Here is a 140,120-nt window from a genome sequence, read left to right on the forward strand (position 1 = left end):
AAAATTGTACCCTCGTGATCTAACTTGCCCCTTCCACTGACCATTATTATAAATAACAACACCTTTTATAAATTCTCTTTCTTTATATACATCTGCCCAAACTAATGAAAAGTCTCCTTTATTCACCTTTCCATATTTCAGTCTTCAGACTGAGTAACAGTTTAAAGCTGACAATCCATTTCCATTTATTGCAACACACATAAAATACAGAAGGAACTCAGCAGGTCAGGCAGATGATTCTGCCATCATTTCCCAACTTCTCACTTCATCCCCTCCACCACCCACCTACGTACCTCCCCCCTCATTTGGTTTTACCTATCACCTTCTAACTTGTACACCTTCTCATCCCCCACCTTCTTATTCTGCCTTCTTCGCTCTTCCTTCCCAGTCCCGATTAAGGGTCTTGGCCTGAAACGTCAACTGTTTATTCCCCTCCATAGATGCTGCTTGACCAGTTGAGTGTCTCCAGCATTTTGCGTGAGTTGCTCTGAATTTCCAGCATCTGCAGAATCTCTTATGTTTTTCATTTCCATTTATGTCTGCGATTCAATATACACCCTGTCTGTGTACAGTACATTGTAAACCCGAGGAGCATATCATATATATCAGATATATATCTATGACATTAAAGGAAACATTTAGTGATAGTACCTGTGTTGGCTCTTTGCTAAAGCAATTCAAAAGTGATTCCATTCAGATATTCAATGTAAATAATAGTCTCTATCCCAAAAGCTGTCTATGATTAAACATTACAGACAGTACAAGAGATGAACTATGAAACACCTCAATGGCTTTATCTGCTACACTGAAATTTCTAAGAGCACGTGTATTCCAATTCATCAGTATCCTTACATTTGATGTACACTGAACATTCATTTTCCTTCTCTAAAACTCCAGTACCTCAAAATTACCCTTGATAGAGCCCTTCTGAGATGTTTTGTATTTCACGTTGTTTCCAAATGTATTTTTAATGGTACTCTTCCTCCACTCATTCAAATCAACCAAGATATAAAATCATTAATAATGGTGTATCCATTTCCCACTCCCTTCATAGAGTAAACAACTTTCAACCATTTACCAGTCTAGAACACTGCTGATAAATTTAACATTGTTTCATGAACAGAGCAACTATAAACTTTCCTTTTCATGGTGAATTATATATGGTATAAGTCAACTTAGCTTGTATTAGCTTCTTAACAGACACTTCATTAAATTACTTATTAAGGTCCTTCTCTACATGATCCTTTCTTGGAAAGTCACCTCCTTAATCAAGTGAACATGCTATTAAATTTGGCAAGCATGACTTTCCTTTGACAAATACAATCCTTACAGCATTAAACATTCAAACATTTGATTGGAATAATGACTTCAAACATTATTCCTCACAACTTACTCTAGACCAAGCGGTATATAGTATTCATTGTATAAGATTGTAATTACTGTAGACTCAGATCTTTGATACAATTCCAATTATTGTATAAAAGGATACAGAAAATGTGAAACAAATAACTTTTAAGTAGAAAGTTCCTGCCAAAGAGTTAGTTGACTTGACTTGACTTGACTTGATTTAATGTAAGGGTTAACTTAACATTATAATCATACATTAACCCTTGATTTCCTTAATAGCAATAGACACATTCGTCTTTAATTTGCAATTTAGTAAGCCAGCCTTTGCAACCCACATGATTACAGAATTTCAAAGATTCTCTACTGCCTGTGTGAAGAAATTCCTTGTCATCTCCATTCTGAATGGCCCACAACGTAATGTGAGAAGGTTCCAGATATTCCAGATGGGAAAATCATCGATGTATATTCCCCACATAGCCCCATGACCGATATGTATTTTTCAAGGAGACAATTCCCAAAATTCAGAAAGCATAGGCCCAGTCTGCTTAACCTCTTCTCATAGACACATCCTTCCACCCAACTGCTTTCTGAGAAAATGATTTAATGACACTTTGTTGTATTCCCTCTGAATATCTCCTTCCTTAGTTAATTGTGAAGAAAATAGGGCCTTCACAATTTCCTCATGAAGGTCCTATATCATTTCCTTAAGGTTCCTTGAACTGACACTTTTAGCAATAACGGCCAACATGCCATTTGTCTCCCTAATTGCTTGCTATTTCTGCACGTGAATTTTCATAGAGTTGTGTACTAAGTACTGTACAGTCAGGTCAATCACAGGGCAGAAGTGAGCGTAATTAAAAACACAAACACGAGGAAATCTGCAGATGCTGGAGATTCAAACAACACACACAAAATGCTGGTGGAACACAGCAGGCCAGACAGCATCTTTAGGGAGAAGCACTGTTGACGTTTCGGGCCGACACCCTTCGTCAGGACTAACTGAAAGAAAAGATAGTAAGAGATATGAAAGTGGGAAGGGGAGGGGGAAATCCGAAATGATAGGAGAAGACAGGAGGGGGAGGGATAAAGCTAAGAGCTGGGAAGTTGATTGGTAAATGGGATACAGAGCTGGAGAAGGGAAAGGATCATGGGACGGGAGGCCTAGGGAGAAAGAAAGGGGGACGGGAGCACCAAAGGGAGATGGAGATCAGGCAAGGAGTGATTGTGAGAGGGGTAGAGAGGGAAAAAAGGGGGGAATAAAATAAATCAGGAATGGGGGTAAGAAGGGAGGAGGGGCATTAATGGAAGTTAAAGAATTCAATGTTCATGCCATCAGGTTGGAGGCTACCCAGACGGAATATCAGGTGTTGTTCCTCCAACCTGAGTATGGCTTCATCTTGACAGTAGAGTGACAGTACAGTGAGTGTAATTGCTATTTTTAAGGAGAAGGTGCTAAGGAAGCAGGAAGGTCTGAAAGTAGATAAGTCACTTGGACTAGATAGGCTACATCCAGGGTGAAGAAAGAGGTAGCTGAAGAGATGGTGAAGGCATTAGTAGTGACCTTTCATGTATCACTGGATTCTGGAAGGGTTCCAGAGGACTGGAAAATTGCAAATGTCTCTCCAATCCTTAAGATGGTAGGGAGGCAAAAGACAGGAAACTGTAGGCCAGTTAGCTTGACTTCAATATTTGGGAAGATGTTGGAGTACATTTTTAAGAATGAGGTTTCCATAAGACCATAAGACATAGGACCAGAATTAGGTCACTTGGCCCATCGAGTCTGTTCCGCCATTGGCTGATCCTTTTTTCCCTCCTCAACCCCATTCCCCGGCCTTCACCCCATAACCTCTGATGCCATGTCCAATCAAAATTTATCAATCTCTGCCTTAAGTACACCCAATGACTTGGCTCCACAGCTGCCTGTGGTAACAAATTTCCCAAGTTCACTACCCTCTGGCTAAAGAAATTTCCCTTCTTCTCTGTTTTAAATGAATGCCGCTCTATCCTGAGGCTGCATTTTCTTGTCCTAGGCATTGCCACCATGGGAAATATCCTTCCCACATCTACTCTGTCTAGACCTTGCAACATTTGAAAGGTTTCAATGAGAATCCCCCCCCCCCCCAATCCTTCTAAATTCCAGCGAGTACAAGCCCAGGGCGATCAACATTACTCATATGATAACCCTTTCATTCCCAGAATCATCCTTGAGAATCTCCTCTGAACACTCTCCAATGCCAGCACATCTTTTCTAAGATGAAGGGCCCAAAACACTTCACAATATTCAAGGTGAGGCCTCACCATTCTTGAAATGAATGCTAACATTGCATCTGCCTTCCTCATCACTGACTCTACCTGCAAGTTAACCATTAGGATGTTCTGCATAAGGACTCCCAAGACATTTTGCATCTCAGACTTTTGGATTTTCTCCCCTTTTAGAAAATGGTCTGCACATATATTTCTACTACCAAAGTGTATGACCATGCATTTTCCAACATTGTATTTCATTTACCACTTTCTTGCCCATTCTCCTAATCTGTCTAAATCCTTCTGTAATCTACCTGTATCCTCAACACTACCTGCCCCTCCACTAATCTTCATATCATCTGCAAACTTGGCAACAGAGCCATCTATTCCATCATCTAAATCATTTACATACAGCTTAAAAAGGAGCAGTCCAAGCACCGACCCCTGTGGAACACCACTAGTCACTGGCAGCCAACCAGACAAGAATATTTTTATTCCCACTCACTGCCTCCTACCAATCAGCCAATGTTCTAACCGTGTTAGTAACCTTCCTGTAATACTATGGGCTCTTAATTTAGTAAGCAGCCTCATGTGTGGTACCTTGTCAAAGGCTTTCTGAAATTCCAAATGTACAACACCTACTGCATCCCTTTTATCTATCCGACTTGTAATCTTCTTAAAGAATTCCAACAGGTTCATCAGGCAAGATTTTCCCTTAAAGAGACCATGCTGAATTTGTCCTATCTTGTCCTGTGTCACCAAGTACTCCATCGCCTCATCATTAACAATTGACTCCAACATCTTCCTATCCACCACAGTCAAGCAAACTGGTCTATAATTTCCTACCCGCTGTCTTCCTTCCTTCTTAAAGATTGGAGAGTCATTTGCAGTTTTCCAGTCCTCTGGCACCATGCCAAAGTCCAATGATTTTTAAGATATCATTGTTAATTCCTCACCGATCTCTAACACTACCTCTTTCAGAATCCTAGGGTGCAGCACATCTGGTCCAGGTGACTTATATACCGTTAGGTATTTCAGCTTTTTGAGCACCTTCTCCCAAGTAATAGTAACTGTACTCACTTCTATTCCTTCAGGCACTGCAACATTTGGCACACTGCTAGTGTCTTCCACAGTGAAAACTGATGCAAAATATTAGTTCATCTGCCACCTCCTTGTCCCCCGTTATTATTTCTCTGGCCTCATTTTCTAGTGGTTCTATATCCACTCTCATCACTCTTTTATGTTTTACATACTTGGAACAGTTTTACTATCCACTTTGATATTATTTGCCAGTCTGCTTTTATGTTTCATCTTTTCCCCTCTAATAATTCTTTTGGTCACTCTCTGTAGGGTTTTAAAAGCTTCCCGATCCTCTGTCTTCCTGCCAGTTTTTGCCTTGCCGTATACCCTGTCATTTTTTTTTACATTAGCTTTGACATCCCTTGTTTGTCACAGCTGTAATATTTTGCCATTTGATTATTTCTTCATTTTTGGAATACATCTATCCTGCACCTTCCTCATATCTCCCAGATACTCACACCATTGCTGCTCTGCTGACATCCCTGCCAGAAGCTCCTCCCAAATTTACTTTGACCAACTCCTCTATCATACCACTGTAATTTCCCTTACTCCACTGAAATACTGCTACGTCACACTTTACTTTCTCCTTATCAAATTTCAAGATGAACTCAATCATATTGTGATCACTGGCTCCTAAGGGCTCTTTTACCTTAAGCTCCCTAACCACCTCCAGTTGATTACATAACACCCAATCCAGTATAGCTGATTCCCTAGTAGGTCCAATGACAAACTACTATAAAAAGCCACGTCACAGACATTCAACAAACACACATGCTCACAGGAAGAATGTACAAGCATCTTACAGATGGCATCAGAATTGAACTCCATACTCCGACGCTCCGAGCTGTAGTAGTGTCGCACCACAGTGGCACTGCATATGGTCATACATTTAGGTAAGAGGAATAAAGGCATAGACTATTTTCTAAACGGAGAGAAAATTCAGAAATTAGAGATGCAAAGGGATTCCTTGTACAGAATTCCACAAAGGTTGACTTGCAGGTTGAGTTGTTGGTAAGAAAGGTAAATTTGAAGTTAGCATTTATTTAGAGAGAACTGCAATATAAAAGCAAGGCTGTAATACTGAGGCTTTATAAGCCATTGCCCAGATTGCATATGGAGTATTATGAGCAGTTTTGGGTCCCTTTTATAAGGAAAGGTGTTCCCTCACTGGAGAGGGTCCAGAGGAGGTTTATGAGAATGATCCCAAGAATGAAAGGGTTAATGTATGAAGAGCATTTGATGGCTCTGAGACTGTACTTGCTTGAAGGGGGAATCTCATTGAAACCTATCATATACTGAAAGGCCTAGATAGAGTAGACGTGGAAAGGGTGTTTCCTATAGTGGGGAAGTCTAGAACCAGGGAGCATAGCCTCAGAATAGAACAATATCCCTTTAGAAGAGAGATGAGGAGGAATTTCTTTAGCCAGTCTGTGGTAAGTTTGTGGAATTCATTGCAACAGATTACTGTGGAAACCAATCATAGGGTATATTTAAAGTGGAGGATGATAGGTTCTTAATGAGTTAAGGGTGTCAAGGAGAAGGTAGAGTAATGGGGTTGAAAGGAATATTAAATCAGCCATGATGGTATGGTGAAGCAAACTCAACAGGCCAAATGGCCTAACTCTGCTCTTATGTCTTACAATCTTATTATCTTATGGTCTAATTCAATCTCTTACTGTTACAACTTGCTTTTGAATTTTTCAAACTGTTACGAAGGATGAACAACTCTGATGGGCAGAAGAGTGCAGAGTGGCCCCTGCCCCCCCCCCCTTTGGAGAATCGCAAATCACTACTATTTCGATGCTGCTACCAAGGAAGTAAGAGAGACAAAAGGAAATCTGCCAGGGCAGTTGTTATTGATAACAGCTCATGAAAGAGAATGAGAGAGAGAGTCAGCTAAGGTGGAACATCTCCTACTGACAAAAGAGGAGATTTAAGGCTATTGTCTTTTGGAGAAGGGTTGTTTACTTGGTACTGTTCTATTCATTGAAATCCCTCAGGGGACAGCCAGAGTGGGCTGGTTTGATGGGTTAAGTCATTCAAACCTGATTGACACCTGAGACCCCGTGAGTGGGGATAAAATTGAGGTCTGGGGTGACACCCCTCAGACGCACCAGGAGAAACGCTAGTGAGCAGCAGAAACCCACGAGACAGTGTGGGACATCGGAGACCGAACGAAGGGTCAGTAAATTTTAACTCACAGTGTTTATAGCGAGACCAGTGGGGGCTTGTGTGTGTGTCCACCCTTGCCTGGGTGATGAGTCCACCACGGAAGAACGGTCTAGCTAAAGGACAGAGGGGTCACACTTGAATGGCCACAACAACGACACATCGACAGATCGAAATCGTAAAGGAAGGTTGGCAAAGACCATGGCTGTTACTGTTTGCGCACTCTTTCTCTCATCTCTCTCTCTCTCCAACAATTGCAACACATCGACAAACAACTAACGCAGCCTGCATGAACTGAACTGAACTTTATATTTCCATCTGACAATTCATTATCCCCTAGACAACGATAGAGCTTGTTTTATTATTGATTATTATTATACCCGCACTTTTAGGTTTAGTATTGTTAACGTATATTATCTATATATTTGCATTGATATTGTTTTGTATATTTTTACAAATAAATACTGTTGAATTTAGCATCACCAGACTCCAATGGACACTTCTATCTTTGCTGGTAAGACACCCAGTTACAGGGTTCGTAACAAAACAATTGGTATGATCTCGGGTTTTACTATATTATATTCAATTTGCCTTTTCCTCATCCTTTCACTTAGTCTACTGTAGCACCTGAAGTCTCTCTCCATCCTGCTCACAACCTACATCTTCATCCAGCTTTGTATCAACAAAATATATTACACTTAGTCCGCTGTTCTGTATCAATGATAATGTTTGTGAAAAGCTGCGGCACGATTACTTATATCTCACTGGACATGATCTCCCAGCCTGAAAATAATCCTATTTGTTCCTGCTTACTAGTTTTTGTCAGTTAATCAAACCATATTTTCATCCATGCCAGCATCTGAGCCCTACCCCGTGTTCTGAGTCCTTCTAGCAGAATGGTTATTGCTCCAAATTCCAGCATGTGCCGTCTCTTATGTCCAAATGTAGTTGTCCCATGCCTGGCCCTCATAAGTTGAGCGTAAGTACATATTTGCAAAAATAAATTGTGCTTAGTTGGGAGAGAAAAACAGATAAAATATATATTCATGGATATTTGGGATATGGCAAGTTAGATAGGTAGAGTCTAAATTGTGAAAGAATGGAGATCAAATGTTTTGCATGGTTTATTATGTCAATAAGTTGAGAATAAGAATGCCACACATTAACCAAACTCCCATGCTGGCCATTATAATGGTGAAGAAAAGATTATTTATATCATCTTTAGAAGACCTAAATAGAGTGTAAACTCTAGTTAAATGTTTACATTGAAAAAGTTGCAATTACTGTATACTTTTTACCAAGCATTTTTATCTCTAAGTCAGATTCACCTTGCCAATTTTATTTGGCTCACTATCACCAATATTTCAATATTCAAAACTTTTGTCCTCATCTACAAATCATCCATGTTTGAGCTTGCCCAAGTTTAACTTCCTGCCATCTCTCTGTTCTTTCAATGCACCTTCATCACCAGAGTGTTTATCAGTACCAGACACAGGTCAAGGTGATGAAATACAGTTCATTTGCCTACTTGAGTACAGTTCCAAGATGCTTGATGCCATCTATAACAAAACAAAGCTTTTGACTGGCACCCTGTCAATCATTCTAATAATCATTTTCTTCACATTTAGAGCTGTATGTACTTAGAATGCATTAACCTTAGGTTACTTACCTAACCTACTCTGACAGCAGCTCACAAACCCACAAGCTTCATCACTAAGAAGGATAAGGGGAGCAAGGATATGGAAGCGCCACCACCTACTGGTTCCCCTGAAAGTTGCATAATGGCCTACGTGAACACCTTCACAAGAAAGACTGCAGTGATTCAAGATGTAGGCTTGCTATCATTTTCCTAAGAGCAACTAAATGATGGACAATAAATGCAGATCTGCCAGCGATGCACCCATCCTGTAAATTAGTCTTTTTTAATTACTGTATATATCCTTGCATTGTCACTTTCACCCCTATACTTCCTCCATACAGGCTATTCAGCTTCATAAGCCCCAAACACTGAGTGATTCTAGTAAAACCCTTTGTTTTGCTACTATTTTTACTTGCTTGCAAATTTTTATAAAAGGTACTTCTTTAATTTTGCCTTTAATCATTCATTCTAAAGCAATTTAGTATCTTATTGAGATTATTTTCTAAAGATTGTTATACATGGTCATGAAACATGGAGAGTTCCAGTGATTAATGTAGGTGTCAAGATGGCGCTGTGTTCAAAGCTCCTTCTGTCGACATTTTCTTTTATATCTTTTATGTTTGTTTTTCATCCTGAATGTGATTCTGGAAATGTTGGAGCTTGATATTTGCAGTGTGGAGATCATTTGGGTGTTCCAGCGCTCTGCGGTCTCCAAAGGGATTTCAGGAGGCAGAGGCAGCGTGTAGTAACCTCGTGGCAAGAAGGCTGTGAGCCGATGTTCAACTCCATTTCACCAATTAAAGTTTCCATTGTTTGCTGATTAAAGCGATGAGGGAGATTGAAACGCGGGCTACCTGCCTTTTATCACTGCTGAGATCACTCTGCAAAGGAGAAGGGGATCTGCCTTTTATTGCTGGTGAGATCGCTCATTTTTTTCAGTCTTATGTTTTCTTTTGTATTCTTTTGCCTGAATGTTCTCATTTTTTGTGTGTTGAGGAGGGGGATTTGGGGGTCGATATGCCTGCTCTGTTTTTGTTCATTTTTTGTGCGGGGAGAAGGGATTTGGGGGTTAATGATCATGTTGCCTTTCTTTTCTTTCTTGTTTTCATGGCTGTCTGGAGAAGAATTTCAAAGTTGTACACTTTGATAATAAATGAAATTAAATGTGTAGATCCATAAATCTGAGTAGTTGTTCATTTATGTCATTCACATCTTTCCTGAGGTAGTAGTGTGGGAACCTACTTGGATCTGGTGCGGCTCTATAAAGTGAGGCATCATGGTGCAACTGGGATTTCCAACTGCTTTTTCTGCTGGTATGTCAGACAGGCAGCCCTGAGAAAATGTATCCTGACACAAGCCACCTCGAGCAGCCTCAGACTGCAGGGGCTGAGAAAGGCAGACAACTAGTGCAAGGAGAACCAAAGCTTTTCCACTGTGCAAAGTGGATCCTGGAGACTTGCATGCCATTAGGTGATAACATCAAAGGCACTAAAACTCACAATCATGGGGTTGCTAGTTTGGCTTCATTATTGCTGTACACACTTTGTAATAAAACCTTTCTATCATGAGCAGAGTAAAAGTGCTCTTAGTTTGATTCCTATACCACTTTCTCTGGGTATACCTTATGGAGCTATCATCTACTTTACCTACAGTGGCAGAATTGAACCTAGGTTACTGGCTCTGTTTTGGCGTCATGCTAACCAATATCAACATGATTTGAAAAATGCTGAGAAAACACTGTTTTAAAAGTTTAATTTTGAGGCAGTAAGGTTTTTGTATGATATTAATTACATTCATCTTATAATTACAATAGTAATAAATTTGTAATTGTGTTCATATCAGCAATAGTACCTTAACATGTAGAGGGTGAAACAGTTGAAAATGTTGAAACAAGCATTGACATCAGATTGTAACTCAGTGAATGATTCCATGTTCCAAGTCTGTTTATGATGTGACATTAGAATAATCATTTCTCCATGTGTTGTTTCCACTCATTTATCATGTGCACAAAGAACAAATGAGTGTGTATGGAAAATCAACAACATATTCACTTTACACTTGTGCAATCAGCTCACTTGATTAAATCAATAATTCAAAGAAAGAGCAAGAAATGGTCTGGTTGAAATGAGTGTGATCACTAGATAATGCATCATCCGAATCTTCAGTCTAACATGTGGCCCAGACGTCAAACAAAATGAGGTATTGGAGTTTACAAATAATATTGAATAATATTCTTTTATAAATCTACCACAGCAGACCCATTTGACAAAGGGTTATAATATATGCTAATAAATATCATCAGTATTAATTTCAGACAGAAATGCATCACAATCTTCTCCTAAAATTTCTCCATTATGGGAATCACAGTACAACAGAGGCAGATTTAAACTGAAGCACTGTTCTACTTTTGACTCTCTTTACACCTTGCACATTTTTCTTTCAGAAACACTTACTGTAATTACAGATGTCAATTTTGTGGCTTTCCATTCTCTAAATTATTACTCTTTTAATGTACTCCCTATGGTGCTGTATTTTTTAAATCTCAAAAGCCCTCCAGTTGAAGGTTTCATTCTCTTGAACAGGTGCTCCTGTGAGGGAGCTCTGACCATTGGAAAAATAGCCCTGTGGCAATATTGCTCCAGAGAAATGTGAAAATTAAATACAGGGAGAATTATTTGTAATCACTGAACTCTTTATTTCATTTACAGGTTTATGAGGCACACCTTCAATCCTCAAATAACTCAACATCAAAGTGACAACCACCGAGTTTCCAGTGTTGCCAGTTCCCCAAGTCTAGCTGCTGACCTTTTCTTCAAATCCGCCACCTTCACCAGCTACTCAGGATAAAATACAGTATGCTCTTGACCCTTCCATCCTTGCACCTTTACAGCTCCATTTTCAACCTTCCTTCCCCAATTCCTGAGTTGGACTGTGACCAATCACCAAGCGGGAGCATGTGAAGAGAGCTACCTTTTCAATTAAGACCACACTCAAGATTAAAAAGAAAGAGCTTTGCATCAGTTTTAAGGAGTTGGACTGCAACCAGTCACCGAGTGGGGGATTCATTAGAAAGGGAAAATAAAAATAATGCAAGTGCAAGCAGAAACACCATCAATGTTTCGAGAGGCTTTGGCTCAGCAGGCTTGGGCGAGGTAAAGTTGCTCTTTCTGTTTTGAATTCTTCATTCCTCATCTGCTAGAACATAGAAGTGTGGAGAGAATGGCTCCAGGGGCAATGTTTGAGATGTGGGAATTCTGGGACACCAAGCTGCAGCTTCTGAGAAAATGTATTAAGGGACTGGAGTTGCAGCTTGATAACCTTCGACATGCAGGAGAATGAGGAGGTGATAGATAGGAGCTACAGGGATGCAGGTTGCAGGAGACAGGTGAATGTCATCAGGGTGAATGGAAGGAGGAGGGGAAATGTACAGCCAGTGCAGAGTACACCTCTGGCCGTTCCTTTCAATAATATAACTTCAGATACTATTGAGAGGGACATCCTGCAAGGGGGGGGGGCACAGTGACCAGGTCTCTGGCACTGACTGTGGTGCTGTGGCTCTGCAGAGAAGAAAGGTGAAGAGGACTGCAGATAGGAGATTCCACAGTCAGAGGAAAAGAGACAAGGTTCAGCGGATGCAGTACAAACACCTAGATCATAGGTGTCAAACTCAAGGCCCGTGGGCCATATCCGGCCCAGCGTACAATTATATCCGGCCCGCGAGGTCATTTTAGATAGATCTAATATTTTAATTATTAATGGCCCGGCGATATGAAGCCTATGATTGTAAGTTAATACCAATCATAAAAATAATGCTCGCTCAGCAGTCTTCTTCATAAGAAACGGAATTTGTGAAGTGAAACACTTTGTAGTTATAGCAGAGACTGAGACACATGAGAACAGGCTGAAAAAACGGAGGCAAAGAAAGCTGCGTTCGCACGCGCCCGACTGATCCGGCCCGCGTGAAGCTGCATTTTGCCCAATCCGGCCCGTGACCTAAACTGAGTTTGACACCCCTGACCTAGATGGTATGTTGCTTTCCAGGTGCCAGGGTCAGGAGTGTCTCAGATCGAGTCCGTGGCATTCTATGGGGAAAGGGTGAGCAGCCAGAACTCTTGGTATATATTGGCACCAATGTCATAGGTAGAAAAGGTGAGGAGGTCCTGAAGAGAGGCTTTAGACAGCTAGGTAGAAAGCTGAGAAACAGAACCTCCAGGGTAGTAACCTTTGGACTGCTGCCTGTACCAAAAGCCAGAGGGGGTAAGAATAAGATGATTTAGCAGGTGAATGTGTGGCTGAGGAACTGGTGCATGGGGCAGGGCTAAAGATCTATGGATCATTGGAAACTCTTCTTGGAAGGGTACAACCTGTACAGAAGGGCCAGGTTACATCTAAACCTGAGGGCAACCAACATCCTTGCAGGCAAGTTTGCTAGAGTTGTTCAAGAGGGTTTGAACTAATTTGGCAGGGAGATCAGAAACAGAGTGAGAGGGCTGAGGATGGGGCAGTTGGTTTGCGGACACAGGCAGTGAGGCTGCTAGAAAGGAGAGGCTGATGATAGGGCAAAATTGCAGTCAATGGGATAAGTTGCAATGTAAAATTGGACAAAATTGAAAAGTGTGAATACAAAACTGAAGGTGTTACATTTGAATGCACGCAGTATACAGAATAAGGTAGATGAACTTGTAGCACAGTTACAAATTGACATGATGACGTTGTGGGCATCACTGAATCATGGCTGAAGGAAGATCATAGCTGGGACCATTGTATCGAAAGACAGGCAGGTAGAAAGAGGGGGTGGCATGGCTCGGTTGGTAAAAAGTGAAATCAAATCATTAGAAAAAGGGGTCAGAAGGTGTTGAATCATTCTGGGTAGAGTTAGGGAACTGTAAGGGTAAAAAAAAACCCTGATGGGAGTTATATTCAGACCCCCAAAGAGTAGGAAGGATGTGCTCCACAAATGACAATGGAAAATAGAAGATGCATGCCAAAAATTTTTTGAGGATGTAACGATGAAAATGGACACTGGAAGAACAGGAAGGCAGATTACTATCTGAATGGTGTCAAGTCAGGAAAAGGGGAAGTACAACGAGATCTAGGTGTCCTTGGTCATCAGTCAATGAAAGCAAGCATGCAGGTACAGCAGGCAGTGAAGAAAGCTAATGGCATGTTGGCCTTCGTAACAAGGGGAGTTGAGTACAGGAGTAAAGAGGTCCTTTTGCAGTTGTACAGGGCCCTGGTGAGACCACACTTGGAGTATTGTGTTCAGTTTTGGTCTCCAAATTTGAGGAAGGACATTCTTGCTATTGAGGGAGTGCAGCGTAAGTTCACAAGGTTAATTCCTGGGATGCAGGGACTGTCATATGTTGAAAGATTGGAGCGACTGGGCTTGTATACACTGGAATTTAGAAGGATGAGAGGGGATCTGATTGAAACAAATATGATTATTAAGGGATTGGATATGCTAGAGGCAGGAAACATGTTCACGATGCTGGGGGAGTCCAGAATCAGAGGATACAGTTTAAGAATAAAGGGTAGCCATTTAGAATGGAGTTGAGGAAAAACTTTTTCACCCAGAGAGTTGTGGATCTGTGGAATGCTTTGCCTCAGAAGGCAGTGGAGGCCAATTCTCTGGATGCTTTCAAGAAAGAGTTAGATAGAGCTCTTAAAGTTAGCAGAGTCAAGGGATATGGGGAGAAGGCAGGAATGGGGTACTGATTGTGGATGATCAGCCATGATCGCAGTGAATGGTGGTGCTGGCTTGAAGGGCCGAATGGCCTACTCCTTCACCTATTGTCTATTTCTATTATAAAAGAACAATGTTACCATAGTCATGGGGAATTTTAATATGCAGGCAGATTGGGAAAATCAGGTTGGTGCTTGAACCCAAGAGGGGGAGTTTCTACACTGTCTATGAAATGGCTTTTTAAAGCAGCTGATGGTTGAGTCCTCTAGGGGATCAGCTATTCTGGATTGGGTTTTGTGCAATGAACAAAAGGTGATTAGGGAGCTTAAGGTAAAGGAACCCTTAGGTGCATGATCACAATATGATAGAACGCACAGTGAAACCGGAGAAGAAGCTTAAGAGGTAGTAATGGGGGCAAGGAAATGGTGGGTGAAATGAATGAGTATTTTGCATCAGTCTTCACTGTGGAGAGACTAGCAGTATGCCAGAAGATTGAGAGTGTCAAGGTTAGATGTGTGTGAAGTTGCTACTAATAGGGAGAAGGTTTTTGGAAACTGAAAGGTCTGAAGGTAGTTAAGTCACCTGGACCAGGCAGTATACACCCCAGGGTTCTGAAAGAGGTGGCTAAAAAGATTGTTAAAATGATCTTCCAAGAATTAATTGATACTGGCATGATTCCGGAGGAATGGAAAATTGTAAATGTCATTCCACACTTCAAGAAGGGAGAGAGGCAGAAGAAAGGAAATTATAGACCTCAGTGGTTGGGAAAATGTTGGAGTCGATTGTTAAGGATGTGGTTTCAGTATACTTAGAGGTACATGATTAAAATAGGCTGTAGTTGGCATGGTTTCCTCAAGGGAAAATCTTGCCTGACAAACCTGTTGGAATTCTTTGAAGAAATAAGAAGCAGGATAGACAAAGGAGGATCAGTGGATGATGTGTACTTGCATTTTCAGGAAGCCTTTGACAAGGAGCTATACATGAGTTAAGAGCCCAAGGTATTACAGGAAAGGTACTAGCATGGCAAAGCGTGGAAATGAAGGGAGCCTTCTTTGTTGGCTACCAGGATGAGTGGCATTCCATAGGAGTTTGTGTTGGGACTGCTAAATGTCAACTACTTGGATGAGAAAATTGTGGTCAAGTTTACAGATGAAACAAAGATAGGTGGAGGGGTAGGTAGTTTTGAGGAAGTAGAGAGTCTTCAGAAGGACTTAGATTAGGAGAATAGGCAAAGAAGTAGCAGATGGAATACACTTTGGTAGAAGAAATAAAAGGGTAGATTATTTTCCAAATGGAGTGAATATTAAAAAACTGAGGGGCAAAGGGACTTGGGAGACCTTGTGTAGGATTTCCTAAATGTTAATTTACAGGTTGAGTCTGTGGTGAGGAAGGCAAATGCAATGTTTGCATTCATTTCAAGAGAACTAGAATATAAAAGCAAGGATGTAATGTTGAGACTTTGTAAAGCACTGGTGAGGCCTCACTTAGAGAATTATGAGTGGTTTTGGCCCCCTTATCTAAGAAAGGATGTTCACAAAAATGATTCTGAGATTGAAAGGCTTTTCATATGAAGAGCGTTTGATGGCTCTGGGCCTGTATTCACTGGCATTCAGAAGAATGATGGGTGACTTCATTGAAAGCTATCAAATAGTGAAAGGCCTTGATAGAGTGGATGTGGAGAGGATGCTTCCTATGTTGGGGGAGTCTAAGACCAGAGTGCACAGCTTCAGAATAGAGGAGTGACCTTTTAGAATGGAGAGCAGGAGGAATTTCTTTAGCCAGAGGGAGGTGAATCTATGGAACTTTTATGCCACAGGGCAGCTGTGGAGGCCGAGGCATCAGGTATATTTAAGGGAGACTGCTCCAGATTAAGGCTTAGATTGTTGTTCTTAGACCAGACCACCAGCTGCTCCATTTCCTCTCTGTATTCTGACTCATCTTTGTTGTTGATGTGGCCAGCCACTATTGTGTCATCCACAAACTTGACGACATGGTTTGAGCTGAATCCTGCAACACAGCCAAATGACAGCACTGTGAACAGTAGTGGGCTAAGCAGGCAGCCCTGGGGAGTGCATTAACTTTCAGCCATGTGCACTGACCCTACACTAATCATGTTCTGTCCTCGTCCACATTTGCACCAGCTCTCCTCAGACTCTACCGGTCCCCTACACACACGGGGTAAGTTACAATTACCAATTATCATGTTAGCAACCCCACCCCCATGCCTGTGGAATGTGGCAGGAAACCACAGCACTTGGAGGAAAGCCACACAGACAGAACCAGATGGAGCTGGGTCACTGGAGCTGCAGGACTGCAGTGCCATTCTGCCGCTTCATTGAAAAAGAGGAAGTGTTTCCATTTGCTTGTCTCACTTCTGCAAAATCTTTCTGTTCCTTGTGTAGTTGGCTTGTATCGGTGGGGAAGGACCTCAATACAGGGTTTGTCCACTACTGGACAGTGAGGGAGCGGGATGAGTGAGGAAACCCCTCAATTATTGTAGTAGTGTACCAACCTAGGGGGCTACAGGTGTAGCCACAGTCCTATTGGTTTTAAGGAATGTAAAAGAACACAATACATTGACTATGAACGTAAGAATGAAAAGGCATTGTATGGTTTACTCTTGTAATTTTTAAAAATTATAAATAAAATAAGTTTTGTTATTTTTTTAAAATTACAAATTTAAGACTAATTCTCCAAGCAGAATTTTAGTACTTTGTCCTTATCAGAATTGTCCTTACCAGGACCAAAAGGCTCCAGGACAGCTTCTTCCACCAGGCCATCAGACTGATTAATTCACGCTGACACAATTGTATTTCTTTCTATATTGATCGTCCTGTTGTACATACTATTTATTGCAAATTACTATGAATTGCACATTGCACATTCAGATGGAGACGTAACGTAAGATTTTTACTCATTTATGTGAAGGATGTAAGAAATAAAGTCAATTCAATTCAATTCAATTGTGATATCAAACTTGTGGCAAAGTATTCACTTAACAACTCTATTGCTCACCTCTGATCCATTCAGTTCTCATAACACCAAACTTTTCTGGTCACTCTTGGCCAAGAAGTTTATGTGTACAGAATGTGAATGACTGTCTCAGTTGTGGACTAGCCTTTGCAACTTCCAGTTGTACCCAAGGCCTTAGGTGTTATTCAGTGCTGGCTGCAGCCCTCAATAACATCCATAACCAAGAGTGGGCCAACAGCTGTGGGCTGAAACCCTGTTGGTTTACAATGGTTGAAATCATGTTCCACTCAAGAAAAACAAACTGATATTCAGAAGCAGAGTAATGGAAGGAAAGCAGCACCACATGCCTGGATTTCTGAGCATCTTGTTTAAATGGATTATTAATTTCTTTTGTTAGCTCTGCCTATTTATATAGTAAATATTTACACAGTGAGTGGTTAAGGTCTGGAATCCACTGCCAAGTATTATAATATAGGCAGATTCAATTCTATTTAACAGACCACAGCAAATTCCTAATACACGTAAGTGTTGATGGCAAATAAAGTAAATTCTTGATCCTTGATAATTATGGTTTTTTTAAAAGAGGGGAAAAGGGGAGTTGCATTCACTAAACTGTTCTTATGGAGAGCTAGAATGGATTTCACAGACCAAATTGTGTCCGTCTGTGCTGCAGGCATTCCGTGATACAATAATAGTTCTCTATCAGTCTGATCAACATTTGCTTTAGGTTTATCTTGATACTGTTGCATCCCCTTTGTTGATTTAACTGTAAAAGTGGTAATCATGACTTTTCAAATACTTGGAACACTAACACAATTTTTTCTTTTAAGCAGCACAGTGAATTTTGTACCTGCATAAAACAGACCAAATCAAACTATCAAATCAACATATTATACCAGCATGCTACAGATTTGCTCAGACAGGCACTCTAACAACTTATTTTGTCATTAAAACTAAAACCATACTAATAACTTTGATAAGTCATTGAGATATACATACGTCACTGAGGCCATGTCATTGTGTATATCTAAAGCACAGCTTGTTAGGTTCTTGATTAGTAAAGGCATTAAAGATCACAGGGAGGAGACAGGAGAATTGGGTTGTGATGGATAATAAATCAGCCATAATGGAATTACGGAGTGACATGATGCGCTGAATGGCAAATTCTGCTCCTAAGTCTTTAAGGTTTAGCTGGCAGGTAATCCTCTTTGTAAGTAATCCTTTAGGATTGAGGGTGACTTACTTCCAACAGTTTTATGGTTTCTGAAATGGCTGATGAGACTAACAAGAGACCCACAGACCTGGCCACACATAGGGCAAGAGTGAGTGAGGGCATGGGTAACTTGGAAGATGGAGAAATCCTTTCATTGGTTACATTAGGCTTCTTCATAATCCCTGTAAATGGACTTGGACTTCCCAAAATCATACTTTCATGAGCTTCCACTTCACAAAAGAGAGTGGGGATTTTTGCACTTTTTCAAGGAGGCTTTGATTGCATCCTTGAATAGTTTCCCCTGAACTTTTGGTAATTTTGTGCTACAATAGAGATTGGAATAGGGTGCATGTTCTCAGAGGCTGGTGCCGGGCATGATAATTAGATGGCCTTCCTTTTGGAGATGAGTAAGTGTAATTAGGGCTTCAATGCTAGGGACATTGATGTGTGAGAGAATGCTGACGTGGTTTCAATGATCTTTTCTGAGATTCTGGTAGATTCCTCAGAGATTGTACTGGTGGTATCCTGTCAGCAGCTTGCGGTGCTCGCTGCTGGTGGTCCAAGTCTTAGAAGCAGCCTGGAAGGCAGTGAGAACCACTACCTGGAAGACCATGGGATTTGTTCTGCACTTGAGATCTTGGATGATCAAACACCCTTTCCCTCAGCCAGCCAAAAGATATGTTGGAACACTGGTGACGAAGTATTTCATCTGTGATGTCCACCTTTATTGAGAGATAGCCCCTGAGAAATAGAAGCAGGCCACAGTTTGTAGAGTCTCATTGCAGACACTTCAACAGAGGGCACTGCTATATAAAGGGGCTCTGGCTGCCAGATAGTGTGCTGCTGTTAAGTGTTAAAACCAATCCCTCAAGCGTTTTAGTGAAGGAGTTCACAATGACGTGTAGTTCCAGCCTCCAAATGCAAGTGCTCTCAACATGCTGAAGTAGAGGTGACCTTGGTTTTGAAGTGGAAGCGATGTAGTTTAAACAGCTTCCCGCTTGTCCTTTAGATTAGTTGCCCTCCAGCAGGAACTGGCCAGGGATGTGCGCAACACTGAGGTAGGCAAGACTGAGAAAGCTACTGAGGCAATGATGCAGCCTTACTTGACAACAATGTCCTCTGAGAAAGGGTCCATCGTGGATCTGTTGTTTAAAATCACAGCTGGCTTGATGAGAATGAATACAAGATCCAGGAGCTAATTAGGGCAAACACATGACATTCTTGGATTGAATGCTTCAAGGGAAAAGAAATAGCTCCAAAGGAAAGTGGAGGCAGTGGTCCAACAGGAAATCAGCAACCAATGAACAGATGGTGAGTGTGTGAAGCACAAGAGGTCCAGAAATTCACTGATAACCATCATTTGTTGGATTCTTTAGTGCTGTCACGGCTATTCATGGCCCAAACACCCATAGACCTATTCAAATGAGATGAGGGAACAGAGATGAATTTATCAGGAAGAGAAAGACAGTCAGCACTCAATAAGAGGAGTATTTTGAAGAAAAAAACTATTCAATCCTGACTCTGTCCTTGATAAGTGTCCTAGGTTACATTCCAGAGAAAACTGGTTCAACCTGGCCATCAATAAGAAGTTAACCAGGCCTTATAAACAGGAGCTATTCCTACTAAAATTCTAAACTTGACAGAGAGGAATTTAAGACACACTGTCACAAATCATCTGCATTGTCTCTGAAAATGAGAATATATGAAGGGATGCAAAATTATGGGTGACAGAGATAGGGTAGCTGATAAGAAACCTATTCTCATGGCAGAGGTAACTGAGTCCAGTGAGGTTTAAGGTGTGGAGTGGAGGTTTAGAGGGAATCTGAGGAAGAATATTTTTCACCCAAAGGGTAATCAAGATCTGGAATGCACTATCAGAAAATTGGTGGCGGGTTTAGTCTCACACCATTTAAGAAGCATCTGAATAAGCACTTGAATTGCCGGTGAAAGTACTAAGTGTTGTAAATGGAATTAGTTTGGAGAGGTTGACAATAAACTGGACTGGTCAAAGAACACTGACGCTGTCTACAAGAAGGGTCAGAGCCGTCTCTATTTCCTGAGGAGACTGAGGTCCTTTAACATCTGCCGGACAATGCTGAGGATGTTCTATGAGGCTGTGGTGGCCAGTGCTATCATGTTTGCTGTTGTGTGCTGGGGCAGCAGGCTGAGGGTAGCAGACACCAACAGAATCAACAAACTCATTCATAAGGCCAGTGATGTTGTGGGGGTGGAACTGGACTCTCTGATGGTGGTGACTGAAAAGAGGATGCTGTCCAAGTTGCATGCCATCTTGGACAATGTCTCCCATCCACTCCATAATGTAATGGTTAAGCACAGGAGTACATTCAGCCAGAGACTCATTCCACTGAGATGCAACACTGAGCGTCATAGGAAGTCATTCCTGCCTGTGGCCATCAAACTTTACAACTCCTTCCTCAGAGTGTCAGACACCCTGAGCCAATAGGCTGGTCCTGGACTTACTTCCACTTGGTATGATTAACTTATTATTATTTAATTACTTATGGTTTTATATTGCTATATTTCTTCACTATTCTTGGTTGGTGCAGCTGAAATGAAACCCAATTTCCCTCGGGATCAACAAAGTATGTCTGTCTGTCTGTTGTTGATGATTGCCATAGACATAATGGAATGCCTTGCTTTTGTACTCTGGGACCTCAGAAGAGCCATAATTGTGATAATCTTTAAGTGACATGACTAGTCCAACAATGATAACTATTGAAGGGTCATCCTGCTGAGTGCCACAGGAAAGGTCTTCCTCAACCACCCCTTCCCTGAGCTGAAGATTTGATTATTGCATCCTGTTCTCCCATGGGGAAACAGTGTTCAAAGGAATTGCTGATTTGACACAGGGCAACAACTTTGCCATCCTGCTTTTTCCCAGTCCATACTGCTGTTGAGTGCAACTCCCATTAATGTACAAGGTTACAAATTCAATCCATGAGTCAGTTTATTGATCCATACTATAACTTCAAAGTCCTACATACTCATCTCTAATGAAGCAACAAACAAATATTTGTTCATCTTTCTCAATTCTTAAACTGTAGGGTCCTCCTGTTAGTGTGGCAGGGCAGTGCTCTGGTGCACACCATGATGGGTGTTGCTATTGCCAAGCCAGCTCAAGTCAGTGATAAATGGGATTTGCTTGTGTCGAGCAATCAGAAAGAGGATTCTTGACTGCTCAGTGCCCTGAATCTGATGGAGCAAGGAGACCAGAACTTCAACCTAACTGCCCAGATTATCCAGTTAACTGTACCTTGTTCAAATTAAAAAGAGTTAGATTTCATTATCTTTATAATCAAATCACATAACTTAGTACAATAATTTTACATAGTGTCTGAATGTACTATAAATAAGTGTGGGCCAATTTGTTTCTAACTAATCTCTTGTATTGGATTACTAATGGCATTCCAGAGTTGGCACATCCAGCAGATGAAGGCTTGTATTGCTGACCTTGTTATACCTCATGAAGTCAGCTCATTTAAAACCTCATTAACGCCCCGTGTATGATGGGAGCCCTGAACAGGTGGGGAGATGGATTTGTTCCAGATGCTTTGAAGAGCAAATATGCAGAACAATCTGAGGGAACAGCAGATAAGTACTGACAGTAGCTTAACACTGAATGTCAAAGGACATCTTTTCAAAGCAGCTCTGAGACTTCATAAGAATGTGTCCAATGTAACAACACAGACACTGAAAAAAGAAAACACTGTCCACTGCAAGTAGATTAAAGAAAACCTTTGCTGAATATAATGTTATTTAAGACAAACAACAAGGATAAAAAGAGATTTGTATTCCTCAGAGGAAAGCTCTTATTCCCTTCCTATTAAGAAATGTTTCACCCAATATTGGCACTGATGTTAATGGAAACTGCTGCCCATGTTGAATACAGAGTATATTTGTTTGTTTATTTAAAGATACTGCACAGCAACAGGCCCTCAGGCCCAATGAGCCCATTGACCAACTCATACATCTTGAAATGAGATAGGAAACTGGAGTATCTGGGGGAGACCATGCGGTCACAGGGAGAATGTACAGACAGCATCAGAACTGAACCCGGCTCTCTGAAGCAATCATGGTGTTATGCTAACAATCATCTCTCAATGGAAATACAGAACAAATCTCAACATCCCCAATATCAAGGCCTAGTCACTCTCCATCAGTGACATCGGGCAAAGCACAACATTCATATGCCCGTATTAGACTTGCAGAACAGACGATGTCAATGGAAGAGATCATCAAGCATAAGGAAAATATACGAGGATGGGTACAAAGCTACCTTGAAGAAGCACAACAGCCTAATTGGCTCCTGGGAACGTCTGGGCTATGACCACATTCAGCATGATATTGTAAACTTCTAGTCTATGTATTTGCCTAAACAGCGGAAAGTGAACACCACCTCTTAAATGCCCATCTTCCAACCACTATTTGCCCATTCTGTGGAAGATCCGTTATGCCTCACTAGCTGCATCAGAACCCACAAGGCTGGAGTAGAATTAAAAATCATGCCCAAGGGATAGCCTCAGAAGGTATGCAATGTGCATAATAAGTGCATATTTATGTCTCCTTCTGTAACCGCGTCTTGATTGAAACCCTATTGATTGCCTTCTGAAAAATTAATATTTACCACATTCACTGTTTTCCCCTTTATTTAACTTGCTTGAGGGAAATCTCTAAACTCTGCTATAGCACAGATTCATTTCTGCAGAAGGAAGGAATTCAGGGGGATAAAAACAATGAAGTCCTGAAATATATTGATATCATAGGTGTTGATGATCTAAACGTGTATAAAGGGGGATAAATCCCTGGGCCCTGAGCCAGTGGGTCGTAGCATACTGTGGGAAGTTAAGAAAGAAATTGCTGGAACCCTGGCAGAGATTTTTGTATTTTCCTATGCTACAGGTGAGGTATTAGAAGACAAGAAGGTAAATAAAGTTGTGCCTTACTTTAAGAAGGGCTGCAAGGACAAGCCAAGGAACTACAGACCCGTGAGCTTAACAACAATAGTGCAAAAATTACTAGAGGAGATTCAGAGAGACAGAATCCAATTGCATTTGGAAAGGCAAGGACTAATTAGGCATAGTCGGCATGGTTTTGCGCATAGGAAATTGTGTCTCACAAACTTAAAGTTTTTCAAGATGTTACCAAGAGGACTGACAAGGGCAGGGCGGTAGATATCGTCTACATGGATATTAAGAAAGTTTTTGACAAGTTTCCATGCAGAAGGCTCATCTGGAAAATTAGATCACATGGGATCCAGGGTGAGCAAGCCAATTGGCTTAGTAGAAGGAGACAGATGGTGGTAGTGAAGGGTTGTTTTCCAGATTGGAACTTGTAGCCAGCAGTGTACCACAAGGATCAGCGGTAGTTCTCCTGCTGTGATGCATTTTGAGAAGCTGAAGCCTGACAGGACATGCACAGTAAATGACAGGTTCTTGGCAACTGTTGTATAACTGAGAGACCTGGAGGTACAAACTGATTGTTCCCTTGAAGTAGTAACAAAGGTGATAAGAAGGAGAAGAAGGCATAAAGTATGTCTGCATTCAACAGATGGGACACTGAATACAAACATAGGATGTCTTGTTACAACTGTTCAAGATGTTGTTGAGGCCACAACTGGAATACTCAGTGCAAGTCTGGTTACCATACTATAGGAAGTATATGATTAAGGGAGCAGAAAAGATTTGCAAGGATGATGCCAGGTCTGGAGGGCTTGAATTATAAAGAGAGACTGGGTAGGCTAGGACTGTTTTCAAGCCAAAAACATGTGATTCTGATAACAAGTCAAAAACATGTAATTCCGTCAAAACTAACCACAACTTACAATCAATGATAACCCTGCCAAGAAAGTCTAATCTATTTGTTCCTATTGGTGAATCTGATCCTCATTCATTTATGCATCATCTTGATTTTACAAGCCTAGCCCAACAGAAATAGCTTTTCTTCTTTTGGAGATAGTGTGTGCGGAGAGTTTTAAATTGTAGCATCCGATGTAACGTGAGATATATGCAAATTAACAGTACCCTTAAGTTAAACTTTGCATATGGTTACACAGGTTGATAGGCTGGTTAAGAAGGTATGTGTCATGCTTGCCTTTATTAGTTGAGGCATTGGGTTCAAAAGTCAGTAAGTTATGCTACATATTTATAAAACACTAGTTAGGCCGCATCTGGAGTATTGCATACAATTCTGGTCACCCCATTACACAAAGGACATCAAGGCTTTGGAGAGGCTGCCTGGATTAGAGGGCATGTGCTATAATGAGAGGATGGACAAACTTGGGTTGTTTTCTCTGGAGGGGCAGAGGCTGAGGGGAGATCTGACAGAGGTTTTATAAGGTTATATGAGAGGCATAGATAGAGTAGACAGATAGTATCTTTTTCCCAGGGTCGAAATGTCTCACACAAGAGAACGTGCATTGGAAGTGAAAGGGTTTAAGTTTAATGGAGTCGTGAAGGGTAAGTTGTTTTACACAGAGGGTGGTTGGTGCCTGGAATGTGCTGTCTGGGGTAGTGGTAGAAACAGTTACATTAGAGATTTTTAAGAGATGTTTAGATAGCCACATGAATGTGAGGAAAATGGACATTGCGTAGGCAGAAGGGATTAGTTTAGTTGGCTATTTGATTACTAATTAGGTTGGTTCTGCACAACATTGTGGGCTAAAGGGCCTGTCACAAACAAGAGAAAATCTGCAGATGCTGGAAATCCAAGCAACACACACAAAATGCTGGAGGAACTCAGCAGGCCAGGCAGCATCTATGGAAAAGAGTATAGACAACGTTACAGGCCGAGACATTTCATCATTAAAGGGCCTGTTCCTGTACGGTACTGTTTTAAGTTCTATTGCGTGTGAGACTCCATTGTAAAAAAAACCTGTGCACAATCACTTAATAGTAAACCAAAAGTTACTTGTTAAAATATATTACAAAATTTTAAAAGAATATTTAGCTAAGTAATCTTTTATCTTTTTTGACAAATAGCAGTATTTATCTAAACTGATTAAGGACTCCAAATCAACATTCCACCCTCATGTTTCCCATTTCCCACTTGACTGCTGGATCTCCATGGAATCACAATAGTTGAACTTGAAGCAAATTCATGCCGTAACATTCACATTGTCATTCTCACCTATGGTTTTAATACATGTACCACTGGAACATTCTGGTCGTTAATGACATATGAAAAGTAGAACCATCTGTTGTCCACATCCATAAATGCACAGTGCTGTTCTAACAACTGATTCATGTCTTCCACCATGGTTACCTCAAACCCACACTGATCACAGCTGTCTTTCTTTGGTCCATGGTTAAAGGCTTTACATTGAACGCAATGCCTGGAACATGTGAGCATAGAGAGAGAAAAAAAGCCAAATGAGCAAAAGCAAATACTCTGATTTTCTGATTTTGCATTTCAGCTGGATGAGGAAGTCAACTTGGATAACAGTCAGAAAATACCCCTTTTTTTGGCCAAACACAGCTTCTAAAGTGGGCTCAGGGCATGATAGTATCATATCTCAGAACCTTAAAAGGAACATAAATAAATTTGAAGCTTATTCTGTCACATGCACTCAGTGGCCACTTTATTAGGTATACTTGCTTGTTAATGCAAAATTCTAATCAGCCAATCATGTGACAGCCACGCAATGCATAAAAGCAAGTGGCTATGGTTAAGTGGTTCAGTGTTTTTCAGACCAAACATCAGAAAAGAGAGAAGAAATGTGATCTAAGTAACTTTAACCATAGGATGATTGTTGGTGCCAGACGGGCCATTTGAGTATCTCAGAAACAGCTGATCTCTGGGATTTTTACACACAGCGGTCACTAGTGTTTACAGAGAATGGTGCAAAAGAGAAAAAAAAATCCAGTGTGTGGCTATTCTGTGGGTGAAAACGTCTTGTTAATGAGAGAGGTTGTTGTGTTCTTTATATAATACATACCGTGGGTTACTAATAAAGAAACATCTTCTGGAAGAATAGAACTTTCATTTAACAACAACCACAACATGTTTTACAATACCATGCTTCTTGATCTTTCTATCATCCCTGCCCATGCTCAGAACTCTCTCCAATCATGTTCTTACAGGTCATATCACCACATCTTCCTTTCCTTAAAAAGAAATACAATTAGCAACATTGACTAGAGCAAATGCATAATTTAACATGTCTCTATCAGTCTCTGGGGGTTTATGAACACGAGTAGATCTACTCAGTGGTTCGCACAGTTCTTGTGTTTCATTGTTATTTCCATGTTTTGTCTGGTCTGCATCAGTTAACTGAAACTCTGAAGTTGGCTCTTTCTTGTGGTCTTTGCGATTCTTAACACTGCTCCTTCTTCAGTTTGGACCATGTAGGATCTGGGTTGTGCTTCTTCAATTACTGTAGCTTTCTGTGTCCATGTGTTCATTTTGTCTTGTATTCTTACTTCATCTCCTTGGTGCAGTTCAGGTAATGGACGAGAACGACTGTCAAAGTATGTTTTCTGCTTTGTTTTGTGTTCATCTTTCTATCTTTTCACTTGTTCTCCTCCCTCTGTTCTCTGAAGACTCTCATCTATTGGCATATTGGATCTCAAACAGCGTCCCATCAAGAGCTAAGCAGGTGAAAGTCCACATTCAAGTGGAGTACTGCGATAGGCTAACAAAGCTTTATAAAAAATCACCTCCTCTATCTTTTGCTTTGTGCATCAGTTTCTTGATAATTCCTACCGACTTCTCAACTAATCCATTAGACTGAGGGAAAAATGGACTAGATGTTGTATGAACAAAGCCCCATTCCTGAGCAAAACGTCTCATGCATTCACCACTGAATTGTGGACTGTTGTCTGTGAAAACTTCATCAGGTGCACCATGTCTGGATAAAAACTAATTTCATGCATGTAATTACATTCTGTGCTGTTGTTCTCCTCAGACCCCACACTTCAGGATACAATGAGTAGTAATCTGTTATTAATAGATAATCTTTGTTGTCAGTTACAAACAGATCAACGCCTGCCTTCGGATAAGGTCTCTGAGGACTAGGATGTGGATGCAGTGGCTCCTTAGGGTTGCTAAGTAGGTATTTAAGGCATATTTGACAAGAAGACACCAATTCTGCAATTTCTTGATTCATCCTGGGCCAAAACATCACTTCCCGCACCTGTCTCTTACGCTTTTCAATACCTAGGTGGCCTTCATGAATTTTCCCAAGCATTTCTTTTCGGAGACTTTTAGGAATCACAATTCTGCAACCTTTGTACAATATCTCATCCACAACAGGAAGTTCTGATCTGCGGTTCCAATATTCTTGTACTTCTGAGGTACAGTCATGCTTATTATCTGGCCATCCATCCATCACCACTTGTATTACCTGACTGAGAATATTGTCCTTCTCTGTCTCAAGTCACAGCAGTTCCAACTTTTTGGGAGCACCAGGTACAGTCTCTATGATCATATCAACAAATGCCTGAACATCAACAGCATCCCTGTGACTGTCTTTTGTTGTTGGAGCCACAACTCTGGAAAGTGTGTCAGCCGTGTGCATGAATTTTCCAGGTGTGTATGACACATTCAATACATAACTTTGCAATTTGATCAACATTTGCTGAGTTCACAAAGGACAGTCACTTAAAGGTTTGTGAAACAATGCAATCAGAGGCTTATGATCAGTTTCAACATCAATAGATTGCCCTGACACAAACTGATGAAATCTCTCACAAGCAAACATAATGCTGAGCAATTCTTTTTCAATTTGGGCATACCTTGTTTCTGGATCAGATAATGAAAGAGATGCATATGCCACTGGCAGCCATTCCTTATCATGTTTCTGGAGTAATACTGCCCCTAAGCCTGCTTGAGATGCATCACATGAGATTTTGATGGTCTCTCAGCATCAGAGAATTTCAACACAGGTTCTTTAGTGAGCACTTTCTTGAGATTTTGCCATGCCTTCTCCTGTTCATGATTCCAGCTCCATCTATTTTTCTTTTCTGTTAGCTGCCTCAATGGAGCAAGCTGTTCTGAAAGATAGGGTATGAATTTTCCCGTGTAGTTGACCATTCCCATGAACCTCTGAACACCCTTTTTACATTGCGGTCTTGGCGTGTTCTCAATAGCAGAAACCTTCAATGGATCAGGACGTATACCCTCATTGCTGATGATATCACCCACAAAGGTAAGTTCAGTCACTCCTAGCTGACATTTGTCTTTATTCAACTTCAGGTTTGCCTTGCGAGTTGCCTCAAAGACTTCTCTTGAGTCTGGTGTCATGCTCTTGTTTAGGTGATCCCCAAACAATATTATCATCCATGGAAGTATCCACACCCTCAATGAGCTTATATAGCATGTGAATGATTTATGGTACACTTCAGGAGCTGATGCAATTCCAAACGGAAGCCGAAGAAAACAGTATCTGGCAAAAGAAGTGCTAAAGGTACACAACTTTGAACTTAGTTCATCTAGTTTAAGTGCCAGAATCCAGAGGATTCATCTAATTTACTAAAGTACTTTGTATTAGCAAACTGTGACACAATTTCTTCACGAGTAGGCAATTTGAAATGCTCTCTTTTAATGGCTTGATTCAAGACTCGTGGATCTAAGCAAATCCTCAGTTTTCCTTTTTTCTTATCAACAATGACAAGTGAATTGACCAATTCAGTTGGTTCATCAATTTTTTTAAAGACTCCTAACTATTCCATTCTGTCAAGCTCTGTTTTCAGTTGATGACATAATGCAAAAGGCACTTTTCTACGTGGATGTACTACGGGTGGCACTGTGTTGTCAATTTTAATCATGTGCTCTCCTGGAAGACAACCAAGCCCTTTGAACAAGTCCTCATACTCTTTCATCAAGTCACTGTATTCTGATTCTGTGTCATTGTCCAGGACTAAGACTGTTTTCACCAAATTCAGTCTCTCACAGGCAGATAAACTCAGTATTGACCTTACATTCTTTGGCACCACCACAAATGAAAGCATTTGTGTGATAATTTTGCCACACATGTTCCTTTAACTGGAATGTCTGCACCTGAATACCCAGTCACTTTTATATTTGTTTGAAGAAGTTACGAGGAATGTTGACGAGGGTAAGGCAATGGATGTAGTCTATATGGACTTCAGCAAGGCCTTTGACAAAGTTCCACATGGAAGGTTAGTTAAGAAGGTTCAGTCGTTAGGTATTAATGCTGGAGTAATAAAATGGATTCAACAGTGGCTAGATGGGAGATGCCAGAGAGTAGTGGTGGATAATTGTTTATTGGGATGGAGGCCAGTGACTAGCGGGGTGCCTCAGGGATCTGTTTTGGGCCCAATGTTGTTTGTAATATACATAAATGATCTGGATGATGGGGTGGTAAATTGGATTATATGCCGATAATACTAAGGTAGAGGTGTTGTGGATAATGAGGTGGGTTTTCAAAGCTTGCAGGGAGATTTATGCCAGTTAGAAGAATGGGCTGAACGTTGGCAGATGGAGTTTAATGCTGAGAAGTGTGAGGTTCTATATTTTGGCAGGAATAATCCAAATAGAACATACAGGGTAAATGGTAGGGCATTGAGGAATGCAGTGGAACAGAGAGATCTAGGAATAACAGTGCATAGTTCCCTGAAGGTGGAGTCGCATGTAGATAGGGTGGTGAAGAAGGCTTTTGGAACGCTGGCCTTTATAAATCAGAGCATTGAGTACAGAAGTTGGGATGTAATGTTAAAATTGTACAAGGCATTGGTAAGGCCAAATTTGGAATATTGTACAGTTCTGGTCACCGAATTATAGGAAAGATATCGATAAATTAGAGAGAGTGCAGAGACGATTTACTAGGATGTTACCTGGGTTTCAGCACTTAAGTTACAGAGAAAGGTTGAACAAGTTAGGTCTCTATTCATTGGAGCGTAGAAGGTTGAGGGGGGATTTGATCGAGGTATTTAAAATTTTGAGAGGGATAGATAGAGGTGACATGAATAGGCTGTTTCCATTGAGAGTAGGGGAGATTCAAACGAGAGGACATGATTTGAGTTAGGGGGCAGAAGTTTAAGGGAAACACGAGGGGGTATTTCTTTACTCAGAGAGTGATAACTGTGTGGAATAAGCTTCCTGTAGAAGTAGTAGAGGCCAGTTCAGTTGTGCCATTTAAGGTAAAATTGGATAGGTATATGGACAGGAAAGGAGTGGAGGGTTATGGGCTGAGTGCGGGTAGGTGGGACTAGGTGAGATTAAGAGTTCGGCACGGACTAGGAGGGCCGAGATGGCCTGTTTCCATGCTGTGATTGTTATATGGTTATATGGTTATGCAACTTTGGTCTTGGCTTTAATGCATTAAACTCAGATTCTGCAAGAACATTTACTTGTACTCCAGTATCAAGTTTAAACAGAATATTGTTTTGGTTCACTTGCAATGGAATGGTTCAGTCATTCTTACTGTGTTTGTTTTCACAAAGCACGTCAATATAAAACTCTTCATGTTCATTTTCAAGCACTGCATTTACTTGTTTTATTTTCTTTTTACTTCTTCAATAGCATGAAAAATTATTACTATTACCGCAGTCATTGCACATTTTCCCATACACTGTACACTGTTTTGGCCAATGCCGCCATCTAAAGCTATCACATAGCTTTTTTCTCTCAGATAACGCCTTGCTCTCTGTTGGTTTTGTTGTCATTTTATTATTTTTTCTAATATGTTCATGCTTTCTCACAGCATCTATGTTGCAGTTCTCAATAAAAAGTTCTTTAGCCTGTGACATCACAGTTTCCGAAGCTTTGCAGAGTATCAAAGCTTTTTCCCAATCTAAGTCTTGTTCTCTTAACAGTCTTTCTCTCACACCATTATCTAGAATGCCACAAACAATTCTGTCTTTAATGAGAGAGTCTGTCAGTTCTCCAAACTCGCATGTTTTACTCCAGTGTCTCAACTCGGTAACATATTGATCAACAGTTTCACCAGCTCTCTGTGTACATGTAAAAAATTTATACCACTCATACGTCACATTACATTTCGGCATACAAAATGCTTCAAATTTGTCCATTATCGATTTCAACTTTAAAGCATTTCCAATTTCAAAAATAAAATGATTATATATCTCAATTGCGTCATCACCTATTACGTGGAGTAGAAGTGCAGCTTTCGTTTTTTTCCGGTCTTCTATCCGCTTCAATTGCCGATAAACACAATTCAAAATGTTGCTTAAATTTTCTCCAGTTCCCAGCTACGTTCCCAGACAATTGAAGTGTCGATAGAGGCTGCAAACCTTCGACTTGTAAAACTGTTAGCAAACACCAAAACAGTTCGAACTCTTTTTTCAGAAAATTATCTTTGATTTTCCTGTGTTAGGAAATGTATTATTCTTCCAGACTGACTTCTGACACCATGCTGTGTTCTTTATATTCATATGTACCGTGGGTTACTAATAAAGAAACATCTTCTGGAAGAATAGAACTTCTATTTAACAACAACCACAATGTGTTTTACAATACCATGCTTCTCGATCTTTCTATCATCTCTGTGCATGCTCAGAAATCTCTCCAATCACGTTCTTACATGTCATATCACCACAGAGGTCAGAACAGAATGGATGGTCTTGTTCAAGCTGACAGCAAAGCAACAGTAATTCAAATAGCCACATGTTACAATAGTGGTATGCGAAAGGGCATCTCTGAGCACACAACACATCAAACCTTGAAGTGGATGGGCTACAGCAGCAGAAGACCACTCCAGGTTCCACTCCTGTACCTAATAAAGGGGCCACTGAGTGTAGATATTTTTCATTTGAGTTTTTGCATTCTAGACATGTAGACAGAGTAATTTACGTACACTTGCTTTCTAATTCAGTTCTAAATTCAAAACAAAATTCAAACAGAGATAGAACTGTTCAAGGTAACAAGAGATTTAGGCATAATGGAGAGAGCGCAACCATTCCCACTGGTGAAATAATTGAAAACCAAAGGATGCAGATTTAAGATAATTGGCAAAAGCTGAGGAAAAGCTATTGTCTAATGTCGAGCATGTTTAGCATCTGGAATAGATTGACTCTCGGGGTGGCAGACAAATTCAGATGTGGATCTCAACAGGGGACTGAGTCAGTCAGCACACAGATGAAAACAACTGCAGACTACAGAAAGATATTTAAAGAGTATACTTTCAGATATATAAAGAGTAAAAGAGAGGCAAGAGTGGACATCAGTCCACTGAAAAATAACAGTAGAGGGGTAATAATGGGGGTGGGGGCAAACTGAATAAGTATTTTGCATCAACCTTCACCGTGGAAGACACTAGCAGCATGCTAGAAATTTGAGGGTGTCAGGGAGCAGATGTGGGTGTAGCCGCTGTCACTAAGGAGAACATATTTGGGAAGCTGACAGGTTTGAAGGTGGATAAATCATCTGGATGAGATGGACTTTACATTAAAAACTGAAAGAGGGAGTTGAAGAGATTGTCGAGGCATTGGTAATGATCATTCAAGAATCACTACATTTTGAAATGGTTCTGGAGGACTGGAAAATTGCAAATGTCATTCCATACTTTAAGAAGGGAGGGAGGCAGAAGAAAGGAAATTATAGACCAGTTAGCCTGACTTCAGTGGTTGGAAAGATGTTGGAGTTTATTACTAAGAATAAGATTTTGTGGTACTTGGAGGCATGTGATAAAATAGGCCAAAGTCAGCCTGGCTTTCTAAAGGGGAAATCTTGCCTGACAAATCTGTGGGAATTCTTTGAAGAATTAACAGGCAGGATGGACAAAGTAGAGTCACTGGATGTTGTTTACTTGGATTTTCAGAAAGCCTTTGACAAGGTGCCACACATGCGGCTGCTAAACAAGAGCCCATGGTATTATAGGAAAGATGGACAGAAGATTGGCAAAGAGTGGGAATAAAAGGGGCCTTTCTGGTTGGCTGTCAGTGACCTATGGTGTTCCACAGAGGTTGATATTTGGTCTGCTACTTCTGATATTATACATTAATGACCTGGATTGTAGAATTAATTGCTTTGTGACCAAGTGTATAGATGATACAAAGATAAGTGGAAGAGCAGCTAGTACTGATGAAGCTGGGAGTTTGCAGAACGTCTTAGACTAGAAGAAAGGGCAAAGAAGTGTCAGACAGAATAAATGTAGGCAAGTGTATGGTCATGTACTTTGGATTAAATGGGGAGTGAAGTCAGAAATCAGAGGTGCAAAGAGACTTGAGAGTTCTGGTGCAGAATTTCTGAAAGGTTAACTTGCAGGCTGATTCAGTAGTAAGGAAGACAAATGCAATGTATTTCAAGAGGACTAGAATATAAAAGCAAGGATGTAATGCTAAGGCTTTATAAGCCATTGATCAGACCGAACTTGGAGTATTAAGAGCAGTTTTAGGCCAGATATCTAAGAAAGGATATGCTGGCAAGGGAGAGGGTCAAAAGGAGGTCTACAAGAACTATTCCAGAAATGAAAGGGTTAATGTATGAGAAGCATTTGATAGCTGCTGCTGGTGTTTAGAAAAACAGGAGTGGATCTCATTGAAACCTGCTAAATATTGAAAGGCCTAGGTAGAGTAGATGTGGGGAAGATGTTTCCAATAATGGGAGAATCTATGACCAGCAGGCACAGACAAAATAGAAAAAGGTCCCTTTGGAACAGAGATGAGGAGGAATTTCTTTAGCCGGAAGGTGGTGAATCTGTGGGATTCATTGCCACAGACAGATGTGGAGTCAAGCCATAAGATATATTTAAAGCAGTTGTTGATAGGGTTCTCAATGAGTAAAAGTGTCAAATGTTATTGGGAGAAGGAGGGAGAATGGGTTCAGAAGGAAAATGGTGGAGCAAACTTGATGGGCCAAATGGCCTGATTCTGTTCCTATGTCCCAGGGAAAGATGTAGGACTGGGTTGTTTCTCCAGGAGAGAGCTAGCATGGACTCAAAGGATCAATGATTCCCTCTATGCTGTTACCACTTTAAGACCCCAGGAATCAATTAAGATATCACATACTGCGAAGATGACTGAGTACCTACTTATGAATAATACAGACACCTTCACAGGTTGGACAAACTTCACAGGCTGGCCCTCCATACTTGGAGTCTGTGCATTTGCATCGACCACATTCACAAATTCCTCTGCCATTGCATATCATTCCATTGGCTGAAACACATGATGATGTGTTCAATGAACAATCACAGGCACTGCCTGTGAAACTGGGAAAGCATTGACATGTTCCACATATACAAATGCCATGTCCTGTAAAAAATAAAGTGACAATATAATGCACCATTTTCATTAAAATTTACCCCAAACTATCTGATAATTGCTGATTTAAAAGGTAATCCCAATTAGTAACAAAGTTATTTCTCCACTAGTGGATTCCTTTCTATGACCAGCTGTATAATGAAAGCTAGGCAATACAGTAACTCTCCAATTACAGGCAAGTGCAATATATCAAGAGTAAATCTGGAGAGATTATTCATTTGAGTTGTATATTTACCTCCACAAATCAAACCACCAGACCGATCACAACTGAAATTATCACATTCACAATATTGGCCGAAGACAGATTCATGAGGATTGTCTCTCTTTCTGCAGACACATGCTCCACAGATACAATCTCCTTTGCCACTGCAGATTATAGATGTATTATCTTTTCTACATGAAACATCAAAGTCCTCGCTCAATACTTCATCAATGCTGCATTCACAAAATCGTCCAATATAACCTTTATTACATCTGAAAATCAAGCAAGGTCAAGTTACAAACAATGATCGCAAAGCACTAAATTATCTTTTGAGAAAATTACATACCCTTCAACTTAACAGTTGTGTTTATTTTTTGTTCCTGTAAATGCCTGCAAGAAAATGAATCTCATGATAGGTGATGGTAATATATTTATCACTTTGATAATAAATTTCATTTACACTTTGATCTTTGAAACCTGAACTTTCCAAACTAATGACAGGAACAGCAATTTCTCTAACTTCTGGTAATTTCTCTCCCTTCTCCTTCTCTCTTTTTCGAGATATCCTCTCACCCCTTCTCTTCTCACCAGTTCATCACCTCTCTCGGGTTTCTCTCCTCCTTGTTTTTGTTCTGTGGTCTACTATGCTCTCCTCTTAGATGTTTTTCTTCTTCAGCCCTTTACATCTTGCACCTATCCTCTCCCAGCTACTTACTTTACCCCCTCTCCCCCACCCAATCCCCTCACCTGCTTCCTTGCCTGATTTCACCTACCCTCTGCCAGCTTGTACTCCTACCTCTCCCTTCACCTTCCTATTCTGCTTCTGTACCCTTCCTTTCCTGTCCCAATGAAGAGTTTTGATCCAAAATATTGACTCCTTTATTTCACTCCACAGATGCTGACTGACTTGCTGAGTTCCTCCAGCATATTGCGTGTGTAGAACACAGCTTTAAGTTGCCAACATGTAAAGCCTAGGCATAATAGCTGAGCATGTCCTCAATTAGAGTAGTCTTGCCTCGGAATTTGAGCTTTGGTGGACTGATGATAACATCATAGTCAGATTAGTAATTGCCACAAAATGGGCCAATGCGAATCTGCTTCTTGTTTTTAATTAATTCATGAAATGAGAATAGAAATAGGGATGGAAGTAGGAGTGTTTATTACCTATCCCTAATTGCCCGTACCAAGGAGACAGTTCAGAATTGATTGCATTAATTGTGCTGGAGTGACATATAGGCCAAACTAGGCCAGCTGGTGTATTCCCTTCCTTGAAGGACATTAATGAAATGGATGGATTTTTAATGATAATTCAGCACTTTCATATTTATCATTACTGATACAAACTTCTTCAATTCAAAATTTATTTAATTATATTAACTTCACTCATTTAAGGATTTGGATCAATTGTCCTGGCTACATGGATCAATTGTCCTGGCTGGCCTTGGTTTCTATGCCAAATGGTTATCAGGTACACATTCTTATTATGGCTATTATCCAGAGAAAGAAACATACCTACAGGCACCACACTCAAGTATTCCATTGCCCTGGTTACATTCAGGACTATTAGCGATTCCATGTATTTGGCATTCACATTCACACTGGAACTGCAGTTTAATTTCAACATTCTCTTTAAATCCCAGTGGTTTAATTTCAATAGTGGTTGGCTGCCCATCGTTTGGGCACTTTTCTGTTATAATACTTACGGTGAATCTCACCTGGAAAAAAAATGGAGTGGTGTATTAAAAATACTTCCTATTTCCGGTATTTTAAAGAGAAAGTGCTTTTGCTGCATGCATTGACCAACGTGGTCAATAGTAGCTTCATCGCAATGGCAGGCCTAGATCCAGATTACAAGAATCTTCAGTATTCTGCTACGGTTTATGTTCAAGAGGAAGGGAGTTGTAGGAAGGAACTACAGTGTACTACAAGTATCAGGGTCTTGGTGGGTTCAGGTTGGGCTATCCTGTATTTACCCAGCTAAGTATTTTATCCAGGCTCAGACGATATGCTTTGTAATGTCCAGGATATTGTTCCTTTCAGGTGCATCCACTTTGAGATTCCACCTCAAACAGCATAGGCCAATGTGGACATTTGTTTTAAATCTGACTATTGTTTTTTATTAATTCATGAGATAAATACAGTGTGTCAGAGCTTATTACATTTGCAGACAGGGTCAGGTTGGATATGGAAATGTTATATATTCAGATGAGTTGGGCTTGGATTGGCTATGATCAAGATGGGTTTTAAATTTTTACCCAGAGAAGTCTGGGTGGTGGATGGGGTGGGGGGAGGGTTGTGGGGTGAAATTACTGAGTAGGCTGTTCAGACACAAAAGAGCCTCAAATGATGTTTTGAGTGAAAACCAATCTTGCAGAAGTGAGTGCTTATGCGAGAAGCAGTTGTTGGGTATAGCATTAAACATCAAATTGCTATTTCAATTGCCTGTGAATGCTCATTAAAAAGGCTGCTCAACATTTTAGTAATTAGCACTTGAGAAAAATGCACTTTCGCTGTTGATTGGGATCAAATTCATAGATGTTGAAAATTTCAATCACTACTTAAAGTTATGTCTCTGTGGGGATTTGAAAAGGACTTTTGGGGAAAAAAAAAGACATTAAGAACATTCTGGGACTTTTTATCAAAAAGTTCCCAACGTTTATTCCTAAATTGAGAATTTCATTTGAGCTCTGGTCAACCGCACATCATTGCATCGTACGTGATTGGTAATGGGCCAGCGTTCCCCACTAGTTAGTCAGGAATGGGAAGAAGAGATATGGCCAGACACAACAGCTCCAGCTGCTGAAAGAGAATAGAGAAAAGGGTAAGGGAATTTCCTTTCTCTCTTTGAACAGAGGACAGCTTCCCACACCAACACTGAGCGCATCTTAAGAGACAGCGCCTCAAGAAGGCAGCACTTCTTCAAGATGGCGGCGCCATACAGTTCGCAGCGGCCTCTCCGGAGTTGATATCTGTTATTTGTCAAGCGGGGTGCCGTGCACAATCCTAAACTGATGAAAAACAGATGTGGGAGCACAGAAGAACATCTGGAAATCTCCAGGAAGGCCTTTGTTGCTGCTGCTGTTATGAGGTCCAGGTCTCTGCTGGGAAGAACTCAGGGTCGCGTTGCCGGTGGCCGGTGGTGGGGGCAACATAGCATGCTCGGCAGAGGATGGTGTTCAGAGAGGCTGTGCTGGAGGGGATGGTTGGAGGCTCGGAGGTTCGACTGACTTGGGGTCTGCTGCGGTCGGGGTGCTTTCACTGTGTGCTGTGTCTGCGAGGTTGGGTCCAGCGGCGCTTTCATTGTGTGCTGAGTCTGGTGGCACCGTGGAAATCCATAGCGGGGGTATTCCCTTCTGCTGCCTGCGTGGGATGGCGAGTCTACCGGGACCCTGAGGACTTGTGGAAACTGTGTGGTGGTTTCTTTCAAACTTATAGTCTTTTAACATCTTTGGACTATTTTTTTACTGTGCCCATGGTCTGTTTTTTATCAATCATGGTATTGATTGCACTGTTGTAACTATATGTTGTAACTATGTGGTTCTGTGTAAGTCTTGTAGCTTTAGATTTTGGTTTGTTGGGTGGTAGAGTCGTCCTAACTTGTTGTGTCTGGGTAGTCTTGTTTTGTCTGGTGGGTTTGGAGCTCCTTTCTGGAAAACACGCGAAGATAGTAGCGCGATATTAATACGCAGCAGCCACTCCGGACTCTGGATTTGGGATTGCCAAACATTATGTGGATTTTTTAGTGTAGTCTGTTTTGTCGTCTGCTTTTGTGATATCACTCTGGAGGAATATTGTTTCATTTTTTAACTGCATTGCAGTTGTGGTTTATAAATAATAATAAACCGAAATTCAATTCAATTCAAAACTAAGGCCCCTCACTATCCGCGAATGTGCTCTCTTGTCATTAGGGAAGAAGTTCAGGAAGCTGAAGACACTCAATGATTCAGAAACAGCTTCTTCCCCTCTGCCATTTGATTTCTGAAAAGTCCATGAACCCATGTACACTATCATGTTATTCCTTTTTGCTCAAATTATTTATGTAAGTTATGGTAATTACATAACTTCGCACCATACTGTTGCCACAGAACAACAAATTTCACATAACCTAAGTTAGATAGTAAACCTAATTCCTATTATGATTCCAATTACCTATGTCTCCAGTGCTGCATCCAAGGGGATATTAACATCTATAGAGCAGAGTATTAGAGTCATACAGCATGGATAGAACCCTTTAGGCAAACTTAGCAATGCTGAGCAAAACACCCATTTAAGCTAGTCCTAGTTTCCTACATTTGCAAACAAGAGAAAATCTGCAGGTGCTGGAAATCCAAGCAACACACACAAAATGCTGGAGGAACTCAGCAGGCCAGGCAGCCTCTAGAAAAAGAGTACAGTCTTCAGCCTGAAATGTTGACTACACTCAATTCCTAGATGCTGCCTGGCCTGCTGAGTTCCTCCAACATTATGTGTGTGCTTCCCACACCTGGTCCAGTTTATTACTATTATACTGACCTTTAAGCACTTGAAGCAGCTTGTCCCACCCTCTGTGTGAAGCCATTGCCCCTCAGGTTCCTCTCTCACCTTAAACCTATGCCCTCTCCCTGGAGGAAAAATAAACTGTATGCATTCAGCTTATCTATGCCATTCTGAAATCTTTGTAAGTCATCACATGCATGGAATATCTTCTGAACAGGCAATGATTCACGATTGAAATGTAAGCATATATTATATGTACAGTCAGTGGCCACTTTATTAGGTACTTCCTGTACCTCATGAAATGGCCACTGCCTGTGTGTTTGTTGCCTCCTGTTGCTGTAGCCCGTACACTTCCAGTTTGAAGTGTACATTGAGAGATGCTCTTCTGTTGCACTGCATGGTGATTTGAGTTACTTAGCCCTGACATCTCCTCTGTACCTACTTCCAAGCATCTTACACCTGTGCCCTCTTGTGGCAACCATTACAGCCCTGGGAAAAAGCCTCTGACTATCCACACAATCAATGCCTCTCATCATTTTATACACCTCTATCAGGTCACCTCTCACCCGACTTCACTCCAAGGAGAAGTTGCCTATCTATCCACTCTATCAAGGCCTTTCACTATTCAATAGGCTTCAATGAGCTCAGCCTTCATTCTTCTGAATTCCAGCAAATACAGGCCCAGAGCCATCAAATGCTCATCATATGACAAACCAGTCATTCCTGGAATCATTTCTGTGAACCTCCTTTGTACTCTCTCCAGTTTCAGCACATCCTTTCTAAGATAAGGGGTCCAAAACTGCTCACAATACTACAAATGAGGCTTCACCAATGTTTTACAAAATCTCAGCATTACATCCTTACTTTTCTATTCTAGACCTCTTGAAACAAATGCTTACATTGCACTTGCCTTCCTCACCACAGACTCAACCTGTAAATTAACCTTTAGGGAATCCTGCACTAGGAAGTCCCTTGGCACCTCTGTTTTCTGTATTTTCTCTCCATTTAGAAAATAGTCAACCCTTTCATTTCTTCTGCCAACATGGATGACCATACACTTACTGACACTATATTCCATTTGCCATTTCTTCCTAATCTGTCTAAGTCCTTCTGTAGCTTTACTACTTCCTCAAAACTACCGGATTCCCCATTTATCCTTCATATCACCTGTAAACGTTGCCACAAAAGAATCGGTTAAAACATAGTCACTTGAGGAACACCACTTGTCACCAGCAGCCAGCCAAAAAAGGCTCCCTTTATTCCTATTCTTTACCTCCTGCCAATCAGCCACCACTTTAACCATGCTAGGGCCTTTCCTGTAACACCATAGGCTCATTACACATTAAGCAGCCTCATGTGTGGCAAAGGTCTTCTGAAAATCCAAGTATACAACATCCACTAATTCTCCTTTGTATCCTGCTTGTTATTTCCTCAAAGAATTCCAACAGATTTGTCAGGCAATATTTTCCCTTGAGGAAACCATGCTGACTACAGCCTATTTAATCAAGTGCCTCCAAAGACCCTGAGACCTCATACTTAATAATCCACTCCAAAAGCTTCATAACCACTGAGGTCAGACTAACTGGCCTATAGTTTCCTTTCTTCTGCCTCTCTCCCTTCTTGAAGAGTGGAGTGACATTTGCAATTTTCCAGTCTTCTGGAACAATTCCAGAATCTAGTGATTCTCGAAATATCATGACTAATATCTCCACAATCTCATCTATATACAACTCCCATCAGGGTCTTTTTTACCCTTGCAGTTCCTTAGCTCTGTCCACAGTGATTCAACAACTTTCAACCCCATGCCATCTCCTTCTAATGATTTCATTTCATATTTTACCAACAGTGCAACACCCCCCTCTGCCTTCCTGCCTATCCTTTCAATTCAATGTGTGTCCTTGGACATTAAACTCCCAGCTACAGTGGCATGCAAAAGTTTGGGCACCCCTGGTCAAAATTTCTGTTACTGTGAATAGCTAAGCAAGTAATTTGACCTGTTTTCCAAAAGGCATTAAGTTAAAGATGACACATTTCTTTAGTATTTTAAACAAGATTGCCTTTTTTATTTCCATCTTTGACAGTTTCAAAATAACAAAAAAGGGAAAGGGCCCAAAGCAAAAGTTCGGGCACCCTGCATGGTCAGTACTTAGTAACACCCCCTTTGGCAAGTAAACACTTTCTGTAGCCAGCTAAGAGTCTTTCAATTCTTGTTTGGGGGGGTTTCACCCATTCTTCCTTGCAAAAGGCTTCTAGTTCTGTGAGATTCTTGGGCCATCTTGCATGCACTGTTCTTTTGAGGTCTGTCCACATATTTTTGATGATGTTTAAGTCGGGGGACTGTTAGGGCCATGGCAAAACCTTCAGCTTGTGCCTCTTGAGGTAGTCCATTGTGGATTTTAAGGTGCATTTAGGATCATTATCCTGTTGCAGAAGCCATCCTCTTTTCATCTTCAACTTTTTTACAGATGGTGTGATGTTTGCTTCCAGAATTTGCTGGTATTTAATTAATTCTTCCCTCATCCAGTGCAATGTTCTCCGTGCCACTGGCTGCAACACAAGCCCAAAGCATGATCGATCCACTCCCGTGCTTAACAGTTGGAGAGGTGTTCTTTTCATGAAATTCTGTACTCTTTTTTCTCCAAACATACCTTTGCTCATTGTGGCCAATAAGTTCTATTTTAACTTCATCAGTCCACAGGACTTGTTTCCAAAATGAAACAGGCGTGTTTAGATGTTCCTTTGCAAACTTCTGATGCTGAATTTTGTGGTGAGGACGCAGGAAAGGTTTTCTTCTGATGACTCTTCCATGAAGGTCATATTTGTGTAGGTGTCGCTGCACAGTAGAACTGCACCACCACTCTAGAGTCTGCTAAATCCTCCTGAAAGTCTTTTGCAGTCAAACGGGGGTTTTGTTTTGCCTTTCTAGCAATCCTACGAGCAGTTTTCTTGGAAAGTTTTCTTGGTCTTCCAGACCTCTACTTGATCTGTTAACTGCCATTTCTTAATTATATTATGAACTGAGGAAATGGCTACCTGAAAACACTTTGCTATCTTCTTACAGCCTTCTCCTGCTTTGCGGGCATCATTTATTTTAATTTCCAGAGAGCTAGGCAGCTGCTTAGAGGAGCCCATGGCTGCTGATTGTTAGGACAAGGTTTGAGGAGTCAGGGTATTTATAAAGCTTTGAAATTTGCATCACCTGACCTTTCCTAATGATGACAGTGAACAAGCCATAGCCCTAATAAGCTAGTTAAGGTCTGAGACCTTGGTAAAAGTTATCTGAGAGCTCAAATCTCTTGGGGTGCCCAAACTTTTGCATGGTGCTCCTTTCCTTTTTTCACTCTAAAATTGTACAAAACAAAACTAATACACTAATCTTGCTTAAAATATTGAAAATAATGTTTCATCTTTAACTTTATGACTTTTGGAGATCAGTTCATCTTCTACTCACTTAACCATTCACAGTAACAGAAATTTTGACCAGGGGTGCCCAAACTTTTGCATGCCACTGTATAACCTTCTTTCAGCATGATTCAATATCATACCTGCCAATCTGCAATGGTGTTGCAAGCTCACCGATCTTATTCCATACACTACACACATTCAAATACACCTTCAGTCCTGTATTCACCTTTTCGATTTTGACCTGTCAACAGCCTCTCCTCACTACACATTGCCTCCATTTGTTAACCGGCTACTACATCTTCTGCACTATTATCCACCTTGCCTACCATACTTCTTACATTGAAATATACGCAGCTCAGGACACTGGTCACACCACGCTCAGTCTTTTGATTCCTAACTTTGGCTGAGGTCTTATCAACATCTGCTCCCACAATCTCTCCACTAACTGTGCTGGCACTCTGGTTCCCATCCCTCTGCAACTCTAGTTTAAACCTCACCATGCAACATTAACAAACCTTCCCACTCAGATTTTAGTCCCCTTCCAGCTCGGGTACAAGCCATCCCTTCTGTGCAGATCCCAACTTCCCCGAAAGAGACCCAGTGATCCAAAAATCTCATGCCCTCCCTCCTTAGCCAAGTTTTAAACTGTATCATCTCCCTGGTTCTGGCCTCATTAGCACATGGTGCAGGTAACAATGCTGAGATCAAAACCCCTGCAGGCCCTGCCTTTTAACTTAGCAACTAATTTCCTGAACTCCCTATGCAGTACCTCAGCACTCGTCCTACCCATGTCATTGGTACTTACATGGACCATGTCTTTTGGCTGTTCACCCTCCCTCATAAGAATACCGAGGACTCGATCCGACATATCCTGGACCCTGGCACCAAGGAGGCAACATACCATCCAGTACAGTAATCTCGTTCTTGCCCACAGAACCTCCTGTCTGTTCCCCTAACTAACTAATCCCCTGCCACCACAGCATGCCTCTTCTCCCCCTTCCCTTCTGAGTCACAGAGACAGACAGTGCCAGAGATTACCACTGTCACTTTCCTCTGTTAGGTTATCCCCCCAACAGTATCCAAAGTGATATACCTGTTGTTGAGGGGGATGCCACAAGAGTATTCTGCACTGGTTCCTTACCCCTTTCCCCTTCCTGACTGTCACACAGCTTCCTGCGTACTGCACCTTGGGTGTAATTACCTCGCTGTACGTCCTCTCTATCACACCTTCGGTCTCCTGAATGAATTAGAGTTTATCCACTTTCAGCTCCAACTCCTTAACTTGGTTTCTTTGAAGTTGCAGCTAGATGCACTTTGCTCAGTTTTAGACTTCAAGGACACTGGAGGTCTCCCTGCACCATCAATAACTCTCTGAGACGTGAGGCGAGACATTGGCTTTTATTGACTGGAAGAAAGAACAAGCAGCAATTGACCACCATGCTACATCCTGGAGACTGAGGGTAGGGCTCAGGCCTCAATCGCCTTTATACCGGGGTCTGTGGGAGGAGCCACGGTCAGTGGGAAGGGCCACAGGAGCAGTCGGGGGGGGGGGGGGGGGTGTCCAGACAGCTATATGTAGTTCACCACAAACATACCACAAGAGCAGCATTGCACTATCCTATATGTCATCCCAACTGTCCTAGCTGAGAAGGTATAAAGAAGAGAACAAGAAAACTGGATCTTTTCTTTCCTTTGCTTTCTCCGACTGAAGGGACTCTTTGTGGGAGCCTCAAAGAGCTAAATCTGCAAGATCACCGCTTCAGGATGAAGAAAGCAGAAGTTGGCATCGGAATGTCGGTTAAAATCAACACCTGAACCTGGCTTGAAGCCTGAGAACAGTATATTCATCATATATGCCGAGAAAGCACTAGATCGTTTTAACTGGATGTGTTTTTGTTTTTCCCACCACTCTCTGTAAACCCTAGACACTGCTGTGTGTGAAAATCCCAGGTACTCAAGCAAACCTGTCTACCACCCTCTGACTAAATTAATTTCTCTGCATCTCTGTTCTAAATGGACGTCCTTCCATCCCGAAGTCATGCCCCCTTGTCCTAGACTCCCCTACCATAGGAAATAACTTTGCCATATCTAATCTGTTCAGGCCTTTTAACATTCAGAATGTTTCTATGAGATCCCCCCTCATTCTCCTGAACTCCAGGGAATACAGCCCAAGAGCTGCCAAATGTTCCTCATATGGTAACCCTTTCATTCCTGGAATGAATGTTGCTGCCTCTTGATTAGCTGAACAGGTATTTGCATTAACAAACAAGTTTACAGGTGTACTTAATAATAATTGGCCACTGAGTGTATTCATTGCATTCATGAATTTACACCGATGTCCTACCTCTTCACCAACTTCAATACCAGAACACTTTCTCCCATATTGTCCTGTTTGAATGATATTATTCTTGCAGTAGGCTGTATAACGTATCGAAACTCCTTTAGGTAATTTGCTGTTATCCAGGATAATCTTAGATGACAAGACCTGTAGTAAAAATTAAAAAATGGAAACATAATTTCTAAATATTATGCATTGAGTAATTCAGTGCAGATTTTAATGAGAAGGATCAGTTCTTACATGATAGGCTTTGATTAACTCGATTGCCGTTTGATTTCCAACTTCAGACTTTGGAATGTGAACTTGGAGTGCCTATGCAAATAGAGAAACAATATTATTTTTTCTGTCTGGGTATAAGTGGCTACAGTTATAAAGAGAATTGCTCCTAAATGCTCTGTTTTTGACAAGCAAGTAGCAACAAAACAAGTTTTGGAAGAAGTGTGTATATGAGCAGTGTGTAAAATTTACAAAGGAAATTTTTTTTAAAAATTTATCCCTGTATCATTAAAAATAAATTTTCAACCATCTCAATCTAGTATCATGGCTTCAGGTTACTGTGTATTCATTGGAAGTTGCCAATAACATCTTCACCAGTAACCAGAAGATGACCATCGACTGTTAATGCTTTTCCACAGCCAAGAGGCAGAAAACAATACAGGAATGTGTAGTTTCCACAAGTATAAATTAATTCAGCTAATCTCGCTTGGACTCTGCTTTAACACAGACATTCCCTTTGTTCTCAATCCCTTCTCTGCAATTTGGTAATTGTGGAGGATGATACAATAGAGGCATTTAAGAGGCTCATGAGTATGCAGAGAATAAAGAGAAATGGACTATATGCAGGTAAAAGGGATTTGTTTAATTAAGTGTCATTAGTTTAGTTAGCTCAGCACAGAATAATAGACAATAGACGATAGGTGCAGCAGTAGGCCATTCGGCCCTTGGAGCCCAATCACCATTCAATGTGATCATGCCTGATCATCCACAATCAGTACTACGTTCCTGCCTTCTCCCCATATCCCTTGACTTTGCTATCTTTAAGAGCTCTATCCAACTCTTTCTTGAAAGCATCCAGAGAATTGGCCTGCTCTGCCTTCTGAGGCAGAGCATTCCACAGATCCACAACTCTCTGGGTGAAAACGTTTTTCCTGAACTCCATTCTAAATGGCCTACCCCTTATTCTTAAACTGTGGCCTCTGGTTCTGGACTCCCCCAACATCGGGAACATATTTCCTGCCTCTAGCATGGCCAATCCCTTAATAATCTTATATGTTTCAATCAGATCCCCTCTCATCCTTCTAAATTCCAGTGTATACAAGCCCAGTCGCTCCAATCTTTCAACATATGACAGTCCCACCATTCTGGGAATCAACCTGCACTCCCTCAGTAGCAAGAATGTCCTTCCTCAAATTTGGAGACCAAAACTGAACACAATACTCCAGGTGTGGTCTCACCAGGGCCCTGTACAACTGCATAAGGACTTCTTTGCTCCTATACTCAACTCCTCTTGTTATGAAGGCTGATCATGAGCTGAAGGGCCTGTTCCTGTTCTGTATTGTTCCATGTTAAAATATGCTTGCTTTCTAAGTTTACATTAATCGGACAAAAGCTAATCAATTTGAAATGTTAGCTTTTTTTCTCTTTCCGCTGATACTTTGGAACTACATTTTAGGAACGTGCAATTAAATTTTGCAGCCAAATTTTCTGCAATATTCTGCCTGATCTGAAGGGTAATTGCAATGTCAACAAGGGAACATTAAAGCTCTCAAGTTATTCAAATTGCACTACAGATGTAGGATTTTCAAAGTATATTGCCTCTACTGGTTCAAACTCTGTATCTAAAATTGTTAGGCAGTTTTCTCTGGAATATAGTTGCAGCTGCTACCCCAATCACCTTTGAGCAAAAATGTTCCCTTTTTAAATAATCAAATTTGTGATAATGTATTATTGTAATTCCTAGTGCAATCATTAAGCTATAATACTGAGTTTGAGACCACGTATTACTCTTCCTCTATCTAAAAATCCATCACTTTAAAAAGCTTTCATAACTTTGGAAATTATATATTAGATAAAGCTGACAAACTTTATCCATTAATAAAAGCAAAACCCAGTTTACTTTACCTAATTGCCTCCGGTATCTCATGTCATTCTGATGAATTTTCATAATTGCTTTCCATGACATTAAAGTTATTCCATTAATGTTGTGCTCAAATCACCAAGCAATTTACAACTGTCCCCAAACTAACACATCGAATTAATAAGACATCACTTGTTTTTGTGCTAAATGTTACAATATTTTAAAACATTCAGAATCCTATTACTCTTTCTACATTGTTTTCAACTCTTGCTTTTACTTTTAAAGGCCTACTCAAGTCATTTTCATTTTCTTGTTCTCCCATTCCAGTAAGGATTTTACAATTAAAATTCCTTTCCTGGTATGCAGACTACATTGATCCAAATCTGCAACTTACTTAACCAATCTATTTGTGTCTTTTGTAGTCTGCTGCATTATCATCTCTGCCTGGTACCAATATTCGCTCCACTTTTTCTCTGGAGCATCAGATGTTGAGGGAAGAGCTGAAATTTATGGAGTTGTGGGAGACAATAGCTAGGGTAGACAGCCAGAATCTTAATTTCCAGGGTAGAAATTTTGAATACTCCTGGCATAACCTTAAGGTGAAGGGGGGGAGCAAATTTAAAAGGGGTGTTCTGGATAAGATTTTTCACTCAGGATGAATGCACTGCCAGAGATGGGAGTGGAAACAGATATAATAGAGACGATCAAGAAGCTTTTAGAGAGACACATTAAAATGCAGGAACTGGGGGGATATTGACCAAGTGCTGACAGACAGGATTAGTTTAATGGGCATTGTGGCTGACACAGACAATGTGAGCAGAAGGACCTGTTTGACTGATGTTTGATCACTTAAGGCCTCACTGATGGTTGGAGTCAAACATGGATGTTGTACCCTAGCTGACATATGCAAACCACTACACAAGCAGGGCAGTATGATGTGGCAAGCAAGCTGTTGCCTCCCCTCTCCACGTGGATGATGAATCTAAAGGAAAGGCAGAGACCAATACAATTTGGCACCAGCGGCATCGCAGGAGTTGCCAGTCAATGTTGAACTCAATGTGGAACTAAACTGAAGAACTGAACATAGAACTAAGAACATGGAACTCAATGCAGACCCCAAGACAAAACACAGTGACTCGAGCTCCTGTTATCTTCTGAGGGTTTACTCCTGAAGTCTTCCCTGTGAGTGGGTATAGCCACAAGACAGTGGAGGTTTGAGATCATAGTTTTCCTAGATTAGCTGCCAGCCATGGCTGATGAGCTCCATTTTCCAAAAGTGACTGGTTTTAAGGTGCCAGTAGCCTGCTTTTGTCCCTTCTCCTATCAATAACAATGGTTCTGTCGGGCTTAGTAGCTAAGCTACATGTGAAGGCCAGGAGCTGGACTTGGTTGTCAGAGGCAATTTGAAAAAATCGTCTTTGGGAGCATTTACTATGTAGTATGAGCATATGTCCACTAGCACCTCCTCCCCACCCTGAAATGACAACCTTAAGGAACTCTCACTGCACATTTACTAATTTGTTAATGTGACAATGGAGTTTTGAGAGGAAACTTGTCCAGCCTACAGAAAGGTCAGGGAAATATTCTCCATACTAAATGTACATCCAGTTTTGAAAGTTTATGAAGTTGGCAGATGTTAAGATAATTCTTGAAGATGGCATTGGAACTTTCTGAGCTCAAGAATAAAATTCAAGACTTGTCACCAAATGAAGAAGTTGAAAACAGAGTGTATAAGTTCTCAGTATTTGAAGTTAGAGTGTGAGATAGAGTGCTACTTTATAAACACTGGTGAGGCCTCACTTGGAGAGCTGTGAGCAGTTTGCAGCCCCTTATCTTAGAAAGAATGTGCTGAAACTGGCGAGCTTTCAAAGGAAGTTCACGAAAATGACTCCAGGATTGAATGGCTTGTCCAATGAAGAGCGTTTGATAGCTCTGGCCCTGCATTCACTAGAATTCAGAAGAATGAGGAGGTGACCACATTGAAACCTTTCGAATGGTGAAAGGCCCTCATAGAATGGATGAGGAGAGGAAGGCAGAAGTGATGAAGTAGCAGAGCAGATTCAATGGGCCAAATAGCCTAATCCCTCTCTTATATCTTATTGCCTTGTGCTCTTATAGGCAGATTTAAATTTATGTTGTTTCAAATCATTATCAAAAGGTTACAAGGAATGTTGGATCTGACCTTTGAATCACTTGTGCTTGCTTTTAATTGTTCATTAATATTACCACAATCATCTAATGCTTCTAATTTCAAACACTCTTGGTCCCAAGAATTGTTTAGTTGATATTGTCTATTATGAGGGTAAAGGAATGATATTGTACTCTAAGGCAGTTTGAAAAAACAGGCTTCAAATTGAGCCCTCTAGAATTCATTACTTTTTAACTAAAAGCAGTCAACTTTTAAGTTTAACTGTTGTGTATACCTTGAACTAATAATTTTTTTTTAAGGTGTTATAAAAATTCAGCAATGCCAAAAGCAGGTCATTTTTGCCAAGATGTACAAAAATTTACAAGGTATGTATCATTTCTGCTCGTTGAGCTCAGTGTATGAAACCAAGGTCCAAGCAAGTGAGAACACAATGTCAGAAAGTCAACAGTGCACTGACCACATCAGAGCCATTTTTATAGTAGTTCTCAATCTTTGTCAACAACATTAAATTGTAATGTAAACCAATAAACCTGTTTTTACAAAATGGTTATGCTTAATTCCATCTCCTCCGCAATTGCAGAAATACCTGTTCAACTGCAATGAACTATTCCTTATAAATTAGTAACTCACACAGAATTTATCTTTTATATTTTTATCCTGCCACATTCGAATTTTTATTACCTTCAGGATAACTTTATACTGAATAACTTTATTTGCAAAAGAATTTGAGCAGTTTTGTTCACTGAGGACTGAGCTGTTTCCTGTCTCAATAAGCAAGAACTGCTGTTTCTATTTCATTTTCTTATTCACTATAAATATTCATTAAATTAATTCACAAACTAATATTATCTACAGACAGAGAAACACTGTACTGAATGAAAGTTGTTGTAGCCAGTGGTTCTGAAGGGAACCATTCATATTCTGCCACTCACAGTTTGATATTTCCCTGACTAAACCCAACTTGGCGGATCAGGATGGGTGAGTGTCCTTTCCAGTGTGTGCGGTGGGTGTGGGGATAGCAGAAACAATACAGAGAGACAATATGGCCTAAATGACAGAAAGGAACAGACCTCTGCAAGTTTTTGTGCGCAAATACTTGAAATGATGAGAGTTTAGTGAAGTAAATGGGCAGCTGGAGTTCAGAAATTGAAGCACAGAGTTTGTATATCCCCGCTGCCTACGTATCACCAAAGTCTTGCTGCACCTTGTCACCTTACTCCAGGGATTAAGGAGTCCACCCAACACATGCCACCCACTTTAATTAGGCCGAATTTAAGACCATATGCCATCCCTCTCAACCACATTTTCCTGCCTTCTCTCTGTAATTTTTGATGCCCTTACTAATCAAGGACCTATCAACCTCCATCTTAAATATACGTGATGACTTGGCCTCCACAGCCATTTGTAGCAAAGAATTCTGCAGATTTGCCACCCTCTGGCTAAAGGAATTCCTCCTCATCTCTGTTCTAAAGGGATACCCTTGATTTCTGAGGCTGTGCACTCTAGTCCTAGACTCACCCACTATTGGAAACATCCTCTCCATGCCCACTCTATCTAGGTCAGTAGATTTCAATAAGATTCCCACCCATTTTTCTAAACTCCGAGGAGTAAAGGTCCAGACCAATCAAACACTCTATTTATCACATATATCTGAAATAAAATTTGGATTACAGGGATGCAGTCATTTCAAAGAATACGAACAGTATAGTTTAACAATATTTGACTGTAAAGTGGACTGCCATTTGGAAATGCTACCATATACATTAGGTTCACTTACACAAAAAGCGTCAACACCACTGATTGCTACAGTCAGACAGTGACATTTGTGTTATCAGTGACTCTAACATCAGTAATATAGATGTACTTTCATCATTGTGACAGGAGGAAGTAATTATCAGTAAGCCTTGAATAGTCTGAGTGACAATACTCTGATTATGTTGAATTACTGGCTTAAATTCTTAGACCGCAGTGTTGTTTGTTTAGTACAATAAAAAATTTATTTTAGAAAAAAATCTATATGCAATTTAGAGTAATGAAGATGAACTAAAGAGTCATATAACCTATATTTTCATTCCAAAATAAAGCAATTATTAGGCTGTATGATCAAATCCATTTCCTTCCTGATTTTTTTTAATGAAGCTGATGGATCCCTATAAGCAATTTTAATTGTACTGAAAGGATGGAGCAAACTTTGTTCAAAGTTTATCAGCAAGAATTGGACTCAGTAAACCTGGTTTCGTAGGTGATCAGGGCAGCAGAGTTCTGAAATGGTGGTGCAGCTTGTGTGCACATGTTGGGCAGTGAATCATCAGAGAGGTGATGTTGGTGTTAGTGTCAAGTGAACCTCAGCAAGAATATGCAGAGCATGCAGATCATGGCAATATTCATCATTTAATGTCATTTTAATGGTGGCACTGCCAGACTGGAGTTTCAGCTAACTCTCACCCTATTTCCTTTGATGGTTAACAGCAAGAAGGAGCTCTTCCATCAGCGTAATTGAAGTTGTTGATTGATTCCTTCTAACTGCCAGATGTTTGATGATCTCTGTTAAATTTCAATAGTTACACAACTGCAACTATTTTGTATTTTTGTCTCTGCCAGTACAAGGCCAATTTCTTTAACTTACTGGCTCAGGTTTGAAAAGACAACAAGCTTAGATTGTCCAACTGAAGCAGCAGAACTTGAGCTCTCTCTTTTCAAGAGATATGTCACTCCCTTCATTAAACACAGCTAGTGAGCTGGATGGTTTATTTTCTTACCTTGTAAGCATCTTTAAGTTCTTCCTTAACAGCAAAGAGAAGCTGTATCTTATTGTCATTAAGTTTCTGTGCCAATTGAGCAATGGATGGATAATTCTGCAATTAAAAACATTTCCAAATTACATGATAGCAAAGTACAAGGAAAACAGAAAATGTTTAACACCAGCTCTGTTATTGTTTGTGGTAGTATGTGGCCATATTAAGCCTGAGATATTTTGATTTCTAATTTATGAAATTGGAGGGAAATGTGTGTGTCAGTGGGGGTGTGAATGAGATAGTGAAGGAGTGAGGGTAGAGGGCAATTAAACTTGGGGCACTTGAGCAGCACCCAGGAGACAAGCCCTCAAACTGAGTTTGGTCTAGGATGTTTGAAAATCCCGGTGAAAGATCAAATCTCCGAATTGAATAAAGCAAGCTGATTTATATTTGATATAGAAACAGCCATCCCATTCCAGGAAACGCCTGGGAAGCTGGGAGAAGTGCAATTTTAAGTACAGAAATAGATATTATTTCCTTAATATAAAGATAGGTTTGTCTTGATCTTTTCCAGCATGCTCCTTGAATCTGTAGCGCAGTTTACTGCAGCAACTCAATTTCAGGTTCTCCAGGCCTGTGATGTCAATGCTCCCAGGTGATAAACACTGTAAACATAAACACCAATTTGAGTTTCCCATCAATTCACCTACCATCCTGACCTAGACACTGTCATCACATCTTCATTGTTTCTGAATCATAATCCTAGTCCCCCAACCTGAAACTACATGACAAACACAACACAAAGTTTTGTAGTTCAAGCAAATGACAGCCATGTCCAAGATGGTCAGTTATCCCAGGCCTGCCAACATTACCTATATCACAAGTATAAATAATAACACAAAAGTATTAAGTAGTGATTGTTTGTACTGAGCTAGTATCTAATATCCCATTAGACCAGGGGTTCCCAACCTTTTTTATGCTATAGACCTGTACAATTAATCAAAAAGTCTGTGGACCCCAGGTTGGGAAACTCTGCATTAGACTAATACTGTGCTGGTATCTAAAATTGTTTAGAACAAATATCCCACTTAAGTGACAATAGTTAAATCATGTTCGACCAGACAGTGTAAATTGTTTGCATGCTGTACAATCCAATATGAAACATGAAAGCTTTTTTGTCGACAATGTTCTTATCTGACTGTGATGTTTATGTTGAATCCACCTCTCAATATTAAAATCAGTAACAAGAAAAGATCTGCAGATGCTGGAAATTCAGAAGTGTTGACAGTACTCTTTTCCATAGATGCTGCCTGGTCTGCTGAGTTCCTCCAGCATTTTGTGTGTGTTATCAATATCAAAAGCCATTTTACCTGATGGCGACTGATTACGTAGACACCATGAGTGTCAAGGTGACAGTTCCTAGCACTTGGCAACAGTCTGCCATGTTTCTTATTCCCAGCAAAGTGAAGTTCTTCATTACTATAGAAGACAAGTAGTCGAGTGGCAGTTCGCCAACTAATATTATCCTGTAAGATAAAGCAGAATTAAGTACACTAAATACGTGTGATTATTTTAGTGAATAAGTCAATCTATATTAGATTCTCTGAGAATATGCAGATTGCTGATGGCTTCTTGATGGGAACTTTAAGCAGATGAGGATAATGATTAAATGTGCTTAAAGATAATTGGTCCCTTTGTAGACTCCTCCCACCCCCACCTCTATGGAGGGGAATAAACAATTGACGCTTCAGGCTGAGGGTTTCATTTCCTACTAGTTGATTTACCCTATATGAACGACGCTTACATTTGGGAAGAATAGTTCATGTGCTGTGGTTGAATTGACAGTACTTTCATTTAAGGTTGATGCAAAATAATTGTAAAATCTATCTAAATATACAGCCTATAGGCATCCATAATATGTACTGTACATCCCATAAAGACAAAAGTATTTGGATATGATCTGGGTTATAGAATTATGCATAAAGTCTAACTAAGCATTTGGAGCATAAGTTTATTTCTCAAATCTAATTGTCCCTGAGAATATATCAGTGTCTTTTTGACAAATATTACATAAAATGACCTGGCTTCAGATGGACATTGAACATAAAGAGAATACACAGAGACGGCAGGTAAAGGGAAGGGGCTTGTAAACAGGTGTGAGAGATTTAAATTTGAAGTGTTGTTTAACTTGGAACTAATATACCATAGATTTTCAAATGGAGAAATGAGAGCACTTCAATCTGGGTTCTACATAACTCACTGTAGATAGGAAATATAATTAACAGCTATTGAGGCCAAGCCAGTTGATCAAACTTATTGTAAATCATTCCAACCATAAGGCATGGTTCCTACAAACAGCAAGGAAGATGTTGGATTCAAAAGCCATGCATTGGCCAACCTATTGCAGTCTCAAAACTCCAGCTAAAACTAAGGAGAAGTTGTGGGAAAATGTTTGGAGGTAACAGAATGGAAAAAAAACCGCATGCTGTGCAAAAACAGCTGCCAAGATGACGGCAGTGTTTCCAGATAGCTGAACTGGGCTATTCCCCACATGCTGAAAGTCAGAGCTGCTGGCAGAGATTCATTGGCTAAGTGCTGATTCAGTTGACCTCACAAAGTCCTGCACATCAGCCTATTAGGGACATTAGGGAAACGAGCGTCATTGCCCGCCACCAGCTCTGCCTCAAGTGAAATAGCTTTTCCTTCCTGATACAAACAAATAATGAAGCAGCCATATGTATGTGGCAGCGTGAGATTCAACTGTCACAGCAGATCTCCTGCAGATTCAGGGAAGCATGTACCCATTTACGTTTGCATAATCTGATAGCAAAATGAAGAACAGGCTTTAAGATACCCTTGCCAAATTGAAGTCCCCACTAGCTTGATGCAATGAAACCTAGTCAAAAGAGTGCCTGAAACTTTCTGTGTTCGCCAGAGCTCAACAAAGCCTATACATTGCTAGAGTAAATGAACATTAAAAATTCTACAAATGCCCGAAGCCTGAAGTAAAAGCATCAAATGCTAGAAGCCTGAAATAAAATCATAAAATGTTGGGAAAACTCACCAAGCTAGGCAGAATCTGTTGAAAGTGAATGTGGTGCATAATTTAGGTCTGTGATGCTTGATGAAAGCTGGCAAAGTTAGTTTTTTGTCAGAGAGAAGATAGTGGGTGGGGGGGGGGGGGATGTATAGAACAAAGGGAATGCCTGTGATAATATGACTTGAAGTAGCTCAATGAGACAGTTACATGCCAATTAAGTTTTGTATTGTCCATGTAACGTTCCAACGTGTCAGTCCGTGGCCACCTCGATGCAGAAGCTATCTTATATTCTGTGTAGGTAGCCTCCAAACTGATGGCATGAATATCGATTTCTCCTTCCAGTAAACAAATCCCACCTCCCTCCTTCCTCTATTTCCCACTCTTTCCTTTTACCTCTTCTCACCTGCCTGTTACTCCCCCCACCCCCAAGTCCCCTCCTCCTTCCCTTTCTCCCACAGTCCTCCTATCAGAATTCTTATCCAGCCCTTGCCCTTTCCCTGGCTTCACCCAGCACCTTCCAGCTAGCCTCCTTCCCCTCCGCCACCCTTTAATTCTGGCATCCTCCCCCTTCTGTCCTGGAGAAGAGTCTCAGCCCAAAACAGCAACTGTTTCTTCATTTCCATAGACGCTTCCTGAACTGCTGAGTTCCTCCAGCATTCTGGGTGTATTCCATCTAATGGTGTTGCTAATGGAAAGCTTGTGGGACTTGTCCAGCAGGCCAGATTTATACAAGAAAGTTAAGAAAAGAACTTATATAAAAACAAGAATATAAAAGCAGACTTTACTCTACTGTCACAGCTAGCTGGACTAATTTGTTTCTTTGAGATCTGATGAAGGATCCCTCATCTGAAATATTAATTATTTCTCTTTTAGCAAGTGCTCCCTGAATTGCTGATCGGTCCCAGCACGTTCTGCTTTTATATGAAAGCTGATGTAGCTTCTAGGGTGCAATGTCTTCTTCTTTCATCTAAGGTGCCTAGAATAAGGAGTCACGGTTCAAAATAAGGGGTCCAGGAAGGAGATGGGGAGAAATTTCTTCACCAAGAGGGTAGCGAGTAAGTGGAATTCTTGACCCAAGAGTGTCATGGAAGCTCGGCCACTGAGTAGGCACAGAAGAGAGATTTTTAGACGTTAAAATAATTCAGGGACACATGGTTACTGCAGGAAAGTGATGCTAAGATGATATCGATCAGTCAGGATCTCACAGAGTGGCAGAACAGGCATCATGGGTCAAATGAGCTTTCCCGATGTTTTGTTCTAAAATAAGGAGATTAATGGAGACTCCCTTCCTCTGGCACTAATGCTCCAGTAACAGCCACAGAAAAGGACTGGTGATATTACAGTCCCATTAACACCACTGGCTCCACTGAAAATGGGCTTGCCAGCTGATTGGGAAACTTATGTAAATAGGACATCCTTTTTTTCTGTCATTCACTCATGGAAAGTAATTGCTCCTGAAGGGTCACCATCTCCAATTGCCTTGTCATCTTGAATAAAGCAGTTCTTAGGAATATAGAGACACGGCACGCTGACTATGGTGCCCCTCAGCTAGTCCCATATCCTTCAGCCCATATCCCATTAAGCTTTTAACTGTAATGAAGGTCAAAGAGCATTGGTACAAGAAGGACACTTTCAGGAGACTGGTGTCATAAACAGGCCACAATATATAGAGACAATAGATCTTATTGTCAGAGGGACTCATGTCCTTATCATTCCCATATTTTTTACATAAAATAATGTAAATAATGAAAAAATAAGATCAATAGTAAACTGGAAGGAGATTCAGACATTTCATGGAGACACATAAGAGAGTGGCGATGTTGGAATGTGTTACTGGAATTCCATGGGTCAAGCAGGATCTGTGTGGGGACAGCGGGACAAATTATCAACATTTCAGATTGAAACCCTGCATCAGGATTACAAACCGCTGCATCATCAATTTCATGCTGCCCATAACCAATTTCTAATTATTCAACTGTATTTAAATTCTCCATATCTAATGTTGGAATTAATGTTTTGTCTCTGAATCATTAGTCTCTTCCTCTGAATTACTACTCCCATGACATGTAGGCCTACAAGAGCTGGAAGAAGGGAACAGGCTGGATAGTTTTCTTAAGCTTGTTTTTGGCCTGCACCAGCTACAACCCCACTTAGTGTTCCAGATTGCAAAACAAGAATGAATACACCCACTTTAATGTCCTGAAGCTGAGAAACCAAGATGCCAAAATAAATAGACTGAACAAAAATTTGAAACTTCCCAGTAGGAGAAATAATTGGGAATAAAATCCCTCAAGAGGATATGGAAAGAATTTCCTTCATTTATAAATGTGTCCAAAAAATCTTCATCTTACAAAATAATGGAACCCGGTCAATCAAGTTTCTGAAAGTTGGTTAAGGAGTCAGATTTTAGGGAGAATCTTAAAGGGAGAGAGAGGTGGCATAGGAACACAAGGGATCACCCATGACTTTCTGAAAATCAGAAGCTGGAAAATCAAATTCATCTTTTTTTGAGAGAAAATGGAGACGGACTTGCACAATAAAACAGAAAATGCTGGAAATGTTTCACTGTGTATCTGCAGAAATAGAAAGGGGGCTAATATTTCAGATCAGTGACCTTCAATCAGAATTGAATTAATTTGAACATCATATTTCATCAACATTCAAATGTTGCAACTAAGCTTGAATCCAAGTTAATTTTTTCTTAGAACTTAATCATTGTACATTGGGAAATCTGAGCTCTGTCCATAGGAGCATGAAAGCACAAGAAATTGTACCAGGCAAACACTATTCATCGCCTCATGCACCAGATCCACCAAACCTAGATCCATCTCAACCTCATTTTCCTTAATTCCTCATTTCTTGAATATCCGTTCATTTATCTGTTGTTGGAACTCAACAGATCAAGCAACATCTGTGGGGGGGGGGGGGGAAGGAATCATCAATATTCAGGGTAGAAACCTTGCACCAGGAGCCAAAATGTGGACAATTCTTTTCCTTCCACAGTTACAGCTCGATCTGCTGAGTTCCTCCAGTAGATTGTTCATTGCTCATGATTCAAACATCTGCAGTCTCTGGTGCCTCCATAAATCTATCAATTTTTGCTTTATTTCAGTTAATGACTAAGCCCCCACAGTCTTCTAAAATAAGGAGTTTCAAAATTTCACCATGCTCTGATTGAAGAAATTCTTTTTCTCCTCTAATTGTGGCACATCACTTATTGTGAGAATTTGACTGCTCATTTATGACTCCTCAGTCAGAGGAACTGACTTCTTCATCTCTATTTTGTCAAGCCTTGGAAGTAATTTGTATGTCTCAATGAGGTCACTTCTCATTCTAAATTTTCAAGAATAATGACCTAGACTATTCAATCTTTCCTCATGTGACAGACTCTAGATTTTGAGATAAACATCTCATTAATTTGCCTTTTCTTTATATAAATCTTCCTTCTATTCTATGAATTAAAGATCTATTAGTTTTCCTTTTCCTTATATAAACCTTTTTTTCCATACGACCATAAGAAATAGGAGCAGAATTAGGTCATTTGGCCCGTCAAGTCTGCTCCTCCATTTCATCATGACTGATTCAATTTTTCTCTCAGCTCCACTCTCCTGCCTTTCCCCATATCCCTTCATGCCCTGACCAATCAAGAATCTATCAATCTCTGCCTTAAATATACCTAAAGACTTGGCCCCCACAGTTGCCTGTGGTAAAGAATTCCTCAGGTTCATCACTCTCTAGCTAAAGAAATTCCATCTCATCTCCATTCTAAAAGATCGCCCCTCTGGTCTGAGACTTTCCCACCATAGGAAACATCTGCTCTAACAAGGCCTTTTACCATTTGGTAGGTTTCAATGAGGTCACCCCTCATTCTTCTGAATTCTAGTGAATACAGGCCCAGGGCCATCAAACTCTCTTCATATGACAAGCCTTTCAATTCTGGAATAATTTTTGTGAATATCCTTTGAACTCTCTCCAGTTCAGCACATCCTTTCTAAGATAAGGGACCTAAACCTGCTCACAATACTCCAAGTGAGGCCTCACCAGTGCTTTACAAAGTCTCAACTTTACATCCTTGATTTTATATTCTAATCCTCTTGAAATGAGTTAAACATCTCATATGTTTGCCTTTTACTTATGTAAATATTTCTTCTATTCTATGTTAAATTAGAGTGCTGTGAATGCTAACTCTTGTGAAAAGCATTTTATTACAGCAGTAGATTCTGCCTATATTAGGTGTTCCCACCTAATTCCCATAGACTATTGCTTCTGTCAGGAAGTGCTATTCAGGAACTGCAAGTCTGGTGCTTAATCGGTGACTCAAAATCATTGGCTGCACACCAAGAGGCTTCCAGTAAGATGTGAGGCATCTAAATTTAGGCAAAATGTTATAAATAATTTCCATGATATTTAAACACTGAAGTGTTTTCACTTACCCCACAGACAGCAACCTGCATGATTGCATCAACACCCCCAGCTGAAGATTTCTGACCTGCTGCAATGGTCTGGCTCCGAACAAGTTTGCTGTACTCTGCCCTATTGTTAGTTAATGGCAGAATGTTTTTGAAGCTGGATTGACCTGTACATGTTGTACCAGCTGGGCAAGGAGTTTTCACTATTGTGCCAAACCCTAAAAACAAGCACACTTATAGTCAAGCAAATCTTATCAAAACCGAACCTGTCAAAAGACTAGAGAACAAGAAAATATCATACAAACCATCAATGATTACATCTAAGATCTATTAAGTTGCTAAAAAAAAATGCTTTTCAATACTTTATAAAGGGGAAAGGCCAGGACTTCTTTTTCTTGGAGCATAGGAAGCTGAGGGGTGATCTTATAAGGGATGTTTAAAATCATGAGGGGCAGAGGTAGGGTGAAGGTACTCAGTCTTTTTCTCAGGATTGAGGAATCAAGAGAGGAAGGATTTAATAAGAACTTGAGGGGGCAACTATTTTTACACAGAGGCATGTTACATATATGTAATGAGCTGCTGGCAGAAGCGATTGAGACAAGTTCAATAACAACTTTTAAATGAGTCAGAAAGATTTAGAATGATACAGGCCAAATGCAGCTGAATTGGACTAGCTTTGTTGGGCTTCTTGGTTGGCATAGATCTGCTGGGCCAAAGGGCTTGTTTCCACACTGTATGATTCTATGCTCTAGGAGGAATACGTTTTGCTTTGCCTGGTGATTTTTTTTGATTTGCATACGCATATGTTATGAATATGCCAAACGGCTAAGTTATGGAGAGAAAACCAATGGATTTTTTTTTACCAATTCTGAGATCAGAAGTTATCTTCCTTATTTCTTTCTTCAGTTTAATTCCCAATGTCTTCATGTTTTCCAAATCATTCTCCGAAGAAAGGGAGAGGTCCGCAAGAAAATATAAGTCAATGGGATAATCTTCAGCTCTCTTAAAATGCAATGAGAAGGTTTGTGGTTCTCCTGAAAAGAGAAAAGATATGCAAACATTGGGATTTCTTCTCATTTCTTCTCTCTTCTCTAAAGGACCTTTAGAATTCTCTAGCTCTGAGGGTCCTGGAAGCTAGAGATAGATGAAGTTTTAAAAGATCAGGGAATTGAGGACTATGTAGAACTACCACACAAGAGGACTTGAGGCAGAAGTAGATCGGCCACTGGAATATTGAATGGTGGGACAGGACTGAGAGAACAAGTGGCCACCTGCTTCTGTTTCCTTGAATTCTTGCGTTTCTCTGTTTTCAGCTGTAACACAGAGCAATACCATTTTCAAGATACTGTACATTTCTGTGGCTTGTAACAAGTCCTTTTACATCATCTCTCAAGGATGCAGTCTTGATCACTACAAAATTACAGAAGTAGTTGCACAGCTATATCAATATTACTTATGTGCCATATGTGCTATTGGTTAGGAGTAATCATGGCTCTTGGTAATGCTGTAACACATTATACTTTGTTTCCTTGATATTATCAGTATTGAGAAAAGAATCAGAACCTTTGAAGATCTAAGAAGCAGAAGGAGGTCATTTGGTTCATTGTGTGCATGCCAGGTGGAAAAGGGCTGTTCAAACTAACCCCATCTTTGAGCACCACCTCTTTAACCATTTAGGTCACAACTTTATCACATTAAAGTACAGTCAGCCCTCCTTATTCGCGGGGGATTGGTTCCGGGACCCCCCACGGATACCAAAATTCGCGGCTGCTCAAGTCCCTTATTTAACATGTATCAGTGCGGTTGTCTTTAGGACCCAGCGGAACCCCGGACTTTATTTAACATGTCCCTGTGCGATGGACATTAGGACCTGGCGGCGCAGATCTGAATCTCCAGTGTTTCTGTTCATGAAAATAATCACAATTGCGATTGAAAATAAGGTGGAAGTAATAAAGCGATCAGAAAGAGGTGAAACTTTTCATTGGAAAAGTGTTAGGTTACATCGGTCAACGATTGGAACAATTTTAATGGAGCATGTGAAAGGCCCTGCCCCGATGAAAGCTACAATTATTACTAAGCAATGCAGTGGTTTAATTATTGAAATATGTATGTTTCTTAAGTGTTTTATATGCATAGAAAGGTAAAATATGTACTATATACTAAGAAAAACGTTTGACTAACTGACGCTAAATAATACCGGACGTACCTGTTCCGGCATCAAATCCGACTTAACCTGTACTTTTAAGTCATTTCTAGATTACTTATAATACCTAATACAATGTAAATGCTATGTAAATAGTTGTTATACTGTATTGTTTAGGGAATAATGACAAGAAAAAATAGTCTGTACATGCTCAAGCAATGCGTGCTGGAGAGAGAATTTCCAGGTTTTCCCGATCTGTGGTTGGTTGAATCCACGCATACAGAATCCGCAAATAAGGAGGGCTGACTGTATTTTTTGACTACAAAGAGGGTTTCTGCTTCCATCAGCCTGTCAGACTATCCCAGACCTCCATCTTCCGAGGTAAAATAAAAGTTCCCCACCACCCCTTAATTTAGACCTCTGCCCCCTGTTACTGACTCCTCTGCTGAGAGAAATGGCCCTTGCTATTTACTTTGTCTGTGCCCCTAGTATTTTCTAAACTCCTCCAATGAGTCTTCCAAAGCCTTAGTAGTTTTTCACTCTCTCTGCAATGAAACATCCAGTAAGAATGCTCTTCTGATTTTGTATATATTAGTTCATTTATTAGCTTGTATTGTTAACTTAAATTCTCTTAGAGATACCAAGACATTGAAACCTGCAGATACTGAAAGGCCCAGAAAAAGTAGACATAGAGAGGATACCTCCGCTAATAGGAGAGTCTAGGCCAAAGTTTCCCTAATGTTTCCCTTAAAAAGGAAGAAGAATTGTGCATCTTAGTGCCTTGAAATAGATGGTAGCAGCTAACCTGACTGCTGAGGTGGAGACAGAGAGATCCAGAGCAGGAAGGGGAGATTCAGAGATAGATCACGTGAAACTAAGAGCAGGTTCGTGATGGCTGGCACAGTAAAGTGAAGGGTCTATTTCTGTGCTGTGTGACTCTGTGAATCCATGACTGTGTGAGTCAATTGGGAGAGGGTATAATGGAGCAAACAGAGCTGTCTGAGACATTGAATATCCTGACATGTCTAAAGAATAAAGACAATGGAAGGAAGAGTTTACACTCTACATAAAGCTGTCTATAGTAGATTAAACATAGAACAGACAAAAGTTATAATTCATTAGTCATAAGGAAGAGAATTTCACTATAGGGAAAAACACTCAAATGACACCTTAGGGGATGTATTAGTTATGTTGCAATCACAGTGCAACGTGCCTGGAAGTGAAGCAGTTGACTATTATTCTTTTTTACATACAACTAGGAGCAGGATGAGTCCTTTCCTATTTTATTAACAGTTTGGACTTCCTTCCACTGTATTTATTCTTTAGACAAATGACTTGTTGGCAAATCCAATGACGGGTCACTTATTCCACCATGCACTCTCCTAATTGAATCACACACTTTGGTGTGTCTCAGTATATTAAGCAGATAACTGATGGTTCATAGATTTGAAAGGTTCCGCTATCAGAGATTAGTTACATAAACACAAAATACTCTGCAGATGCTCAGGTCAAAGCAACACGCACAACATGCTGGAGGAACTCAGCAGGTCGGGCAGTATCCGTGGAAACGAATGGTCAATGTTTCAGGCCGAGACCCTTCGTCAGGTGATTCGATACATATGGAATCTGGGAATCCACCTGTGGGAAAAACTTCCATCTGAGGCACAATTAATTAATACAAAAGATGCAAACTATCCAAAGGCAGGCTGGAAATGCCAAGGTGGGGGGGGGGGGGGCAGTACATACGGTGAAGTGTAAGATACAGGAAGAAATCAGAGTTTTAAATGAGAATGCAAAGTGAGCACAGCTAAAGATTAGCTTTATTTGTCATATGTACATCGAAACAAACAGAGAAATGTGTAATTTGCGTTAATGACTAACACTGTCCTAGATGTGCTGGGTGCAGCCCATAAGTGTCACCACACTTCCGACACAAACACAGCATGCCCATACCTTACTAACCCAGACCCCTCTGTCTTGGAATTGGGAAGAAACTGGAAAACCCAGAGGAAATGCGCGCCATCACGGGGAGAGCTAGCTAACTTTTTACAGACAGCAGCGGAAATTGAACCTCAAGTTTACAGCTGGTGCTGTAAAGCGTTCCACGACACTGCCGCCCTCCTACAATGTAAGCTGAGACAGAAAATAACACAAGATAAATTGAAACATATCAGAAAGCGCTGTCTCAAAGAAAACCCAAAAATTTGAAGGTTAAGGAACAAACAGAATTAGGCAAAGAGATCTGTATGGGAAAGAAAGATCTAGAAAACTGAGGTAAGGGAAGAATCATCTCACATATTGAAACAGTTTTTATCTCTTGCCGTAGATATGGTTCAACTGAGTGACGGATCCCAGCTGTAACTGTGCTGTTTGATTCTTGGGCAATAATGGGCATCATGGAAAGGCAGGAACAGCTGAAAGTATACTATTAACCATAGAGGTCATCAAGCTTCATACAGGCAGCTTTAAATGCCTTTATACCAAAGTTCTTGTGCTGTAGTAATGAGGTCATGAACTGAGATTGTCTAGGAATTAAGATTGCAGCACAGCTATCACGTCTGCCTGGCATTCTTAACCACTGACCAGATTCACAACTCTGAAATTCCATTAGACATAACCCTGCTGGGTCACCCTCCGGTAATGACCTGTTGGATTTTATTGGGTCAGTGTGGGGCCACTTTACTTGAATGGAGCAGTAAGTGCACAACCCCTAATTCAGAAGGTTGAAAAGAAAGCTAAGGCATTGCATGGAGATAAACATGAAAGGAAATCAGGTGAACTCCAGGTACTGAAATGATAGCATTAAATGTTACAGATCAACTTCCTCGATGAGAATAATAGATTAAAAGCTTTGCTTTAACTCATTGTTAGAACAGTTCGTGTCAGCATTTATAAAAAGGCATTTAGAATTTCCAATATAAGGTGCAGAATTGACAATCAAGCACACTTAATGATGACTAACTCTCATTCACAACAGACTCTCTCATGTCATATGGTTGAGTTACCTGATCGTAATTTTAGGATTAGACTCTGTGGTCGAATTTGTGTGATGTCTTCCAGCTTCTTCACACTATTTACATGGCCAGTTAGGCTTTTATTGGTATTTACTCTCAATGAACCTTTGGGATTTTCAATATATTCCATCGTACATCCTCTCCTTTTCAGTGCTTCTATATCATCACAGCGTGCCGTTGTCAACTCTCCTGGCTGCAAGAAATCCTATAAATAAAAATGGACCACTTGGATTGGTGTATGTGGTTAAACAGCAATAAACCTCAAAAGAGCTTTCCTTTAGTTAGGAGCTTAACAAAAAGAGGCTGCTCCATCCATGATATCTGCTCCTCACTTTAGATAGAATGAAACAAATCCACTCCCCTTATCCTAATCTTTCAGGTTCAAGTTTAATTAACCATACATGAATATAGCCAAATGAAACAGCATTCCTCCAGGGCCAAAGAGCAAAGCATATCACCACAGCACATTGCACATAGCACAAGTAGCACATATGGTTACAATTTCAGAAAAACATCGTCACAAAAAATATGCACCCCAAGTCCCTGAGAGCCAAGACTCTGGAACTGTAGACTGTAAGTTGGCCTGGTCCAGCTTGTTTTTCCACCAAATGAACACTGGAGGGCAGCACTGATGAGAGGCGCCAGTCGCCAACAAGTTCCAGAGTGCCCACGGTATCTCCTCTCTTGGTCGGCTGCACAGGCAACGCCACAGCCTTGGCCCAATCCTTGCCACTACCGAGGCAAGGCAGCTCCCAAACCATCAGTTTCGTGAATGAACCAGTGAACTGGACTTGCAATAGTCTACGTTACTGATGTCCAACAAGGTCTTGTGATTACAATAAAAGTGTCCAAAACATTCACTCCCACTAGGAACCGTCCAATGGTACACAACAAGCCCAGGCGACAACACAACGGTACAGCTCTGTTGCTATCGAGCAACTCACTAATGAGACAGTACTGCAGTATCTGATGTTCTTAGTATCCAGCAGTGACTTGCAATCATAAAAAAGATGTACAACATGAACAAATGCACCTTTGACTGGACCCAGAGTAGCTGATGCGTCTGAGCGTGCCTCTGTCTTTCCTTACGCCATCTGAAATAAACATGGGTTCTATAAGAGGGCAAAGTTCTGTCATAGCTATTTCCCACTACCAAGGACTTGCCATTCAGAAAAACATCGTGTTGTTTCATAGAACACTGCACAAGTGATTAGACTATTCCATTGGCAAGGCTATTGGAAATGTACATGGCTTCCAAGATAGAGCACAAAACCACTCCATTTTAACTCAGAACTTAGAGGGGAAAGCCAACAGAGCTATGTCAACCACCTACAATATGTCTGTACTCAATAACATAAGAAATAACTGAAACCCCTTCAGCTTGTTCATGAAATTCAACAAAATGATTGCTCCGCTGTTCTTTGGCCGCAACTCCATATTCCTTCTTTATTCCAATAACACTTATGCTCCAAAAAAATCTGTCTTACTCATGACTAAGTTCAATGATTTAAATAATCAGCATTCACAGCCCTGTGGTGGTGAGAGGAGGAGAGGGTATTTCAAATACTCTTAGCCATCTGTGAGAAGGAATTCCCTTTCTCATCTGGAAAGGGGAGATGCAACGAGACCTGGGTGTCATTGTACACCAGTCATTGAAGGTGGGCATGCAGGTACAGCAGGCGGTGAAAAAGGCTAATGGTATGTTGGCATTCATAGCAAGAGGATTTGAGTACAGGAGCAGGGAGGTTCTACTGCAGTTGTACAAGGCCTTGGTGAGACCGCACCTAGAATATTGTGTGCAGTTTTGGTCCCCTAATCTGAGGAAAGACATTCTTCCCATAGGGGGAGTACAGAGAAGGTTCCCCAGATTGATTCCTGGGATGGCAGGACTTTCATTTGAAGAAAGACTGGATCGACTAGGCTTATACTCAATGGAATTTAGAAGATTGAGTGGGGCTCTTATTGAAACATATAAAATTCTAAAGGGATTGGACAGGCTAGATGCAGGAAGATTGTTTCCAATGTTGGGGAATTTCAGAACGAGGGGTCACAGTTTAAGGATAAAGGGGAAGCCTTTTAGGACCGAGATGAATAAAAACTTCTTCACACAGAGAGTGGTGAATCTGTGGAATTCTCTGCCACAGGAAACAGTTGAGGCCGGTTCATTGGCTATATTTAAGAGGAAGTTAGATATGGCCCTTGAGGCTAAAGGGATCAGGGAGTATGGAGAGAAAGCAGGTTCAGGGTTCTGAGTTGGATGATCAGCCATGATCATACTGAATGGCAGTGCAGGCTCGAAGGGCCGAATGGCCTACTCCTGCACCTATTTTCTATGTTTCGATGTACTTAAATTGACAATCCTTTCTGCTGACGTTATGGCCACAGCTCTGCACTTCTCCCATCATGGGAAGTATCTTCACATCAGCCTAGTAAATCTTCACTGTATCACTTTAGAGGTGAGCACGCTCAAATAAAATTCCAGTAATCCATTATCTGAAGATATAGAAATGCTAATAATGCAGTATCTGGTTGGCAAGATGAGTTTTGCTGCATTCCCTTTAAACTACTTGGGTCCTGGTTCCTACAATCCCTTTGAACTCATTGGGCCCCAGTCTTCACACACCCTTTCACCCTTTCAGATCCCTCACTCTTGACCTCTGTTTATACTGGCTGGGGATCTGTTTCCCACTTTCCACTGTAATCTGAACAGAGCTTTGTTTCCCAGACTCACTTTAAACACATAAGACCCTGTAAAATGTGAACAACTTAATGGGTTCACTGGACAATGTGTCATAATACCGTGTTTCAAAAACAGTGGAAGAATTTGGAGATAATAATGGAATAACATCTAATCATCTGAATTATGGGCTACTAAAGTCCTGAGAGTGCAGTAATATCAGAGTTCCACTATGTATTTTTTCTTAAATAGGGAGACCAAAACTGTACACTATTCCCAGTCAGGTTTCATTAAAGCATTCTACAGCTGTAAATCTTTTGCATACCAGGTAGTGCTCTCTGACTTTCTAATTCTCCTATTAAAATGGATAACCTTGCTTTTCTTCAATGTGCAACAATCATACCTTTGCCTGTTTACTTAACTTGTCTGTGCTCACAGAATCAGAAAGAACAGAAAACAAGCCCTTTGACCCACAAAATCCACAATGACTATTTACACTCATTTACAGGAATTTTATTCCCTTCAACTCCCCCCCCCCCCACCACCACCACCTCGGGCTCTACCTCTTACTACAGACTGAGTGAAAATTACAATGGCCAATTAACCTACCAACCCACTCATTACTCGGATGTGTGAGGAAGATACATATAGATAGATAGATACAATATTGATCCCAAAGGAAATTACAGTATCATAGTAACATTACAAGTGCACAGATATAAATAGTAGAAGAGAAGCAAAAAGTATACAAACTAAGTTACCACAAACAGTCTAACAGGAGGGTATCATCACTTCCCTGGCTATAGGTTGACTCTCATGGCGAGGGTAAGACTGACCTCATATCGTGCTCTTGAGAGCAATGCTGTTTTCTTAGTCTATTACTAAAAGTGCTCCTCTATTCAGCCAAGGTGGCATGCAGAGGGTACGAAACGTTGTCCAGAAATGCGAGGATTTCCTGTAGGGTCCTTTGTTCTACCACAGCCTCCAGTGTGTCCAGTTTGACTCCTATAACAGAGACAGCCTTTCTAATCAGTTTAGTGAGCTTGTTGGCATCACCCGTGTCGATGCCATTGCCCCAGCACACCACCACAGAGAAGACTGTACTGGCGACAACAGACTGGTAGAACACATGAAGACGAAGCCTGCATATTCCAAAGGAACTCAACCTCCTCAGGAAGAACAGGCCTCTATGTTGGTGCTCCACTCAAGTCTGTCATACAGGTGCACCCCTAGGTACTTTTAGATCCTCAGCACATCCACGTTCTCACCATCAATAGTAACAGGGAGCAATACAGGCTTGGTCCTCCTAAAGTCCATTACTATCTCTGTTGTCTTACTAATGTTGAGCTGCAGGTGATTCAGCTTGCACCATTTGACAAAGTCCTCCACCAGGGCCCTGTATTCATCCTCCTGCCCTCCCTTTACACACCAAACTACTGCTGAGTCATCAGAGAATTTCTGCAGATGGCGTGACTCAGTGTTGTATCTAAAATCCGAAGTATACAGCATAAACAGGAGAGGAGCCAATACAGTCCCATGAGGTCCCAGTGCTCCTTATAGCCATGTCTGACGCACAGCTCTGAAGTTGCACATAACGTGGTCTGCCAGTCACACATTCCATTATCCAGGATACAATGGAAATGCCAATCTGCATCGAATGGAGCTTTTCCCCAGCAATGAGGGCTGTATGGTTTGAAGGCACTTAAGAAATCAAAACGCATGATCGTCACAGTGTTGCTCTGCTTACCCAAATGGGAGGAGGCTCTGTTCAGCAGGTAGATGACAGCATCATCGATTCCAATGTGCACCTGGTAGGCAAACAGCAGGGGATTGAGGGCTGATCTGACCAGGGGTCAGAGGTGAGCCAGGACCAGCCTCTCTAGGGTCTTCATGATGTGTGAGGTCAGGACCACTGGATGGTTGTCATTCAGTACTTCTTGTTGGCCATTCTTGGGAACTGGGACAACACATCATGTTTTCCACACAACCCTTTCCAGGCTGAGAGCAGAATTCCACACAGCTGCTCAGCACACTCCTTCACGACCTTGGGATTCACACCATCCGGCCCCAATGATTTGGGGCGTCTGAGGTTCCCCAGAACCCTTCTCACCTGCTCAGAAGGAAAGGCGAGTCCATGATGACTGGGGAGTTGATGGAAGGTAGGGGCTGGGGGAGGTAAAGATTGGGACAATAGTAGTTGGTATGTGGAGGTGTGGCTGGTAGGTGCAGGGCAAGGAAGGGATGTAGACAGTGGTAGCCTGTGTTGTTCAAGCACGTTGTGAATTGGAGGGGGTGAGGAGGGAGGAGGGAAGGTGTTGGTGCTGAGGAAGCATTGGGTGCCTTGGCACCTGGACTGGTGTACTGAGGGGGGTGTGAACAAGAGGGCAATTGTCAAACCTATTGAAGAATTGGTTTAACTCAATAGCTTATTCGCAGCTGCATTCTGAGGCTCCTCTGCACCATCTGCCTCATGTGGGACTTCCCGATGGGCAAACATTTAATTCCTATTTCTATTCTCATTCCCATTCCAATGTGTCAGTCCATAGCCTCCTCTTGTGCCATGATGAGTCCTCCCTCATGGCAGAGGAGTATCTCCTTTTATTCCCGAGTGTGACATGAATATCGATTTCTCCTTATGGTAAACATTTTCCCCACTTCCTCTGTTTCCCTCACTAAACCTTTTACGTCTTCTCAGCTGCCTATTACTTCCCCCTCAGTATAATCCTCCTTCCCTTTCTCCAATGGTCCACTCTCCTCTCCTATCACATTCCTCTTCTCCAGCCCTTGACCTTTCCCACCAACCTGTCTTCACCTACCACCTTCCAGCTAGCCTACTTCCCCTCTCCGCCCCCACCTATTTATTCTGGCATCTTCCCCCTTCCTTCTCAGTCCTGAAGAAGGGTCTCAGCCCAAACCGTCTACTATCTATTCATTTCCATAGATGCTACCTGACCTGCTGAGCTCCCCCAGCATTTTGTGTGCGTTGCTTTGGATTTCCAGAGTCTGCAGACTTCCTTGTGTTTATGAATCTCTACTAGCTGGCCCATTCTGCCACCCTTTCTCTGGCTGGATATTCAGGCCTAACAAGGGGAAATTTGCTTCAGAATCAGAAATGAAGATTGGGAATACTTAAATAGGTGCAACGTGACTTTTTTGAAATTAGTTTTTTTTTTGTTTTTGTTGGACTCTCTGCAATTAGTTGACATGAACTGAGATTGCATTACATCTATTAGTCTGCATGACCACTTGTTGTCTGTAACTAAAGCAGTTTAATGACTCGGCCGTGGCTTTTGTTTCTCTGACATGTTTCAGTCTGCTTTGAAAGGAATGTAGAAACCAACACAAGGGCACAGGCAAAATATACCATATCCGATTCGGATCACAAGGGGGTACTATAGTTACATCCTGGGACATGATATTAGATATTGAGTATTACATCCTGAATGAAAGATGCTGAAATGAGAAGTACTTCGACACTTGAGGGAATATCTTGTAACAATACTAAAGATTGAACGTTGCCAGTTATTAAATATCCATGCAATTTGTCCAATACCTGGAACATTTTCACTGTGCACATAGCTGACGCAGTATTCATTTATTTTAATTATTTCCACAGCCTCACAAGCTGGGAAGGGCAATATAAATATTAGTTTTACTTGAAACACTTTCACAATTCGAAATAGAGTTCGCAACAAGTTAATTTCAAACACTTAACCGAGACTTGAATACAAAATGTTCAATTATTTCAAATGCATTGCTTCAAAGGGTTTTATCCTCTTGAGTATTAGTTTGTGGCTTATTATAGGAGGTATCCTTTGCTTCTGCTTTAGGTAGTCCCTCGGGGTAAAGGATGACTCTCACTCTGGTTTGGTGGGTTCTGATGAAGCCAGGTTTGGAACCATGGATTCTTCCACAGTGGAAGCAAGTAAGTTTACAGGATGGACAGTGGGGAGCATACAAGGCAGTTCATTCCTTCCACTGCTCATACAGGATTTCTCAGGGTGCACAGCATCCAGGTTCTCAATACTATTGCAGTGCTCCCTCTCTGCTTTGAGTGATTACAAGCCAGTGATTCCCGGGAGTCACAGACAATCTACTGGAGGAAAGGAACTGACAACATTTCGGGCCAAAGCTCCAGAACACATTGTTTGTTACTCCAGCGTCCAGCATCTGCAGTATCTTGTGCCTCCATTGCACAGGAGTCAGTGGGCATGATGCATTTCTTGAAGGATTCTTTGAGCGAATCCTTGAATCTTTTCCTCTAGTATTTTCTTCAGCTCAGAACAAAGCATCTGCTTAAGGAGTCTGGTGTCAGTGTACATCAATTTTTCTGAAAGAAGTACCATAATTTTCCTGCCTTTTATTTAAACAGACTGTGCTACTGAAGTCCCAACTGAAGTAATAAGTGGAACTATCTTTAGTTTTCATAGGATAGATTAAACAACTTACATCTTTTGTGCACCATCCACAATTTTTTCCACTTTGTATACATTGTCCACAAGTCAGTGCTTTGGCTCTTAAACACTCACTACCATCTGTAAGATGAAAGCAAAATTAAGACCACTGTAGTGCATATTACACACCAAAGGCTATTTTGAATTTCATTTTGTGCAATGAGAAATAATGATTGATGTCTTGTTGTCTTGGGGCCTTTGGGATAAAATGATCTTAATATGATTGAATTTGGCGTTCAGTTTGAAAGTGATGTGATTCACTGTGAAACTGGGATCATAAATCTGAACAAAGGAAACCATGACATAAACTACGCTTGCTCCAGTTATGGAAGAGCCTGCCATTCCAAACGCATGACAGGAGAAATCCTGTGGTTGATTAGAACACATTCAAAGGTATGCTGATGAAGGCAAACATAAGATCATAAGATATAGGAGCAGAAATAGGCCCTTCAGCCCATCGAGTCTGCTCTGCCATTCAGTCATGGGCTGATCCAATTCTTACAGTCATGCCCATTCCCATGCCTTCTCCCCACTACCCTTTGATGCCCTGGCTAATCAAGAACCTATCTATCTCTGCCTTAAACGCACCCAATGACTTGGCCTCCACAGCTGCTCGTGGCAACAAATTCCACAGATTTACCACCCTCTGACTAAAGTAATTTCTCTGCATCTCTTTTCTAAATGGACGTCCTTCAATCCTGAAGTTATGCCTTCTTGTCCTAGACTCCCCTACCATGGGAAATAACTTTGCCACATTTAATCTGTTCAGGCCTTTTAACATTCAAAATGTTTCTATGAGACTCCCCCCTCATTCTCCTGATCTCCAGGGAATACAGCCCAAGAGCTGCCAGACGTTCCTCATACGGTAACCCTTTCATTCTTGGAATCATTCTCATGAACCTTCTCTGAACCCTTTCCAATCTCAGTATATCCTTTCTAAAATAAGAACCCCAAAACTGCTGACAATATTCCAAGTGTGGTCTCACAAGTGCCTTATAGAGCCTCAACATCACATCCTGCTCTTATATTTTATACCTCCAGAAATGAACACCACATTACATTTGTCTTCTTCACCGTCAACTCAACATGAAGGTTAACCTTTAGTGTATCCTGCACAAAGACTCCCAAGTTCCTTTGCATCTCTGCATTTTGAATTCTCTCCCCATCTAAATAATCGTCTGCCTGTTTATTTCTTCCACCAAATTGAAAGACCATACATTTTCCAACATTGTATTTCATTTGCCACTTCTTTGACCATTCCCCTAAACTATCTAAGTCCCTGTGCAGGCTGCCCATTTCCTCAACAGTACCTATCTTTGTATCGTTAGCAAATTTAGCCACAAATCCATTAATCCCATAGTCCAAATCATCGGCATACATCGTAAAATCAGTGGTCCCAACACTGACCCCTGTGGAACTTTACTGGTAACCAGTAGCTAGCCAGAAAAAGGATCCACCCTTTATTCCCACTCTCTGTTTTCTACCAACCAGCCAATGCCCCACCCATGCTAGCAACTCCCCTGTAATTCCATGGGCTCTTATCTTGCAAAGCAGCCTCAGGTGCAGCACTTTGTCAAAGGCCTTCTGAAATTCCAAGTACACCACATCCACTGCATCTCCTTTGTCTACCCTGCTTGTAATTTCTTCAAAAAAATTTGCAGTAGGTTAGTCAAGCAGAATTTTCCTTTCAGGAAACCATGCTGGCTTTGGCCTATCTTGTCATGTGCCTCCAGGTACTCCATAGTCTCATCCCTAAAAATCGATTCCAACAACTTCCCAACCATCAATGTCAGGCTAACAGGTCTATAGTTTCCTTTCTGCTACCTCCCACCCTTCTTAGCAGAGTAACATCTGGAATTTTCCAGGAACAGCTATTCACTCATGGCTGAGAAGAATAAAATACGGGTAGAGTTAAATGCAAGCAAGAAGCTTTTAAAGTTGCCAGAAATAGCTGTGGCCTGACAGGAAAAAAATTTGTCTCAACAAAGGAGGATAAAGAAATGTATTTAAAAAGGCACAATAAATCATCAGAACTGTCTAGTGAGAAACATAAAAATGGACTGTAAACTTTTTTTTAGAACTTTCAAGAGGAAAAGACAAACCAGGGTAAAATTGGGCCTCTAGCGGACAGAAATAGAAGAATTTATAACAATGAATAAGGCAATAGCACAGTAAGTAAACAATTACTGTTTATCTGAAAAGGCATAAGGCTTGCCATACAGAGAATAAAGGCTCTTGTGAATGACGATGGAATCAGAGAAGATGCTAAGATTCAAAGATAACTGATCAAAATGACTTGATGACTTGCATCCCTAAGTATTGAAAGATGTGGCTTTAGAGATGGTGGATGAACTGGTTATCACATTGATACACTCTGGAATTGTGACTATGGATTGATGACTACCTATTGTTACCCCACTACTTTAAAAAAGGGGGAAGAGAGAAAACAGAAAATGACCTGGATGGTAGCTAATGTTGGGCCTTTATTCTAAAGGTTTGATCATCTTGAGCTTTTATTTAAGAAGAGCAGCAGGAATACTATTACCCTTGCTAAAAGAGGTACAGATATGATCTCCAGGAAGGCATCTCTCGGGCAAGGTGGAGATTCCAGACTAGACTGGAATCAAAGAGGGACGCTCCACAGCTATGGCAGGGTTTGAATGCCATAACCTTCTACAAATTTAAATCTAGCAACATGGGGACAGCAGAGCTTCACTTCCAGATGAGCTCAATGCCTTCTGTGCTTGCTTTGATCACTAGAACAGGGAGGAACCATCACTCACCCCCATATCTCCCAATGATCCTTTGGTCTCAGTATCTAAAGATGACATGTGGGCTTTCTTCAAGACAGTGAATCCTAAGAAAGTATCCAGTCCGTACAGAGTCCTGGCCGAGTACTAAAGAACTGTGCTGACCAACTGGCTGGTGTATTCACGGATATCTTCAGCCTCTCGCTCTGGCAGTGTGTTGTACCCAGCTGCTTCAAGCAGGTTTCAAACATGCCAGTGCTCAAAAAGAGTGTGGTAACCTGTCTCAATGGCTATCGCCAGTGGCACATACATCTACAATGATGAAGTGTCTTCTGAGACTTCTGCTGAAGCATATCAGCTTCTGTCTCAATGGTGACTTGGATTCACTCCATATTCCCCTACCAAAGCAACAGGTCTACAGCAGATGCCATCTCGCTGGCTCTTCACACAACCCTGGAACATCTGGACAGCAAAGGTGCATACATCATGATGCTCTTTATCAATTACAGCTCAGAATTTAATATCTTCATTCCCTCAAAACTAATCAGTAAACTCCAAGAGCTAGGCCTCAATATCCCCTTGTGCAAATGGATCCTGGATTTCCTCATTTTAAGACCCCAGGCAGTTTGGATTGACAAAAACATCTTCCCCATAATCTCCATCAGCACAGGAACACCACACTCACTCTGGTGCTCCTCTTCCTTTTCTTTATTCCATGGCCTTCTGACCTCTCCTATCAGATTCCCCCTGTATCTCTTTCACCAGTCAACTCCCCAGCTATTTACTTCACCCCTCCCCCACCTACCACCTTATGTTTCTTCCTCCCCTCCCCCACCTTCTAACTCTGACTCCTCATCTTTTCTTCTCCAGTCCTGCTGAAGGGTCTCAGCCTGAAACATCAACTGTACTCTTTTCCATAGATGCTGCCTGGCCTGTTGAGTTCCTCCAGCATTATGTGTGTGTTACCATATATGGGTTTGCTGATGACACCACTGTTGTGGGCCGTATCAAAGGTGGTGATGAATCAGCGTTCATGAGGGAGGTCGAAAATTTGATTGAGTGGTGTAATAACAACCTCTCACTCAATGTCAGTAAGACCTAGGAACTGATTATAGACTTCAGAAGAGGGAAACTAGAGGTCCATGAGCCAGGAATCATTGGAGGATCAAAGGTGGAGAGGGTTAGTAACTTTAAATTCCTGGTTGTCACTGTCTCAAAGGACCAGTCCTGGACCCATCATATAAATATGATTGAAAGGAAAGGATGACGGTGCTTCTACTTCCTCAGGTGTCTGCAGAGGTTCAGTATGTCATCGGAAACTTGGCATCCCTCCATAGATCGGTGGTGGAAAGTGTATTGACTGGCTGCATTATGGCCTGCTGTGGGAACACTAATGCCTTTGAGCAGAAAATCTTACAAAAGGTATTGGACTCAATCTAGTACAACATGGTAAAACCCTCCCACCATTGAACACATCTATATGAAACATTGCCATAGAAAAGCACCATCCATCATCAAAGCTCCCCACCACCTAGGCCATAGTTTTCTCACTGCTGCCATCAGGTAGAAGGTACAAGTGCCTCAGGATTCACACCACCAGGTTCGAGAACAATTGCTAACCCTCAACCATCAGGCTCTTGAACAAAAGGGGATAACTACACTCATTCTACTTCTGGTGTTCCCACAACCGATGGTCTCACTTTAAGGACTCATTATCTTGTTACTTCATACTCATTATTTATTGCTATTTATTTATATTTGCATTTGCACACTTTGTTGTCCATTGATCCTGTTTACAGTTGCTGTTCAGGCGGCATCTATAGGAAGAAGTACAGTCAACGTTTCGGGCCGAGACCCTTCATCAGGAAATGCTGGAGGTGGTGCAGCGTGGTATCCACAATCAGTGGCGGGGGAGTGGGTAGGGGGCCTCTCCCATTGGTGCTTCCTCCCGTATTCGAGTGCTGGAATGACAGGCTGGATTGTGTATATATATACATGGCCGCCAGACTGTACCATCAATTATGGGACACGTTACCCTATATACATATATGTTTTATTTCATGTGGATATGCATCTTTGCTCGTTATCTTGTTTGTTTTGCACTTTGGCCCTATTTGTTTCATTTGCTTTATCTATTATGGTTGAATGATAATTAAAGTTCATTTGATCTGAAGATAGAGAACCAAAAGTTGGGAGCTTTACTTCAGCAGTGGGAATTACTGGCAGGGATTCTGAGGAACGGGATTTTCTTTTGGAAAGGAAAGGGCTGCTTAGCAACAATCAGCATAGCTATGTGCATGGGAAGTCATGTCTCATGAATTTGACCGAGCTTTTTTGAGGCGACCAAGAGAATTTATGAGAGCAGAGTGGTAAAGTAGTCTACATAGACCTTAGCAAGATCTTTGACAAGGTCCTACATGGTAAACTTGTCCAGAAGGTTAGATCACTTCGTAGGAGGATGAGAGTGGTAGTGGAGGCTTGTTTTTAGGATTGGAGGTCTGTGCTGGTCCTCTGTTGTTTGAATGTATATTAATGATTTGGATTAGAATGTAGGTGGCATGATTAGTAAATCTGAAGATAACACCAAAAGTTACAGAAGGATATAGATCAACTGTAAAAATGGAAAAGGAAACAGCAGATGGAATTTAACTTAGACAAGTTTAAAATGACAAAGTTATACCAAGGCAGGAAATACACAGCGAATATCAAAGCCCAGGGAGTGTTGTTGAACTAGAAGATCCTGGGTTACAATTAATGAATTCCTGAAAGTGGCATAGGGTAGACAGCAAATGATTTATTTCCTTTCATTTGTTGAGGTAATGAGTACAGGCGTTAGGATGTCATGTTACATTTACACAAAATATTGGTGAAGCTGAATGTGGAGTATTCTGGGGAGTTCTGTTCACCACTCTGCAGAAAGGATGGAGATGGAGCTCATCAGCCTGGGAAGGCAGCCCATCTAAGGGAGGAAAAACTCTGATTTCAAACCTCCACTGCCTTGTGGCCATACCCACTCATGGGAAAGGCTTTGGGAGTAAACCCTGAGGACAAATCCGGAGCTGCAGTCCCTAAGGCAGTCCAACGTTGCTTTCAACCTCAATCTGGCAACTCCTGCGACGACACTGGTGCCAAGCTGTATCAGCCCTTGCCGTTCCCTTGGACAACATCAGTGGAGTGGAGAAGGGAGACTTGCTGCTTGGGCAACTGCCAGTCTTACATACAACCTTGCCCAGGCCTGCGTCCTGGAGAGACTGAAGCAAGACTTTCCAGGCACAGATCCATGGTCTCGCGAGACTAACGGATGCCATCCAGAAAGGATGTGATTAAGCTAGAGATGGTGCAGAAAAGATTCACAACGGTGTTGCTTTGATTGAAGAGTTTAAGCTATAAGGAGAGACTGGGCTGGATCTGTTTTCCGCAGGCCAAAGAAGGCTGGGAGGTTATGTGACAGAGGTAGATAAAATTATGAGGGGCATGGATAAAGAAGATAGACAGAATTTCATAAAAATGGTAGGGGTGTCAAAAACTAGAGAGCGTTGATTTAAGTTAAGAGGGAGAAAGTTTAAAGGGGATCCAAGGGGTAAAGTTTTCTCACAAATCGTAGCTGGTACCTACAATAGGCTGTTGGATGATATGATGGAGGCAAGAATAGTAACAGCATTTAAAAGGCAGCTGAATGAGCAAGGCATAGAGGGAAATGGAGTTAATATAGACAAGCAGGTTTTATATAGATATAGGGTCTCTGATCATTTGAACCATCAGGAAAGCAGCATTCGGAGAATGAGATAATTTTTGACATGCATTTGAACATGTATTTGAAAATACATCGTCACATGATCCCAAAGCACTTGGCAACCGAATAATTGCTTCAAGTTGTAGTTACTGTTGTTCCATGGGGAAATAAAACAACTTCCAAATCCCATGTCATTTCACGTTGTTTGAGAGATAATTGGCCAGGATGTCAAGAGAACTCCTCTTTGCTTGTTTAAATGATGTTCAAATTCCTACTTAGTTTACAGCTGATCTGAAAAGAAACATCCTTAACAATAGAAACACCTCAAATACTCTTCAATGATGTATCAAACTGGATTATCAACTCAGATTCTGCGCTGAGATCTAAATGCATGAGCTTCTAATTTACAAGCAAGGTTGAAATCTAACAACACTTCTAATTAACTGCAAGATAGTCAGGAAATAATAAAGTTTTACCTGAATAAGCAAGATCTTGCCACATCCAGAAACAAATCAGCATTGTACTTATGTAAAGCTTCAAATCCATCTGAAAAATAGAAACAATGAATGTCGCTATGTTGCATTTATGTATTAATACTTGTTTTGTTTCTCTGTTCTCTGTTTTGTTTGTCTTTGCTCGGTCTTGAGCTTACCTACCCTGTGCGCAGAGATTCCTGAGTCCTAGCCTGTGTTCTCTACTCACCAATCAACAGGAGAAGACTCTTTGTTCAATTCCATCCAGAAAGGGTGCCCATTGAGAAGCACATCCATGATGGCATGGCATCCAGTTTCATCCACATCCCCTGCTGGAGCAGGCTTCTGCTTTGTGTCGAGAAAGGATGGTGGACTCCAACCATGTATAGTATAGGTTACCAAGGTCTTACTAACATCACAGTGAAGAACTGATGCCGCTTGCCATTAACAGCCACAGACTTAGTGTTGCTGAAAAGGACAACCATTGTATTACACTGGACCTCCAAAATGCATATAAGCTGATCTGCTTTCGTGAGAGTGGTGAAAGGAAGAACACTTTTGACACACCCAATAGCTACTACCTGTATCTCGTGATACAGGCCATTTGGTTTAGTCAATGCTCCTACGTACTTCTAGACCCTTATCAATGATGTTCTCTAGAAGATGCTACATCACTTTGTCTTTGTGTACCTGGATGATAAACTCAACTTCTCCAAGACCCAACATGAACACATCCAACATGTTCAACAGGTCCTTCATTGTTTACTCCAGAACTAACTATCCATCCAACTGGAGAAGATTGAGTTCCATGTTCTCCAGGGCCTGCCACTTTGTGACCCTACCCAAGCTTCACTCAGCTTGGGAGAGGGCCAACCTTATGCTTCAACCTGTGTTTAGAGTGCACAGCTTCCTCTAGGACATTGTTTCTGATCAAGGCCTCCCTGTTACAGAAGGCTTTCTGTCAGCCCATGGTCAGTCACCCATTGGGATTTCACCCCCAGTCCAATGGACAGATGGAGAGAACCAACCAGCACCTGGAGAAGAGCCAGAGGTACCTTGTGTCAGACAACCCAAACACTTGGAGTGATCTTCTGCGTTGGGCAGAGTTTGCTCATAACACTCCGCACTGCTTTTCTATTAGAATGTCTCCCTTTGAGTGTCATTTAGGTTATCCCCGTCCTTTGTTTCTCAGACAGGAGTCTGAGGTGAGAGTCCCATCTGCCGGCCCATCACTGCCTGCAAAAGTGGAAAAAAAGCTTGGGCAGCCCTGCAGAATTCTCTCCGCAACAACAGCGGCATGACAACTGTTGAAGGTGGCTGGGGCCTCTGTTCCATCCTGGTCAAAGAGTCTGGATCTCCTTGCTCTCCAGGTTGAGTCTCAGAAAATAACACAATGTTGAACTCTCACCAGCAGAGAGTTCAGGGTCCTCCGTCAGATCAACCCAGTAACTTACCGTCTGCAGTTGCCACACGCCATGCGTATCATCTGGACCTTCCATGTCTCGTTTCCGAGGCCCCTTCTGTGCAGTCCACTGGTGCCAGTCCCAAGACTGTCCCCCGGCTCCTCACATCATCAACAGTCAGTCAGTATACACCATCCATCAGCTTCTAGACTCCCGTGTGATCTGTGGCCAGCTCCAGTACTCGATGGATTGGGAGGGTTATGACCAGAGGAAAGGCCGTGACTTCCCTCCTGTGACGTGCTTAACACAGAGCTGATCATAGGCTTCCACTGTCACCACCCAATTGCCCTGGCCAGTAGGTGCCAGCTGTTGGAGGGATTCCTGACATGCTTCAATTTGATCACCAGGGGGTGCCAGAGTGCTCCAAGCTCCAACTCTCATGCTCCCTTGTATTTCAGATTCAGATTCAGATTCAGTTTATTGTCATTTAGAAACCACACATGCAATGCAGTTAAAAAATGAGACAACGTTCCTCCAGAATGATATCAACAAAGCATATGACAAAACAGACTACACCAGAAAATCCACATAACGTTTGGTAATCCCCAATCCAGAGTCCGGAGAGGCTGCTGTGTATTAATATCGCGCTACCATCTTAGCGCGTTCCCCGGAAAGGAGATCCAAATCCACCAGACAAAACAAGACCAAAAACTAAAGCTACAAGACCTGCACAAAACCACATAGTTACAACAGTACAAACAATAACATAATTGATTAAAAAAAACAGACCATGGGCACAGTAAAAATAGTCCAAAGATGTTAAAAGACTATCAGTTCAAAAGAAACCACCACACAGTTTCCACAAGTCCCCAGGGTCCCGACAGACTCATCATCCCACGCAGGCGGCAGAAGGGAGTACCCCCGCTATGGTCTTACACTGCGCCGCCTGACTCAGCCTCGCAGACGCAGCACACAGTGAAAGCGCTTCGACCGCAGCGGACTCTAAGTCCATTAAACCTCCGAGCCTCCGACCATCCCCTCCGGCACAGCTTCCCTAAGCACCATCCTCTGCCGAGCGTATTAAGACGCCTCCGGCAACGGCCATCAGCAACTTGTATCCACTTGTATCTCATTTTAGTTATCGGTGAACCTGTGCAATGTTTTGTTTCTCTGTTTAAATTATTTATTTCTCTATTAAATTTCTCTATTTATTTTGTTTGTCTTGAGCTTACTTAGCCTGCATGAAGTTATTTCCAAGTCCTGGCCTGTGTTCTCCAATAACTAATCCACAAGAAAAGATTCTTTGTTCAATTCCATCCATGCCTCTAGTCTCGTCTGCACTTGGTCCACCTAATGTAAGTCTCTCTTGGTAGTCCATTGGTTAAAGATACAGAACTTCAACAGAACATTCCAGGTTCAAACTTGGGCCTGGCACCCACTCCTTGTTACAGTTTCTTTTGACTCTGCTGTTTATATATATATATCTTTGTGAATTATCAATACTGATTATGACATGTTTGTCACATGTCACAGGTTCTATTCATTGCATTTGGTTGAGATGTTGATGCACCATCAATAACTCACTCTGAGACGTAGGCGAGATATCGGCTTTTATTGACTGGAAGAAGGAACCAGGAGTGAGTGTCTATCATACAAGGTCCTGGAGACTGAGGCCGATCTTCAGGCCGCAGGTCTCCTTTATACAGGGGCCTGTGGGAGGAGCCACAGGAGCAGTCAGCAGGGGCGTGTCCCGACAGGCACATAGTTCACCACAGATGTTGAATCTTTTGAGGAAGTATAAAAGAACCTGTGGTAATATTTCAAAGAAGACAAAGGAGTTAATGCTACCAACTAATCAGGTTATTATCCTGCTGTCAATATCCCTAAAAAGCTGATCTATCTTGAAGTTCATCCCCTCAACCCCTGTTAGAAACAAGTAAACATACTTCATCATAATGTTAGTGCATTTTTCATTGCCTCTGAGTATATTTTAACATTGCTGTCTACAAGAGCATCCTAGAACACTATTTAACTGATGCATCTCGTGCATATTTATAATGAGCATATCTATAACTCTTTGTTACAGAGAAACATAGAAAACCTACAGCACAATACAGGCCCTTTGGCCCCGATGCCATGCTGAAAATGTACTTATTTTAGAAATTACCTAGGGTTACCCATAGCCCTCTATTTTTCTAATCTCCATGTGCCTATCTAGGAGACTCTTAAAAGACCCTATTGTATCCACCTCCACCACCGTCACCGGCAGCCCGTTCCACACACTCATCAGCATCTGCTTAAAAAAACTTGACCCTGACATCTCCTCTGTACCTACTTCCAAGCACTTTAAAACTGTGCCCTTTAACGTTAGACCTTTCAGCCCTGGGAAAAAGCCTCTGACCATCCATATGATCGATGCCTCTCATCATCTTATACACCTCTTTTAGGTCACCTCTCAATTCCATCGCTCCAAGGTGAAAGGGCCAAGTTCACTCAACCTATTCTCATAGGGACACTCCCCAATCCAGGCAACATCCTTGTAAATCTCCTCTGCACCTTTTCTATAGTTTCCACATCCTTCCGGTAGTGAGGTGACCAGAACTGAGCACAATACTCCCAGTGGGGTCTGACCAGGGTCCTATAAAGCTGCAACATTACCTCTTGGCACTTAAACTCAATCCCATTGTTGATGAAGGCCAATGCATTCTAAAGGCATTAAAGATGTTTATAAATTTCCCTTATCAAACACTCTCAAGTCCAAAATTATTGGGAATCTTTATGAAGCGTACCTGCTAATATTTTATCTTCAAAGGTTTGTTACATCCATTTATTTTCTGAAACTAATTTATAGTAAAAATTAAGAGTTTTCAACAATTTTTACATTATCTTAATTTGGAATTCAATTTGCATTGTTTTATGATGGTTCTTGCCTGGATAAAGGAGGAAGCATCTTGTCCAAAGAAGTAGAAGAGACACATTCTGATCCTGGTAGTTCTATTGGTCATTACAACAAACAACTATATCAATAATATTATAGATATTTTGGTTTCAGAATCCTACTACACCAGATACAAACATTTTGAAATTAAAATTAAAACATTAAGTACCTAATTTAAGTATTGACTATCAAACTAAAGAAAAGCATATTTGGTAGCTGGACTTCTGACCTAACCAGACATCACTTTCACAGGACTTCATTACATGCCAACTTGAATCATTATGAGGTCACTGTATCATTTAGCAAGATTTGAAGATTTTTCAAAATAAAAATTAAAGTACATATTGTGTAAAGGCTGATTATGTTGCCTGAAATAAGTTGAACTGTACTGACACCCATATTTTAGTATCATTTCCTCAAAAGTCATGCATAGTATTTTGTTTCTGTTGGTAAAAGAAGGAAATTTTGTCTCAAGCTCTTGGAATGTGATTAGAACTAACTTCAAGGAAGTTACGTCATGGATCGCTATACTGCTTCAAAGAATACATGAACAGCTTGGCACAGTCCATATTTGACAAGAGATTATCTTTCAAGCTCATTGAGTTTATTTGTGTATGTTTGGTCAACCTGCCAGTGTCAAAGTTTTATTCTATATGCAACTCCCCTGCAGGTATAATGTCCACCAATGAGATTAGAGCATGGTGAACAGAAATGTCTGAGAATGTGTCTCTAAAAGTAAAAAAAGATCATGTAAACCACACTCAAAATGTAATTGCCATAAGCAGGAAGGGTGGACGGCAAAAATGAGTGTGGTAGTGCAATTCAGTAAGTCTGAGGAGCAGGGAGAATGTACACCACTGGGGGGATCAGCATCCAATCGAAATCTCATTCTCCAGACAAAAATCATGTCTAAGTGGCAAGAAGCCAGGTATTTCTCCTGAGGTGCAGAGCAGAGCTGAGCCTTCCTTTGAACTGGGTACAGACTAAAGTTGCAGTGAGGGCTGCAGGGATAATTAGGTTTCCCTATGAATGATTTCACAGCACTGGTGAGTGGCAGTGAGCATCTGATGAACTGTCCCATAAAGATCAGGAAGGAGCCTAGTTTAATCCTGGCATGAAGTGAATGGCATTTCCTCAGCCAAAATGGAGATTGGGCAGAATGTCTGAAAATGTTTTCAAAGTAATCAGTGGTCACAATCCAACCTTCCCTGGCTGGATGATGGGTTTTTAGATAAAGAGACAATCAGATTGTACAGCTTCCAGAAACATAAATCCTGCCACCATTTTTAGAGTACAACTCCCGCACAAACAAAAGTCAAAGGGTGATATTTTTAGGAATTCCTTCTCAGGCTGCGCGATGCAGGAAGGCCTGGTAGGAGAGGCTGCGAATATTTATAATGAACTGCTGCAGCTTATGTATCGCTGCTGCTAACTGGGAGATTTTGACCCAGCAATGATAAAAGAATCAGAATCAAGCTTATTATCACTGGTGTATGATGTGAAATTTGTCATTTTCTGGCAGCGGTACAGTGCAATACATAAATATTACTACAGGTTGCAATGAAAGTAAAGGAATAATGAAGCAATGTCCATGGGTTCAGAAATCTAATGTAACAGTTCCTAAAATATTGAGTATAGGTCTTCAGGCTCCTGTACCCCCTCCCTGGTGATTGTAATGAGAAGAGGGCATGTCCGGGGTAGTAGAAGGTCATCAGTAATAATGCATGTCCAGGGCAGGAGATCATGTGATGTGAGAGGGAGCCTGAAGCTGGAAGTGAAGCATGCTGCTTGCGCCCAGGAAAGAGGTAGGGAATGAAACGTAGTCAATAAAAGCAGTTGTTGAGGTTTTTCCCCCCCACCCCCCACCAGCTCCCAGCCTGCTCCCAGATGAGCCATCTGAAACAGGACATTATTCCAGCATTAAAGCACTCGTGGAGCAGAGCGGTGCTGCCTCACAGCTCCCAAGTTCAACCCTGACCTCTGGTACAGTCTGCGTGGAGTTTGCAGTGACCGTTCATACTTCCTGGCTTCCCCTCATCAGTTAACGTCCAATGTAAATTTCCCTTAGCGTGTGGGTGAGTGGTAGAATCTAAGGGAAGCTGATGGGGATTAATTTAAGATTAGTACAAATGGATACTTGATAGACGGTGCAGGCCTGGCGGACTGTAAGACCTGTTTCCATATTGCATGTCTCAATGACACTAATTAATTCTCCATTGATAAATTACTCAATATGAAATCATTAAAGAAAGGTTTTAGAAAATAACATGTTACTTAAAATGAAAAGCAGCAGCTGAAGCAAAAAAACAGTTTGAACATTTCAAGCAGTAACTTCTACTCTATAAAGCCCTCTAAAGTGAGTTGGGGATTATAGCTATTGTGATTTCTGGAGTTACAAGGTCCACAGGATATAAAGGTATTAGGCAATTAGTAGAACAATCCAGACTGTGATTTACTGAGTAAGAATGAACATAGCATGCTATGGCATGCTTTCAAAACTTAAAAAAATTGGATTATAATATGATTAATAATTGCTAACTGTGGACGAAAAATCATTTCAAAACACTGAGTAAGAAACAGAACCAAACAAATGAACAAAATATGTCTCAGTATGGCAGCAGTTCATACTTGGGAGTACAGCGCACAAAAAGCTTTCCTGGCACAGAATATGCATAACACTCTATCACCAAACAGTGAAATTATTACCATATAAGGTCAGAACGATACGACCTGTTCTAGGGTCATTCTGTACAATCCCTTTCAGCTTTCTTTAGCTAGCAAAAACATTGATATTACAAGCAAACCCGCTGGAGGGCAGTTTACACTTTCATTAGGTGAATGCAGTATGCAATATATGGGAAAAAAGCATTGTGCATGTGACACAGAATGACACAGCTAACAGCTTGTTATTATTGCAGTTGAGTTTCAACAGATTTTTAGAAAGAATGTTAATCATTTCCTGTTGATGTTTTCTCTCAATCTCTGTCTTTGATAAACTGGCCTCTCCCAACCAAGAGGAACAGAGTGGGGATCGTCCATTTCCTTCCACAGATGTAGCTTGCTTTTGCAACAGGAGCAGACTTGTTAGCTACAGGTAACCTATGGTCGCAATGAAGCAATTAAGATATTTGCCTGTTGAGCCAAGAAACCTAAACTATCAATATCTGAGACTTGAGTTCAATCTCGCAGTGGTGTAACGCCCATGCTATCGGCTTGTGTATGTCTAGGGGAAAATCTGTCCACCCGCCAAACCGTGTCTCCCATTTGCATGGACGCTGTGAAATGCACACTGGTACAAACTCGCACACACAATATCAGACCACACACCGTGTACGTTTACGGAGTACGCTTTATAAATCTTACTAGAAACAGCAAAGGAAGCAGCATTATGAAGGACCCCATGCACCCCTCATACAATCTCTTCTCCCTCCTACCATCTGGGAAAAGGCTCTGAAGCATTCGGGGTCTCACGACCAGACTATATAACAGTTTCTTCCCCCAAGCTATCAGACTCCTCAATACCCGAAGCCTGGACTGACACCTTGCCCTACTGTCCTATTTATTATTTATTGTAATGCTGGTACTGTTTTTGTGCACTTTATGCAGTCCAATGTAGGTCTGTAGTCTAGTGTAGCTTTCTCTGTGTTTTTTTGTACTGTGTCATGTAAACCATGGTCCTGAAAAACATTGTCTTGTAGCGGTGTGCTACACACAGCGCTAAAATAACGACACGGAGTCGGTAAACTGCAGTCAAAGAAAACTTTATTCGAACTACACAGCCTTGCTTTTAAGCCTCCCTCAACCTGCCCCCCATGGGTGCAGATGCTCCAAAAGACACGTACTCACAAACCCCCGTAGGCTATCTCCCTTAGCCAGAATGCTGGCTAATTGTGAGCCGGTTCGGATGTGCCAGGAAATGGGTCGCCACATAACCCCCCCCACCCCCAGAACTGGCGATACACCCCCCAATGTCCACAGTCTGGGCCGGAACCTGTCTGGGAGGTCAGCCTCTGTGCCGCGGTGCCGGAAATTCGACCGGTTGCGCCAGGTCCACATGGGTCGGTTTGAGCCGGTCCACCATGAAAACCTCCTCTCTCCCCCCAACGTCCAGCACGAACGTGGACCCATTGTTCCGGAGCACCATAAACGGCCCCTCGTAGGGCTGTTGCAGCGGTGGCCGATGCCCGCCCCTTCGTACAAACACAAACTTACAGTTCTGTAGGTCTTTGGGTACGCAGGTCGGGTTCTGCCCATGCTGCGAAGTGGGTACAGGGGCCAGGTTGCCGAGCCTCTCATGTAGTCTGCCCAGGACTGCTGTGGGATCTTCCTCTTGCCCCCATGGGGCTGGTATGAACTCCCCGGGGACGACCGGGGGCACGCCGTATACCAACTCGGCCGACGAGGCGTGCAGGTCGTCCTTGGGCACCGTGCGGATGCCGAGTAGGACCCAGGGAAGCTCGTCCACCCAGTTGGCTCCTCGCAGGCGGGCCATGAGGGCCGACTTCAGGTGACGGTGGAAACGCTCCACTAGCCCGTTCGACTGTGGGTAGTAGGCAGTGGTGTGGTGCAGCTGAGTCCCCAAAAGGCTGGCCATAGCTGACCACAGGCTGGAGGTGAACTGGGCGCCTCTGTCGGAGGTAATGTGGGCCAGTACACCAAAACGAGATATCCAGGTGGTGATCAGGGCTCGGGCGCAAGATTCGGAGGTGGTGTTGGTGAGCGGTATCGCCTCTGGCCATCTTGTGAACCGGTCCACGATAGTCAGGAGGTGCCGTGCTCCTCGCGACACTGGCACAACAATATCCACATGAATGTGGTTGAAACGCTGGTGGGCGGGATGGAACTGCTGCGGTGGGGCTTTGGTGTGCCGCTGCACCTTGGCCATCTGGCAGTGCATGCACGTTTTGGCCCATTCACTGACCTGTCTGCGGAGTCCGTGCCAAACGAAACTGCTGGAGACCATCCGGACGGTTGTCCGGATGGAGGGGTGCACCAAGTTATGAATGGAGTCGAAAACACGGCGCCGCCAAGGTGCCGGGACGACGGGACGGGGCTGGCCGGTGGAGACATCACAGAGTAGGGTCCTCTCACCCGGGCCCATGGGGAGGTCCCAGAGCTGTAAACTGGAGACTGCGGTTCTGTAACTCGGGATCTCCTCATCTGCCTGCTGTGCCTCTGCCAGCACCTCAAAGTCTACCCCTTGGGAAAGGGCATGAACGGTAGGGCGAGAGAGCGCATCCGCCACGACATTGTCCTTACCCAAGGCGTGCCGGACATCCGTCGTGTATTCAGAGATGTAGGACAGATGGCGCTGCTGGCGGGACGACCAGGGGTCGGACGCTTTCGTAAACGCAAAGGTAAGCAGTTTGTGGTCCGTGAACGCAGTGAAGGACCGACCTTCTAGGAAGTGCCTGAAATGCCGGATTGCCAGGTAGAGCGCCAACAGTTCCCAATCGAAAGCACTGTACTTGAGCTCGGGCGGCTGCAGGTGTTTGCTGAAAAACGCCAGGGGTTGCCAGCGACCTGCGATGAGTTGCTCCAGTACCCCACCGACTGCCGTGTTAGATGCGTCCGCTGTGAGGGCGGTAGGGACGTCCATTCTGGGGTGCACTAGCATCGCGGCGTTCGCCAAGGCTTCCTTCGTTTGAATTAAAGCGGTGGCGGACTCCTCGTCCCAGGTAATGTCCTTGCCCGGACCGGACAGCAGGGCGAACAGGGGGCGCATGATCCGGGCAGCTGAAGGGAGGAAGCGGTGGTAGAAATTGACCATACCTACAAATTCCTGAAGGCCTTTGATTGTGGTGGGTCGGGGGAAATGGCGGACCGCATCTACCTTAGCGGGAAGAGGGGATGCCCCGTCTTTATTAATCCTGTGGCCCAGGAAGTCAATGGTGTCGAGCCCGAACTGGCATTTGGCCGGGTTGATTGTTAGACCGTACGCTCAGTTGGGCGTAGAGTTGACGGAGGTGGGACAGATGCTCCTGACGACTGCTGCTGGCTATGTGGATGTCGTCCAAATAGATGAATGTGAAGTCCAGGTCGCGTCCCACCGCGACCATTAACTGCTGGAACGTCTGTGAGGCATTCTTCAGGCCGAACAGCATGCGGAGGAACTCGAAAAGCCCAAACGGGGTGATGAGAGCCGTTTTGGGGATGTTGTCCGAATGCATCAGGATTTGATGGTACCCTCGGACGAGGTCTACCTTGGAGAAGATCCGTGCGCCGTGCAGGTTTGCTGCAAAGTCCTGAATGTGCGGCACAGGGTAGCGGTCCGGTGTGGTAGCCTCATTCACCCTGCAGTAGTCGCCGCACGGTCTCCAGCCCCCTGTCGCTTTGGGCACCATGTGCAGGGGGGAGGCCCATGGGTTGTCGGACCGCCGGATGATACCCAATTCCTCCATCCTCTTGAACTCCTCCTTTGCCAGTCGGAGCTTGTCCGGGGGAAGCCGCCAAGCATGGGCGTAGAGGGGTGGTCCCTGGGTCGGGATGTGGTGCTGTACGCCGTGTCGGGGCATGGCTGCCGTGAACTGCGGTGCCAGAACCGATGGGAAATCCGCCAGGACCCTGGTTAAGTCGTTGTCGAACAGCGTGATGGAGTCAAGGTGTGGGGCCGGCAACTGGGCTGCACCCAGGGAGAACGTCTGAAAGGTCTCGGCGTGGACCAGTCTCTTCCTGGGCAGGTCGACCAGTAGGCTGTGAGCTCGCAAAAAATCCACACCCAGAAGCAGTTGGGCTACGGCGGCCAGTGTGAAGTCCCACGTGAACTGGCTGGAGCCGAAATGTAGCTGTACCTGACGGGTGCCATAGGTCCTTACTGTGCTGCCGTTAAGAGCCCTCGGGGGGGACCCGGTGCCCTGCTGCGGGTGTCGTAACTCGTCGGAGGTAAGACGCTGATCTCGGCACTGGTGTCAACCAAAAAGCAGCGTCCTGACCTCTTGTCCCACACATACAGGAGGCTATCCCGATGGCCAGCCGCCGTAGCCATCAGCGGCGGCTGGCCCTGGCGTTTCCCGGGAACTTGCAGGGCGGGCGACAACGGCGGGCTTCTGCGCCTCACCGCTGGTGGTAGAAGCACCATTGTTCGTTGGGCTCCACACCCCTGCCTCTGGGGTTAGTGGGCTCTGCGGCCGGGCCTGGACTGGTTTGCTGCTGGGAGCGTGGCCGGGTGATCTGTGCGATGGACGCCCCACTCACCTTCTTGGCGTTCCACAGCAAGTCCGCCCGGGCTGCCACCTTCTGGGGGTCACTGAAATCCGCGTCGGACAGCAGCAGGCGTATGTCCTCGGGCAGCTGCTCCAGGAATGCCTGCTCAAACATGAGGCAGGGTGTGTCCGTCGGCCAGAGACAACATCTCATTCATTAAAGACGATGGAGGCCTGTCTCCCAAGCCATCCAGGTGCAGTAAACGGGCAGCCCGCTCGCGACGTGAGAGTCCGAAAGTCCTGAGGAGCAGGGCTTTGAATTCCGTGTACTTGCCATCCACCGGGGGCGACTGTATGAACTCCATGACCTGGGCCACTGTGTCCTGGTCGAGAGAGCTCACCACGTAGCAGTAACGGGTGTCCTTTGAGGTTATCTGCCGAACGTGGAATTGGGCTTCTGCTTGCTGGAACCAAAGGTGAGGTTGTGGCGTCCAGAAACCGGGCAGTTTCAACGAAACCGCATGAACAGAGGTGGCATCTGTCATCTCTGGTCCAAAAATCGTTTGGACCATCGGGGTCACCAATTGTAGCGGTGTGCTACACGCAGCGCTAAAATAACGACACGGAGTCGGTAAACTGCAGTCAAAGAAAACTTCATTCGAACTACACAGCCTTGCTTTTAAGCCTCCCTCAACCTGCCCCCCGTGGGTGCAGATGCTCCAAAAGACACGTACTTACAAACCCCCGTAGGCTATCTCCCTTAGCCGGAACGCTGGCTAATTGTGAGCCGGTTTGGATGTGCCAGGAAATGGGTCGCCACAGTCTCATTTTTACTATGCACTGTACCAGCAGTTATGGTCGAAGTGACAATAAAAGTTGACTTGACTTGACTAGAACTAGGTAACTAATAGCAGTACAATATAAAAAATAAAAGGTGCCAAAACTTATCAGAGTTCAATCAATTTGTGCACAACCATAGGAGCTCAATTTCAAAGTCTTCAGTCCACTATTTGATCTTCTCCGACCTCCTCAACCCGCCGCCTGAGACCAACCTCGGTGGTCGACCGGAGCGCGTCCAGCACATCCTTCCTCTTCGTCTCTATCCCGAAAACAAAAAACCCACACACTCACTCCAGGTTCCCGCACATACAGAGAGAACAACATTGCTACCATTGCTTAGTTGCTCCGTCATCAATAATTATAACCCAAACATTCCACTAAAAAGAGCATTACCTCATCAGTTACCCACAAATAAGCCATTTCATTATAACTCTACAGAGAAGCCATTTTATATATACAGTTAACATACAGTTAATAATCTGAGAACCCTACAATGGCAACTATGGAGTTTAAATTCAATTGACCATCTGGAAACATTTAATGAAAACTAAGGCATTATTAATGATGATAACCACTAAAGCCTGCCTGATCCACTAATATATTTTACAAGTGCTATTCTAAGTTGTGTTTAATTCTAAAATGGCCAAGCAAGACATCCAGTTGTACTATAACTACAATACTGAAACTGAGATGGAACAGACGAGGCAAGAAACTTGGACAAAATTACTGATGGGAAGAGGCTGCAAGAACATCCATTACTTAGCATCAGTGGGCCCCAGCCCATGAGTGCTAGAGATAGGCTGAAGTATTCACAACCACATTCAGGCCACCATTCTTGATATCTACCTACTGTGATGGTGTAGCTCTGGCAGAAAAGAGGGAACTATAATAGAAAGGTGTGAGCATTAAAGGGCAGCAGATAGTGGGTTTCGCCTAGACCTGTTGTCCCTGTCCTTCCTACTGATATAGAGCTTGGGTTTGAGAAATCGCGATGGAGTAGCCTCAGAAAATAATTTCAAATGCTGCAGTCAAGGTACATCAGTCATGGAGGAACAGATTGCTTTGGGCTTTGTCAACGGAATTACCTTCCTACTACTTTCTCTGACTTTATAATGCATTCAGTGACAAGTGCACTAATTAAAAAAAAACCCTTCCTGGATAACTCACAGCTTCTTGTCTGTAACTCCAGCCCACTAAATGATGAATGTATCATCCCATGATTGATCTGTATCTTGTAAATGGCACGGAGACAAGAGTTAAACCATCACTAAGTGTTACCCAGCATGTGCCTTGCAGTCCTGCAATTTCCACGTTGATGTAAAAAGTCTGACTTAACACCTGACAGTACCGATGTGAGATTCATTACGGTACTCTGGTTCTGATGACTTTCTGGGAATAATGAACAGATTCTTTTGTTAATTAACTATGCTCTGAATTCTCTGTAGCTGATATCCAGTATGATGCTTATTTATCAGAGCAGTTGTTCCTGGTACAGAAGACTGCAATTAGCAAAAAATCCAAACTTCTCATGATAAACACATATAATTATGATAGTAGATGAGACCAATACTGCTCACTGAGCAGCAGTATCATAGCCAGTAAACACTGCCTTCCAACATCTATGTTTTTTTTATATTTTATGTTACCTAACACAGTACCACGAAGGGTCTCGGCCCAAAACGTGTTCATTTCCCTCCACTGATGCTGCCTGACCCGCTGCATTCCTCTAGCATTTGTGTGTATTGCTCAGATCTGCAGGATCTGCAGAATCCCTTAAATGTTTGTGACCATGCTTGGAATTTGTTATTTTCTTCCTGTATTGGAGACACTAGAACTCAGCGGGTCGAGCAACAGCTGTGGGAGGAAAGGAATTGTTGATGTTTTGGGCTGAAGCCCTGCATCTGAACTCCGACAGTCCTGACGCAGGCTTTTAACCCAAATCATCGATAATTCCAGCAGACTGCTTGTTGACCTACGTAGCTCACAAGTACCCTGTTCAGCTAACCTTTGTCTTGATGTGAACAGTGGCTCCCTCACAACTCAGCTTTCAGGTCTAGTAGGAAATGTCAGTGAGCATGCTATTGTGTGGTATTTTAAAGTAATCTGATGGTACAAGTGATCACTCCAGTTATTGCTTTGCTAGTGCACAGGCAGTCAAAACTGCCCAATGCATCACCAGCACCAGCCTGCCCACCATCAAGGACATGTATACCGAAACTAGCTGAAAAAGTGCCAGTAACATCATAAAGGATCCCACCCACCCTGCTTAACACTGTTTGTCCGACTCACATCAGGGATGATGTGACAAAGCATCCACCAGACCACCAGACTCAAAAAGGTACTTTCCCCATGCAGTCAGGCTGATCAAAACCTCCATCGACTGACCCACCCCTCCACGGCCCCATTCCACCACTACTTTATCATCTCCTGTCCTTACGTACAGACACTCCTGTGCCTACCGTCATCTTATGAACACACAATCAATCTATTTACCTATATATGTTATATCATGTGTTTATATTTATTGTGTGTTTATTATTATGTTCTTATTGTGGTTTTGTGTGCTGCCACAAATCCAGAGTAACAATTATTTCATTTTCCTTTACACTTGTGTACTGGAAATGATAGTAAACAATATTGAATTGAACTGAATCAGCAGAAATTGATTTATCTATCCTTTCCACCAAGGGCATACCTGAGCAATGTCTCACATAAGTGACATTCACCATTAAGGACCCCCGCCGTCAGGTGCATAACCTCTTCTTGTTTCTGCCATCAGGCAGGAGGTACAGGAGGTACAATGCTCAGCAGTTTCTTCCCTGCTGCCATTAGGTTATTGAACTGCCCGAAAGCATCCTAATTCTACCTCAGACTATATTTCCCACAAATTGCACTAATGTCATAGTGTTCACTTTTATTTATTGTAGAAACATAGAAAACCTACAGCACAATACAGGCCCTTCGGCCCACAAAGCTGTGCTGAACATGTCCTTACCTTAGAAATTACCTAGGGTTACCCATAGCCCTCTATTTTTCTGAGCTCCATGTACCTATCAAAAAGCCCCTTAAGAGACCCTATCGTATCCACCTCCACTACCATCGCCAGCAGCCCATTCCACGCACTCACCACTCTACATAAAAAACTTACCCTTGACTTCTGCTCTGTACCTACTTCTAAGCACCTAAAAACTGTGCCCTCTCATACTAGCCATCTCAGCCCTGGGAAAAAGCCTCTGACTATTCATACGATCAATGCCTCTCATCACCTTATACACCTCTATCAGGTCACCTCTCAACCTCTGTTGCTCCAAGGAAAATAGGCCAAGTTCACTCAACCTATTCTCATAAGGCATTCTCCTCAATCCAGGAAACATCCTTGTAAATCTCCTCATCACCCTTTCTATGGTTTCCACATCCTTACCATTAGTACTTTATTCTGTCATAATATTTGACCTAGCAAAATGAACCACCTCACACTTATCTGGGTTGAACTCCATCTACCACTTCTCAGCCCAGTTTTGCATCCTATCAATGTCCCACTGTAACCTCTGACAGCCATCTACACTATCCACCACAGCCCAACCTTTGTGTCATCAGCAAACTTACTAATCCATCCATCCACTTCCTCATCCAGGTCATTTATAAAAATCACAAAGTGTAGGGGTCCCAGAACAGATCCCTGAGGCACTCCACTGGTGACCGACCTCCATGCAGAATATGACCCATCTACAACCACTCTTTGCCTTCTGTGGGCAAGCCAGTTCTGGATCCATAAAGCAATGTCCCCTTGGATCCCATGCCTCCTCACTTTCTCAATAAGCCTTGCATGGGGTACCTTGTCAAATGCCTTGCTGAAATCCATATGCACTACATCTACTGCTCTTCCTTCATCAATGTGTTTAGTCACATCCTCAAAAAATTCAATCAGGCTCATAAGGCACAACCTGCCTTTCAAAAAGCCATGCTAACTATTCCTAATCACGTTATGCCTCTCCAAATGTTCATAAATCCTGCCTCTCAGGATCTTCTGCATCAACTTACCGACCACAGAAGTAAGACTCACTGGTCTAGAATTTCCTGAGCTATCTCCATTCCCATTCTTGATTAATGGAACATCCACAACCCTTCAATCCTCCAGAAACTTGCCTGTCCCCATTGAAGATGCAAAGATCATCACCAGAGGCTCAGCAATCTCCTCCCTCGCCTCCCACAGTAGACTGGGGTACATCTCATCCGGTCCTGGTGACTTATCCAACTTGATGCTTTCCAAAAGCTCCTATACATTCTCTTTCTTAATATCTACATGCTAAAGCTTTTCAGTCCACTGTAAGTCATCCGCACAATCACCAAGATCCTTTTCTGTAGTGAATACTGAAGCAAAGTATTCATTGAGTACCTCTGCTATCTCCTCCGGTTCCATACACACTTTTCTACTGTCACACTTGATTGGTCCTATTCTCTCACCTCTTGTCCTCTTGCTCTTCCCATACTTGTAGAATGCCTTGGTGTTTTCCTTAATCCTGTCCACCTAGGCCTTCTCATGGTCCCTTCTGGCTCTCCTAATTTCTTTCTTAAGCTCCTTCCTGCTAGCCTAATAATCTTCCTCGATCTCTATCATTACCTAGCTTTTTGAACCTTTCATAAGCTCTTCTTTTCTTCCTGACTAGATTTACAACAGCCTTTGTACACCACGGTTCCTGTACCCTACCATCCTTTCCCTGTCTCATTGGAATGTACCTATGCAGAACTCCACAGAGATATCCCCTGAACATTTGCCAAATATTTTCCGTTCATTTCCCTGAGAACATCTGTTCTCAATTTATGCTTCCAAGTTCCTGCCTGATAGCTTCATATTTCCCCTTACTCCAATTAAACGCTTTCCTAACCTGTCTGTTGCTATCCATCTCCAATGCTATTGTAAAGAAGATAGAACTGTGATCACTATCTCCAAAATACTCTCCCACTGAAATATCTGACACCTGACCAGGTTCATTTGTCAATACTGGATCAAATATAGCCTCTCCACTTGTAGGCTTATCTACATATTGTATCAAGAAACCTTCTTGAACATACCTAACAAACTCCACCCCCATCTGAACCCCTCGTTCTAGGGAGATGCCAATCGATATTTGGGAAATTAAAATCACCCACCACGACAACCCTGTTATTGTTACACCTTTCCAGAAACTGTCTCCCTATCTGCTCCTCGATGTCCCTGTTACTATTGGGTGGTCTATAAAAAACACCCAGTAGAGTTATTGACCCCTTCCTGTTCCTAACTTCCACCCACAGAGACTCCGTAGGCAATCCCTATTCTCATGTAAGTTATATATAACTTATGTTAATTTATGTCTACTTTTTGTTACTCGTGTACTGTAGTGCTACTGAAAAGAAGCTAACTTTTGTGACATTTATGCTTGGGTATGTATGCCCATGATGATGGATCATGAATATGGGCAACCACCCACTTTGTTGGGTCGATGTCCGTCCCATTGGAGGAGGTTGGTCAGCAAGCCAATGAGTTTCTTGCATATAAATATTCACCAAAATGGTCAAAATATTTGCAGGATCTGTGGACTGTGCCATAATGGGTTCTTAACTTCATGCAGAGTGAGCATATTGCATGAAGGAGGAGATGAGCAATATAGTAGAGTACAAGAGAGCAACTGTCAGCCCAGTCAGACTTGAATAACACATGCTAAAAGCATGGAAGCTATTTGCCATAGCTGGCAGTGTATCAAGACATTCCAACACATACTGTATGACCAGAGTATAAGCACAAGAGTCTCAGAATTTTCATGAGGATTGCTGATCGGAAAGAGAATGGCATAAGCTGTAAGATACTATCTAATTGCTCTAGAGCATAGAACAAAGATCCATACACACAGTACAGGCCTCTGGCCCACAATGTTGTGCAACCTTTTAACCTACTCCAAGATCAATCCAACCCAGGGGTTCTTAACCTGCTTTTTATCCCATAGACCCCTTTGGTAGTCCAGTGAAGCCTATGGCTTATTTCTCAGAATAATATATTTAAATACATGATGCACCATCAATAACTCTCGGAGATGTGAGGCGAGATATAGGCTTTTATTGGCTGGAAGAAAGAACAAGCAGCAAGTGACCACCACACAACATCCTGGAGACTGAGGAAGGGGCTGTGCCTCCAATTGCCTCTATACCGGGGTTTGTGGGAGGAGCCATGGTCTGTGGGAGGGGCCACAGGAGCAGTCAGCAGGGGGGGGGGGGGGGGGGGGCATGTCCAGACAGGTACATGTAGTTCACCACAATACATAAAATAAAATAATTTGATCACAAAAGAAGACAATTGTATTGAAAATGGTTATCAAAGTATTTTTTTAAAAACAAACTTCTAATATAGTAATAAATGTGCTTCTTTATAACTCATTAAAAAGCTAGACTATACATTTAAAAGATAGGCAAGATAAAATTAAATTTTAGTTTTTTAAACACATATCTGTGTGAAGGCTGCTGTTGCTTAGTTTGAATAAGAACTTTAATCTGTGGGGTGGCCTTTGACAAAGCCACATGGATATTATTTTGGACATCCAATCGTAGGGCTGCCCGATAGTACCCCACACCGCCACTAAAGCTTCCACATCCTTCCTTTAATGAGGCAAACAGAACTGAACACAAAATTCCAAGTACGGTCTAATCAGTTTTACAGAGCTTCAATAGTACCTCATTACATGCATTGAAAGATAAACTGATCCATTATCCCAGGTGAATGATGCAGCAAAAATGGCCAAATCTGACACAATCAGAGAAAACAAGATGCTTAATATTACAGAATGCAAATTATGTCCAGAAGTCTGCAATGTGTCAAAAAGGAAGATGAAGTTCTTTGAGGACATATATGAGTGCAGTGGATAGAGGGGAACAGCTGGATGTTGTGTACTTGGATTTCCAGAAGGCGTTCGATAAGGTGCCACACAAGAGACTTATAAATTAGATACGGATGCATGGAGTCGGAGGAAGTATATTGGCATGAAGAGTGAATTGGTTAATGAATAGAAGGCAGAGAGTTGGTATAAATGGGTGTTTCTCTGATTGGCAATCAGTGGTGAGCGGGGTGGCGCAGGGGTCAGTGCTGGGCCCGCAGCTGTTTACCATTTACATTGATGATTTGGAAGATGGGACTGAGTGTAGCGTAGCAAAATTTGCTAATGACACTAAACTGAGTGCAAAAGCAAATTGTACAGAGGATGTGGAGAATCTGTAGAAGGATATAGATAGGTTAAGTGAGTGGGCCAAGGTCTGGCAGATGGAATACAACGTTGGTAAATGCAAGATCATCCACTTTGGAAGGAATAATAGGAGAGCAGATTATTATCTAAATGGTAAAAGACTGCAGCATGCTGTTGTGCAGTGGGACTTGAGAGTGCTTGTGCATGAATCGCAAAAAGTTGGCCTGCAGGGACAACAGGTTAATAAGAAGGCAAATGGAATGTTGCCCTTCACTGCTAGAGGGATTGAATTCAAGAGCAGGGACGTCATGCTGCAGCTATACAGGGTACTGGTGAGGCCGCACCTGGAGTACTGTGTGCAGTTCTGGTCTCCATACTTGAGGAAGAATATACTGGCTTTGGAGGCAGTGCAGAAGAGGTTTGCCATGTTGATTCCAGAGATGAAGGGGTTAACCTATGAGGAGAGATTGAGTCATCTGGGACTGTACTCTATGTAATTCAGAAGAATGTGAGGGGATCTTATAGAAACATACAAAATTTTGAAAGGGATAGATAAGATAGAAGTAGGAAAGTTGTTTCCATTGGTAGATGAGACTAGAACTAGGAGACATTGCCTCAAGATTCGGGGGAGAAGATTTAGGATGGAGATGAGGAGAAACTGTTTTTCCCAGAGAGTGTTGAATCTGTGGAATTCTCTGCCCAGGGAAGCAGTTGAGGCTTCTTCACTAAATATATTTAAGATACAGTTGGATAGATATTTACATAGTAAGGGAATTAAAGGTTATGGGGAAAAGACAGGTCGATGGAACTGAGTTTATGGACAGATCAGCCATGACCTAATTGATTGGCGGGGCAGGCTCGATGGCCGGATGGCCTACTCCTGCTCCTATTTCTTATGTTCTTATGAAGTTCTGTTCCTCAACTGTACATTGGCTCCATTATGACAGTGTATGGATTGGTCAGAGTGAAATAGAGATGAAAAATCAAAATAAAGGCAATGGGAAGCTCTTGTTCATCCCTGCTCCACAATCTGGGTTTGGATCCTCCAACTGAGAGGACACCACATTATGAACCTCAAAAGTTGTACACTAAATCGGAAACAGCGCAAGTGAATCACTGTTACACCGGGAAGAAACATTTGGGTCCCTGAATGGTGGGAAGAGAAGAGGTAAAATAGGTGATACATCTGCTACTGATGTCTTGGGAAGTCCTGCAGGAAGGGGAATGAGTTGTTAGTTGGAAGAGTGGACCAAGGATTCACAAAGGGAAGGGTTCCTTCAAAGTACTGAAAGAGAAGGAAGGGGAAGATGTATGATGTTGTAACTACAATCTAAGTTGCTGGAGAGACACTGAAACTGGTGATATAGAAGTCTTTATTCATCTAAACAAGCAGGTGTTCTTCTTTGACACTCTAGATATTTTATACCCTTAAGATTAAAGGTAACAGTAGGTGTTTCAATACAATTGCAATAGTTACAATGACATGGTTTATTTCAGTATTTTGGGTTGACAATACTTCCTTTGAATTACATAACTATAGTGGGAGGCATTTCTGAACACCCTTGTTGGGACAAACTAGTTGATACAGATGTTCTAAAACTTTCTGAAGACAAAGTGCTAGACGCCCAAGATTGGTGTTTGTGTGAGCTCCCTCTCTGAGTACACAATAGATCAGCTTTTTGAAGTGCTAATTAATATATTCAGTCTGGTCTGCAAGCTTCCTTGAACCTGTTTACAATGGTGGAAATTACCTAAATCTATAGCTGCCTGGATTGATGCACACCATTTAACATAACCCTATCATCTTAATGTTTTGCTGATGCATATACAAAGATCTTGTGGTCACCATTTTGTAAACCATGCTTAGTCTGTGGGTGAACCTACGCTTTTAACTTCAGTTTGCTATTTGTAATTTACAATTTACATTAAGAACTTAAGACTTACTTTTGTTTGAATTAATACCTGCTATATTCACCTAACTTCAGAATACTCTCTAATGTACCCAGTGATGGAATCTTGTTGAAGCTGGCAGAAATTGGGAAGGTTGATCAATTGAGGGTGGTGTAGCGACAGGTGAAGACTAAGAGAGTTCAGTTCTTGCTCTGCTAGGAGGCAAGATGGTGAGAGCAAAGGTGCAGGATTTAGTTATGGTGAAGGGCTCCATCATCTGTGGTAGAGGGGAAACATAAAAATGGCATCAATTTAGAAGATTATCCATGATCTCAATGAATGGTAAAATAGTTTCAAAGGATCTTGCTCCAATTATTTTTTTAATATTCTTACGTTAGAACTCAGATAGTATCAGTCTGGCTTCAATTATGAATAATGAATAGTAGCTATTAATTATTATGGAGATGATTTGTTAACCATTCATGTCAGGCCATATAGATTTTGATGCCTCTGTCTTCAAATGGTAGTTAGAATGCAGCAAGCAAAAGTCAAAGGTATCAAGGTGTTATACACTCAAGTTATTAATAACTTATCCTGATGGAATAATTCCTCACTTTCTATTCATTTTTCAAATGTGAGCTTCATTAGCAAGGTTGGCATTCATTGTTCATTCTTTCTGCTTTGAAATTTGACATTCACCTTGAACTACAGCAGTCCATATACTGAAAGTGTTTCATATAGAGTTTTGTAGCTATTTGATAAAATAGAGTTATATCATCCTTTGCTCTTTATTTTCTTCCTGAAATCTAATTTCCATTCATATAGAATGAATGCATTGAAATAAGGATACCAGTACAATGTCATATTCAGCAGTCTATTTAATGCTTACCAAAAGATGCTTCTTGAAATTGTTAAAATGAGATAGATAAAATAAAGAACTTCATTTTGATTAGTGTATTACTTGTTATCAAGTCTGCAAAACAACAATATAGAGAGAAGATTGAGTCAAGATTCACAATGAATAGCACGTGTGATTTTTTGGCGAGGGCTGCATACCATCGCAGACTTCAAAGCCAAACGTTGTGGTGCTGCCAACATCGTGGCCTCTCTCCCAGAGGAGCTCAATCGCTTTTACGCTCGGTTTGATGTCACTAACTCTGCGCCTCCGAGGAAAGCCACCACTATTCCTGCAACCTGGTCATCTCTAAGGCTGAGGTACATAGGTGTTTCCAATAAGTGGACAGTCACAAGGCTGCGGGACCAGATGGCATCCCAGGACGGATAGTCAGAATGTGCATGGCACAACTGGCAGATGTGTTTACAGACATTTTTAATCTCTCCCTCTCCCACTGTAGAGTGCCCTCCTGCTTCAAATTATCCACTATTGTTCCTGTACCAAAAAAGACCAAGGTAACATGCCTGAACGACTGGAGTTCCGTCGCGCTCACCTCAATAATAAGCAAATGCTTTGAGAGGCTGGTCAAGGACTACATCTGGAACTTGCTACCACCCAAACTGGACCCAATTCGCCTACTGACACAACCGATCAACAGATGACACCGTAGCCACTGCTCGACATACCATCCTTACACATCTGGAGAAGAAGGATGCTTGTGTGAGAATGTTGTTCTTGGACTACAGTTCACCATTCAACACCATAGTTCCATCCAGGCTCGACAAGAGGCTCAGAGATCTCAGCCTTGACCCTGCCTTATGTAGCTGGATCCTGGACTTCCTGTCAGGTTGCCATCAGGTTGTCAGAGTGTGCTCCCTCACCTCCAATACTCTGACTCTCAACACAGGAACCCCTCAGGGTCATATACTAAGTCCCTTCCTTTACTCTCTGTATACCCATGACTGTATTGCCACCCACAGCTCCAATCTGCTAATCAAATTTGCTGATGACACTACATTGATTGGCCTTATCTCAAACAATAACGAGGTGGCCTACAGGGAAGTCGTCATCTCTCTGACACAGTGGTGTCAAGAAAACAACCTCTCCCTCAATGTCACAAAAACAAAGGAGCTGATTGTGAATTATAGGAGGAATGGAGATGGGCTAACCCTATTGAAATCAATGGATCTGGGGTGGAGAGGATAAATAGTTTCAAGTTCCTCGGCATCCACATCACCGAGGACCTCACATGGTCTGTACACACCAGCTGTGTGGTGAAAAAGGCACAACAGTGCCTCTTTCACCTCAGATGGTTGAGGAAGTTTGGTGTGGGCCCCTAAATCCTAAGAACTTTCTACAGGGGCACAATTGAGAACATCCTGACTGGCTGCATCACTGCCTGGTATGGGAACTGTACCTTCCTTAATTGCACGGCCCTGCAGAGGGTGGTGCGGACAGCCCAGCATATCTGTAGTTGTGAACTTCCCATGATTCAGGATACTTACAAAGACAAGTGTGTAAAAAGGGCCCGTAGGATCATTGGGGACTGAAGCTCTTCTAACCACAATCTATTCCAGCTGCTACCATCCAGGAAGCAGTACCGCAGCATAAAAGCCAGGACCAACAGGCTCCGGGACAGCTTCTTCCACCAGGCCATCAGACTGATGGACACAAGCTGACTTGAGTATACTCTATATTACATTGACTGTTCTATTTATTATAAATTGCACATTGCACATTTAGATGGAGACGTAACGTAAAGATTTTTACTCATGTATGTGAAAGATGCAAGAAATAAAGTCAATTCAATTCAATTTACTCATTTGCTTTCAAAATACAGTTGATGTTGGTATGATCTGAATTACCAGCCATTGATTGTTATTCTATGAGGTGATATTTGGGTCTTCTTAAAGTGCATTAAAATCAAAGGAACTTACAATATAGAACCAGGTCATTCAGAGCGTCACATTACAATTTACCCTTCCACTTTATCAACTTTCCTTTGTGTTGCCACTAACAGGGAGGTAAGAAACTTGGACTCAAGATCCCTCCATACATCAATGGTCCTAAAGGTCCTGCTTTCCTCCTTGCATTTGACCTCCCAAAATGCAGCATGGCACTCATATCCAGATTACACTCTATCTACTATTTCTCTACCCAAATTCTCAACTGATAGATTTACTACTGAGTCTGCAACCCCACCAATTGTTCTGTCATCTGCAAATATTGGCCCACCCTCACTTCCATCCAAATCATTTTTTGTATATTACAGACTACAGAGGTCCCAGCACTAATCCTCGCAGGGTGTCTCTGGTCACGGACCTCCAGTCAGAAAACAACACTCCTCCTATCTTTGTGGTAATCCAGCATGAGGTGAAAAACTCAATGGAGGCACTCCACTCTACATCCAATGCTTTCTATACCTGGGTTGAAATACTGGAAATTGTTTCTAGTTACCAAAATTGACATTCTGAGATGGGCATTGAACAAGTAGAACAACTGTCATTAGCAGACATGGCTTCCATTTGCAGAGCGCTCTTCCGAAGAGCAGTTTGAAAGCCATTGACTGCAATCATGTAGATTATTTCATCGTTAATTTGCCTCTACACAATATTTCAAATGTAGAAAACTATTCTGAGACATGGAAGTATAAAAATAAATGGATGCCAGCAAAGCAGAAGGTGGAAATTATTGATGCAAAGAAGCTGGGTTTTTAAGAGAGTCTCACAGAGAGGGAAGAAAAGAGATAAATCATTGCTGCACCTTTACTTTGGTTAGCTGAAGACACAGCAATGATTGGCAGCATAAGTGTAAGAGTGACTGGTAGGAACATATACCAGATTCAAAGAGGGCATATTATGGTATGAGACTTAAAGCTGGAGAGAGTGGAAAGGACAAGGTTTTGGAGATATTTAAATACAAACAAATTGCTGCTCTTCAGCACACATCTACGTCACCATCAGCCAGATTCAATTAGAAAAATAATAATTTTTGGATTCTGTGTCAGCTGGCTGGATTGACTAGTAATGACGGATGTAAAAGGCTCAAATTATTCATGTGGATGCTATAGGAGTATTATTTCTAGATTCAATTGCTATTATAGAAGTCAGAAGCGGTGTAACAAAATACATGGCAAAGGCATGCAGAAAAGTGATAGACTGTACTCCGCACCTTACCGTCAGAGTGTCGCCACCTGTACTGTGTTTGGCTGTATTGTGACTGGTTGTCAGTTTTTAGTGGAACTCTAGCTCCTCTGCGGACCTGGATTCACATGAACGTACGCAGACACAAGCACACACACTGACACTCTACAGCTTTGGTTCAGTTCAACTTCTGTTTATTTAGTTACTGATTGATTAAGTAACCCCAATCCCAACTCCACCTCTTGTTTGTGTAACTTTGCAACCTTTGTATGGTGTGTGGACATTGACAGTAAAATCGTTACATGAATCTGTTCAATGTGCGCTAACTGCCAGGAACATTTAACTCTTATGTCCTCAAGGGGCTAGATTATTTCATATTGCTTTCTCAGAGAACAAATCAGATCTACATTTGGAAGAAATCCTACCTTCCCTCTGAAAAAGAGCAGTACCCAAACCCTCGCTCTCAGAAAGCAGCGACATCCTAGTACTGGGAATTGCCAGCCAATGGCAGTGATAACCATTCATTCTCGGCTAAACTGAACCTATTTTTATATGTATTTGTTTCAGTCAAGTGAACATATGCACTTAGATAGCAGATGCTTTGCAACTACAGGTAATATTGCCATATCAGAATAACAACACTCCATTTTAAATAAGAACATAAGACATAAGAGCAGAATTAGGTCATTTGACCCATTGTGTCTGCTCCATCATTCCATCCTGGCTGATTCATTATCCCTCTCAATCCCATTTTCCTGCCTTCTCCCTGTAACCTTTGACAATAATGATCAATTCTTTTATAAGCTATGGGACCCAATACCTAACCTTGGGTACTGTACTTAAAACTTTATTTTATTTTTTATTTTAACAAAGCTAGTTATTTCGCTATTATTTTCATTGTCTTATTCTCCAGTATACTGCCCTATCCACCACTGCCTTCCTGGAAGGGTGTTTTAACAACAATAATCTCTCCAGACTGCCCATTCAAACTCCAAATTCCACCCCCCTCCCTCCCAACCAGGCCCTGGTACTCATTCAAATTTGGTTCCTCTGCATGAGAGGAGGGATTGGTCTTTTATTAAAGAGCACAGACATGTATTTGCTTAAAATATTCATGCGATGTTTGTTCATTATGTACTTGTCATCCAACACTAGCAAAATTCATTAAAGATCAAGGTCTCAGAAATAGCTAGCCTGGATCCACCATGAGGCTGCCTGATGCATTTTTCTCTGATATATAATAAATATAGAGTTTCACAGAATGAAAAAAGGCCATTCTGCACAATTTGTTGACATGTCGCCCAGCAAACTAGTCATATCTGCTTGCATTTGGACCATAGCCCTCTAAACCATTCCTATCCATGTACAAAATGGCTTTTAAATGTTACTAATATTCTCACCTCAATCCTTATTTCTGGCAGCTCATTCTAAATATATATCAACCTTCATGCAAAGAAGCTGCCCCGATGTTCCTTTTAATCCTCCCACCACTGATCTTGTTTTTAACACACCTCACTATGAAAAAGACTATGAGCTTTTGCTCTGTCTATGATATTATATACCTCTTTCAGATCATCCCTCAGTCACGGGTGTTCCAACGTATGACGCTCTAACCTGCATAACTTCTCCTTGAAACTTGGGCTCTTAAGTCCAGGCATTAGCCCGATAAAGGATTTCTAGTTTAATAAGATCTTTCCTATAAAAGGGTGAACCCCCCCTCCCCCAACAGTACTCCGAGTCAGGTCTCAACGAAGTTTTATATAACTGCAACATGACCTCCTAATTCCTACACGCAATGGCCCAAGAGATGAAAGTCAGCATACTAATCACCTATCTACTCGTGACAACACTTTTATCAAACTTTGCACTGGCATTCCTTGGTCCCTCTGTTCTAAACTACTCCCTAGGGTCCAACCATTTGCTGCATAAGTCCTACCCTTACTTGATCTCTCAAAATGTAATACCTCACATATATCTGGATTGAAGGCCATTTGCAAATCTTCAGTCCACATATCTAGCTGATCAAGGTCAACCTCTAATATTTCATAACGTTCTACACTGCTGACAACATCCCCTATTTTAGTTGCATTCATAAATGTACAAACCATGGCTTGTACGTTCACATCCAAATTGTTTATCCAAGTTGCAAACAACAAGTCTCAGCACTGATCCCTGTGGCACACTAATAGACACAGAGCTTCCAGTCTGAGAAACAGTCCTCTGCTTCTTACCACTGAGCTAATAATGAATCCAGTCTGGTATCTCCCACTGGAACCCATGCGATCAAACCTTCCAGACTAGCCTGCCATGAGGGACCTTGTCAAAGGCCTTGCTGAAGTCCATATAGACAACACCTACCCCCTACCCCAATCTACCCTCTTGGTTATCTCTTTGAATAATTTGAAGGGATTTAACAGATAGGACTTCCCATGCACGAAGCTGTGCTGACTGTCTCAAATCAGACCCTGTTTCTACAACGTGTCCAGGTCTAGGATTGACCAAGATATAGAAGCTCTGGTGAAGTCCTGCTCAGTGTATCAGTACTGCAGGCCACTTCTTCCTGCTTCTCCATTGCAACTCTTTGACTGTCCATCTAGAGCAGGAAATGGTTACCATTTGTGCTGTGTATCTTTATAGAGTGGAACATCCTGAGGTCCTGAGGTCTGATTATGTAACATGGCATCCCTGAAGTGTTGATTTCCGATATGTGACAAGTCAGCACTACTTGCCAGAAACACAAGGGAATTCTGCAATGTTGGAAATCTTGAGCAACAAACACAAAATGCTGAAGGAACTCTGTAATATTCCGCTCCATAAATACTGTCTGTCACAATCCTTTTCTCTAATGGAATCCAACATGTCCTCAGATCCTCATTTAAATCAATATCTATATCAAACTGCACAAAAGGTTTAAAGAGGCCATGAGTCAATGACTAGCATTGTTCCTGCTTAGATACTGAACCATTCTACTCTACATTACATTGTATTTCCCATCTAAAATGTGGATGGGCAGATGGTTGCAGATGTGGCCGAGCCTGGTGTCACCAGACTTGGAAGAATGCCTGGAAGAGGAGGTGGTAAGATAGGAGGAATAGCACATCCCAATGATGGGAAAGGTGACTATTAGAATACTCCATCTTTAGGCTATAGAGACGAGGTGAAATAGAGCTGTGAGAATACTAGACGTCCAAACAATAAGCAGAATATTATTTACCTGTCTCTGACCTAATGTTATTAGATTTCATGGATTAAGCATGCCTTCCTTTCCATCTTTGGGGATATCCTGTATCCATTATTAAGGAAGAGACAGAATACTTAGAAAACCACAAAGTAACTAAACAAAATCAATGTGGTTCTGTAGAATGAAAATGTTTTTTTTTTAATTTGCTGGAGTTCTTTGAGTATGCAACAAACATGGTGGACATAGGGGATCCAGTAAGTATAGTATATTTAGAATTCCTAAAGGCATTCAGTAAGGAGCCACATAAAATATTACTGCACAAGATAAGAGCATGTGGGGTTGAAGTTAAAATATTGTTGCACTGTTAATATTTGATTTAATAATAGTGTGTTTTAAGAGTCCTGTTATTTTGATAGCACAGTCTATGCCAATGTTTTATGAAATAGCCAAATAACAGGTGGTGGTGAGGAAATGCTTTTGAAGTTATTCAAAACTTCATTTTTCTCTATCTTCTTTGTTCTCAGTGCTGTCTCTAGATTAGCCACACTGACCGTCCAAGTTGGCTCAGCTAACATGCATGATGAAGTTGTTAACTTGGGACACTTAAAAAAAGATCGGCTTTCGTCCTGGACCTGGACACCAGACCCAAGGCAATAATACTGTCTAACATTGCACAAAACATTCCAGGCTCACCTCCAGCTGCTGAACTGCTAATGTCAGTCAGTTTTCCCACATCTGTCTCCACTTCATTTGTAAGATTAGTTACATTCCAGCTAATGCAAGTATCTTATGAATGTACAGTGTAGCCTTTAGTTTTGAAATCATCATATGATGGATTTCTGTTATTTTCTCCATGATCTCAAATACATTCTTCACCAGTACAGTTGCCAAATCTGGATAAACTTCACATCTTACAGTCAAAGGGCCTCTGTGAGTGTCTGATCTTTACAAGTAGCTTGAAGCAATTATCCTCTGAATATTTTCCTAATATACTCTATCATTTTTTCAGTCATATTTCAGCATCCTATTTGGAAGGTTAAGGATGCAGCCAAAAGAAAAGTCTTTAAAAATACAAAAGACAAATAAATGTTGCCTCTCAGTGAAAGCCTTTGCCATGTAGTTTCTGCATTTGGCCACTAGATGGTGGGCTCACTGATTAGATTGGGTTTGCAAATTCAAGAGACTTTCATAGGATGATAACCAATCAGAGGTTTCTGAAACATCATAGGTAATTAATCTGAACTACATCTCGGACAATAGCTCGTCTAGCTTTTCTTTTACATAGATGGATCATGTTCTATTCCTTCCTACATCAAGTTATCTTTTATTTTCCCTCTTTTCATTTTATTCAAAGCAATCAGTTTAATGTTTTTAAATGTAAAATTCCCTATGTATGTCTTTAATTCTCCTTTCATTTTTCATTAATGTCTTATTTTAATTAATTTAACTTCCTAGGCTCAGTTTGTTATATATATTGGAGCTCCTATAAATCTTCTTCTTCTTCGGCTGTCCATCGATTTTCGACGATGACTGAGGCCCAGGCAAGGTTGTATGTAAGACCTGCAGTTGCCCAAGCTGCAAGTCTCCCCTCTCCACGCCACCGTTGTTGTCCAAGAGAAGGGCATTAGGACCCATACAGCTTGGCACCGGTGTTGTCACAGAGCAATGTGTGGTTAAGTGCCTTGCTCGAGTACACAAACACGCTGCCTCAGCTAAGGCTTGAACTAGTGACCACTAGACTGACACCTTATCCACTTGGCCACATGCCACAGACACACACACACACATATGTGTATATATACTTGTGTGTGTAGAGTTGTTACAATGCTCTTAGTCCTCCACTCCAAACATACACATTTATGTACTTATTTGAAAAAAGATGACAGCTCTTCCTGTGAGCTACTGTGCCAGGAATCTGGTGAGAGCACCTGCCCTCTGTTAACTATCACAAAGCAAATAATTTTCTGTGCTCTGGCGCAGAGAGGTTCTCTGCAAAACAACAGTCAAACCACTGGAGGAACTCAGCATGTGGAGCTGTGTTTGCGGGGGAAAGAATTGTTATCATTTCGGGTCGAACTACCTCACTTCACCAGCCTGTCAATTTTTCTCTCTCCTTCCCTTTGACTGCCTCCATCTAACATCCACATGCCTCTGTCTCCCAGCTCCACACACACCCTCTCCCCTTCGCCTGCCCATCATATTTCACCGGTCCTCAGTCCACCAATCACCTTGGGCGGCTGCCTCAACACTCCACCTCTCCACTTTATACTGGCTCCCTCCCCCCTCCACTCTCAGACCTGATGCACCGTTTCAACCTGAAATGTTGACAATTCCTTTTTCTCCACAGCTGCTGCTTGATCTGTGGTTTTCCTTCAGCTGATGATTTATTGTTCCAGATTCCAGCATCAGGAGCCTCTTTTTTCTCTCTGTAAAGGCTGCTGTTATGTGTTCCAAGGTGAGGGGCCGAGGGTTCCTGCAGTAAGCTGGCATGGTGACCGCGGGCCTTTTGGAGCAGTAAGAAGCTGCACTTCCCTTTTTGGCCGAGACATGTCTTGATGGCAACACAATCTATCGACAATGATCACTGTAAATCTTGTTAGCATAGAAATCACTGGGTGTGGGGAGGACTGTGCAGCCAAGCAACAGGAGGCAAGACAGCAGCTTCCAACACAACCAACCGGATGAGAGAATAAGAGAGTCAGTGTGGTTTGTTTAAACACAAACAAATACTACCAAACCCCAGCAAAGGCCAGCATGCAGTCTGCCAGCCAGGAAGCAGCAGAGAGCCCAACATCTCCCAGCTCAACATTCCCATCCAATACCAGGCCCCACAGGCAGCATCACTACATAGACTCTCTGACATACCCAGTTTCCTTTTCAACACTGTAATTCAATATGAAATACTTAACAATTATTTGATTCTGACTTCATGCTGCACTTTTCATTGGCAAACATAACAACAATACAAGGGAGCTGACAGAAATATTTATTTATGAAATGTATTTATAGAGCGTCCTTACAGAGCGTGACTTGGCTACTTTTAGGCTCTTTTGCCTCTCGGATCATGCGTAACATTATCACTCTCATAAAATTTTAACATTTATCAAACGCACAAAAACATACAAATAGTTTTCTGCTAATCATTTTATGTTCCCATGAGAATCTTAGGATTTATGATCTTCTATGTTTCTCAATTTCCTATTAACAATATTACTCATCAATTACTAATTTTCTGTTCACTTTTCTAGGCATCACAGAGTGAATTACAGAGAACTACTAAGTCTTGCGTTAATTTCTTGTGTTTTTCTCCTCAGTTTAAGATATGTCCTTCACAAAATCCATTCTCATATTCTGTTGTTATGAATATGCTAATTATCAATTGACATTAATCAATACATATGTCACAACCATGGACATGGGCGGGGAGTCAGTGCTCTTGCAGGCAAGCAGCTGAAACAATTCGGCAGTCACGCATGTGAGGATGCACACATTCCAGTCAATTAGGATTTCTTTGAAATTGTATTAACTCTCTTCTTGTTGTTTGTTTTGTCAAATTTTAATTGAAGCACAGCAACAACGCTCCCTGCTTACCTTGGTCCACATTCCATAAAAGAAGATTAGTGATTTAGATGGACGCTGTTAAAGAGGTTGTAAATCTAGTCAGCTCCATCTTGGGTACCAGCCGACAAAGTACTCATGACATCTTCAGGGAGCGATGTCTCAGAAAGGCAGTGTCCATTATTAAGGACCTCCAGCACCCAGGGTATGCCCTTTTCTCACTGTTACCTTCAGGTAGGAGGTACAGAAGCCTGAAGGCACACGCTCAGTGATTCAGGAACAGCTTCTTCCCCTCTGCCATCTGATTCCTAAATGGACATTGAATCTTTGGGCACTACCTCATTTTTTTAATATACAGTATTTCTGCTTTTTGCATGTTTTTAATCTATTCAATATATGTATTTGATTTACTTGTTTATTTTTTATTATTATTTTCATTTTATTATTTTTTCTTTTCTCTGCTAGATTATGTACTGCATTGAATTGCTGCTGCTAAGTTAACAAATTTCATGTCACATGCCATTTATGATAAACCTGATTATGATTCTGATTAATTTAGTTATAGGTAAATGCTTTTGAGCTGCAGTGACAGCATTAGTTTTTAGTTAGTTTGAGAGTACTTAGTTAACTGACCTGTTGGCCTAGCATTTATTATTTTCTTTTGTACTGTACAGTTCTTATTAAAACTCGATGAACTGTCCATTCCCTGTGCATGTCTCTCCTCCAGCACTTAGGAATTCACTGAACTCCTGTCAACATGTCATATTGCTGGAGCTCATTAATGAATCAAATAGGCTAACAGGGTATAATTTATGTATAGGTAAATAAGCTGCAATGTCATTTATTCAAAAAGAAACTTTGGCCTGAATATCCATAACAAGACTTGTTTTAGGAAGTAGGAATAGCCGATGTAAATAATTTTAAATACTGTTATTCATATTTAAATCTCTTTATGGCTTCGCCCCCTCTTATCTGTGTAAACTCCCCCCGGTCCTACCTCGTTTCAAAGGTACATGTAATGTCAGAGAAATGTGTTTCCATCTAACTCTCACTCCCTCTATCTTTGGAACTCCTTTATCTGCTGTGATTGCTCTTCTGAGAAAATGTGTGTCATGATGATTCTATGATTCTTTGGTCTACTTTGCATCACCTCCTCTTTATCCCAAAATTACCAGCTGATGCTTTAGCCTCCTTTGATTAATCTTCTGAAATTTCCTCTTTAAGTTCAATCCCTTCTCTATTTTTCCATTCTCCTTTAAGACTCTCTTTATATTTCCAAAGTTGGAGATCATCATAGTAAGTCTAAGAACGACAGCACTAGAACTGCGGCCTCACACTCCAGGAACCAGGGTTTGATCCTGACTTTTCATATGGAGTTTTCATGTTCATCTTGTGTGTCTTTTGGTTTCTCCCACATCACGAAGACATGCAGGTTGGTACGTTAATTGGTTACTATCCATTGCTGCTAATATATAAGTGAAGGATAGAAGCTGAGTAGAGCTGATGGGAGTGTGGAAAGAATAATATTGGATTAGTATAAATGGATTCTCCAAGGATAGCATGAAATTGGTGGGTTGAAGGGCCTGTTTTGATGCTGTATGATTTATGGCTCTATGACTAAGGCATAGATAAGGGCTAAGACAAGGGAGAAAGCAGTCAGTGTTGAGGATGTAGAATTAAACAGTGAACTTTTGAATTTTGGGTTCATAGCAATACTACCAGCCATATAGGAGCATGTACTGTATTGTATTATTTTAGATCCATCTCCTTGTTAGTTTTCTTTTCCCTGAGTTCCTTCATAATTTCCTTCCACAAATGTTACAAATGAGTAGGGAAGACTTAAAGGAATGTGGGCCAAATGTAGACAAATAGAGCTAACATAGGCCATCATGTTCATCATAGATGAGTTAGGCCAAGGGCCTGTTTCGATGCTGTATTACTCTATGAAGCTATGCTTGCGTAATTCCCAACCAACTCATCTTCAATACATGGATGTCAAGTCTCTCTAAACCAAGAAGGTCTTCAAATGGTATTGTTTATTGTCAGAGAATGTACACGGTATAAAACCTGAAATAGACATCCATGAAAAACAGAAGAACCCTAAAAGAATGAATGGCAAAAGAACTTTAGAACCCCAAAACCCCCTGTCCCCCCTCTACCATGCAAGCACAAGCAAACATCAAGCCATCAACCTCCCCTCCCCCCACCCGTCTCAGCAAAAAAGCGTTAGCGCCCACCACCCACAAAGCAACAGCAAAACATCCAAAGAGAGACCATGATCTGCAGTCAACAAAAACTATTGCTTACCTGACAGTTTGACATGCCATAGGGTCTCTCGCTGACTAATAAGTGACAGAGACATGTCACCGAATTCACAGCAAAAGGGGAGACTAACAATCACTATTACAATATTACAGTCTGCTGCGTCATTTTTTATTCCGAGATTCTCTGACTCGAGAATCAGCAGCAAACTTTCCCCACCATCAAGAGAAAGAGAGAAAAAGTGTGATTGCTTGACTACAGAGATCTCCGTCTGTACATCCGCTGCAGCAAAATCCTAATGTTCCTTCTCCCGAGGCACCTCAGTCAGCAAAACCGGCCTGGAATCGGTCACTCCCCACACCAGGGCCACCTTCTTCCAAGCTGCACCTGGAGAATGCCGGAAAACCGGCCTGGAATCGGTCACTCCCCACACCAGGGCCACCTTCTTCCAAGCTGCACCTGGAGAATGCCAGAAAACCGGCCTGGAATCGGTCACTCCCCACACCAGGGCCACCTTCTTCCAAGCTGCACCTGGAGAATGCCGGAAAACCGGCCTGGAATCGGTCACTCCCCACACCAGGGCCACCTTCTTCCAAGCTGCACCTGGAGAATACCAGTAAACAATCGGCCAGTGAGTTCCAGAGGTGGGAACTCGTCCACCATAAAATAACCACAGCTTGAGTGCCATTGAAGATCAGAACCTTGATAAAACCCCAGCCACCATGAAAAGGAAGAAAAAATAGAAATTTAAAGTCAGGAATTTAAGCTGTTTCCGCAGATGAGCTCAAAGAGGCAGTCACTTGGCGCCATCTGAAATCCGCCCACATCCCTGAGTCTGTAACCTTCTTCTAAAAAGACCCAAGAAGATCCTCTTCATTAACACTCTCATCCACTTGGCAGGTCTTGCTGTACCGTCGACTTCACTTTCAATTCCTCCCACTTTCTACAGATCAAAGCTGCAGCCATGTGCATAGCTATGCCTGTCTTTTTGCTGTCTACCAGAATAACACTTGTTCCAAGCCTATACCACTAAAACTCTCAATCACTCCCCCTCAGAAAAGTCTTTCTTCGCCACATGGCTGATGCTTGTGGTGATTCTGCTTCCTGAATTCGTGCAGAACTCTTCAGCTTCATTATGTTTGCAACCGACCTACCCTCTTGCCCTCAAGTTCACCTAGACCTTCTCTGACATATCTCCCATGGCTACCTTCACTTCCTCCTCTCATCTTGCCTCCTGTAGGAGGCTATCTCTTTCCTTCAATTTCACTGTCTCTACCACACCTGCTCTCAAAACAGGGCCTTCTGCTCTAGGGTTTCTGAAATGTTGCTCTTCTAGAAACATGACTTTCCCTCTGTCATAGTTGATGGACCCTTCACAGGCACTTCCTCCATGTTTTGCACATCATATCTCATCTCCCCCCTCCCAGACAGAGCAGTAATTGATCTCTTGGTTCTCACCCAACCAGCTTCCGCATTCAACATATCATTCTTCACCATTTTCATCAGCTCCAATGTAAACCCACCACTCATTATTACATCTTCCCTCTCTTAGAGATTCTCTAGTCAGCTCATCCCTTCTCACCCCATCCCCAGGTACTCTTTTATTTTCTTTATAATTCTTCCCCTTCCTTCAACAGCAACTTCTGATTACAGCTTGTGTTTATATACACTTGAATAGGCAAAAATCTCCCAAGGTATTTCACTACTGTCCTTATTGAGCTAAATTGAGGATGTTCAGGCAGGTGGGCAAAGGTGAACGTTTAATTTAAAAGTAGAGAGTCACAAGGAGGAAATTTCGGAACTTGGCAGCTAAAGACACAGCCAACAGTGATGGAGTTATAAAATTTAGGAATGATGCGAAGGCCAGATATAAGGGAATACTGCGTGGCTGAAAAAGATTGTGTAATTAAGGAGGAGCGAGGCCCTGGGGCATTTGGATAAACAAAGATAAAAAAATTTAAATCAGCCAAGAGTGAGCAGAAGATAAGTGGACAGGACTAGCAGCAGCTATCAGAGTTCTCAGTGACCCCAGACTAATGAAGCATAGACTTAGACAGCCAAACAGTTGTGTGTTAGAATGCTGTTCATTTCCTAATAATCTTTTGTGTCAAAGATTCCTGTAAGCTCTGCCTAGCAATCAGTATAATTGCTAAAACTCAAGATACAGTTCCCTCACTTGAACAACAGATGGAGCATGTGTTTTTTTAGTTTAAATACAGTATGTGACAATAATTTTCCAGGAAGTGCTCAGGGGCACAAATCCTCAGGGAATCTAGGCTTTCCACACTGATAGTAAAGATAATGTTAGGATTGGCTGGTGTTAGAAGTAGATATGAATAATGCCAGCAAGCCCAACATTTAGTGCCCTGGAGACATTGTGAAGCCCCCTGAATCCTCGGAAATCCGTCAAAAAGATTCCAGACCATTCTTCATAACATTGAATTGTTCTTTAATAACCTGGAATCAAAGCTTCCAACTACTTGGTGAGTCAGAGTGTTCATGGAAGAAAGTTAATGAAAAGAAATGTTGACTGCAGTTTTCTGAATTAGCATCAGCAAACAGCAAGGGTTAGAAATCAGTCCCTTTGCAAACTGTACGATGTAGCATTGTGTTCGGCTTCCAAGGTTTGCCTCCACTGAAGTCATTCCCGCAGTGATTAACCATTACCAAGCTTAACAAAGGAGGGTGTAAATTGAAAACCACAAATATGAACGCAAGTACTTTGCTTCAGTTTATTGAGCAGAGGGACATGGAAAAGTCCAGCACAAGATTAACCTATTGTCTATGCCAACCATGATGCCAGTTTAACTAATACCATTTGCCTGCACATGATCTATATTCTTCAATCCCTGACTAGTCATGAACCTGACTAAATAACTCATAAAATTTACTATTGTACCTGTTTCTATCATCTCCATCAGCTCCATGCTCCAAGCACATGCCACTTTGTGTAAAAAAGAGTTTGCCTTGTAAACTTTCCAGCAAGTTACACACCAGCCTACCTTCAACGAGCTATAATCCCCGGGGAAATGGACAGGTGGAGAGGGAGAATGCCACAGTGTGGAAGGCCACACTTTTAGCCCTTAAGTCAAAAGGGTTGCCGGTCTCTCGATGGCAGGAGGTCCTCCCCGAGGCACTCCACTCTATCCGCTCCCTGTTATGTACGTCCACCAATGCCACCCCTCATGAGTGCCTATTCTCTTTTCACAGGAAGTCTGCCACTGGGACCACCCTACCAGCTTGGCTGACATTCCCAGGGCCAGTGCTGCTCCGGAAACATGTGAGGAGCAATAAATACTCCCCGCTGGTCGAGAGGGTTCACCTTCTACATGTGAACCCCCAGTATGCTTACGTGGTCTTACCTGATGGGCAGGAGGACACGGTCTCCATCCGCGACCTGGCACCCGCAGGAGCAGCAGACCACTACCCCGAACACTCCACGGTAACTATGAACCCTGTACCTGAGGTGACACCGCACACACCGAGCCCTACACAGACTCCTCATGACAGTCCTACACCGGGTGTCTCGCACGCACATATACCAGGCACCTCGCACACGCATGAGGGATCACTGACACCTAGTGGGCTGACACCTCCAGTTAGGCCGGAACCAACTCAACCACCGTCTCCGGTGCAACCACCACCAGCACCTGTGCAATCACAGCCGGTGCTACGTAGATCGCAGTGACAGATTTGACCACCTGATGGACTTAACCTGTAAATATACTTGTAAGAAACTTCGCCCCATGAGGACTCTCTTTTAAAACAAAGGGGGGGGGGGTGAATGTGGTGAACTACATATACCTGTCTGGACATGCCCCCCGCACTGACTGTGGCCCCTCCCATTGACTGTGGCTCCTCCCACAGATCCCGGTATAAAGGCGATTGAGGCCTGAGCCCTACCCTCAGTCTCCAGGATGTAGCATGGTGGTCAATTGCTGCTAGTTCTTTCTTCCAGTCAATAAAAGCCGATATCTCGCCTCACATCTCAGAGAGTTATTGATGGTGCATCAGACCTACACTGTAACATCATTCATCTCTATTGATGTACCAAATTCCTGGAAATCCCAGCCTAATATCAGCCTGGAGATTCTATCGTAGAGTGTATACCGGCATAGAGAACTTCAGTCACCACAGCTCTGAACTGATTTCACAACCTACAGACTCATTTTCAAGTGCTCAACAACTCATGTCCTCAGTATTATTTTTTATATTTGCACAACATGTCTTCTTTTGCGCATTAGTTGTTTGTCAGTCATTGTTTATTTATCGTTTTCATAAATTCTGTTGTATTTCCTTTTATTTCTGTAAATGCCTGCAAGAAAATCAATTCTCAATTTAGTATATGGAGACATGATAATAAATTTTACTTTGACTTCAACTTTCTAGATCCATACTGCACTGGAATAAGCTCTACACCCACTATGCCCATGTCAAACATGATGCTGAATTAAACTAGTTCTTTATCCTGCAAGTTCATGGACAGGTGTCCCCCGCTTTATGAATATTCTCTTTATGCCACTTCGCTTTTACAAAAGACCTACATTAGTAACCTGTTTTTGCATTACAAAGAGGATTTTTGCTTTTAAGGAAATTTCTCCCATATAAATTAATGGTTCTTCTCTTTACGCCATTTCAGCTTAAGAAAGGTTTCATAGGAACGCTCTACCTTTGTGGGGTGGGGGGGGGGGAACACCTGTATCTGTCCAACAGCCTCTTAACACTTCTACTGTTTCTAGCACTCCCCCTAGCAGCCCAAACCAGGCACCTACCACTCACCATATTTTAAAAAATCTTGAATTGTACATCTTCTTTAAACTTTCCCCCTCCTCACCTTAAATATATATGTACATTTCAGTACAGAGGATTGCTAAAAGCTTCAAGGGGTTGTAAACTTAGCCAGCTCCATCACAGGCACTAGCCTCCCACTGTCGAGAACATAGAAACATAGAAAACCTACAGCACAATACAGGCCCTTCTGCCCACAATGCTGTGCCGAACATGTACTTACTTTAGAAATTACCTAGGGTTACCCATAGCCCTCTGCAATGTTTTTCTGAGCTCCATGTATTCAAAAGATGATGCTTCAAGAAAGAGGCCTCCATCATGAAGAGACCTCACTATCTAGAACAGCACTCTTCTCACTACTCTCACCAACGAGGAATCCCAGGAGCCTGAAGGTGCACACTCAGTGTTTCAGAAACAGCTTGTTTCAGATTTCTCAACCCATTAACTCTACCTTACTATTCTGCTCTCTTTTTGCGCTATTTATTCTAATTGTAATTTATAGCATTTTTATGTACTGCTACTGCAAAATGGCAAATTTCACACATGTCAGTGATAATAAGTTTGAATCTGATTCTGTCTACTCTGTCAATGCTTCTGATAATGTTTTATCATTAAAGGGAAAATTTATTACTTTTCCAGGGAAGGTAGGATATGAAATTCCACTACATTTTGCATGGCCTATGCCAAAAGAACAACTTTTAAGTAGTTAATCCCACTTCAGTACTAGCTTCAGAATTGATGGTACCCTGTATTTACTTGGCAGCTTTAGATAAGAAGGGTGTTGTTTGGTCTGAGTTGGATCAATTATTCATTTGCACAGGAAGCTTGTGTTCAACTGTGTCATCTTTTGACTCACCTTGTGATTTTCCTTTTGTGGCCAACACAGGCCTGGCATGTGTCAGCAAGCCCAGCTTTTAAAGGCACTGCAAATATGTCTGCTCTATAGGGTGCAGCAGTCTGTCACCTGTTTCAATTAATCCATTTGTCAAACATTACTCCCCTAAGTTAACCTTACAGCAGCAACTGTGTTCCCTGGAAAACTTGGGACATAATTTAACATATTACCCAAGCAGAACATTCCACCTACAATTCCAGATGAGTGAGAGAGCCTTAGACATATGTTTCACTCCACATCTTGGAATGCTGCCAACGTGCTTTAGAATTATGTGTTCCAGCAAGTATGTGTGACTAATCCAAAATGGCTCTCTTCTAGTTAATAGCAATTCAGCTCTTGTTTTTAATCTACTGCGGCTGAAAGAAGACGATTGAGACTGGAGGCATCTGGGATGTGTCTGGTACGCCCACTGGTACAATGTGCCCATGCTACTGTTCACTTTCTTGTGTGGGATAACTCAAATGTTGTCAGGGTGTGTCCAAGGGCATGGACTCATTATTGAAATCATTTTGCTTTTTGTTTGATCTTGTCACGAGGGCAAGATTTGTTCCTATGCGGATGCCAGCTTCTGCCAAGGGCAGGCTGATAACAAAGTTAAGAGCACAGTCATTCATGACTTCTTTTCCACTTACAGGGAACAGATATATAAGATATATAAAAAAATACAGGAAGCTGTTCAATGAAGTCATAATTATCATCACTGTTCAAATCAGTTAAGTATGTTCACAACTGCTGCATGCAGTCCAAATATGTGGTCCACTATTGTGTTCACAAGGATGGGAATAAATACTGGCTATCGCAAATTAATGTAAAAAACTAAAGACAACAATAGTGAAGTGATGAGACTTGTACTGCTTTCCTTGATTGTTCTTTTTATTCTTTCCTCCTCATTAGCATCACTTCAATAAAGATCTTATTTTTAAACATAGAGAAAGAATCTAAAGGCACTTCGTGGAGACAAAGGGAATTATGCATGTTACGCTGAGGAGGAATGGGCAGGCCAGCAGCACTCCAGACATCAGAAGCTCGGAAAGGAGGGGATTTCAGTCAGGCCCTCTGCCCAAGAATAAAGGGCAGGAGCGGTTCACAGCAGCTTAATAGAGCTTAGACCAGTGGCCAATCGGCATTTGGGATTAATTAATGAGAGCAAGTTAAAGGAAGGCAGGGGCAAGTGCAGCGGCCATCATCCGAGTGGACATAGTCAGAGTGGTGGTCTTGAGGCTTTAGCTCTTTGAGTCTTCAGTGAAGAGAGGCTTAACTCAGAGGAAAGAACAGCTCAATTTTTTTCCTCTTTTTATATCTGTTCAGCTGGGTAGAGATGACAGGCAGGACACTGCAATGCTCCCCTTGTGGAATGTGGGAAGGCAGGGAGACCTCCAGTATCCCTGACCACTACAACTGTGAGAAGTGCATCCAGCTGCAGCTTCTAACAAACTGCATTAAGGAGTTGGAGCTGGAACTGGATGAATTCTGGATTATTTGGAAGGCTGAAGGTCTGGTAGAAAGGTAGTTACGCCCAAGATGCAGAGCATAGAAAACTGGGTGGCAGTTAAGATGGGGAAAGGAGTTAAGGAGCCAGTGCAGAGTATCTATGAGACATCCCTCTCAACAACAGGTATCACTTTGGATACGGTCGGAGTACATGACCCAACAGAAGAAAGTCACAGTGTTTGGGTCCCTGGCACTGAGTCCAGCTCCGTGACTGAGAAGGGAAGGGAGAAGAGGCACACTGTGGTGATAGGGGATTCATTATTTAGGGGAATAGACAGGAGGTTCTGTGGGCAGGAACGAGATTTTCAGATGGTAAGTTGACTCTTGGGTGCCAGGGTCCGGGATATCTCGGATATAAGTCAATGGCAGATTCAGTGCTCAATATGATAAAAGAATATCTTGCAGACAGATTCTAAGAATTTTTAACTAAACGCATGTTTTTAAAGTGATATCCTCTTTTTCAACAAAGAAGATAGAAAACCAACAGCACAATACAGGTCCTTTGGCCCACAATGCTGTGCCAAACTCTGCTCAACATGAAATAATATTCTCATCAAAAAAAACTGTTTTAACTCTTTCTAAAAAACTTATTTGAACAATTATTTATAACTGAATTGAACAGATTTCAATCTTGTCACACATGCAAGCTCGATTTTTAATGTTTCAGAGAAGATTAGACCGGTACATATGTGTCGGAGGGGAATGGACAGATCTGTGGTCCTGGTGCATGTTGATGGGATTAAGCAGTTTAAATTGTATCAGCACAGACTAGGTGGGCTGAAGAGCCTGTTTCTCTGCTGCACTTTTCTATGACTCTTCTAAGTTCTCAGCATTCTTAAGTGGGAGGATGAACAGCCAGAAATCATGGCTGAATGACATGGGTAGGATGAGTGATGAGGTTCTACCCAGAGAATTCAGGGGTTAGGTGCTAAGTTAAAGGACAGGACCTCCAGGGTTGTGATCTCAGGATTGCTACCTGTGCCATGTGCAGCAAGTGAGGCTAGAACTAGGAAAATTATACAGTTTAATATGTGGCTGAGGAGTTGGTGTAGGAGAGAGGGCTTAAGATTTTTGGATCATTGGTCTCTCTCCAGGGAAGTTGGAACCTGTACACAAGGAAAGGTTGCACCTGAACTGGAGAGGGACTAATATCCCTATGGGAGGGTTTATTAATGATGCAGAGTGGGATTTAAACTAGAGTTGCAGAGTGCCAGCACAGTTAGTGGAGAGGTTGTGGAGGCAGATGTTGATAAGACCTCAGACAAAGTTAGGAATCAAAAGGTTGAGCATGATGTGACAAAATCGAAAAGGGTGAAAACAGGACTGAAGGTGCTGTATCTGAACACACACAGTGTAAGGAACAGGTAGATGAACTTGCAGCACAGTTGCAGATTGGCAGGTATGGTGCCTGCATCACGGAAACATAGGTGAAAGATTGGGAGCTTAATGTCCAACAAGACACACTGTATCGAATGAAGAGGCAGGAAGGCAGAGGGGCAGCTTTTCTCTGTTGGTAAAAAATGAAATCAAATCAGTAGAAAGAGATGACATAGGGTTAGAAGACATTCAATCATTGTGGATAGAGCTAAGGAACTGCAAGTATAAACAGACCCTGATGTTACTTGTATATAGCAAAGTTGAAGTGCTATTCCATCCCAGTGGATGAAGATGAAATTACTTCACCAAGCACAGAAGATGTGGGCTTTTCAACCACTGATACACAAGCCACAGCCATTCGCTCTGGAGAGAGTCATCATACTCCAGGTCAGACGAGAGATAACCCAGGTCAGGTTGCAGACCACAGTACCCAGGTAGATCCTTCGCATGAGGGCAGTGGTGAGGTGGTAGAGAAGAAGAGGAAGGTCAAGTGGCCAGCAATGGCAGATGAGAAGGCTTGGCGTGTGTGTGGTGAACTACATATACCTGTCCGGACATGCCCCCCCCACCCCTGCTGACCGCTCCTGTGGCTCCTCCCACAGACCCCTGTATAAAGGCGATTGAGGCCTGAGCCCTGCCCTCAGTCTCCAGGATGTAGCATGGTGGTCAATTGCTGCTTGTTCTTTCTTCCAGTTAAAAAAAGCTGATATATCACCTCACGTCTCAGAGAGTTGGTGCATCAGTGTGTTTGATGAGGATATCAGTATGGTGTTGGAGAACACTCTCAGGGGATCATCAAAGAGAAAGTTGGAAGTGATGGGCAATATGATTTATAATGTTGGAAAGTACAGGTTTGGTTTAGTTGAGTTGAAGAAAGCAAAACCTACACAGCAACCAAGCAGGCGACAGAAGGAGATTAGTAGGTTGAGGAAAGAGCTTAGATCGTTGAGACAGAGGTGGAAGGTAGCAAGTGAGGGTGACAAGCCATGGATTACCGATCTCGGAGAGCAGTTTCGAATAAAGTTAGCATCACTCCGTCGTGCAGAGTCACAATGTAAAAAGAGAAAGAAGAGAGAGAAGGCAAGAAAGGCATTCTTTGAGAACCCTCACCAGTTCACAAAGAGATTGTTTGAACAAAATAAGAGCAGGCAGCTTAACATCTCTCAACAAGAACTTGAGGATCACCTGACAAGCAATTACTCTAACAAACAGTGGGAGGCTCCTTTGCTTGACATTTCCGGGCTTGTGAAGCCTACCGAGCCAGGAGTGAAGTTCAATCTGTCAGAACCCAAACTGGCAGAAGTTGAGCGGTTCATCAAAAAGGCAAGGTCAGGTTCAGTGCCAGGACCTAATGGAGTGCCGTATAAGGTGTTCAAGAAGTGTGAAGAGCTGAGGAAATACTTGTGGAGATTGTTAAAGGTGGAGTGGAGACAAGGTGTTGTTCCTTTGTCATGGAGTGAGGCTGAAGGAATATACATCCCGAAGGAAGAGATTTCTATTACATTGAATCAGTTCAGACCAATTTCACTCCTGAATGTAGAGGGTAAGATTATGTTTGGCGTTCTAGCATAAAGAATATCTTCATTTGTGATAGAGAATGGATTGGTAAATACATCTGTGCAGAAGGCAGGAATACTAGGCTTCCTGGGATGCCTTGAATATACTAGTATGATATGGCATACCATCCAGGAGTCAAAAAGGTTGGGAAGAAATCTGGCTGTAGTTTGGCTTGATCTTGCAAATGCGTATGGTTCCGTTCCCCATGTCTTGATTGAGCTTGTGATTGAATTCCTATGGATTCCCGCTAAGGTGAGGAACTTCGTTATGCAGTACTACAACGATTTCCGGATGAGGTTTTCCACTCAGCAGTTTACAACTAGGTGGCAGAGCTTGGACATTGGTATCCCAATGGGATGTGCGATTTCTCCCATCCTTTTTGTGTTAGCCATGGAGGTCATTGTGAGGGCTGCAGAATCAATGGGACCAGGTGTCACACTTGATGGCGGAAGGGCATTGCTACCAATATGAGCATTCATGGATGATCTCACCCTTTTGGGTCCTAGCACGGAGGCAGTGGGAAGTGTACTATCTAGACTCGAGGAGCTAATGGAATGGGGAAATTCAAGACCAAGAAGTCAAGGAGCCTTGTTCTTAGGAGAGGAAAGCTGGTTGACTTTCATTTCACCCTTTGTGGAAAGGAGATTCCATCCATTCAGGACCAACCAGTTAAGAGCCTCGGGCGATGGTCTCTGCTCAACCGCTTCTGTTACAACTTTGAGAACATTGTTATGTCTCCAAGTGTACATGCCGATTGACTCTGCATGCACTCAAAAGATGCTGAAATGTTCCCTTCTCACCACAAGCAGCACACCAGCAGGGCTGTAGCTGAGGCAGCAGAGGCAGGATCATCATGGGTTTGGACTAAGTACATCCAGAGGGGCAGATAGTCAGACAGTGTATCCATCTTTTGTAAACTTTTCAGTAGCTGCATAGATACCTGAAGAGTAGTCCATCTGTTGGATGGAAGTGACCAACAACTCTGATAGGGGCAGATGTCAAGTTGTTAAGCTCATCAGTAGGAGGTGGTGCTTTAGCACAGCTGGCCTACCACCTCGAGGGAGTCTTGATCATAAGCGGGCCGAAACTCCTGAGGACAGGTGGCAGATCAACTGATGATCCCACTGATGATAGCACAGGACAGTTAACATCTTAGTCCACGTGTACTTTCAATTCAATTCTTATATAGGCTCCCAAACAGTAGTAAGGATGTGGCCTACAAACTACAATGAGAGATAGAAAATGCATGCCAAAAGGGCAATGTTACAATAGACATTACTTCCTACAAAGCAAAATCCAATAGCATGAATGGCTCAGAGGCCAATGTAAGGCTGTCTTTAAAGAGAGTGAACCCTCGCAAGGCAGGAAGTCCTGATGGAGTACCTGGTAAGGCTCAGAAGAACTGTACCAACCAACTAGCGGGAGTATTCAAGGACATTTTCAACCTCTCACTGCTACAGGCAGAAGTTCCCACTTACTTCAAAAAAGCAACAATTATACCAGTGCTTAAGAATAATAACGTGGGCCGCCTTAGTGACTATCGCCCAGTAGCACTCACATCAACAGTGATGAAATGCTTTGAGAGGTTGGTCATGACGAGACTGAACTCCTGCCTCAGGAAGGATGTGGACCCATTGCAATTTGTCTATCGCCACAATAGGTCAACGACAGACGCAATCTCAATGGCTCTCCACATGGCTTTAGACCACCTGGACATCACAAGCAGCTACATCAGGATGCTGTTCACCGACTATAGCTCTGCATTTAATACCATCATTCCCACAATCCTAATTGAGAAGTTGCAGAACCTGGGCCTCTGTACCTCCCTCCCTCTGTAATTGGATCCTCAACTTCCTAACCAGAAGACCACAATCTGTGCGAATTGGTGATAACATATCCTCTTTACTGACGATCAACACTGGCGCACCTCAGGGTTGTGTGCTTAGCCCACTGCTCTACTCTCTATGTACACATGACTGTGTGGCTAGGCATAGCTCAAATGCCATCTATAAATTTGTATAAATACAACCATTGTTGGTAGAATCTCAGGTGATGACGAGAGGGTGTTCAGGAGTGAGATATGCCAACTAGTGGAGTGGTGCCACAGCAACAACCTGGCACTCGACATCAGTAAGACAAAAGAGCTGATTGTGGGCTTCAGGAAGGGTAAGACGAAGGAACACATACCAATCCTCATAGAGGAATCAGAAGTGGAGAGAATGAGCAGCTTCAAGTTCCTGGGTATCAAGATCTCTGAGGATCTAACCTGGTGCCAACATATCAATGTAGTTATAAAGAAGGCAAGACAGCAACTACACTTTATTCGGAGTTTGAGGAGATTTGGCATGTCAACAGATACACTCAGGAACTTCTATAGTTGTACTGTGGAGAGCATTCTGATGGGCTGCATCACTGTCTGGTATGGAGAGGCTACTACACAGGTCCGAAAGAAGCTGCAGAGGGTTGTAAATCTAGTCAGCTCCATCTTGAGTACTAGACTACAAAATACACAGGACATCTTCAGGGAGCGGTGTCTCAGAAAGGCAGCGTCCATTATTAAGGACCTCTAGCACTTAGGACATGCCCTTTTCTCACTGTTACCATCAGGTAGGAGGTACAGAAACCTGAAGGCACACACTCAGCGATTCAGGAACAGCTTCTTCTCCTCTGCCATCCAATTCCTAAATGGCCATTGAATCTTTGGACGCTACCTCACTTTTTTTTTAATATACAGTATTTCTGCTTTTGCACATTTTAGAATCTATTCAATATATGTCATTGATTTACTTATTTATTATTATTATTATTTTCTCTCTCTGCTAGCTTATGTTTTGCATTGAACTGTTGCTGCTAAGTTAATAAATTTCACGACACATGCCAGTGATAATAAACATGACTCTGATTCTGATTTAGATTCATGGGGGACTTCAATATGCAGTTAGGTTGGGAAAACCAGGTTGATGCTGGATTACAGGAAGGGAATTTCTAGACTGCCTGTGAGACGTCCTTTTAGAGCAGCTTGTGGTTGAGCCCACTAGAGGATCAGTTGTTCTGGATTGGGTATTGTGCAATGAACCAGAATGGATTAGAGAGTTTAAGGTAAAATAATCTTTGGGAGGAAGTGATCATAATATGATCAAATTCACCCTGAAATTTGAGAAAGAGAAGCCAAGATCAGATGCAGTAGTAGTACAGTGGAGAAAAGAGAATTATGGAGGCATGAGAGAGGAGTTGGCTAGATTGATTGGAAAAAAACACCGGCAGGGATGACAGCAGAGCAGAAATGGGTTGAAGTTCTGGAAGCAATTCAGAAGGCACAGGATATATACATCCCCATCTATCTGGAATTGGAATTGCTGTTAGTTTATTATTGCCTCTTGTATCAAGATACAGTGAAAAGCTTGCCTTACATAGTGTTCATACAGATCACTTCATTAGATAGTGCATTGACGTAATACAAGGTAAAACAAAATCAGGATGCACAATAAAATGTAACAGCTACAGAGAAAGTGCAGTTCACAAAGACAATAAAGTATAAGATCACAACGCGGTAGACTGTGACATCAAGTGTCTATCTTATTGGATTAGGGGTATACCAAAGGACAAATTTACAAACTTAGTATTATAAACTATTACTAATAATTTGCTTGACCATGCATCACAGGCATTAAAATTCAAACAAGTTTGAATTGTTTTGTTATAATTCATTGCACTTGGTATTTTGTAATTACATTAGTTCTGTGATGATTATGTAAAGTACATAAAGTACATATTCAGCAATTAAGAATTCTAACTATTGTAAGAATAAACATTGGGGTGTGTCAAGGAGCAGCCTTCATAATTCATTGTGCTATTACAAGTAGCTTGTCTAGAAGCAGCTATGGTAGTTCACTACAATCAGTCAGAAAAATCAAAGCAGTATTTAAATAAAAAAATTTTAAAACTGCAGGTTCTGAAAATCTTAAACAATAACAGGAAATGCTGGAAAACAGTTTCAAAAACAGTTACCAGTACTTCTCTTCAACCATATGGTTCTTGAACCAACCATAACCACTGCACTATGACTATTTTGATCACTTTGCACTTCAACGGTCTTTTTTATTTAATGGCATTCTTTCTAATGGTATAATTTATGATTTTTCTTCTAATACTACATATCTGATGATGTGTCTTTGATACTGCTGCAAGTAAATTTTCATTGCATCTGAGCTTACATCTACTTGTGCATAGACAATAAATTTGACTTTGAAAAACTCATCAGGTCAGGCAGCATCCGCAGAAAGGAAACAAAGTTAACATTTCAGATGCTGGAATCAGAACTTGGGGAAAAAATTAGGACTGGAAAAAAAAGAGGAAAAAATGGTCTTCACCTTCCTAATGACTGCTTCTTTCCAATGGAGGCAAGTGAAGTTAAGACTTGTCTTCAATGCAAGAATAAACAGGTAAAATAGAAATCAATAAACCTCAGAGGTGTATCTGAATTTAAGTTATTACTGATTTGTGAATTTCCCCAGCATAGACGACTTTCATTTTAACCCCTAACTATCCTTGAGATGATGGAGATCTACTTGAAACGCTACACTGCATAAAGTGACTTTTAAAGCACTGATAATCAATTTGACTGAGTCACTGGGCACTTAAATGCCAGTAAATTAGAACGCAAAATATATCTCATCTATTTTAAAAAGATGACAAAACACTGATGAGCAACTATAGAATCACAGCAACTATAGACTCAGCAATATCCATTCCAAGTTTTACAGAAAAGTTGATGGTGCAAAGGTACTTCAGAAGGCAGTTTGAGGACTAGTGTCCTATTAGTCTAATGCATGGACTTGAGGATTTTCATTGCCTTCTCTAAAGGACAAACAAGTGTTTGCAATAATCTGGCAGCTTCGTATTCACTTCCACTGAACCTTCACACACACCGAAATGCACCTAAATCCATTCACCCCTCACCTTTCCCCAGCTCCCACTTAAATTCATCTACACCATTCACTTCAAACACTCCCTGCAGTGGAGACCTTCACATTCATACTGCTCAGAAGTTTCTTCTGAATTCCACGTTGGATTCTTGATGACTACCTTTATAATGTTGGGCTCTAGATAAATGTTTAAACACATTCTCTGTACATCCACTCAAACAAAATTCTTCAGATTTATGACAATCCTTTTATAAATTACCCTACAAATTTTTCCCTTAACGTCTCTGCAAACAAGTGGATTATACTCCTACTTCAGAAGCATTGAATGTATGTTGTTGTTAATTTTATTTTAAAATAAAATAAAATTATATGTACATATGATCTTAAACTATATGTATATATAGTTTTGAATCATTTATAACATTTCAGAAACAAATGTTCAATTAGAGCATTGTGACTGATAGGCACATTCAGCTTCCATGCAAGTTAAAATCCAATTTAAATATCTTGTCAATGGCTGCATTCAAGGATTGGAATCTGCTGATATGTCAAAATGTTTCTTTTATTATTGGTCTGTGGGACAATATAAAACTACAGTGTATTTGAGGGGATGAGGGCCAACTTTAAACGACAGTTTCAACCAACTAATCGTATCCGGTTAACTGCACAGCATTCCTTTACCATGGTAATTATTCTTAGTTTTGTTCCAAATTTTAAAAAAACAAGTTCACCATTTCTGTCCTAAACTCTTGGCTTCCCTTGGTAATATATTTGCATGCCGAATTGTGTTTGTACGGTGAATTAAGTAGAGACTATTTTGAATTTCACTTTATGATCAATCTCCTGAGTAATTAAAGTTTCATGTTTAGAAGATATACATATAAAAATCCTACAGAAACCCTTGAATGTTATTAGCCAAAAATGGAGAATGTCTTTTTTTTTGACAACCTTTCATGGTCTGGAGTTTGTTCTTTAGTAATGTGACAGTTGTGTTGTGAAATTAAAGGAAATTCTTTTATCTTTTTTCTTCCCCAAATTGACTGATCTGAATTGCAGCGTTCTTTAGCCTCTGTTCAACTGATACAGCTCTCTGATTCCATTCAAATGGTTGGCGCAGAATTTATTCCGGTAATGCATTGACCTTGAAACTTTTTAAAAATATTATAGAGACATTTTTTTGAATCTCAATAATTTTACATAAATTCAGTTACTACCATTAAATTAAATCACTCTCATATTTGAAACATTTTAACACCTGGCAGCCAGAAGAAAGTCAGACTTGAATTATATAGCAAAAGAAAAGGCGGCATTATAGCGTAATGCTTTACAGCGTCAGGTTCAACTCCCACGACTGTTTGTAAGGAGTTTGTATGTTCTTCCTGTGACCACATGGGTTTCCTCTGGGTGCTTCCCACATTCCAAAGGCGTATGAGTAAGTTGAGCCCGTGCCAGGAGCATGGCGACATTTCAATGGTGCCTCCAGCACATCCTCAACACTAACAACACGTTTCACTGTATGTTTTGATACACATGTGACAAATAAAGCTAATCTTGATCTCTTTAAAAGTACCTTACTGCTATTTAATTACTTCTCTAGGAAGGATAGATGCAAGGGGCTGGAACTTGAAGCTCCATTCTGTCCTCTCTATCTTCTTATTCCAGCTATCTGCCCTCTACCTTTCAGTCTAGATGAAGGGATTTATCTTTAAACATTGATTGCCTATTTCCTTCCATAGGTACCTCCTGACCAACTGAGTCCCTCCAGAGTTTTGTGAGAAAACGTGGTAACTAATTTTCCTTCACACACTTCCACAAATGACAAACGCAATACTGTAATTACTTGATAACGGTTTCAAGTGAATTTGGTTGAAGGTTTCATTTTGGACAAGGTGAGAATTTCCAGAAGTACCATGAGATATCTTGTGTCTGAGAGAACAGAGAGGATCTATGTTTTTAGATGGAAAGCATTCTGACTGGTTGAATTACGGACCTGTATGGAGTTCTCCAATGCACAGGATCGTGAGAGGCTGCAGAGGGTTCTAGACTCAACTAGTTCCATCATGAACATATCAAGGACATCTTCAAGAGGCGGTGCCTCAAAAATGTGGCTTCCATCACGGAAGACCCTTATCATCTGGCCCATGCCCTTTGTTTGTTCCTACCCATGGGGAGGAGGTACAGGGGCCTGAGGACTCAGACTCAATAATTCAGAAACAGCTTCTTTCACTCTGCCATGTGATTCCAAACAGTCCATGATCCTATGAACACTACCTCATTATTCCTTTTATTTTGCACTATTTAAGTAATTTATAGTAATTTTATTTCTTTACACTTAGCTGCTGCCACAAAACAACATATTTCACGTCATATGTCACTGCTAATAAATCTGAATTCTAATTCTTGCAATGAGAAGGTATCCCAGAAATTTATCCTTAAATCAAAGAACAATTGAGTATGTAGTTGAAGATAAATTTAGTGCAGAGTGGAGCAGAGTTGCATATATTTCCATGCCTCCTGGCACTAAAAAGGGAAATTTGACCTTTGACTTTCCATTTTCTTTTGTTAGTGCGAGAAACACAATTCCAGTTTCAAGTTCTCCTTGATGATGTCAGTAATAAAACATTTTTTCTTTTTGCCTTCCTAGTGACTTTCATCCTCACTGATCTCAAAAATTGCCTTCCTCATTTACTCACAGAGCAGCCAGATTTTAATAGTGCAAATTCCTCAGAAACCAGAACTAATCATATTCAAACTACATTCATAGCCAATACACACCCTGCATACTACCACCTCATTGCTTATCCTGTGAACTCTACACACTGAAGCCTGATCCTTGCTTGCACCATCAAGTGCATTTCTATATTAAACCCTGGCATGTAATGGGTTAACAATCCCCCTACTAGATAGCATAGATATGGAATGTTGATGTCTGAGACATCACAGACAGCTGTGGGGACATTTGTAGAAGAAGGCGTTGAATGGAAAATCCTAAAAAAAGTAGTGGATACAGCCCAGCCTGTCACAGGTAAAGCCTTCCCCACCATTGAGCACATCTGCGCAAGAGTGCTGTTGCAGGAAAGCAGCATCCATCATCAAGGACCTCTACCACCCAGATCATGCTTGCTTCTCGCTGCTGCCATCAGGAAGGAGGTACAGGAGCCTCAGGACTCACACCACCAGGTTCAGGAACTGTTACTACCCCTCAACCATCAGAATCTTGAACCAATGGGGATAACTTCACTCAACTTAACTCCCATCACTCAATTGTTCAGACCATCTATGGACTCACTTTCAAGGACTCTTCTCGATTTTTATTGCTCATTTTTTTCTTTTGTATTTGCAGTTTGTTGTCTTTTGCACACTGGTTGTTTGTCCATCCTGTTGGGTGTGGTTTTTGATTGATTCCATTATTGTTGGATTTACTGATTTACTGAGTTGGATTTTCTTACACAAGAAAACAAATCTCAGGATTGTATATGGTGACATACATGTACTTCGATAATAAATTTACTTTGTCGTTTGTACTTTATAGAAGGACTCAATACTGAAGATCTTAATACACCAGGGCTTACAGGGACATTCAAACAACATACAAAATGCTGGTGGAACACAGCAGGCCAGGCAGCATCTATAAGGAGAAGCAATGTCGATGTTTCGGGCCGAGACCCTTTGCCAGGACATTACAGGGACATTGCCTCATACCAATGAATAAGAATCAGGTTTATTATCACTGACGTATGTTGTGAAATTTGATGATTACCAAGGCAGTACAATGAAAGACATTAAAAGGTTCACTATATGTTACAAAAAAAATTTGAAAGAGACAGTCTTCATTGAGACCTGATGCTTATTTCAGCCTCTCATAAATACTACCCATATGCTTTAACAGCTCTCGTATTCAAAATCTTAATCACATCCAGCCTCAAGATGACTCTAAGCTGCTGCCACTGATCTATGACACCCTTCAGACTGTTTTTCACTGCTGCATTGCAAAGTCACACAAACCAAAGGAAGGGTGCTTCATACACACTTCTTCATCCAAAAGAATGAGACTGAGTAGACATTGCCAACATTTTCAAGTATTTGCTAACATAGACTCTTAGAGGAGACCTGCCGGACAGCCTCCACCTGCGAGCGTGTGACTATAACAATAGCAAGTCTCTCACTCCCTTTCAATGGCTCCATTTAACATCAGAGAATGTATACAATATACAACCTGAAATTCTTACTCTCCACGGACATCCTTGAAAAACACCAAAGAATGAATAACTGAAAAAAACGTAAGAACCCCCTTCCCACACACAAGCAGCAGCAAGCCCCATCAAACCTTCCCCTCCCCAAATTATTCTAGCATAAAGCATCAGCATTCCCACCATGCACACAACAAAGCCCCCAAAGAGAGACCATAATCTACAGTACCTCAAAAGCTAACTCAAACAAGAGAAGATCTGCAGATGCTGGAAATCTAAGCAACACACACAAAATGCTGGAGGAACTCAGCAGGCCAGGCAGTATCTTTTCCATAGTATTTTGTTCCGACAGTATTTTGTTTATGTTGATCATAAACTAACTGATTACTCCTATACATATATATATATATAGGGGGGGAGAGAAGAGAGAGAGAAAGAAGAGAGAAGAGAGAGAGAGAGAGAGAGAGCGTGAGAGATATCACTTCTTCCACAATGAGAGGGGAGACAAACAGGCACTGACAGTCACTGTTTCAATGTTATAGTCACAATCTGAAGTGTCACTTTTTATTTCAAGTTCCACGACTCGAGAATCAGCAGCGAACTCTCACTCACCATTTCAGTCTGTATTCCTATCTTCTTACAAGTTTCTCACTTCCTTGCAGTTTGTATACCTATCCAACCTCTCTAATTCTCTCTTCCTAGGCCATCTGTAGAATTTCTTCACCTGGCAACGCTCAGTACAGTTTGCACCAGTATTAGTTACCTGCTGCCCTTTTCCCTTCAATCAGTTGATCCTATGGTTGCCACTGTGCAGGTCACTATTGGGAGCTGTCTGTCATTGCTTAGGAAAGACCATTGATGCACTTCATCAAGTCAAGTCCACTCTCATGTGTACAAGTACAGCGAGCTATTGTACAATGGAAAACTTGCTGCAGCATCACTAACAACAGAGCATATAAATTGTACATAAATCATACATAAAATTATACTATACAGTGAAAAAGATGATGCCAAAGCAAGCCATTAGTCCAAAAAAAAGCAGAAGACAAAGTAACCAGCACTGCTGGTTTGTAACAGTTGCATTAAAGGATCAAGACCATACTAGCATTTGGAAGTCAGAATTTGCTTATCATGCATTATCATTTGAAAGCCCTTAAATCAAGGCTGGCATCTCTGACAATACAACACTTCCTCAGTAGTACACTAGAGCCAATGACCTAGATTATGTGTTCAAGTCTCTACAGTGAGGCATAAAATTTAAATGTCCCTATTCAGAAAAGAATAGCAGTGGCTAATCAGAAGTAAAGGCTGCAAAGCACTAATGGTGCAGAAACTGACTCAATAAATTTAGTACATGCAACCCAATGAGTAGAGTCACTGGCATAGATCAAGTTTTTCTCCATATAGTAATAATGATTTTTTTTGTGGTCCGGTTACACTTAAGAGTTGTGCTTTAAAATACAATCAAATCCACAATCTACAAGATACAATAGGTTGCAGGAACCTGTGCATTGAAGCCAGGTAGGCCAATTCGTGGTATGCCACAAGTCACTATTTACTCCAAAGTGACTTAACAAAGATCACTTCTTTTCCCCGGGACTTTTGGCTAGGATGATAACCATTCATGTTCAGATATGACAAGGCATATATTCCCTTTAAACTTGCATTCCAAGGAGAAGATATAACAGCCAATTTTACTGGTGATGAGCAAATCACTGGCCAGGGAAGAAATCAGTATCACAACCTTCTCCATAGTTCGGAACACAGACCTGCACATGGATAACTTGTTCAACTATTTCGACAAACTCATGCCAATCTCTACCTCAACTACCACTTCCTTGCCTCCTCACCATATTGCCCTAGTTCCTTTAATATCTAGATATTTATTGCTCTCTTTATTGAACACAATCAATCCATAAAATTTTAAGATCCACCACCCTCAACACCACACAACTTTTTCTTGTTTTTGTTCAAGTTGACTCCCCCAAATTTAAGAGCCTTATCTCTAGTTTCAGACTTCTTAGCCAGGGAAACCATAAGTCCTTCAATTACCCTGTTAAACCCTGTAAGAATATTGTAGTTTTCAGTGAGGTCCCTTCTCATTCTTTAAATTTTAGAGAATGGGAGACTAGCCAACATGGTCTCTCTGCATATGATAGACTTGCCATTGGACTAGAGAATCTTTATTGCACTCCCTCCAAAGTAAGTGTATCCTTTTTTAGGTAAAAGACCAAAATTATGTGCAATAAGCCAAATAAATGAATATTGTGATCTTGCAAAATGATTATAGTAATAGAATTTTTACTTTTGTACTGCATTACCTTCTGCACCTCCATGTTTGCTTTGCATGATTCATACACAGGAACAGCCAGATCCCTTTGACCTGGCTCTCAGTAATCGATCATTAATCTTGTTCTCTAAAGTGATCAATAGATTTCTAGAGCTTATATCAAATGCTGATTTTGGAGTATCAGCATTTTCCAGTGTTGCCCCATTTATAACAGTGTTTCTGATTTTGTACCAAAGATATAAACAACTTCACAACTTCCCACAATGCACTCCACCTGCAATGTTGTCCTCTTACTTACCTTATCTATATCCCACTGACAATTCTTTATATAATCACTCTTCACAATCCCACTTAGTATATTTTATTATTAGAAAAGCTGGAAATATCATACCAACAATATGCTGGAGGAATTCAGCAGGTCCCATGGGCCACTGCAACCTCGCCCCCTCTGAGCACGCAGCCTTAAGAAGCCCTGTCTCCCCCCCAGTGGAAATATATTACTTGGTCCCCTCAGAAAAAAACGCGAATCTTTAGGACGCAAGTACTGATCCTTCTGGTACTCCACTAATCATAGCCTGCCAATCTGAGAAACCGTTTATTCCTGCCTCAGTTAATTGACTCTCAGTCGGCATTAGTATATTATCTCCAATTATATGTATCTAACCATATCCATCAAACTCCTGTATGGGAACTTACCATAGCTCTTCATAAATCCTCATCTGCTCAGTCATATCTCATACTATTCATTATTATAAGTCATTTTTTATAGATTCAAGCATGTTTTCTACTACCAACGTCAGTGTAGTAAGATTCCCAGTTCACCATTTTCTCTCTCATTTCATTATATATTTGGGTCACATTTGCTTCCCTCTGATTTGTAGGAACCACTCTAGACTCTGTAAAATTATAGTTGATAATTAGAGTACCTATCATTTCTATGGCCTCCTTTTTCATAATGTACTGATGAAGGATCTTGGCCCAGAATATCAACTGTTTATTCTTTTCCAGATTCTGACTGGCCTGCTGAGTTTCCCCAGCATTTTGTGTGTTTTGCCTTGAATTTCCAGCATCTGTAGATTTTCTCATGTTTGTTTTTCATAAAGTTACCAATGTGAATTTAGAATTTTATCTTGCTTGTAATTTGTAAGTACAGTAATTAGATTAAAATTAAAATGAAGATATCTCAGATGGAAATAAAATGGCGGCTTCCACACCCTCATGTTATCCCAGAGCAATTCACAACAAAGGATCTTCGGAAGTGTAGTCACCAATGTAATGAAAGAAACACAGCAGCTGATTTGTACAATTAAACAGCTTTTAAAAAGAAATGTGATTAATGATCAGATAATCAGTTTTTGTGTCGATTGAAAGATAAGTATGGCCAGGACTACAAAGATAACTTTCTGGGTTTTTACCCTTTGAAGTCGTGTCACAGAATCTTTCACAATCCATGTCAGAATGCATAGTGCCTTATTTTCAACAAAAGAAATAGTAGGCCATTATACTGCCTAAGCCTAATCCTCCTCCTAATAAAAACCGACTCATAATCCCACTTTATTTCTTTAGTATTCAAGTCTATCAATTACAGCTTTGAGCATGCTCAACAACTCAACATCAGTAGCCCTCAGGGATGAGTCTTCTAATGATTCACTGCTTTTCAAACAAAGACATTTCTCTTCATTGTAACTATAATGATAGAGACTCCACCCTCATGTCCTAAACACTCTGGCAATCAAGAAGATCACCACTCATTCTTCTGAACTCTAATAAATATAAATTCATCCTCTTCTCTTAGGCTACTATCCTCTCCAGGAATCAGTCTAGTCAATCCACAGTTTCTGTGAACTCACCAAAGCCAAGAAGAATTGCTGTAAGATTTCCTTACTCTTGTACGCCAACATCATGAAAATCATAAAAACCACTGATGTAAATGTGAAATAAAAACAAATATTACTGGAAAATCTCAATAGGTCAAACAATTTCTGCAGAATAGGAAGCATTTAATGTGTAGCACCAGGACACTTCTTCGGAATATTTCTCTTTCCATATTTGCTGTCTGACATGCTCAGTGCTTTGTATCTAATACTATGTGGTCAGTCACAGTCTGTTAGCCAGAGATGAGCCAGTTCAGTGCCACTCTTTGTATTCTAGCAATTAACCAACCCTTAACACATGCTAGTAGATCATCCTCATTTCCATATGCTCTAACCTTATTCACAGTTTACAAAGTAGGAACTAGATAACCTCAAATAACCTTCACAAAATGAGTTTTCACTATAGTGATTTCAATTGAATTGACTTTATTTCTTACATCCTTCACATACGTAAGGAGTAAAAATCTTTACAAAGTGTCTCCGCCTAAATGTGCAATTTATAGTCATTTATAATAAATAGTATGTACAATAAGACAGTCAATACAGCATAGAAATACAATTGTATCAGCATGAATGAATCAGTCTGGAAGAAGCTGTCCCGGAGCCTGTTGGTTCTGGCTTTTATGCTGCAGTACCACTTCCCGGATGGTAACAGCTGGAATAGTTTGAGTTTGGGGTGACTCGGGTCCAATAATCCTTCAGTCCCTTTTAATGCACCTGTCTCTTTAAATGTCCTGGATGGTGGGTAGTTCACATCTACAGATGTGCTGGGCTGTCCACACCACTCTCTGTATGGAATACTGTATGAATAAGTATTAAATTCATCATATTACTCACATTATTGATAATAAGAAACCTAATACTGTAATTACACATAAAAAACAAGAATCTTGATTACGGCATACAAAATCCTAATATTTGCCTATTCTTTCATGCTGTTGTGTAAATAAGGTTAAATATCTCTCTGCACACAATCTGTCTAACCTGCTGAGTATTTTGAGCATTTTCTGTTTTATCTACTTGAAAGTATTGCATTATCTTAAGAGTTTGAGTGGGGTTGCGCTAGACACCCTCAACCCTGAATGGGTCACCTGTCTGATGTTGAAAGACTCAAAACACCCGATGAACCCAGGTTACATCACTGATGACGTGTCTCAGCACGTCACAGCTGGGAATATTTTTATTGGTACCTTGTTTTTTCACATGATCCTGCTTATACCCAAAAGATGAAGCAATGGTACTATACTATTGCTTTTTTGTACATATAGTTCTGCATCTCTGCAATTCTGTTGGAACAGTCTGATAACATTTTGAATATGGCGAGGCAACATGCCCAGGTTGCTGTGTGGTTATTTGGATCCAAAAGTGGGAAAATCTCTGGGGTTCTTTTAATAACTCTGCATGGCTTGTCATTTAGAATATAATATAAATAGTAAGACTTTTGGCAGTGTGGAGGATCTGTGAGAACTTCTATAGCAAGGAAACACGTACAACATGCTGGAGGAACTCAGCATATCAGGCAGCATCCGTGGAAACCAACAGTCAATGTTTCGGGCCGAGACTCTTCATCAGAACTGAAGGAGGAGGGGGCAGGGGCCTTATAAAGAAGGTGGGGGGGAGGGTGGAAAGGAGAAGGCTGGTAGGCCCTAGGTGAAAAACCAATAAGAGGAAAGATCAAGGGGTGGGGAAGGGGAAGCAGGGAGGGGATAGGCAGGAAAGGTGAAGAAGGAATGCACTATGTGTAGTAGAAAAAGGCAGAATCATGAGACAAGTGATAGGCAGCTGGAGGAGGAGCCAGAGTGAAACTGGGATGGAGGGAATTACCAGAAGATGGAGAATTCAATGTTCATGCCAAGGGGCTGGAGTCTACCCAAATGGTATATCAGGCGTTGCTCCTCCAACCTGAGTTTGGCCTCATCATGGCAGTAGAGGAGGCCATGTATGGACATATCTGAATTCAAGGTTACATGGTTGGCACAACAGTGTGGGCCAAAAAGCCTGTAATGTGCTGTAAATTTCTATGTTCTATGTTATCAATAATACTCTCCAAACACCATGGGATTGCCTTTGCACTCCACAATACTGCACACCGATTTCTTCTTGCATATTACCCAATGAGGTTCTTCTGGTAGGACCTTATCCATGCAGAAGTTATAAAATTCTAGCTTTTTACTGTACAAATGACCAAAAGGGTTATTGTTGTTTAATGCCATTTAACCATTAATGCTTATTTTTAATGAGAAAAAATTAACAGAATGAGATAAAAGGCATTCTTGACCTCAGGCAACACAACAGGCAGTAGTGCTGAGTTCCTCCAGCATTTTGTGTGTGGTTGCTCAAGATTTCCAGCATCTGCAGAATCTCTTGTGTTTATAATTTGCTTCTAGACCTCATATCCTTCCTAAAGATTTATCTCACCGGTTGAAGTCAATGATGTAAATAGGATTATCAGCATAGGCTGTACAAATTCTTTGCACTTTCATCACATAACCTTAATGCAGGTAGCCACCTTGCTCTCATGCCCGTGGCTTTACTCGCCCAACATGGTCTTCTTCATGGGCCACTTCGTTCCCATACCAGCTTGTAAGTGAAGAACCTCTTATGTAACCAAATGATCGATGTCAAGTACCATTTCCCTTAGTCATCAGAGCTTGTGTAATTATATCACTTCAAAACACTTATTGAACGCATGTTTTTCCCCGTCTAGCAAAAGGACCCCAGATACAAGGGAACTCCAACACCTTTGAGTTCCAATCCAAATCACACACCATTCTGATCTGAGTCCAAATTTTGGAGTTCCCTCTGTAATAGAATCATAGTGTGAATGTTGCTTGCCACTTTTACCAAATTGTAATGCTCCAAGAAGACTCAGTCCAAAGCAAATTTATTATCAAAGTATGCACATGTCACCATATACTATCCTGAGATTCATTTTCTTGTAATCATTCATAGCAGAACAAAGAAATCAATGAAAAACTACATATGGCTGAAAACAACCAACGTGCAAAAGACACATTGATTCAAATACAAAAAGAATAATAAATAAGTAAATAATACTGAGAACATGAGTTGTAGAGTCCTTAAAATTGAATCCGTAGGTTGTAGAATCAGTTCAGCGTTGAGATGAGTGAAGTTATCCATGCTGGTTCAGGAGCCTACTGCTTGAAGGTTACTAACTGTTCCTGAAACTGTTAGTGTGGGACCCAAGGATCCTGTATCTCCTTCCCAACAGCAGCAGCAAGAAGAGAATACTGGGTGTGGGGTGGGGGGGGGGGTTGTAAATGTTCTTAATGGTGGGGAGGGTTTTTCCTGTGATGGACAAGGTAATGTCCACTACTTCTTTGTAGGCTGTTCTATTCTTGGGCATTGGTGTTTGCACATCAGTCATGATATATGCAATACTGTAGCGGTGTGCTACACGCAGTGCTGCAATAAACGACACGGAGTCAGTGAACAGCAGTTGCAAAAGAGATTTATTCAAACATCGCGGCCTCGCTTTAAAGCCTTCCTTTAAATGCTGTAGGAGGTGCGTATTCACAGTCCCGTCCCGCGCACGGGCTTTTCCCTTTGCTGGTGAAGCAGGCTTAGCACCCTTTTTGGGACCAGCCTATATGCCGGCGCGCGCCACTTTGTGAGCCGGTTCAAGTG

General features: G+C 41.7%; 1 protein-coding gene across 2 annotated transcripts; it reads right to left on the bottom strand.

Moving 5' to 3' along the window:
• Nucleotides 1-10,243: 10,243 nt before the first annotated feature.
• LOC132395408 (integrin beta-1-like) lies at nt 10,244-104,247 on the bottom strand. 2 transcript variants are annotated; one of them, XM_059971949.1, is made up of 14 exons: nt 104,113-104,207; nt 78,629-78,698; nt 71,665-71,750; nt 64,530-64,743; nt 60,245-60,415; nt 59,406-59,599; nt 53,303-53,458; nt 51,957-52,052; nt 45,212-45,283; nt 44,978-45,118; nt 36,265-36,467; nt 34,786-35,024; nt 34,319-34,541; nt 10,244-25,699 (listed from the first exon to the last, which is right to left on the bottom strand). In XM_059971949.1, exons 2-14 carry the CDS (start codon nt 78,696-78,698, stop codon nt 25,495-25,497), a joined length of 2,070 nt encoding a protein of 689 aa, XP_059827932.1. In that variant the 5' UTR covers nt 104,113-104,207; the 3' UTR covers nt 10,244-25,494. The 2 variants fall into 2 exon arrangements, with proteins under 2 accessions (XP_059827932.1, XP_059827933.1); XM_059971950.1 differs by lacking the exons at nt 34,319-34,541; nt 34,786-35,024; nt 36,265-36,467 and having other exon boundaries at nt 25,558-25,699; nt 104,118-104,247.
• Between the last annotated feature and the right edge of the window lie 35,873 nt (nt 104,248-140,120).

This window comes from Hypanus sabinus, chromosome 6 (genome assembly GCF_030144855.1).
Source record: "Hypanus sabinus isolate sHypSab1 chromosome 6, sHypSab1.hap1, whole genome shotgun sequence".
In the NCBI taxonomy this organism is placed as follows: Eukaryota; Metazoa; Chordata; class Chondrichthyes; order Myliobatiformes; family Dasyatidae; genus Hypanus; species Hypanus sabinus.

Bases quoted from the DNA above. Each gene is read 5' to 3' on its own strand.
- LOC132395408 (XM_059971949.1), bottom strand. From the start codon at position 78,698: ATGGATTTGAAGCTTTACATAAGTACAATGCTGATTTGTTTCTGGATG. The intron at 36,468-44,977 runs GTAGGACATCGG...TTTTTTTTCCAG, and splicing joins GTATTGAAGTTGGTGAAGAG to GTGAGATTCACCGTAAGTAT. The intron at 35,025-36,264 runs GTATGTTTCTTT...CTTGATTTTCAG, and splicing joins CTTGAGTGTGGTGCCTGTAG to ATGTAATAAAGGTTATATTG.